This window comes from Chaetodon auriga, chromosome 17 (genome assembly GCF_051107435.1).
Source record: "Chaetodon auriga isolate fChaAug3 chromosome 17, fChaAug3.hap1, whole genome shotgun sequence".
Taxonomy (NCBI): Eukaryota; Metazoa; Chordata; class Actinopteri; order Chaetodontiformes; family Chaetodontidae; genus Chaetodon; species Chaetodon auriga.
In genome coordinates, this window is record NC_135090.1 from 21,955,452 (window position 1) to 22,099,630 (window position 144,179).

The following is a 144,179-nucleotide window of genomic DNA, read 5'->3' on the forward strand; positions in this document are numbered from 1 at the left end:
AAATCGGTGGCTCATTCCTGTGATGAAGCACCCAAACTTTGTGTTCACGCCGCGAGCAGCTGCCGGATTTAAGCTAGCTGTCCGATGTGTCGACGCAGCAGGTCTGACAGGTCTGATTTTCATTTGACGGCAGAGGTTTGTTTTTGGGGCGGCAGACTTGAGTTGCTCGCGGTGTGAATGCACAGAAACATGTCACACTCACGATACGCTTTTCCTGGTTTCAGTGAAGTTTGTATAAGCTGTTGATTCCTGATTGTAACAAGTCACTCTCTTTAGAAGAAGGTAATTTTGAAGAAAATAACTTCCCTGTTGTCAGGTGAATGTGAGGGAAGAAACGTCTTTAACACATAATACTTGGATTATTATTATTATTGTGATGGACGTAGAATGAGAAACTATATCCCCAAATATCAAAACAACAATTTTCTCTAACGCTACCCACCGCCACAAATATATATATTTTTATATATATATATATATATATATGATATATATATAGAGATTTTTTTCTGAATGAAAGGCAAACAAACCACACAACAAGTCTATGTGAAAAACTTAAATTCTCTTTTTGTTTTCTTCAGCTGAAGTAAATTATGGCTCAGATGCAGTTCCAGGCAAACAACAAGAGCTGACCAAACTGTTGTGAGAAAAATGGCTCAGGCTTTAAGACCGACTGTGTGCGCCGGCGGCTCCGGCCTCTTCACCAAAACTCCACCGATGTCCTGACGCTGAATTCTAATGTGGATGGAAATAACTAGCTTCTCTCGCTAAGTGCTTGACATCTGGGTGTAACTGCTGGTGTCAGCTCGGTCATGGATTAAAAAGCTATAGCTCTTGGTTACACATTTACAAGGTGAGAAATACCTTTTTTTAAAAAAAACTAAACAAAACAAGATTGCACATGAGGTGCTACTGTGTCTTTCAAATGCCATCACCCTGACTCAGCACTTCTTCTCATCCGCTAGCTAGCATCCAACATAGGCACAGTCTCTTTGACATCAAAACGGCACTCGCACCAGATTTAATTTCACACCAGTCAAAACCCTCCGCATCAGATTAAAATTCAAATCTTCATACTCATTAAAACATATGGCAGGAGCAACTAGCATAAGGCTATACATGTTTATTTCCCTGCAACAGTCTTTCACCTTGTAGCTCCACCTGGCATGCTAGACACACGCCTCCTGCTTGACGGCAAGCAAACCTGGGTTTGATTTGCAAATCTTTGCTGTATTCTAGTCTTGCCACCAACTGGACCACTTGAGAAAACCCACTGGAAACCACTGCAGATCCTAAAGCAACGACTGTGCACTCACCCTGCAAGGGCAGCACATCTGCTCACGTCAGGCTACCTCTAAAACTCAACTCTCTTCACTCGTGCTGAACATCATAAATGCTACGATTTCCATCTCCAAGTGTCTTAATTGTTGCAGCACACTTGTTGGCGGCTGACTTTACATTCAGTCAAATGCAGGAGGGGAAAAGACACTGCCTCCATTGTCGTAGTTAGGTAGTTGAGAGAATGTTTCATGTGCAGCTTGAGTTGAATGGCACAGTGCTTACATTGTATTAGACTTAATACATGTTTTGATATATAGATCACCATCAATAACAGCAAGAACAACTACAACACAGAAGTAAAATGAAGGTTTCAAAGTATAAAACTGGAACACGAACAGAGGGTGAGTAATGTATTGCTCAAGAAAGAATAGATGAAGTTACTGGATGCGGGCGTTGGTGTGCACTTGCATGTGCGCATATTTGGGAGACAACGGCATACTCTGCGAGATAAAAGGAAACACAGCAGCTAACGTACAGATTGATGTTGAGCTCTACTTAAGTTTGGCACTCAGCTTTTCATTAAGCCAGTAGAATATCAGTCACAGTTGACTTACCCTGTTGTCAAGAATACAAACACAGAAAAGCACAGACGCACAGAATAATCACATCAAGGAGAGGAGCCAAGAGGGTAGGACAGGAGAGGACATGAGAAGACAGACATGTGAATAAGGTGGCGGAGGAGAGGAAAATAGAAGGAGGAAATAAAGGAGAGAAAAGGGTGGTGAGGAACAGGAGAGAACAAAAGAGAAGGAGAGAGGGAGCATGGATAACACAGAGAAGACGAGGTGGTTATCACCCTCCTCTCCCTCGAAACAAGAAAGTATTGATCATACACAACAAACGTGCCTCAGGAGGGCGTCACAGTTCTGCGGGGGTGTAAACAGTTTGTTAAGGAAAAAGGAAAGTAGGGGGTAAGCGATTTGTTTAAGGGAAAAAATAAGAACACTGTTCTGTGTTAAAGGCTTCTGAGAGCAGCAGGCATACAGTACTACAAAGTTCCTGAGCCCTCAGTAAGCATTAAGAATCATCTGAATACAAACTGCTGCTCTGCATCAACATCCAAAGCCCTTTACTGTCTAAAGCAAAGGAGTCTCCTTCGGTTGTACCGCTTTCAATGTCTGATTTGCTTTTAGTGTATTGGTTAACCCAGTTCAGAATGCAATGTTGTTGCTGTGGTTGTAGTCTTTCACATACTGAGAGGAAAGAAAGGAAACAGCAGCAAGCACAAGATCGCTCCTGTTTTCCTTTGACCTACCCCATTGGGTTTGTTTGGCTTTCTGGTTTGTTTGTTTGTGCAGAATTTTAGGAAAGGGCTCAGTGCGTATACTGTACTGACTTGGCTGAGCAGCCGTGTTTGCTGCCAGGCAGATTCAGATCCAGATCACCTGCTTAGGGTCAGCCTTGCAGGGCTCTCTTAAGACTCTGGTACCTTGTTGAACTTCAGACCTCACTCTCCACACTGGAGAAATGGGCTGAGCCCCTTCGCGAGCAAAGGCTCTTGGCTTTGAGGGGTAAGTGAGGAGACTGAGGAAACCTCTGGGGCTGAGGTACAGAGCGCAATCTCTGGTACTGTAGTTTAGCACTTGCCGAAGCCATGGAGGAGGGCTGGGGCGCCCCCGGGGTCGATGAGACCACAGAGGGGGAGGATACAGAAGAAGAAGAGGTAGGGGGAGGAACGTGGATCGGGTGAGATGAGGACGGAGGAGCTGGAAGGGCAGGGAGCGGGGGAGGCAAATTAGGTATGAGGGTCGGAGGTGGGGATGATTGCCGTCCTCGATCTCGATCCCTGTCTGTTCTCTGTGTCCGCTGCTGGATACTGAGGTTTGACTGGCTGCCAGATTTCGATGGATTCTGTGAGCGATCGGGTTTGGAGGAAGATGAGGAGTCATGTTTGGGCTTGAGGGGACCACCAAAGCTCTGGCAGTGTGGGTACAGCTCTTCCTGGCTTCGTGAGGTGATGCGGGCCCATTTGGAGGAATGGGAGTGTGGGTGGTGTCTGGGGGAGTGACAGGAGGAACAAGCCGTGTGCCCTCTTCCCTTGTCCTTCGACTTGCGTTTACTCTTCTTCTCATCCTGTATGTGGAGTTTGTCCACCGACCAATATCGCCGAGGAGGTGGCGGCGTGAGAGGAGGCGGTGGCCAGTGTGATCCTGAACCCCACCCTCTCTCTCCTGCATCGCCTCTTCCTCCACCACCACCTCCACTAGACCCCCATCCACTTTCTGCCGTCCCCCACCTCTCTCCTCGCTCCAGGAACAGGTCGTCTCTACTGTTGATGCTGCCGGATTTATCCCTGGAGGGGTAGGTGCTGAAAAACCAACCTCCTCCTCCGATTCCTCCCACTGCCCTGCCTTCATGATCCTCCCAGTACCTCTCAAACTTCCCAAACTCTCCTGAAGAACCATCATCATCAGAATATATCCCGACTACTTTATCATGCTCCCGCTCCTCATCGGACATTGTCCTTCCTCCTCCACGCCTCTTTCCACGCTCCACTTTCCTCCTCTCGAGCTCAGAATCTTCTTCTTCATGCTCCACCTCGGACTCCCACTCGTGGAAGGACAACCCCTCCTTGGAGTGCATCTCGCCTCTTCCGTTCCGTCCCAGCAATGGCCTCCTCTCTCCTTCCATTCCTATAGCATCCCTGTCTGAACTTTTACTCTTCCTCCTTTTAGAGGAGACAGGCAACAAGGGCAAAAAGGCAGATGGAATGGCATCAGAGGATGGGTTGCCCCCTCCCCAGAACTTGACAGATGAAGAAGGCTTACTGCTAGAGCTTTGATAGTGCTTGCTGTTCCTCCGTCTGTGCTGTCTCTCTTTCCCTCTGCTGTCTTCCCCATCATCCCTCTCTTTCTCTTCCCTTTCCTTCCTCTCATCTTCAACTGGGATGTTCCATCCATAGCTTCTGATAGAGCTTTCACTCTTTTTCCGAAAAGACTCTCGTCTCAAAGGTGGGTATGATGGGTAGTCTGGTGTCCCTGACTTGAGTTCCTCTCTCTTTTCAGCATCTCCTCCCTCCTGCTCTGACCTCTTCCGCTCTCTCTTCCTTATCTTATCCTCTTTCTTCCTCTTCTTCTTTGTTTTGCGTCGCTTTCGCTCCCTTTCTCTTTCCTTCTCTTCCCTCTTCTTCTTCTTTCGGCCCTTCTTCCTCCTCTTCCTCTCGCGCTCCCTCTCTTTGTTGTGCCTTTTCTCCTCTCGACCCACTCCAATTCCTCGGCTTGTTGTTCCTCCCCTCCCTCGCTCTCTGTCACCCCATGATGCCCACCACTCCTGTAACTGGGCCAACTGGCTGCCTGTTCTCTCTCTGCCATAATCTCTCTGAGGGCGAGGCTTTCGTGGTGGGATTGGTGGAGGTGGTGGGCTGCACGGCAGTGAGCGCGATGACATTCGACGCGAACGAATCTTCCTCCGTGACCCCAGGAGGAGGCTGGACTCCTCTGTAAGCAGATCTGAGTCATAATCGTCATCCACCGTAAAATCCCGGTCGCCTGCTCGATACCGGAAACTGAGCGAGGAGTTGTAGGAGCTGTCGCTGGAGCAAGAGGAGGGGGAATTTGACCTAGAGAGCGAGATAGAGGATGAAGAAGAGGATGAGGATGATGTGGAGGAAGAGGAGGAGGACGAGGCACTCGAGCAGGAGGAGTAGAAACGACATGGGGATGAGGGTGTGGTAGGGGTGTGCGTTGGGGAGGAAAGGGGGACAGGCAGAGGAGGAGGTGGAGGAGGACGTCGCCCTCTCCTTCCACCTCCATCACTTGCTCCATACCTCCCACCTCCTCTCCTCCCCAGAGGGAGTATATTCTCATACAGGGGACCTCCTGAGCCTTTTCTCCTTGCCTGGACTAAGCTTCCTCGTCGCCAGAAAGGAGGCCTTCGCGGGGAAGATGGAATCGGTGGAGGTGGCTTGGAGATCAAGTGCCCCGGGCCTTGTTGGGGGCCTTTAGGAGGCAGACGTGGCATCCCGGAGGCTTTAGGGCCTCGAGGATTAGCTTTGGGAGTCTGCTGCGGGCCCCCGGCCTGCTGGTCTGAGTTAGCTCCTAGCCCCTCTGGATCTATAGGACCATAATAGCGCTTATATTCATCTAGCCCTGTGTCACCTCCTCCCCCTGCACCACCTGCAACACCTCCTTGCAGGTTCCAGTGCTGTCCAAGGTTCTGCTGATATTGCTGCTGGGCCTGGAGTTCACTGATGCCTCCTGCTATCCCCCCAATACCCACTCCTCCACCACTACCTCCACTCATGACTTTTTCTGGCTTTGGCCTGTTCCAACGGTCGACCACAGCGAGTCTGCGGTCATGCCGCGGCAAGAAGGTGGAGCAGGGCATAGGGCCTTCCAGTAAGGGGCTGTTTGAGGGTCCCAGAGCCATTGCAGAGTGTCCTGTCGTTGGCGGTGATCCAGGTAGCATGGTGGTATAAGTCTGCCCCTGCTGCTGTTGTTGGTGGTGCTTCTGCTGCTGCTGTTGCTGCACCATGGCAATGGCAGTCGTGTTATTTATTGTGGCTGTAACAAGGTGTTGTTGGGGTGCTGCAGGCATGGTGGTCATGGTGTGATACTGGGGCAAAGAGCTTTTGCTTCCCCCTGGTGTCGTCTCATCCTCAAACTGGCAGCAACTGTACATCCCCTGGGTGGAGAGATAAAAGAAAGATTGTAATTAGACCAGCAGGCTGCCAAGTATGATAAGGAGGAAATGTGCGTGAGAGAGAGACAGACAGAGAGAGCCGACATCCCCGATCCTGAAAAGGAAACCGATCGAGCAGTTTTGATCTGATACTTACACAAACCACACGAAGGCTGTCTTTCGAAAACTGCTAGTGTATGAACTATGGTACATAAGTCTACAGCCTGATAGAGCAAAAAACAAGCAGATCCATTTAAAAGCTCTCAGTTTCACAGATTTTGTTACACAGATGTTGTTATGATGACACACTCTTCACCACAGTTTAGAGTAAAAACAAGGTCTTCTCCTGATACTGACAGGTTAGGACATTTTGGTAAACGAATGTAGAAAAAGCACATATAAGCTGAAGCTGCAAGAAATCTGGATTTCCAGCAATGTTAAAGATCAACTGAGATTTTTTCTGTCTCCTCTTACGTTAAAATGAGTAACAACAAGCAATGACAACACAGCTGTATTGTTAGATTTTCTCCAGATATTACTATGCTGAGTAAAGAGACCTGATTTACTGTCTAGACACTAACAATTACCAAACGTTACAAATCAGTAGCTGTAAAAACTCGGCATAATGTCAATATTTGGATTCATTCAATTAGCATGTCTTGATGAAACACTACGCACGCTGAAGCAAGTCTGTTTAACAGCCACTATAAACATTTTTTACCATGCAGTTAAAAACGTGACAGGTTGCTGCATCAAGAGAGGCTTTAAATTTGTCTTGTACTTCTATCCTCCCTGTTTTCCTTTATCTTTATTCGGCGCACTGCACAGCCACTCACTGTGTAACTTTGTTGGCTTAACACGTTTCACAAAAACATTTTGAAAAGAAGAAAATAATCTGTCTTTCTCTCTCAGCGTGCTGGGAAATTGCTCTGGGTGGTTTTCCTCTACCTCAGGTTCTCTGTGTCACCACATCTCCACTAAAGGCAGACAACAGGGAGTACTGACCATTAAATATTGATGAGAGTTTTGGAGAAACTTTGGACTGAGTTTACCAAGCTTCTTGGAGTGTCAGTTTTCACACGATCAAACCAAACAAAGCTTTCAGCAAACAAAGCATCACTCAGCTGGAACAGGACTGGGTTTTCTCCAAAAGCACTGCGAAAAATAATTGAAGAGGGAGGTATGCGCAAGGAGTATACAGCTTCTGGAGAGGAGTCAAAACAATGGGGGAGAGCAAAGCAACAGAACCTATTTTGTCACTGTGCAAATAAAACAGCTGGTGACAGATGCTGCATCTTAAGAGAAACACCTTTCCTGTCAGCTGCCATCCTGCTTACTTAACCGAAACCCAACGAGCTTCAGTGTCTGCTCAGACGTCGTTCCCACTGCACAAATGAAGTCTGAAATAATGATCAGTGATCTTAACCAAACCTTAACCAGGTGATCTCCCAGTGCAGCTAGAATACGTCAATTCATTTCCAATAGAAATCAACTGGTTCAAAGAACTTTCTGTATCAAAAAGAAAGGTCAACTGATGGGAAACTGACGCCAAAAACCACTTGAAAGGGAGATTTTTAAAGTGAAGGAAAAAGTTGAAAATGGACGCGGGTCCAAACCTTCTGATCCAGAACGATCTACAGTTAATCTGATGTCAAGGCCTTGTTTCCAGCAGCTGGTTCTGACTGGGATGCATCCCGACAGAGACTCGTCTTCACATGTCTTGGAACCATTATTTGTTGCCACTTGAGTTTAAATAAGATCCTTCTCACTTGGTTTTAATGAACTGCTCCAAACATACTCCAGTCTGGCTTTTTACATCTGAGCTGCAACATTCAACAATGTTTGATGTGAATAAAACATGAGATGAAAGAGTCAGAAATCTGAGTAAATTACTAGCTCCTGGTGACAATGTTCTTTTCATTTTTATACCCTGAGCAGAATCCAAATAAAACAGAAAAAAATGTCAGCGGGCGCTCCTTCTCCCCTACCTCAGTATATTTACACCTCGCTGTAGATAGATGGGACTCAATTAGCAGTACTGAGGACAGCCATGTAAATCAGAAAGACTCTATTATTCTTCATATATGAAGATGATTCATAACATTCATCGATATCTGTCACATCTTAATGACTAAATGTGTGGGGCCTCCTGTAAATCTCCCCTCCCTGCCGGGACACAGATCTGATGGAGAGACTGTAATAACGGCCCTTCCGGACACATGAATCAGCAGTCCCAGCGGCAGAAATGCTATCGCAGTCTCCAGAGCATGGGGCGCAGCACACTGTGAAATTGAAACTTGGGTGAGTCACTGATTGGGTTAAAGCAAGGCGCAGAGGCCAGCTGCTGAGGCTTTAAAGCAAACGCAGCATATAGCTCGGGAGATAGAAGCTAACTGGTCTTGGGAGTGCCCGTTGCACGGAATTGATGTTTTTATTCTTAGAATGAGGAATGCAACAGATAAGAGTCGAGTTCGCTCAAGCGAGAAGAATATGCAGCCTGAACGCATGAAGAGAGGTGGAATTAAAGGGTCTGTAGGGAATATCTGGATATCAGAGGCTGCAGGGGACACAATGGATTTTCACCCACATGGACAATACAAATTTTCAATAAAACAGTGGAGTGTGTTCAGTAAATGGCACTTCAGCCTTAAAGCCGACACCGTCTCACAGCAGTTCATGAAACAGTCCCGAAATTTAATCTACGGGACACATTTTCCATTTTGTTCGTGACACTCAGCACAAGTTTCACACTAATGCATTTCAGTTGGAGGCACCTTTCATGCCAAGTTAGCGATAATAATATGCAGCATGAGGTTAGACTTTCAAAATAAAGCTTGCTGAGAAACTTTTAAGGTGACGGTCAGAGTTTGGTTAGGATTAGGCACGAAGGATGTGGTTTGTGTTAAAGCAAATACTTCCTTTAAACAAAGATGACTGTTGGGTGTCACACGCGAATTGAGAAAATAAACTAAAGTGAATGATAAATAAAGGAAAACCGTCCCTTTCTGAGCCAAGCTCGGTGGCTTTTGGTCTGAATATGCTTTAAAATTCCTGGCTGAGATCAATAAAGTGTATATTTTGAATTGCTGATTTTTTTATGTGCAAAAGCAATAATTCTGTTTTCTGTTGTTTTGTTTTTGCTGGTGATTAGTTTGATTTAGTTATACTTGTGTCGTGTCTTTAAATGTTGGAAGCATAAAGTAAGAGCTGTAATGTTATTTCCTCTCCGTCCTTTTTAGAGTGCAATTAGCTCACTCTTCCGCTGTGCATGAATTAGCCATTTTCTCTGCTTTGTCGGGCAGGAGGAGGTAATAAATCACGATCTTCTGTCGTCATTCCGGCCTGATGGTATCACCCGTCCGACCAGTGGCACTTCCACAGCAAGCATTCCATCACAGCGTCTTCTGACAAACAAGAATATCTCCCCAGTGCTCTATGAAGCTTGTTTTCCACTTCAACAGCCTCCCCTCCACCTCGCCTCCGTCCTCCCTCCTCCTATCTGTCCCTGTCGTTTCTTTCCACCCTTCACCTCCTTCTGGCCTCTCCCCAGCACCTGTTATACTCCACTGCCTCTGCCATCCAAACCCACAGCTGTCTCCTCGGCCGGCTCTCTTCTCCTCTTATCTCAGTTTCCCTCCCCTGCCTTCCCACTTCTCCTTACTCTCCCTCCCCAGTCACAGCGTTAATGCTTTCCCATCCCTTTCTTACCTTTTTGTCTTCTTTCCGGTCATCCTCTGTCTTCCCCTCATTAGCTCCCTCCTCTTTTCTCGGAGCCCTCCCTCCTTTTCACCTCAACCCCTGTAATTCTGTCTCAGGACCTGCACTAAATATTTTCAGGACCCCGAGCTGAACTTACAGAAACTGTATTGGCGCTGAACGAAAATAGCTGTGCGACAGCTAAGTGATCATTCTGTCTCAGACCTTTTGGCTTCTCTTGGTGTGACGCCAAGGATAGACACCCTTGATGCTCCTCTTTTTGGCTCTACCTCCTTCTCCCCTGCTGAGTGCCAAAAACAAGTACCAACATTGAGCGTTACCTACTTTTGTACAATCCATATCTTGATCGCATCTAAAAACTGTTTTCTATCCTGGCTTCATCTATATTTGTATTCTCCTGAATGAAGTGGACCTCTTGGCTGCAATCAGCAAGATACCGTCTGCTTTAATTGCATGCAGGGAAGAGGAGACTCTAAAAGTCTCCTCAAATTTCAGCCTAGCTGAACATCTGCTCCTGCATAAATCCTTTAACAATGCTCCCCGAGCTCTGTATTATGAATCTGCAGGTCGTTCCACTGATTGGGTTTTAGTTCCTCTGCAGGTTGAGGGTGTGCAAATCAATGAGACGAGTGAGAAACCAACGTTTAAAACCACTCACCTCCTGGCAGAAAATTTTGAATTGTTTTATATCTCGTGTATACAGATAATATTTATTGGTGGCATCAAACATAAACAACTGGCCTCCACCTCAGAAGGCTGTACAGTGGTGGTGCATCCATTTCTCCACATGCTGTATGTTCTAATTTTACATCTCGACATTTGGGATCTACCAAAAACGGCCTCAAAGCGTGACGTGAGAACATGCTCCATATCTCCTGCACATCATTGCTTCATTCAGTACAAGTAATAACAGCTTCCTGAATGAGAGATGAGGAGAGAGCTGTACTGTAGCATCTCATGTGCTGCCATTAAGTTAGTGAATTTTGGATAAGCTTCTGTTGTTATGCAGATTAATGGGGACAAATAAGAGATGTTATTATGGAAAGACCAAATTATTGAGGAAAGGCTAAAAGTGAGAACCTCATTTGAATGTCTTGTTTCTATTTGTCTGATTTCATTTTTAATCACAAAGTTTCATTGAATCTCTTGTTAAGCACACTGTATCGCACATCAATCCTCTGGCGGCTCTTCATCAAATCTAGAAACACATGTGCATTTTATTCTTTAATGTGCTACCCAATTCTGACCCAGTAAACAAGGACGCTTGGTGCGGCATATCGGGGTCTTTGCTGCCTTCACCCACCCTGCTGAGAGCCAGGAGGAAGTCCATCCCGCCCGATCGCTTCACACAGTGCCGCAGTTTCCAGTAAACCAGATGCTCCCACGCAAATACCAGGAGGCTGAGGCCCATGGCCACCAGCAGCATGTAGAAGACCCCGGCCATGTTGTCTATGTCCAGCTTACTGCTCATCACCTGGAGGGGAGAGGGGATAAATGGGGGAAGACAGGAGGGAGGGAGATTAATGGGAAACGTTATAAGAGATGAGAGCAGGGAGAAGAGACGAGGAAAAGGAAGCGTGAGAGCAAAAAGCAGAAGAGGTAAAAGGAAAGCACATGAGACGGGAGGGGCAGAGATGAGACAGGAGAGTGTATTTATTGCTAACGAGGGCCAATTTGTCTCCCAGACAGCAGATAAAAAGTTAATTACAACCAGCAGTACAATAGAGAATCCTTTGCTGTCACTGGATGTCAGAGCACCCATCTGTGATATTTTAGAGCCCCTGCGCTCACAACACTGATGCAAAGACCAAAACACGTCAGTCATCACAAGATATCTGGTTTGCATCAAACAAAAAGCTTTTCAGGGAGCTTAATGTGTTCACTTTAAACATTAATAGCTCTCATCTGCAGCCAGGCTGCATCGAATCAATAATCACTATTGCTTTATATGGAGGGTTTCGGTTCCTGTGGAGGCATTTGCACCCAGCATGTGTGCAGACGTCCATTCTGAGGCGTTAACGCCTCAAGTTTGGTTTGTTTGTCCCGGCAACAACATTATAATTTGAACTTATGTAACACCAAATAAGCGCACACACCCCTGAAATTGAGCGTCTCGGCCCTCCTCCACAAGAGTGTGGGTTTGTTAGGTGTGTGATTGGCACTGCACAAAACAACCTCAAAATGCAGGGTGACACCTGATAGGCAGCAGTTAGCTGTGTTTGGAAATCTGAGCAAAACAAAATGAAGCGATGGCGAGCAGGAGTGCGGATGAGGAATCATACAGAGCAGAAACAAACCTCAAACCTGGTGAGATGACTGCTTTTGATTACCTGTAACTACTGCGCACAAGCTGTGGTTTGCAACCGAAGTGCAGAGAAACTTTGGGTTTTGACTTTAATCACTTAATTTACAGTTTTTCACTTAGACCCAATCCTGGTCCCCCCTTCAGTGCGACCACTTGGTACGACCCTACTGATTTACACACATACGTGTGGGGTGGGGTGTCCCGCTTGTTTTGGGTAGCAGTCATTTATCCAAACACATCGCTTTCAGATGCAGTCGCCAAACAGAGCAGGGTCCCAGAATGCTTTGTGAACTGAGGCTGTGTAACATGAAATATGGCTCCGGGTGCAGAGAGAGGAGACCGTATCTTTGCAAATCATCTTGCAAAAACGCTAAAATGTCAGTTTAATGAAGATGCAAAGGAGCTCGTAACTGGATCGTTATGACAAGGATTTCAGAAAAATCTCCATTCACGATGTCACGATTACTTCCTGTAAACGGCGATTTGTGAGTGACAGTGATGTTACTTCACTGTTTTCATATATGAGGCTTCAAAAATACCGCAGCAGCCAATTTTCTGCATTTCATCTCATCTGAGACGTCTCTGAGGGCAGGTCTACACCGAAATTAGAAAACATGCTTCCTGGCTGTTGTCAATAGATTAATCTGTCTTGTTCCTTCCGGCAAATTTGGTCATTTTTGTCGCCAATTTGGCCTACAGGAGCTGATAAACGGGGATATATTTCTCTCTGATGGTCAGAGAATAAAGGAGGAGCTCAGGTAAAGATAACTTGAGTCAGTCTGGTTTCAGTGATACCTTGTTATCAGTGCCTCTGCCTGTTCTGGGGTCACAGTCGGATCATCACAACGGATCGAGTTTCATCTGTTTGGTTAGACAACTATCCCGACTAACACCTTACCGACTATCTGACCAGGAGTAATCTTCGACTACATTCAGCTGATCCTGAAAACAGCACAGAGGCTGATGTGTGACAAGTTGATGGAGAAAAGGTAGAAGACGTCGTACCTCGATCTTATCGTTGTGGCAGATGCCCGACAGCCAGAGACGCTCCAACATATCAATCTCATCTGTAAGAGAAAAGATGGAGGGAGAACAAGGAGGTCAAAAAGAGGAGACGCAGAAAGAAAATGAAATAACGAGATAAGAAAAAGAGGAGAGAAGGAGGTTTATAAGGTTCATAGGAAAGAGTGCAAGATGATGAAGAGGGAACAAGACAAAGGAAAGATGAGGAATTAGGGCAAGAGAAGACAATAAGGGAGAAGGAGTTAAAACAGTCCAGCACTGGAGGAGAAAATAAAAGAGAAATTTTAAAAAGGGGATTACCGCCCCTTTGTTATGAGAGTGAGGTTTTTGATCCCCCGAGGGAGAAGAAAGAAGGAAAGCTGAGGACGTGGAGAGAAGAGGAGGAGGATGGAGTTTATTGTGTTACGCCAAAAAACAGAAGGACATATGATGAAATGCAGCAAAGGCAGAAGAAATGAGAGGAGGGAGCGAAATCTGGTTTGTGTGACGTTAAAATCCAAGAAAAGATCACAGCAAAATAAGACAGACGGGCAGCAGGATGTCACGTGACGATCAATCCAGACGGAGGGCAGGAAGTGAAAACTGCAACGGACGAGATGAAGGGAAGTTCTCAGTGGGCTGGTTTAGATGAAATTATGAGAGAAAGGTACAGACAGAAAGTCAGAACAACCAAATGAAAGCAGGCAAAAGTTTGGAGGCAGACAACTTTCCTGTTAGCGGCTGGTTCACAACCTCGGGACCAAAGTGCTTCGGGTTCTCTGCTGTTTGGTTTTTGTTGGGGTGCGAAGCTTTTACTGTCCTGTGGATTAACCGAGCTTCACGCCGCGGTGCTGAATGTTGACGTTTACGTTACGGTTGTTTGCTCTGTTAACCGCTCACAAAGGTCCGGTGAAACAACACTAAAGACGTGGATCATCGCTAAACAACACGGAACGTTATTTATGTTCAGCTGTCTTATGTGAACTGTTTACGATGATTTAACAAGTCTTAGTCGTGTTGTTTGTAGCTGTTACTTTAAATCTATCACCACAGATTTAAAACAATAGCTAATGTTACACCATTTCCACCATTACCCGACTCTCACTCTTCTTTTCCGGCGTTTCTTGCATCTTTCACTCTTTCGGTATCGATAAAAGCTCCTCGCTTTGTCCTGGTTTGATCAATCTGAGCAAACAACGCAAAACACAGCCAGTTTGAGTGTGTGTCATAGTGTTTCCTATGCAGAAAATCACTTCCTGCCCTCCATCTGCAGTTCATGCCACAACAAAAGAGTGACATGATGTCACATGCAAACAACCTGTTCTGTGGCCACAGTGTGTGTGGAGCGAAATGAAAGTGCAGGAGATCAGTTACTACAAACTACAGGCACAGAAACATAGCATGTGTAGTACAGTAAATATCCAAGTACGAATGGAAGAATTATGACACTGGGAAGAGGCTAAAGAGAGAGGAGAGGAGGAAAAAGTTGCATGAGAACGAATTAGAGGCCATTTTTGCAGAGAGAGTCATGAGATCGAAGAGAGAACCTGGGAATTAGAGGCAGCGCGTGGAGGCGGGAGGAGCCTTTGAAGCAGGTTGTGAAATGGCCTGGTGTCTGAGGGCAGAGCGTCGCGACAGTGCATGGGAGATGAAAGACGGGGGGGGCACACAAACATTAGACCATCCGCTCGACTATCAGCATCACGCACGCACATCTGATACACACTCTGCGCTCCGGTGATTCGGGCCTCTCAGCGCTGGCCATTAATGCATTAATCAAAAAGAATGAGACAGTGGGAGGGAGAGGCAGGATCAGACGTGCAGGGAGACTCGTGCACACACACACTCTGAAGATGTCCCAGTCAAAGGAAGTTCCAGCTCCCAGTGCTCACAGTTACAATATTAATCGACCTCTGGGTTAATTAGAGCTGCGTGGAAACCTCTCCGTGAAGCCCCGCCACGCGGATTAGAGCGCCACGGCTCAGCCATGTTGACTGAAACGTCAAATCCGCTCAGACAAAACACAAATCTCACTCCGGCATGAATCACCGTGTGCCACGTTCCACTTCCTCAACGGCCATGTGTGGGAATTCAAACGCTCCTTGACAGGCGAGTTACACCGGGCTCGACTGGCCCGACCCTGCCTCAGCCCACCCGGCTCCCAGCGCAGATCCTGACAACAGACGCTAAATACATGTTCATTCTGTGTGCGGCTCACTCTCATAATCTAATTCATCGAGTTTCAATGAGTGCTCGGTTGATTTCTCCCTCCCCGTCCGGCTCTCTGCTCCCTTTATCTCCCTGTAAATACATTAATCATGGCAGTCAGCGGCGCATAAAGCTGCTCTTTGGGAGGAATCTTCCCCACAAAGAGCTGACAGACAGGCAGAATTTCAGCTATATCCTCTCTCACCTGCTCTGAGGAGGAAAATGCCACGGAGTAAAGAGGAGGAAGCGTCTGCACAAATAAAAAGGAGCAGACGTGCAAACACAGAGGGGGAAAAGCCAGAGCTTACAATTAAATTCATATTTCATCCTGTAGATTTCTGACATTTTTGTGAAGATTTGGGGACATTTCAGCATATTTTCAGGTCTATTCTCACCTACAGAACATGTCTCCCTTTAAAGGCTTTACATGCGTCAACAGTGAGGATTTAAGGGCCTCGAGCTTCAAGCCTCAGAAATAACATTTCCTTGATCCAATCTGTGCAGAAAAAGCACTGAGGGAAAGGGTATTATGACCTAGAGCAGTTTCAAACGTATGGTATCACCTGGAATACGTCCACATGCAGGCAGACCAATAACCAGGCAGCAAAGCACCTCAGCTGACTCCTTCCAGTGCGAGGGAGCCGTTTTTCTGCTCTACCCAGAGTATAAAACAGCACTGGTAATTTGTTCAGAAGATTAAAACTTCACAGGCCACGGCAGCGTAATGTAGTTAAACCACTGCACACAAACCTCTTATTATGGAGGTCACTGTGGAGGGTTTGGCATAAAAAAGCATTTGACTGTAAGACCAAACACTGACATTCAAGCTGCTGTACTCACAGTCCACATTAGCTCCTGTCAACACGAGCACAGCCTGTGCTGAGGCCTCAGTTTACTACACCGAACCAAAGTCTGACCACAGAGGTTACAGGTCAGGAAGCGCTAACGAGCCACTTTATCACCACTCGTGTGAATTATCTGAAGAACAACCAACTCTGACGACTTGTTGTATTCGCTGTTATGACTGAGACCTCGGGAGGAGCAGAGCGTGGGCGGAGCTGGGGCCGGCCGTCGCGGCTAGCTGCCGCTCAAAGCTGGTACGCCTGTAACTTTGAGCTTTAATGTGATTTAAATGAGTGATTTATATAAAAATTCTCCCTCTGTACGGTTGTCACAAATGAGGAAATTAGATAGAGACCGAAACTGCTTTTTGCACCACAATGTAAACATATTTCAAATTCATACCTGCTATAAAGTTGGGCATTTTAACGTGGGGGTCTACGGGGACTGACTCACTCGGGAACTGTGGTTTTTGGCACTTCCAAGATGGCTTCATTTTTCAGGCCTGGACATTGCTGCTTGCCCCAGACTGACTTTACTGCTTAGTTCCAGTCATATTTGGCCAGAAAAAACCCCAAATGAATGAGGTCACAGCCGATTAAACCGAAAGAACAACACCGTCAGCAAGAAAGCAAAGCACATTGATCCTGAAGTCTTCACTAATGGAGGCCAACTTGCCAGTAGGGGTGTCGTCTTCATTATGATATCTACATCACATAATATCTGCACAATAAGCAAACAGAAGTAATGACTGGATGCAAGTTTTACTGATGCTGTAGGCTGGACTGCCTGGTCCCATTTCCTCTTTCAAAGCTGTTCAATATGTCATATAGTTTTTTTTTTGGCCGTCACATCCAGATTGGATTACATTTTATTCTCTGTGACACTGTGAGCAGCAGCAATATTGAGTATATGAGTAACTGTAGATGAAGCAAAAGTGAACTTTGGGAGGAGAGAAATATTGGACGGGACAGAAAACACAGCAGATGATTTAAAGCTATTGTGACAGCGTTTGTTGTGAGTGACAGAGGTGAATTAAGTGAGCTGTAGCTGCTCCTGCCGTCGTGTCACTGCGTAGTTCCTCTATCTCTAAAAGAAACGGCTTTGTGAAAACTGAGAGCGGTTTCTGCCAGTCGACCTGTGAAAGCACAAACAATAACTGGAAAACCAGCCGGAGAGCCGGAGCGTCTTCAGGGTGGAGGGATGGGAGAGGTGGTGGAGTCTGATTAATCTCCAAGGACGTGGATCCCTAAAAATATTAATCTTTTCAAGGGTGCTTCTGCAAAGCACTCGGAGTTATGAGGGTTATCAAACTCCAACTATCAAACAGTGCCAGAATATTTTGTCCAACTGCCAGAACGAATTCAACTTTAACAAGCATCCCATCTTTTACTCCGCCTCGTCTTTCTGGAGTCGACCAGGGCGGCGAAAATGAATCCATCTTCGCTCAAAGGAGCAACTGCATCAAAAGAGCCAGCTGAGTTTGATGTCTGAAGGTCTTTGTTCAGTCAGATAATGCACATTATTGATTCTGCATCGTGGTGTACATGGAGTCTGTTTAAAGGGACGTTTCTGCCCTTCCTGGTCTGCTTATTCCTCCATTTATTTGTTTTTAGATGCTGATCCCAAATGATCTGTGGGTTCTGTTTGGATGTGGAAACTAAACATAAAAACAAAATTGCAGGTTCAGAGAAACACGCAGCTCTATTCTGGGGCTACGAAATTAAAATCAACATCTGCGTCTCTGAGGACTCAGAGCCATCTGAACAGAAAAAGGATGTGAAGGAAAAAAGAAATCAGCCTCCCGAGGGTGTGCTGCGCTGCTGCAGCGTGTCCCGCCCTCAGCGCCCAAAGCTGTTTGCATTCACATTTTCCTTTTTATCAATCCTTTGTGCGTGAGGTGTTGTATTGGCTTTGCTCAGTCAGCATGAATCACTGTGAGTGACACAAAGGGGGAGTGAAGTGGAGGCAAACTTTGGATCCACGCTGCTGTGCCCAGGTGCAACGTCAGCAGCTGTATCAGTACGTATTCCTGCATCTCGGTTCTTTGTACCGTCACTTCAACGGCGGTTTAGTTCTTGCTCCACAGCCGCCTCGCCTTCAAAAGGTTTCCATTATCAAAAGTACTGCTGTGCATCTGCGCTCCAACTGGGTCTGCTCTCTATGTTTTGGCGAATGGGGGGTCAGCAGTGCTCCAGAGAGACAGTTCAATGTGTAGTGATGTCTATTACAGCCGGCGACTCATTTAGCTTCTGTCCTTTAACCCTAAACCAACACTTCCTGCAGACATTCCACAATAAAAGCCTACCAGAAGAGGAAGATGATCTGCACTGTGAGCTGCTGGGAGGCTTTTCATGTGGAAATACAGGAAGCGTTGAGTTTCATTTGCAGTAGCTTAACACATTAAAAAAAAAAGTAGTGAATGACAACAGTACTTCTATTAAAATATATGTAAATATATATGTATAATGTTCAGTATGGAATTAATACACTTGAAATATAATTTATCATGAATTTATAGCGACAATCGTAAACAAAGAGAAAGTTTGAGTTTGAGTTGAGTTTCCGTCAAAGTGAATCAGTGGAAAATCAGACAGACTTCATATAAAAACGCACTTTCAAAGACGAGAAAAACTAAAGAAAAAGCAGGCCTTTATTTGAGACAGACCTTTCTGAATAAAGGCCAGGTCTCCTCTGTGTGTGAGGGTTAAATACATTTGAGAATAAACAGCATGTCTCCATTTGGGACTTTCATTTTTCCATATGAACAGTTTTGTAATTGTGGTGTCGCCCTAACAAACAGCCAGATGTCTCTTTTTAACGAACCCCCTCCCTCAGTTTCACAGTTTTGAACACTTTCAGCATCCAGTGCCGTCAGCCTCCGGCGTTCGCCGCCCCTGGGAGCCGCTGTCACCGCGGCCACTGAGGCATTTTCCACCTCCACTCCCAAGTTTGCTAATTGCAAGCGGACTAAATTGCTCTCCAGAGGAGCCAATTTGATGACTGACCAGTCGTGCTAATAAAAAAAAAAAAAAAAAAAAAAAAAGAAGTGACAAGCCTCTAACAAAGAGATGTATTACGAGGAACAATTACAGGAGCTGCTGAGGGCCACAGCGGATGTGCCGGGGATAATGAACTCACATGATGTCTTTGGGGTCAGTGTGAGCGTTCCGCTTTAACAATGAAGAGAACACAATCAGACCAAACAGTATTAACCAAAAACGGGAAATGCAATTCACAGCTGGTCCTTCACTGTTGTTCCCACAAATAATTCCTTAATTGGATTTGGGATTATTACATTGAACACGGAGTTTTTTCACACCCCTGCATGAACGATCAGAGCGTTATCAACGTTTCTGATTAGCGTGTGCTACCTGTGCAGGAGTGTTTCTGATGTTTCTCTCTGCTCTCTGTCAGTTTCCTTCACTGTTCAGAATGAAGCAGCTTCGTTTACGGCTGCCGGACGTTCGCTGCATTTGAACTCTGACGGTGTTTCGCTGCGGTGTGGAAGATGTTTGTCATCCTCAGCGATCTACGGACGGGTTTGCGTAACTACTGTTTTAGGTTTGCCCAAAAAAAAAACAAAAAAAGAGCTGAAAACCCTTCAGTCAGACCACGTTTTCTGAATCCAGGATGTAACGTTGACATGCATGAACACATCAGCAGGATATCAGTGACATCAGTCCTGGTCTGTGCACCTGTTTGTGAAATCATCTCATCGGCCTTGGTGTTGCAGACAGTTGGTACTAACTCAGTCTCAGTGTTTTTCCTCTGAATGCAGATCCATCACTGGTTTTACATTACTGAGCAGTGACGCCAGCAGAAGCTAAAAAGCTCCGGCATTACGAAAACACAAAAGAAGCGTCTTAGTTTAATGTTGAGAGTCCTTCTGACGACCGCAAACCTAATTACTGCAACGCGTCAAGGTCACTGCGTAAAAGTTATTCGGCGTCTCTCTCGGTTGTGTGCGCCTCCTCTCCTGCTCCTGCTCTATTTAAAAGAGCTCCTGGCATGAACGGAGGAGGGCAAACATTGCCAAAACATTTGAGTCAATCAAAAAGAACTCAGAACATCACATCTGCTTTAGAATGAGAACCTCAATGCTTCAATAAAATGCCATTCAGTTCTGTCCTTGTCGCATAATTTTTCACCTTGAAACTAGTAATTTGGACGTGTTTTTGTGCCATTTAATATCTTGTTTTGACACATTTTTAAAGTTGGCACGTTCAAACCTGACCACGTCTGCGTGCATGTGATACACTTTCCTTTCTGCGGGTCCACTAAGTTTGATGCAGCCTCTCTAACACTCGCTCGTCTGTAGGATTTAGTAAACTCAGAAACTTCAACATACAGGTGCGACTCCTCCCTCATCTTCGCTGCCATTCCATCGCTGTGTTTTCGGCCTCCTCTGAGAGGCCATGATTGACACAAACAGGCATAAACAGACTGGTTAACAATGCCATCCAGTTAATTGTGCTATTATAGGTACCAGAAGGAGCCGCGAGCACCTCCGCACCTCCTCACATCTGTCTCTGTCACACCTCCTGCTCTTTATGCTTCCACTCCTCTTCCTTCTCTCTCTGACTGATCTGAACCACATTTCTTCCTCTCTGCACACTTACTCCCTACAGCCGCCACCGCCGGGTATGGACGTAAAAACAAGATTAGACATGCAACTACTTTTCCACAAGTTGCCTGCTGTAAAAAGAACCTCGTCATTGTGGGGCGATGACATGAAAATATAACCACAGACACGTTTAAAATGACGGAAACCCAAATATGCTGTAAAACGTCAAAACTGAGCTCGCCAGCAAACCAAAAGACTCAAATGATCTTAATGATCTTGAACCTTTTTAAGGCGGCGTATTAAATCACTGACGAGTGATGTGGATCGTCAAGAGAAATGTGAAAGGAACAAGTTCAACGGAGACGCTGACATAAGTCACGAGACAGGAGGAGAGATGAAGTGAGGAGGTGAAGCCTCTGAGGAGCTTTTAAATATATCTCCCAGCGTTTGAAAAGGAGCAGAAAAAAGGCCAAAACTGACGAGCGACATCTCTCAAACACAAGGTCCAAAAACGGCGACATGCATCAACGACAGAGAAGATGAATACAGTGAGAGGGAGTCGGGCTGTGTGTGTGTGTGTGTGTGTGTGTGTGTGTGTGTGTGTGTGTGTGTGTGCATCACACCTCCTTCCCTCTTCCTTCCCGCTCTTCTTCCCTTTAACCTTCTGTATTGATCTTCCTCTCTCTCCCTCTTCAAACCTTCCTCCTCTTTCATTTCTCCTCTGACCCTCACCCACCCCATCGCACCCCCCTCCCCTCACCTCATTCGTCTTCCTCACGCCTCGCTCCATCTCTCTTCCTCATCTTTGACTCCTGCCTAACTTTGAACTTTGTCCCCTTTTATCCCACCAGCACCTGCATCTGCTGCTGGCTCACATTCATGTCGATGAATTGAAAAATGATTTGATCAAACGTTTTCTATCTTTACTGCCGTCATACTTGTTTACCTGAAACCCTCCAACAATAGAAAGTAAGTAAACTATGTGCAGGCAACTTCAGCCAGCAGCTTTATCCTTGATCATGTGATAATCATTAGTCATTTGCATAAAAAACAAACACTTTTCTACATGTCCACGTTGCAAAAGAAGACCAGTAAAATCCCCACTTAAGGTCAAGGTTACGGACAGACTGGGTTAAACAGCCTCCATCCATCCAAACCTGCGCTCATAACATAATTAACTGCCACACAAATGGTTCTGCGTGTACCAAACGACGTTCTGCAGACGTTCCTACATTCCTGAGCTAAATGCGTCTTCTCTGACCTTTGCGGTCTCGGTTGGATTACATCTTTGTCCTTTATGTGAACCGCTGCAGCGGCGCGACGCGGAAAGGTCGAGGTGTTGAAGTTAAACGACCATCGACCTCGACCTCCTTTCTGAGGAGTTTCACGGTGTTCAGGTGTGTTCAGTGATTCAGTGCAGGATGAAGGAATATTACAAACTGCACCACAAATTGTTTCATCAATGACAGTTTTCATTTTCCAGACTCCTGACTGAAACCTTTCTTTCCCCTTAAGCCCACCCAGGTAAAGGCTTCAAGCGCCCCACCCTCGACCCCTCTGTCTCACCGTCTCCAACCAGCTGCAGCAGAGCCAGGTCCAGAGGGCGTTTCCAGCGGGAGTTCTTGTGCAGGGCGATGCCGTAGCCCGTGGTGGCGAACACCTTCCCGGAGCCGATGGTCATCACCTTGTGGAGTGAGGACACAAAGATGTGAACACCTGCACATCCGCGCACACAAACACACAAACCCCTCCACAGAGTCGGATTCAAAGAGGCCGACGGCGACGAAAAATGAAAATTAGCTTAATTTCTGCTGTAATATTTTCCGCCTGCTGTCACCGTCGCATACATGCAAATCAGCTGGCTCAGTTCTCATATCGACGTGTGAAAAAGTCCCAGAGCTGGAGCGCAGGATATTGTTTCAGCGGAGGAATTAATATAGATCCACATCAGTTGTAATAATTACTGCAGCAGTGGCTGTTGTACGAGGCTGCTGGGAGCTCGGGCCTCCCACAGACCTTATTACAAATGATCACGGGTAGGATTTTCATTCTCGCTGTGGGAGCCGTATCAAATCCAAACTTATAAATAAATCAACACCAGTGCTGTCCAAAAATGACAATATTAACTAGATACAGGCCGTGAGGGACACATGTAAATGCATGGGATGTGTTTGATTTATTTAATGCAGCTGTAGAAGCGCTCGTTTGGCATGTCCGCTGTGCTTCTGTTCCACACGACCAGGCTGGGCGCTACGACACTACGTACGAGCGCGGCGCCGTGCAGAGCTGCCAAACGACAGACCGATTTCTTACCTTGCAGCCCTCGTCCTTTCTGGCCATATAGTTCAGCACTGCAGCGTCGTAAATGAAGGCATCCAGTTTCCTGCAGGGTAGGAAGGAAGGAAGGAGGAAAATTACAACAAAGGAATGGAAATCACTGACCTGGAGCTAAGTGACAACAGAGGAAGTGCGAGCAGTGTACAAAATGACAGAGATGATGGATAAAGCGGCGCTGAGACAATGACGGCCTAAAAGCAGAAGTGAAAGCACCGGAGCTTCTTTCGCGACACCATTTTCAACAGTCGCACAGAGAGCTATTCATCACGGAGGAGGCGGAGATGTCAGCTCTCCCCCTACAACAGCCTCCATAGACCAGACTACAGCAGGCCAGGTTGTGATGCGAGTAAGATGTGATTCTCACTTCGGCTAAGCTGGAAGAATTCCTCCTCTCGTAGACTTCTGAGAGCTCTGCACCTCCGTCACTTAATGTTTCTCATAGGCGAAGAATAAAAAATCAGGTAATGGACCAGAAATACTGTGAATATTCCTCTCATGTCAAATCAGCCTCTATGAATATGTTTCCTCAGGGATGGAACAAAGGAGGAAACCTCTTGCATGACTCCAGGAGGGTTAGCAATACAGCTGCTCAGTGTTAGCATAGCATAAAAGACAGAGCAGCCAAGCCGATCTGTTTTCACACATTTCAAAGCAGATGCGTTATAGTCAGCGGTGAACCACACATTTCTCTTCAAATGACTTCAAATGGATGCAAACCCTGTATAGGACAGAGTATTTGTACAGTTTGGAATGCAAAGTCTTCCACAGTTATGATGTACATCAGACAAGAATCGATTTAGACCACATTAACTTTTAAAACAATAAGACAACATGCTAACATTACGATGATAAAGGCCTCTAAATGATGATACTCAATCATCGCCCTGTTTCACTTGCTCATTACCGCAAAGTTGGAGATATCATAAAACTCTTTCTACAACTCGGAGGCTGAGATTAAAGGACTTATCTTACCATCTGCACACTGCGACACGAGGCATTCGGCTTGTTTGCTCAAGTCGACTGTTGCAGCACTCTTTGTGAAAAGAAGTGCTCGAACAACTAATCTGTCATCAAAACATCATCCCAGCGCAACTTTAGTAAAGAAGTGGAGCTTAAGTCACGTCTCATATGTGAGGATTTGATTCATATTTTTGGGTTTCAGAGTGCTGAAGGTTTGACTTTGCTCTGGGAAACAGCGACGGACATTCTTCACTATTTTCTGACGTTTTATAGATGAGACCATTAACTAAGTAATTGAAAAGTAGTGAATAGATTAAACTTCGATGGAAAAAACATAATGAGCTGCATCCGTTAAAGTCCCTGCAGAGAAGGCAGGCTGAGAAAAGTGGGTGTGCACCAAAAGTGAGCTGGAACACTTGATCATAACGTAACAGATTGGATGTAAAAGCTCAGCTCACACGGGTGATGAATATGTGAGGATCTGATGAAGGATCTGTAACTACACCTGCTCTTCCACTTCACACTCATTCATATTCACACTCGGGAGCGCTGCACTGTACAACCAAAGAGAGGAGGGGGGGAGCACGGCGGCGCTTTGAGGATGGAAGGTTGAAAAGAGGTGAAGAGGAGGTTAGATGGTGCAGGAGGGGAGGAGGTGGGCGACAGGAAAAGGAGAGAAAAGGAGGGTTAGAGATAATGGCTGGAGGGAGGAGGTGCAAGGCAGAAGAAAGGAGCTGAGAGGAGCTAAGAGCAAGGAGCTAATGAGGGAGGAGGAAGGAGGCCAGAGAGGAGACAGAGAAAGGATCAGGGGGAGAAAGAGGGAGTAAGGAGAGGAGGAGGAACGAGGAGAGAGAGATGGAGAGGAGGTGTTTGGTGGAATCTTCACACCGCTTCGCTGTGACGGCGCAAACTAATGTTTCCTCCATCAATGAGGTCGGACGGAGAGTTAGAGGGAAAGACGTCGACAGACAGCGACGAGGGAGACGCAGAGAGGCTGACGTGATGGGAGGGGAACAAGAGGGACGGCAGAAGAAATGCATCATGGGAGTTTTAATAACACGGTACGTCAAATGTGCTAAAGACTGTGGTCACTGTTTGTCTGCGTGTGTGTGTGTGTGTGTGTGTGTGTTTGACTGTCCCATTAAACATCTGAACCCTCATCTGCATCGACTAACATCACTCCACCTTCTCCCCCTCCTCCTCCCCCTCCTCCTCCTCCTCCTCCTCCAAACTCGATGAGCAAGTGTATTTTTTATGGCAAGTGCTTTGTGTGCTCTGTGGCCCCACAGGCGGATAATAACCCCCGCCCGCCCTCCACCCCCACCCGGAAGACAAGAGGCGCCTGAGTGGCAGGCGGTGCTGAGATGGCGGGATTTCTCCCCCCCCGCACTGCGGCCGCTGCGAGCATGTATTATTGAAAGTACTTCTTTTTTCCCTCCTCTTCCCTCGCCTCGTTTACTGGCTGTGATCCTAATGGGGCTGCACAGGTTACAACAGTTAGCCGTGGCTCCGGAGGCAAGGCAGATCAATGCGCTCGCAGCTTCACAGAGACAAGAGGGTCCCGTAATTGAAACGAGGTGCGGATGACAACGTCGCCTCCAGTGCAAAATGAAAAAAATACATAAAAAGCCGAGGAGAGAGGGAGGGTGGCGCTGCTGGAGCCGCTGTCAGATGTGTGCAGCTCCGACCGGTGAATTACAGGAGAAAGGTGGAGTTTTTTCAAACTGGAGTGGATGACAGTAGAAGTTTGGTAACAAGGTTTCTGTGGATTCAGCCTGCAGCCACTGCCCGACTGCTTTCACTTCATCAGACGTTCAGAGCGTTCCAGACGTTTGTTGAGTGAGCTGTATCCTCCATCGGCGGCTCGATGCCAGTGTGTGTGTGTGTGTGTGTGTGTGTGTGTGTGTGTGTGTGTGTGTGTGTGTGTGTGTGTGTGTGTGTGGGGTATTATCCAGGAAGAAATCTGGAAACGTTTCATGATAGGAGAAAGGTGATCACTCAGAGTAACTGGGATTGATTTGCAGTAGCTGCTCTGTCTGAGGCAACAAGTGGAGCCAGACTGTGCCAGGAAACCGTCCCCCCAGGAAGGATCTCCATTTGCTGTCTCCCTCCTATTCTCGCAGTCTTTCCTTTACTTTGTCAAATGTATATATGTGTGTACGGTATAATGATCCCAGAGGGCCTTCGCCTCGAGCATATACTGCACAGACAAAGTATTTTTATACTTTGAGTGTTGATGGAAGTCAGCCGGAGTAAACGGACGCTTCAGACGTGATGACACGTTGCAGGTCCCACTCTGGATCTACAGGTCTGACCTTTACGCAGTTTCTCTTTGTTTAACCTGATTTTGAGCCATGGTTCCACCCACGTGTTGCAAAATATACAATTTCACACAAAACTCAGACTTATTTTCAGTGTTTTTTTAAGCTTTCATAATTGGCTTTTTTACACTTTAAGTCACGCATCACTCTGTCTGTAGGTGCATGTGAGTGTCTTTGTTCTCAGGCGACTCTTGAAAGCCCTGCACTCCCACACAGGTGTTTACGATTGTGGCTGATTAACCCTCAGCTCAGGGTGGTGTCGGGCGGAGACATGTGAGCTAATGAAAGAGCTGAACTCATGAGGGCTCGTGGTACAATCTGACTGAAATTAGCTTCCCATTCACGTCCATGCTGAGCGGTGAGACACGTTAGATTACTCCCGACCTTCAGTTCAACCTGACTGAACTTTGACCCATGAGATCAGGAGGTTCTCCGATGTCCAGCAGGTTTGACAGAGGGTGGAGCTGACGTCTCGTCCAGGAAATGCTGTTTGTTTATATTCTTATTTTGTAAATGCTAAGTGAGTGTGAGCTTACTGACTGCAGAATGTTAACATGAACAAATCTGTGGCTGCCTGTTGTTAGCATGTAGCCACGTTAGCTCCCGCAGTTCAAGTTAGAAACAACATCCACATGATCTGCTGCCACACCAGGATCCTGAATGAGGAGCAGGCCCACACCTGGTCTAATCAGGGGGATTAAGTCACAACACCTGTAATGTTCTACACCTGATAAAAGTAGAAATATTTACAGAACTGTGATGTAGATGGATTTATTGAAGCCTTCTCTCCTTTTCCTTTTCTTATCATTAAACCCCTGTTCCCTCCTCCACCTCCTCCGCTCCTTACCCAGTCTTGAGGTTGTCGATGGCCTCCTCCACGCCCTTCTGGTTGTTGCGGATCATGTACTGGTGCATGTTGGGATAGTTGGAGCGAATGTTCTCCTCCGTGCTGCCGTTTGGCACTGTGCCGAATCTCAGCGGCGGGTACTGCTCCGTCGGGTGCTGGAACTACACGAGAAGAAGAGGTGGGCGGAGATTAAAGCGACAGGAGGGAGTTAAAGAGAGGCAGACGAAAAGGAGGAAGAGGAGCTGCCGCGGGATGAACCGCTGCAAAGATTCAAAGCGTTCACTTTCAAAGAGCGGCCTCTCCGCTGCAGCTTTCTGAAGAGCTGAGGGGGGAGGCTGATAAAACAGACGAGGGTTTAAGGTGTCACAGCAGCAGGATACAGTTTTGTGGGTTCTGCTGAAGCTGCACTGACACATAAAAAGAAGCAGCAGTGAGAGGGAACATTTCCAAGGACTGCATGCGATATTTTACTGGAGCTATTCTGAAGTTGCCCACTTCTTCTGGAGAAAACGGAGGAACTGAAGCACCTTTGTAGGATGCTGTTAATTTGTTCTCTCTCATCTGCTCCAGTTGACTGTGAACAAAAGCCTCTCATCTCACATTACCTAAACTTACACGTCACCGTAAAGAGCTGTTTGGCTAACTTTCCTGCTCATCCATTCACCTATCAGTCCATCTGGCCATCCACCTGTTGGTGCACGCATCGATCAGTCCCCACCCCCCACACTGTACCTTCTTATCCGACAGCCCTGACACGGTGTCGATGTACTCCTCCTGGATCATGAAGGCAGCCAGGTTGGCAGTGTAGGAGGCCAGGAAGATGACAGCGAAGAAGGCCCACACCAGCACCTGAAGGAGCAGCGTGGAGGAGTCACATTAATGACGGCTGATTCTGACAGCCGGGGAAGCATTTTGAGATTCCAGGGACACTCTTTTCACTTGTCGGCAATTCATTGCTAAACGGTCGATGCTCCATCTTGCCTGGAGGGTGGAGTCGTATTTGTCAGCATGACACCTCTGAATCCCAAAATGTCACTGCAACCTTGGTAATCTGTCCTTTTCTTACTTGAACTTTATTCATAATAATGTTAAAGTGACAAACTGTGGAGTGCTGAGGAGAAACGCTCTTTTTCTCTCCTGACATCATCACACCTCACCACATCTGTGGTTATGTACACACACGGATAAAGGAGAACAAAGTACATTTACTCAAGCTCTGTAGCACATAACTGAGGTATTTGTACTATGAGTATTTACGCTTTATACTGCTTCTACAATTCAGAGGGAAACAAGGTACTTTTTACTCGACTACATCTGTCTGACAGCTCAGGTTTAATTGTGCAGTTTGAGATGAGCGACATCGTTTATATGCTAAATATGCCTGCAGTGGGTTAGCTTAGCTTAGCACAAAGACTGAAAAACATGGGGAAACAGCCAGCGTGGTTTTGTCCACAGTCACCAAATCAACCTAAATCTCACTATTAAACATGTTCAATGTTTTTTTGTTCCAGTTATGCTGGAGGTTATGAGCTGGAAGCAGTGACTTCCTGGAGTCTCTGCTGGTTGTCTGACCACACATTGAGTTTTCTTTAGAAACAGGTCACAAAAATATGTTTTTACTTCTTAAAAAGGTCTTCATAAAACAGCTGGATGCTGTAGTTTCACATTTTTGGAGACTATTTTCAGCTGAGCCTACATTTTGAGAACAGGGCCTTCTCCTGTAATGGAACATCCTCCCATTGCCTCTTAAAAAACTACGAACAGTTTCCAATGCTGGGTTATTGTAACACATACAAAAAACCCTTTGAAAGGTGCTTTAAGGACTTGGCGTAAATACATTCAGCTCTTCAGAAGTGCTTCCTTCATTGCTGCACTGTTGACATTCAGCCAGGGAGCAAGTGAGAGATGTGGATTAGTCTTAGCACTAAATTTGCACTTGCAGTCGGTGATGAACGGGGCTATTTGCTTCCACAGTGCTCTGTGTTTATGCCAAAAGTTCATTTGCATAATTTTCTTAATGAATAAGATGAAAAATGTACCCTCATCGCTCTGGCAACTGAGGCACGCTTTTAAAAAGAAGCCATCTTGGCGAATGAGGATTCAGTGTTTTGCTCGGCGCTGCTTCAGCAGGAGGATCCGTCCTAACGAGAGGGGTGAAGGACGGACTGCTCGCTTACAACGGCTCCCTGGAGAGTTTCATGACCCTCGGGTCGATGTAAAACCTATTAAAACTTCAACGTATGATATCAATAATACATGGTTGTCAATTACCCACCCAGAGCATGCTGGGATGGAGAGTGATAGCCCGAATAGGCTTCAGAAAGTATGTAAAATGAACAATAAATGGAAGTCCTTCAGAGGATGAGCCTCCATTAGAGATTCCATTCATCTCGTAACATTTATTGTTGCTCACGTCGAGCTGTGGTTGCCTGATATGATTTTTTAGTGGGCAGGAAGCTGTTGTGAGAGGAAACCTCTTAAAGGCACAGTGGTCTCTTCCGTGTGGGCTACAGGACCATTAACCTCACTCTACCTGCGAGGTGACGTACAGCAGACCAACAGTTTAACCTAAGACTGAAACACCTGCAGAAAAAGAACTGAAGTCTCTCCTCTGACCCCCTTTCAGAAAGCCCATTGAGCTGCTAATGAGCTCTTGAGATGATTGGGGTTATTGTGAAAAGCACTCGGGCAGTCAGAAGAAAAAAGACACCTCGAGCTTTTAACCTCCTGTGGCTCTTTACTCCGCCGTGGAGGGGGCGAGCCTGCCACTGATTTTTCTGCTCGTGAGGGCAGAGAGTAGCAGCAGGTAGTAAACGGACCACCGCGGCGAAACGAGCGAACGAACGCTCTCAAACTGATTGCAGCGGCTCATAAAGCTCACAAGTTTCAGATTTTTTCTACAAAATGCAAATTAGGGATGCAGCAGTGCGTGGGGAAAATTACAGTCAAGATAAAGTTGAGCGGTATTGTGTTTAATTTTTCACCTGTCATTAAACTTCTTAGTCAATAAACCAATCAATCCACCTGTCAGTTAAATACTTCACTCACTGAACTACTAACGGCTCTAATGCTGCCCATTAAGCACTGATGTGGTGAGTTTTTGGTCAAAACTGGGCTGAATTAGACTTTTTATTGATTGGAAACATCGAGGTCGGCCAAAGCAGCATTTTAATGGCTCTATTTTAATGTGAGGCAAAAGGAGTTGAACAGACATCTAAGACGACGAGACGGTGAGACTTTGGTTCCTTCTAGGTGTCACATGGTCATCCAACTACCAACTGCAACAATCAAGCAATCAGCCAATCAGCTCATCGGTCGGTCAGAGTGATCACCATGATCTTGCTGGTGGTTCCTCTGGGATTCTCCACTGGCACAGAGTTGTTGAAGACCAGCGCCCACAACAGCCAGACGGACTTCCCTATGGTGAACTTAGATCCCCCTGACTCTGAGAGAGAGAGAGAGAGAAAGAGTGTTACAGAGTGAAACGATAGGATTAAGAACACTTCACACACGTGCTGAGTGACAACAGGCAGGCAGATGACACGGCAGCGCAGACAAACGTATGTGGACGCCCAAGTTATAACAGCATGTGATTGGTGAATGTGTCTTTGTAAAACCACGAGCCTTCCAGTCTCCTGGTCCAGTCCACCAGGTGTTCAACCTGCTGCAAGGATTTGCTCCAAAAGCATGTGAACAGTGACGCCCGCAAACATTCGGCCAAACAGCTCGGACTGGTTCTGACGGCGGGTTGCAGGGACAAACTGTCCTACAGTGATCCAAGAACTGTCTGATGTTGAAAGTTCAAACAGGGGAGATTGAGTTAAAGACAGGGCAGAAGGAAGACTTACACAGAGTTATTAAAGATTAAACCTGGCACCTTGTGTTGAATCCAGAATCTGTGAAGCCTCAGAAGGACGAGAGACAAAATTGAGGAATCTAATTGGGATGCTCAAGATGAAAGGCGGAGGTATACATTTCCTCTGAAGGTATAGACGGGACGGCGGGCGATAGAGAATATGAGTTATCAACTTTTCGGCAGTGAAAGGTCAGTTTGACTGAATGTATCAGTGAAAATGTGGAGATGATAAAGGAACAGAAGGATATATTAAAGCCAATGGCAGACTTAATTTAGCTCTGCAGCAAAACGAAGCATAAAAACTTACAGAGCAAAAGAAAGATGAAAGGAAGGGCGAACAAGTTTCCCATTTACTGTCATTCTACAATTCAGCCCCAGAAGAGACAAAAATCTGAGACAGATACCTCAAAACCTGAACAAATTACAGCTTAAATGGGTAAAATGACCTCTGAAGGTATTTAATACTATGACAAACAGCGCTGAGGTGGTCACACGTTGAGGGGGCTGTGAACGACGGTCGGCTTCGTCGGTCATTATGTGTCAGAATAATACGGAAATATATCAAAACTGGGTTTATCTGAACAGCTTAATTTGACACATAACGTGACACATGTTACGACCTCTGCTGATACCTGGACAAGAGGAGAGGAGTGCTGCATGAGCTTCTTGATTAACGCTGCCAAGTGGACTTTTTGACCACTTAGAAGATTAGTAGAATAAGGAAAGCAGACACTGAGGAACGGACGAGATTAAGACAGAAGCAGATGTGTTTTAGCAGAGAAAAAGCTTGAACTGACAAGCAGCGATGAGTAAACACCTACCTGTCACTCCAGTTCAGTATAATTCCACTTGCGTCGACTTATTAGAAAGTAATGAATAACATCTCTGAATGATTATTTAACATGAACGCAGCATCGCTGAGGAGCAGCCAGCAAACACTTGGCATAAATGATGAACTGACAAGTTCTGTAAAACCGTCAAAATCAAGCACCACCCTGCCGTCAGTGTTTGTTTCATTAAAAATAAATAAGCCGGCTCGTGGGTGTGGAGTGATTGTTTTGACTCGTGTGCAGACAAAAAAAAAAGTGGGACGCTTTGCATAATTTGAGCAAACACCCTCCTCAAATCAGCCCCCCCTCGCTTACATAACTGACGAAGTGACAAGTTGGTAATAATGTCATGAAATGAGCAGTGGCGGCGGGTTGATTGGCGTGCCGGCGCTGGAGTGACTCCGTCTCTTACTCTTGGCGCTCTGCAGGCTGCGGTTGTATCCCACGGGGCTGAAGAACTCAAAGATGAAGACGGTGACAGCCACCACCGACAGGCACATCACAAACATCATCACCCACACCGCCGGGCTGTAGGGCTCTGCAACACACACACAAACACACACACATGCAAACATCAGATAAAGTTTCAGAAGTTTTCCTGTCATCTGTAAAGTCTCACTTTATCAAACGCCGGAGTGTCTGTCACGACTGGACTGTGGACAGAGACACCGTGTCCTGACGCTAAAAGCTGAAGAAACACGTCGCTCGCCGTTTGGGGGGTAAATAATCGTCTGGTCCACGGTTCCAAATCAAATCAGGCCCTTCTGATTGGCTCTGTTAACGTGTGTCAGCAGGACAGCAGGGGCTGCACTTCCTGTTTTGGTGCAGTGTTGACCACTCTGGACCTCCTGGTGGCGCTGTAAGGTTTCTAAGCAGTGCCACCTTAGCTAGCAGTGGATAGACTGAAATCAGCACCTGGTGGCTGCACCTGCCTGCTGATACTTTGCCAAACGTGTACCTTTTTTTGGTTTCAGAACTACACCTGACCCCCCCCCCCTCCACCAGGTCACATCCACCACAATGGAGGCGCTGCACACAAAAGCTGTTTTTCTGCGATAATGTGAATACGCCTCACTCTCACATAGCCGGCGGTGACCAGTGCCGCCTCCAGCGCTTTCAATGGAAGCACAATGGCGGGCGTGCTGCTGAGGTCGGCGGCTGCAGCGGCGGGGGGGGGCGATTCAAAAAACAGAACGTTGGCGTTGCCAAGTGGCAGCAACAGCAGCAACAATCTGAAAGCACCTTTACTGCCTGAATGTTAATTGGGCTGCATTTACATCGAGCTTTTCTCTTCGTTTGAGAGACCGAGCCGAGGAAATTTACTGCTTTTAGAGGCTCATAAACCAACTTTAAGAGGAGCTGAAAACTTTCTCCGTAACACTAAATATCTATGACTCATGAGCAACAATCAGAGTCAAAGTTCGGATAAAAACATCCCGAGTTATTAATAATTAGCACTTGAGCTCTCCAAATTCGGCTTCGCCTGTTTGGTCAGATTTAGCCTGCGATCATCAGCGAAGCACCTCACGACTGTCACCGCGTCTCAGTTTGTAAGAGCTTTGGCAGATGAGTCAAGAAGTTAAATTTCATGCATTAGTGTGAGGATGAACAAAGGCGATGACGCAGTGAAAGGAACACGCTTTGAGACAGACAGAGCTGAAGACAGACTCTCAGCTGTCGGATCAGATTAACGGAAACTACAAACCGTCTGTTTTCCTTCATATATTGTTTACTTGTCATGTTTTTTTGTTTTTTTTTTATTGAAGCTTCTTATGGTGACTCCCTGCTGTGAGATGAATTAAAGATGATTTTAAACGGCACAAACGTTTCCCATCTCGAACGAGGAAGACTATACATTAATGCATTCTGCATTATTTGGTCCTCAGAAACATGGAAATAATGACGCAAACCAAAATGTAATCGATGACAGTTTTGAGAGTTTCTCTCATCTGTAATTGGACACCTGAAACACCCCTGAGTGAAGACAGGAGGACATGGCGTCTCCTCGTCTCGCCCTCCTACAGAAACGGCTGCTCGTCTAACTTCTGGCTGAGGAAACGAGCAGATACTTGTGAGATTTGCTAAATTAGTGAGAGATTTTCTGAAAACAGCTGTAACGCTAATCAAACAGCGCCGAGCTGAGCTGCCGGCTCGCCTCATCAACACCTTTGCCTCGCAGTGTTGCGTCCAGGTAGAGATGCTCCATCAAACTCGGCTGTGTGCTTCCAAAGAGCGGCGAGTTTCCAAATATGAGGCTTTTAGCGAAGCCTCCCCCGCAGAGAGATGCACAGTGAGGGCGCAGGTGGAGACGCTCAGGGCTGAGCCATTAAACTTCCTGCCAGACAGGGTTAAAATGCTCTTAGGGCTCAGCTGTCGGAGTGTGTGCCACAAGGACTGAAGGTCCAATTCACATGCAGGTGTGTCGCAGCGGCCGAAGTCACATGTGCAGAAACACGAGCCATTTTATTGATTTTATTGTGCTTTCATGATGGATTCAGATTCTGGTGCACATGTAACACCATTTATGACTAAAGACACAGTGAAAACTAGACTGATGTCAACAGAAGCGCAGAGAGCCGACAGTGGAGGAGACTTCAGCTCCAGTACTGAACTAAATGTTCCTCTAACGCGCAGGTGAAGGACGCCTCAGCCTGCTGACGCCTGGCAGCAAAAATCTCCATTCTGTTGCTGTGATTTTCACAAACTGCTGATGGTTCTGTGCTCTCTGCGTTTTTCTGTGTCATCCTCAGAGAAAGAGACTGAAAACTGAAACTCTGAACGGACACTTTTCAGAGGCTCCTGCTTTGGTTTTCACGCCATCGGCCGTCGCAGCTCGTGAGCTTTCCACTTAAAGCCGTGCAGTAAGAAGAGCCACATCATTGGGCTTTTCAACTGGATTCTTACACATGATAAAAGAATAATGGTGAAATTAAAGCACTGAAGTGTGAATTTCCAGGTTATTGTGCTGTATGATCGAATGCAGTCTGACATGATTTAATTCAGCTTGGTGCGTTATACTGACAGGTTTGTTCAGCCGTGTTTAGATTATGTCGGTGCAGTATTTTACAGAGTTAAATCAACATGAACGTCGTCTTGTTTTGAACTGTATTTTGCACAAACATTTAATAAATCGATAATAAAACTGCACCAAGTGGTTCGATGTACGAGGCAAGTTTCTGTGGCCTGTTTTATTTTCACATCATGGAGTCAGAGGTTGAACCACGTCTTTAGTCCTGAAAGATCATTTAACGTGATTCTTCTTAATGTCGTGAGCTTTAGAGGCGCCTCGTTTTCTCATCTGTTCCTGCTCGCGTGTGTGTGAAACGCTGAGATTTGAGCGTAATGCCGAGCTTCTTTGTCTCATTGCATTTGTTGAGCGCAGCCTGAGGGAGGTGATTTAAAAGTGATTTAAAATATCTGATTGCGTTCTTTGGTCTGAAGTGTTTTTCTGAGCAAAGATTACAGCAGCTGAACGGCACAACGCGAAGCAGAGAGCAGCGGAAGCAGACCCGGACAGTCAGCGGCTCGGCGTGCACGCCACTCCTTTGTCCAAGGTCCTGTGTCTCTAATTGAATTGAATATTTTCACGGGAAGTTTTTTCACGGTGCCCTGAAGCTCTGGACACAACACTGATTTATTGAATTTGTCTGCTCATTTTTGATGGCGGTTCCATCAGAATTGGCTTGGCAGAGGAAGTGTGTCAATAATTACATGGTGCACTGCAAACACTGAAGGTTGCGTTTGATTTATTTTCTCTTACTCTGGCGGGTGAGGAGCGTGAGGCAGATGTGCGCTGTTTTCAGTGCTGTCAGCCTTGAGTTAAGATCTGAGGAGCTTTATTGTTTTATTTCACACTCTCTCTCAGCGAGTCTCTGCGTTTCCAGCAGCCATATATCCACTCTGGACGACCACAGTCTATTTTTATAGCCATGTTTAATCAGGGAAAGTCACGAGAAGACATATGCTCTTTGTCAATGATGCCCTCTTTAAAATTCACACTTGGGAGCTGCAGGTACGACCAGTCAGGCACCGGAGCAGGTGGGGTTAAGGTTGGGGTTAATGAGCTTCACGTGGCCTTCCTCAAGGGCGTTTCAGCAGCAGTCGCTGAGTAAAGTGACAGCTTTACTTTTTCACGCTGCTTGCCAACACGCTCCCAGCAGGTCGGGGGATTCAAACTGGTGACCTTCGTACTGGGAGCGCTGTCGAGAACCTCGCGGTGAAGCTGAACGCAGGCCGAGCTGATCCAGAACAGCGTGGGACGAGGACACAGCACGCGTGAAGAGTCGCTCGCTCCGTCACATTGACATAATGACGTGGTTATGAACCGTAATTACCGTGAGACATCCTCCAATTAAGACATTCGCATGGAAGCATTAATATTCAGTTTCCTCGTGGAACATGTGACGGCCCGGACATTTCCACACAGCCTCCTCCTCTTCTGTCATGATGCTAACACACATGCTAGCACACAGGGTTAGCAGGGCTTCCTTATGCAAATATCATTTTATTATCTAGTCTCATTCACACCTGGAAGACATGTGCACAGGAAACTGAAACTTGTGTTTGGTCACAACGCTTCACTGATGAAACAAATGTTGCCTTGAAAGCTGTTTGTCTGGCAGCTTTAACAGCACATCGTGTACAAAGACGTCTACCAACAGAACGACTCCTCTCTTGTTAAATGGCCCCACCGCTGTGGAGGAAGTCTGTCTGTATCGTACTGTAGGAAGCATTTCAAACAACAGCAGAGAGAGTGACGCATCTTACTGGTGGAAGATCTTTGGCTTGTGTTGGAAGGCGGCTGGACGGCCGTGCGAAGTACAAAATGTGGTGAAAACTGATAGAGTCATAGTTAGATTAATCAGTTTACACGGATAAAAAAGCCCTTCAACGATGTGACTACAATCCACAGATCCTACCTCAGTAACGCCTCCTGTGACCTGAAGAAGACGTGAGCATATGGTGTTTATTCGGGCGTCGCTTTCCTTGTAGCATTTCCTTAATTGTATTAAGAGTGAATTATTAGTATGCCTGCAAGCAAAGTGTCTGTCTTTCCACCAGAGTGGCTCCTCAGAACAAGCGAAATGCTGAGCACTTCTAACAACACACCTGTCAGGGGAAAAGCTCATGAAGTTACTGTCACTTAATCACAACTTGATAACCGTGTTAGTCACGCTGAGACAGACGCTTCACTTTCACCCATGAATACAGTTTTTAGTCCCAAACTGTGATCGCAGCAGCTGACAGTGAAACGTGTTTCCAAAAGGTGACAGAAATTTGACTCCTTTAACAACTTTTTCACTGGTCGCATCCTGATGAACCTCAGCGGCCATTTTGTTCCTGACTTGTCCGTCTGAATCTCGCAGTCTGAAGGCTTTACAGTTTAGGATAGAAAACATATGAGCAGTTTGGCAGCCAATGAGAGCGAAGCTGATGGCGATGGAGGAGCCGAGTCCGTCCGTCTGTCTGTTGTTCTGATTAGACTCCAGCTGAATCACACTGGTCCCTGTGAGATTAGAGGTCCCGCAGAATCACCTGCTGCCTGTTTGATCCTGATCTTACAAGGACAAATTTGTTTTTACAGTCGCAGCATTAGGAGAACCAACGCGCCTCTGGACGAAGACACGAGGGAGCGAGGAGGAAGAGGTCTAATCAAACAACACAAACACAGTGAAGGAGACGCGTGTTGGACGTGTCGTCTGGCTTATCGACATGTTCTCAGTGTCTGGAGGATTTCCAGTGTCTCCCACATCAGCTGAGCACTGATTCAAGCTGATGTGTTAAAATGTGGATAAGACCAAGTTAAAATCCGGAAATCAGGCTGGATTTGGAATTACGCCATATTGGATGAGCTTTGCAGTGCGAGGACATTTTATTTTAACGGCTGTGCTTTTGCTGCCAGGATGAGAGAAAATAGCTGTTTCCACCCAAATGTAGTGCAAATTCGAGCCAAATTTCAAGAAAATCAGAAAAGGAAAAATGCAAATTAATTTGTGTTTCCATCATTCTCGTTATGTGATAAAGAATTCAGATCATGAGCTGTGGAAATATTACAGCTGTGAACCGAGGAAATGAAGCTGTTATAGACGACAAAGAATAAAAGAGAGACAGAAAAGAACCAAAAAATGACGCAGAAAAAGAAAATCAGTCATCTCACGGGTCGTACATCCACACGTGTGCACGATCGACCGACACCAGTGATGGCGGGAACACAAAAAAAAAAAGCTCAAAAACCCAGAAACAATGAATGAATGTGCATAAAAACACGTCAGCTGTGAAAAAGTTATGTTCCAGAGCTGCGTTTCACACCGAGCAGCACTTTTTTCTTGCCTCTCTGCCTCAGACGTATTGACTGCTTACTGGTAAATATATTTATTTCTGCATTGACCGCAGCTGAATTCTTCAGAAGCTCTTGCTGAAGAAGAACTCACTGGTTTGGCCTGAGAGGTCCGCTGCTGCCTTTTGTGGAGACTTTTATCTCCGAATTGCCGATATGAGTGACAGCCGGGCTGCTGCCGATGACCATCCTTCCCAACACAAACACACACACACACACACACACACACACAAACACGCACACACACACACTCTCTCTCCTTTTACTTCTCTTCACTTGTTCAATTTTCATGTCCCTCTTTACTGGCCCCTTGACAGTTTAAGTGTTTGTCATCATCCAGGCTCAGACTTTGTGTCCTGCCGAGCTCTCCGGCTGCGTGGTCTGTCTGGCTCTCCTTCTATTTCTCATTCACCGGGTGTATCGAGGTGTTAGAGGAGCTCGACTTATCGCAGCTAATCTAAGAAACAGACGCGTAATGTTTCAATATAGTTATTCTGCCAAAGAACAGACAGACAGAATTCGGAGTTGTCTCACAGCAGCACACATGCAGACACACTCGAGGTAACGCAGCGAACATTCAAGGCTGGACATGGATAAAAATATCAGAGTCCTTTTTCTTCAAGTTTTCTTTCTAAACTTCTGAGTGGCTCTTAATGCACACGGAGGCGACAGAAGTTACTCAGCAAATGTATCTTCCAGCATTTCAAATTGTTCCCTCTCGCAGAGGAAGAATTGAACTTGTTATATTGCACTAAAAGTGAAACAAGGACTGACAGACGAGGCGCAGCTGAACATGATGAAATGCTTCTTTTCAATCTGAGATTTACCGATGAGAGCTTTATCATAAGAGTTTTTTTCTGCGTGTAAACACTGAAAACCTACTCTGTCCTGTAAGCCCAGCTCAGCCTGCAGGAGCACAAAGCAGCCAACGTGTCTGACGTGAAAAAAAAACCTTTGTTAACAAGCGTCTTGACTGCAGAGCGAGAGCAGACAGAGTCATCAAACATCTGACCGCTGGCGAGAAACACAGTGTCACAGGACGTCAAGTCAGAAGACGAGGAGCCCGAAAAGGGACTTAAATATTTAAAGAGTCACACAAGCAGAAAATGTTTCATTCTCCCAGAACTGAGCGCTTCCAGGAGCTTGACAGGAGAGTGTGAACGATCCGAGTGAAGGAGGCAGAGACGCACTTCAGCCCATTATGGACCATCAGGCTTCAGCTGGTCGCCGTGCCGAGTTAAACGTCCGGCAGATAAACGTATCAAAGTAACTTCACATGAAAACACATTTAAAATAAGCGTCTGCTCTGTCTTCATCCATAAACAGCTGCTGCCAAAGGTCGAACAGTCACAGTCGTCCAACGCTGGAGACCCGACGAACAAAAAGGCCAAAAACACGCTGCTGACGCTGCTGATGTACAGTCTGAGAGGCCTGAGGACAAAGGTTCAAAACCCCGAGAAGACATGAAAATCAATCGCCAAGACTCAAAGGACTCATTTTCATCAAAGGACGAACACTAAATCAAAATCACAATCAGGTTTCTGTTCGACGTGACGTCGGCCATGTTGGTTCTACCTCAGAGGCTCCAGCCTGTCTCAGTGTGAGGACGTGCTGGCTAAAATGCGAGCGTCATCGCGTGCGTCCACTGAGTTAAACCGTCTCGCCTCCTGGTTTCCTTACGACCTCGCCTGATGTCCTCTCTCCCTCCGTTCCTCTTGTCCCTCCTCTCTTCCCTCCCATCGATAACCAGCTCTAGTCGAACTGCTGGAGGGTTTTTCGGCGGCAGCGCCATCAGAAACAACTGTCCCTCTGTCACCTTTCACCCTTCACCTTTCCTCACACGCTGCTGTCGCCTCTTACCTCTCCGGCCTTGCTTACCTTTCTCTTTTTTGTCCTTCCCAGCAGCCCATCCATCCGCTCCCACACACACATCCATACGGAGCCACAGTATGGAATCACTTCTGGCCCTGTGGCCCGGCGCTGTTCAGACAAAACGGCCTTGGGAGCGCTGCACCTCTGTCCAACCATGACGTGTTTCAGATTGTCTTCTAAATCTCCTCTGACAGATGGATGGATGTACTACTGCGAACGTGTGAGTATGAAACGGATCCCTTAAGGAGTGCGAGGCAAAGATCAGGTCTGTGAGCGGCGAACACACGTCGACCGCCGAGGAGGACTTTTCGTTCAGAGAACTGATTTATTACAGGAGGATCTGAAGAGGCTGTTTAGCCATGAAATGAAATAATTCATAAACATTTAAAGTCACAGTTACGGGAAATATGCGTATTTACCTTCCCGCAGAGGTTTAGATAAAAGAATGAGCAAAGTTAAATATGAAGTTACTGCCAGCTGCTGTTTGCCTTAAAAAAACATCATTTTGACCTGTGGATGGAGCCACGCTAGCTGTTTCCCTCTGTTTCAAGTCTCTGTGCTAAGCTAACCAGCTGCTGTCATTTTAATTTCATTCTTTTTTATTCATCTTGAGAGTCGACTACAGCAGCTTTTTCCTAATTTTTTCATTTTGTGTCTCGTATTTTCTTCTGAATTGAAGTTGATGAAGGTTAGAGAACAACACTCTGCACTTAAAGCTTATCTGTCTCTGACAAGTTTGTTTATCTCGAACTATTCTGCATCCTCTTCATGAAGAGATTATATAACAACTGCACCTCCATTAAAAAAGACACTTTAAGTGAGTGAGCATGAAATAAATACGACAAACAGCCTGTTGAATAAGAGACATCTTATCATCATCATTATCATTATTGTTATTATTATTACGGACTTACTTTTCAGTAGAACTTTAGAAATCACAGCCTATACTGTATTGCTCTCTAAGAGCTAACACCAACACGGTCAAAGCCATGAGCAGCTTTGAGATATTTTCAGAGGTTTGCAGGTCTCTTCTATCCAGACTCGAACCTCCGACGTCAAGTGAAGCTCAGTACGAGCAGAGCGTGCGCTGCAGTGGACTCACAGGTTTTCAGCACAGACGGAGGCTCAAAGAGAAGTCGCCCGGGACGCTGCTGCGTGCTAACAAGTCATTTTGCTACGGGTTATAGTCTCATCAGGTCGGAACATTACAAACACACACACACACACACACACACACACACACACACACACACACACACACACACACACACACACACACACACACACACACACAGCAGCATGTCAGCCAGCCGCTGCTCAGATTAAAACATCTGAGGATGTGAAGCAGCCTATCGCTCCTCTATCAACCTCTCCCTCAGTGTTTTCTGTTTATATTGGTACTCGACATGACTCCCTCTCTCCTCCTCTAACCCCCCCCCCCTTTGTTTTAATTTCTCTGCCTCCAGCTCTCTCCTTTCATCTCTCCATCTCTCCATGCTTGGAAACGTCTGGAATTAGTCTTAGGAGATTTGTAAATTAAGAGGTGTTATCTTAGGAGAGGCTAACTTTGTCTGAGGCATGGATTCACCGCCTCACTGTGGGAGCTCCTTTGGATCCCAGAATATTCAATCTGAAGTCCGGGTTGGCTGCTTGGCTTTGAGGTGTGAAGTCATGAGCGTGAACCTTTTCATGTGGGAGACAAAAGCTTCAGAAAAGGCCTCCTCCATAATGGAGCATCATTTACGACCCTCTGTGCGGGGTTATGTGAGTTATCGGAGCTGTTGTTCACATCCTCAGATCAAAGGAACAAAATGAATCTGCAACACGTCCACGCTGCTCATTAACGGCTCTCCGTGAGGTTTTTTTGGGTGAGTCTTGCAGACAGCTGATGTGTGTACGTACATACATTCTGCATGTAATGAATTCACATGTGAAACAAGCTGCACTTCATCTCATCACGCCTCCTCCGAAGTTTGAAAACATGAGTTTAACATTTCTCTTCTCGCAAGAGCCGCAATTAAAACAGGTTTCGGTGATTTTAAAGGTGAAAAACAAATGTCAGGTTTGGAGACAGATTTCCACAACCACGCCTTGCTCAAGGGCACTTCAGGCACGATTTAGCAACAGTGCAGAACACTGTGCTTAATTATTTCCATACCTCACCATGTGAAATTTTCCATTTTTTCCATTTGCAGCATCATTTTTAATACTTAATACCGAATGAACACCTGATGAAGACGTTCACCTTTACAGCCTTTGGTTCGACTCGTGTGATCCTGCTCAGAGCAGGTCGACGCTGTGCTTCCTCTGGTCCTGCCCTGAAATAGCTGCGTCCCCGAGCGATGCTAGAGTGTACTCAAAGCTCAGCGTCTATAGATAAAGCCCAGATTTTATGGACCTCAACTGTGCAGCTTGAGGGGATGTCGTTGCTCAGAGCCTGCAGGCCCGCTGCATCCCGAGTACATAAAGTATCACCAAGACTGCAGATCTTCAAACGATGTGGCAAAACAGCAGCACACATGAGATAATCAGCGATCTTCTCTCTGTGAATGACTTCAGGTCCTAGTTGACTCAGCAATCCTTCATGTTTTTATTCAGGACGTGTGTTTTTTCCACTGAACCGCGTCCAGTTCGTCGGTGTGTGTGAGATCATCACACATCGCTTTGGGTCGATTTGGTTAAAGTAAGTTTTGACTGTGCACCAAAGCCTGCGTGAGAAAATAAGATCACAACAATGACGAAAATAAAACTGTGAAATTCCCTTTTGGTTTGATTCAAAAACAGTAAGTAGGACAGAGAGAGAGCACGGCGTGTAAATCAAGCAGCTGGCACACGCGGTGGGTTCGCACGCCTCAAACAAACCCACCTTGATCCAAACACAGGATACCCTCTTTATGCTTCATATCGGACATACGTTGAATCTGTCACGGATGTTTTTATTGACACATCCCATACAGCCAAAGATTTCTCATTTCCCTCATCAAGCTTGGTTTTCAGGGCTCCTCCTGCAGAATGTAGGTTAGCAGCAGCTGATGTGTCTGTAAATCCCATTTTTATGGAAGCACAAATAAACTTTTTTTTTTTTTTTTTTTCAGATAATGGAGTTTATCACGCCTGTTTTACAGCTGTGCCTGAAAAATAAACACACAAACATATAATCCAGGGTTTTCAGACTCAACACGCTCATAAGCTCCATGCAAAATGTCCGTTTTTGTTTCGGCTTTTCTTTGAGCCTCTGTTCGAGCTCCTCTGTCAGGAATCAAGCTGTTACACAAACAAACTTCCACTGACTGTATGTGTTTGTTATTTATGGAGAAAAATACACGGGATAATTACTTTAGCTTCCTTTCAGCGGTCATGTCTGACACATGAGTGAGATGAATCGCTGTAAAAATGGAATCTGCAGACCTCATTCTGGATCTATTTTCAAGGCTGCGATGGAACAGATTTCATTTGTCGCTCGCTGCACGGACGCACACTGACGCTTCGTGACGCTCATTGTGAGCTCCACAGATTAACGTGCTTCAGCGTGAACGCGACTCAAGACTCACCGAGGAAAGCGGAGGGAGACACGGTGCCATTGCTGCGAGAGACCATGACGCTGATGCCGGTCTCCACGAAGGGGACGGAGAACTCCACGACCTCCGACCTCTCTTCGTTAATGGTGAGAGAGCCGATGGCCATGTCAGCCCTGTTGGACACCACCTGGAAAACAGGACCCTGAGGTTAGAGACATTTCATGTGACTCAAAGGTAAAAGACTGGAAGGCAATCCACGTTACTGACATCCTGCATCAACCTCATCAGTCCTCTCTTTTCTGTGTGCTGTACCCTTTTATCTAATTATTGAGAAGCATCATAACGTATGTGAACTTCACACCCTCCTACAAAGCACTGCGTCAAGACTGTGAAGAGCAGAGCGAAGAGAGAGTCTTTGAAAAGAGAAATCCAGAGCAGCAGTGATGTTTGAAAAAAAGACTTAATAGGCTTTGCCAGTGAACGGTATGTAAATTCGAGTGTGTTTCACTCGTCTTTTGTCTCGCCGTGCGGCCTGAAACTGGGCCGTGTTCCTCCTCAGAGCTCTTCTGACAGCTGTAAATGAGGCTCAGGTGGTCAGAGGGTGACGAAGTGAGGGGATTCACAGCTCTGCCGTGTTTCACCTGGCAGGAAACAGAGCTTACCTGACTGCACAGGAGGGACTGAGGAGGTTAGAGAAGCTGGCGGCGAACCAAAAGTTCATTAGTCTGAGTCCTGGCCCGGCCCCAAAGCCTGTGAAGACAAAGGGCCCGGCGGTCCCTCAGCAGACGCCACTGAGGCGCCTTTCAGCACACTCTAAAGCCACAAAACTGCTCTCAAGGCCTCTCTCTCTGCTGACATCTCATGTGTCCAGGGCTCACTGATTCACTGTTGATGTACTGGCCTTCCCCGTCATCATCAGCCAATCACAGAGAAGTGGCGGCACGGCGACATCTTCATCTTTGGATTTTTCTCTTTGGGATTCTGCAGGTGCCACTTTTTTCTTCTTTGTTCAGCCACGATGGCTTTTACCGCTGCTGCTGGAGAGCCAGGGTGAAACGAGTTTGGCCACTCGAGCTAGTTCAGACCGCAACGTGGCAAAGAGAGCGACGGCAGCGTGACAATGACAGGGGGCTCACTTCTTCTTTGGTTTTAAATCTGTGAATGTTTCCAGAAACGTAAAAAAAAGAAACCCATCACTCGCTGGTCAACAGAGAACAACAGTGAGAGCTTTGAATCCCCACAGGTATCTCTGATTTGTTCAGGTATTTGTTCATGCTGTTGGAAAGAGTATCCACCAATCAGAGCTCACACAAGAGTCCACGGCGACAATAAAGATGGCTGCAGTAATGGTGGCAAGCGTGGATGACATTAACTAACATGAACATGCTGTCACAATGTCAAGTTTAATGAAAGAGATAAACCGGCGGTTCAGCGGGATCAGCGGGGGAGTTTAACACTCGCTCAGCAGGACGTTCATAATGTGAGCGTTTAGGCAGGTTTAGGTGGGAGGTCCTGAAAGCTCAGCTTTGACAGTTTGATGCTGAAAACTGTTGCGGTTTCAGGTGACGCTGCTGCAAAATGCAACCCAGAAAAATGGATCAGTTTGGATGTTCATTGGTTTGAGATCCACAACTTGACCATCAGCTTTTTCTAATTAATTCTTACTCTGCCGTGAAATGACAACCTAACATGATCACATAATGAAATTAAATATACGTTCACTGTGATGGATCACCTGTTTCAAGCAGATTTCAATCTTTGCATATCGTATCATCATTCATCATAATACTACAGCTTAACACGATCATGAATGAAAGGAACGGATGTCTGGCTGAGAGGCAGGAAGGACAGCTGAAACATCGTGAGCTCGGGCGACCTTCCCCGATGAGTGCAGGCGGAAACTTTTTAGGTTTACTTTGCAAAATCAATAGTTTGTCTTTGAACCCTCGGAGACACTTTCAAGTACAAACTTTCCACGAGAGCGCGATGAGGCGAAGGTTTTACACTTCTGATACCCGGTGATCATCCGCCTGTCGAGATCCATCAAGCCGTGATAATTATTCCATTTAATTCAACCAGGTCACTTCAACTATTTGAATACAGTCTGAAAGCAACACCTGTGACACTGTTCAGGAAGTCCTTCATCACTGCAGACAAAAAAAATATCACACCAGGATGATTCACAGCTTAGGATGAGGGAATGTTGAGGACGTAGTAAATTACTGCCTTACTGAGAGGCATTCATGTAAGGAAGAAGGACAAAGAGCCCAAGGCTGGACGACGGTCTGAGAAACAGCACAAATGATCGGCCAAGCGAAGCTTTCACTGGAGGACACGGAGCAGGTCTGAGGAGGACGGGCCGGTTAGCCTTGGTGAGACTTTACTTTGTCAGGATGAGACTGAAGATTAGTTAATAGAAAAGAACACAATGGAAGTAAACAGAATAAGCTGAGGACATCGAGGACAAAAGAGAGCGCGAGACAAAAGCAAAAGAGGGGCGTAAGAAAAATGTTTGGATTAACAATCAGCGCCACAGGTAGCAGGAAACAACAAGGAGGACAAGAGGACGTGAGAGACAGCGGCTTCCACGCAGAATGGCCGTCTCTGTTCGTCAGCTGCCGTAATTAAGCAACTTAATGAGCTTCTGATCGAAGGAGGCAGCTGGAGATGGGGGGTGGGGGGGTGGGGTGGGGGGGGCGGAGAGGGGGGGAGAGAGAGAGAGAGACCATGTGCATCATTCAGGTCTAACTCGCCCCTTTCATAAAGCCTGTTCAGGCAGGAGTGTGTCTGTGTTACTCCACCTCGATGCTCTGTAGAAAACGTACAAACACACATATGTACGCACACTCATTCACTCACACACACTCATTCACTCACACACACACACACACACACACACACGGTTTCATATGATGTGTGTGATCCTGGAAACTCGAACGCTGACGCTGGATTTACACTTCTAGCATTCAAGGACACTTCAGCGTGTGGACAGGTGGGGATCGAACCTCCAACCCTCAACCCCAACCTCAGCGGACGACCCCCTCCACCTCCTGAGCCACGGCCCCCTGCCCCCCCCCCCCCCCCGTCTAACCCCATGTTAAACCAGCTCCAGTGGTGCAGCCACCAGAGGGGGGCTGGATTCAAAGAAATAGCATGGTACGTGCCAACGCACACACACACACACACACACACACACACACACACACAGAGGAGTCTTGTACAAACAGTCTCGTCCTCTCTCTCAGTATTTCCAGCACTAATCTTTTCGACAGCCTCACTCCATATTTCCTCTCTTCTTCGATTCGGGTCCAATCCTCTCTCGCTGGGTCGAGTTTTAAAGGATTTGAGGCGGGATAAAACGAATTTCACGGGAGCCCTCGAATCAAACCCCATTTTTGTAAACACAACAGAAGAAAAAAATGGAATGAGAAAAGGGACAATACTGTACGTGAGAGCCGAGAATTAAAAACAGAGCTACGACGTCTCAGCGAGGCGCAGACAAACAGGGTCACGGTGCGTTTGTGGTCTAAATTTTAGAATAAACTCGACAGGAAATGCAGACTTCGGTCCTGGAATTGGGAGCAATGCGACCTGGACCTGGTAAGAGGCCGGATAAACGGACGGTTGGATGGACCGTGCTCGCGTGGAGCAGATCAATCAGCATGTAATTCAAATGTGCTGTCTGAGAAGAAAATTTTCCACAAATACAATGCGTGAAAAAGAAGCGCCTCACCTCTCCCACCATGCCGTTCCACTCCCCGTCAATGTTCTTCCCGTGCCTCCCGTTGGTCACCAGGTAAAGGTCATAGGTGAAACCCACGATCTTCGCCAGCCGCTTGAGGACGTCGATGCAGAAGCCTTTGCAGCAGTGCTTCATGGGCCCCGTGCCGTCCACCACCAGGCTGAGGAGACGATGTGAGAAAAGACAGAGATGAGATGGCGAACACGCTTTTGAGGTGTTTTATCAAGGACGTCTTGACACGGATCGACTGCCCGGCGGAGGGCGCGCTGCCGGGGGAGCGAGAGGAGGAACAGATGAGCTCCTCGGAGACACCGGAGAACATGCCGAGAAGACAAGGAGGCTATGAATTACCGGCTCGGGACTGTAAGTGGATCGATGCTGACAGTCTGGGCTGTTGTGTTTGGAGAGGCAGTGCTTGACAGGTCAGAGAGTTTAGGAGAAGTGCTGCATTATTAAAACTCCATTTTTAGAGTTCTGCAAAGACCTGCGAGCGCCGCGAACATTCACCCTGTGAGCCTCGTGAGCCGGTCACACACAGGAGGTCCATTCATATCACTGCCAGGCAAGTGGCTGCGTCGTCCTCCATCAGCTGTCCACGCCGAGCGGCCGTCTGAGTGTCAGGTAAAGGAGCAAAGTTTCATTTTTTAGCCACTTAAGAGCAGCACTAAACTCACCAGCTAGCTGCTAAGCTTGTCTGTCCATTCAGCGGGTTTATCTGAGTTTATCAGTGAAAACAATGAGCTGCACGGCTGAAAGTAACTGCAAAGCTGATGGGTTTGTCACTATGAGCCTCTCTCCTACAAAGACAATCACTAACATTAGTAACATCAAAGCAGCTTGTTAATTAGTGCCTTTAGTTTTTTCATTATTCATAGGATTATGTATAAAAACACATAAACACAGCTGCATGCTGTAAGTTCATGTTATCATGTTGAAGGTGACTGTTTGAGATATCAACACGTCACATGTGATGTGGTCTTCATCAAAAGTGACAAATATTCATCCTAAAAGGTGTTTAAGTGCCCCAGTAATTTATAAGCATGTTCATTTTAAGCGTTGTACGAACAAATCGCGACCTCGGCGGCGACGACAGGAGAAAAAAAAGCATCTTATCCACTGCAGCAAAGTGATGGAGACAAACAGATCACTAACCAGTGAAACAGTTTGGAAAATGTCAAAGAAACGTTATGTGAGAAAGACAAGCGCTGTGGGGGGGGAAAAAAAAAACAGGGTCAAAGCAGGTTGATTAAGAAGAGAGCAAACTTCTGTCTCAGCCAATAAAACTGGTGGAGGATGAACTCGTTATCTTCCTATTGGCCAGGTCATGCTGGCAGGAAGGAAGCTTATCTGGGATAGACCAGCAGGCTAGAACACACTCACACACACACACACACTCACACACACACACACACACACACACACACACACGCGCACACGCACACGCACACGCACACGCACACGCACACGCACACGCACACACACACACACACACACACACACACACACACACACACACACTCTCCCCTGACTTATTTTTGCCTTAAATGATCCTCAGACAAACATGAAACAGGAGAAAACTGAACTCTAAATAAGAACTACTGCAGATTCTATTTGAAGTACACGATACAGAAAACACAAGTTCTCTCTCAGTCAAACAGAGGTCAGTACTCATTGGTATCATGTTTTTTTATACACATGAAGTACAGTGACGCTCACTGTAAACTGAATCACACTTCATGAGCCCAGTTATGATTGTACGGATTGATTAAAAGATAATTAACCTTATTTTCCTCTGTGGTTTCAAGCTTCTGTTACTGTTTTAATAAAATCGTGTCCTGTTGTCAATTACACACTTTAGGTGGAGCCACACGACTTTTAATGTATCTATAGCTGCTGTGAGGAAACTTAATTTTCTCTCTGGGGTAATTAGGTTATTTTGTGATGTTTTCATCTATTGATCCCAGGAGGAAAGTCTTTCTTTAAGCCTAGCCTCTCTGCTCACAGCACCTGGAGATGCTAAAGATTTACTGTCTTGTTCACGGATGCTTGGCCAGACATTTCAATTTCACAAGGGATCAGAGCCCAGGAACTTCTGGTTTCAGGATGGTCTCTATTCTAGCACTTTTTCAACTTTTCTACTTTCTTCTAAGGTCCGTAGGCTGATGAGGATTTAGAGGAGAACCCTCCAGGAGTGTTACATGCAGAAGTGACTGCTGTGGATGAACAGTTTCAGAAAAACGCGACAGTGTCCTGCTTCTCTCTGCTCATGGTCATTATAAACCGCATGCCACTTCCTTTGGCTGGTTCCAAAAACGCTCTTTTCACGCTCACTTTCATTGCAGTATTGTTTTTGTTTTCCTCCTGTCTTTGCTTTTGTGATGCTGAGGTTTAAACCCCTCATCATCCTCTCTGAGCGAGTCAAATTAAACAACCAGAAAATGGCCTGAACACCACCGCGGTGACGAGGGAGGTGTGCAGGTGACATTTTGCTTTAATGGCTATAATGGGCACATTCGTTAAAAGTCAAGTAGGTTCAAAACAATTGTTGTAAAACGTCTATTTCACAGCACCAAAAGAGCTTTGCTGAGCAAGTCTGAGACTAAGAATGACCTTTTTCTTTGACGATGTACGTTCAGAAGGCATGTGATCGCTGCAGCAGTGAAGGAAGCCGGTGTGTTTCTGCGCTGTGTCGTGTTACCTGGTGTTCACGGGCATTCGACAGGGGACAGAGTCCCGGATGCAGGAGCTGGTGCCCGGGTCAGCCGGCTCCACGATGACAAAGGGCCTCTCTTCCAAAGTGACCACTCGGAGGTGCTGGGCGTCGTCCAGAGGCTTCAGGAAGGAGCCGTAACGGGACCAGGGATGGTAACGCAGACGCAGGTGGCCGTTCTCCCACCAGCCAACCTGGATGGGCGTAAACACACAGACAGAGATCTTCTGACTGCTGATCACCTCAATAAAGCAGAGTTTGGCAGTTTTAATACACACCTCCAGAGCAACTGAGCCACTTCATCAACAACAAAAACTAGCTTCTAAGCTAATGGTATCACCTAACATGACGGCTACATGACTGCTGCTAACACATCTGACCTGCTCACAATCCAATCAGGCCACATTTGGTCACCTGCAGGTGAAAAGATGTAACAGCAGGTAGGTTTTAAAACTCCACATGTGTTTCGAATGTATTGTGCTTTCTACTGATGGAGGAACATGAGTCTGTGTTAGACGTCCAAAATCGGCTCCTCCAGAGTGTACTTGGTGCATTACGCTGCATTTCCCATCTTGCAGGACCCTCAGGGACAAAACTGCTAATCACAGAATAACAGGGACTTGACAACTCAGGTCACAACTTTGTACAGTGTGCTATATGTACCTCAGCCCATCTAATAACTTAAGGGCATATTATCGCCCTTCTGTTAGCTGAAGCTTCTCCTCCTATGCTTCTTCTCCCGTCCTCTGCTGCTGCATGCCTTGTTAATGTTCCAAAACATGAACCGTGTGCTCTGGAGGACAGTTTCAGTTGTGAAGGAGACGTAACACAACGGCTCAGCGTATCTTTGCGTTGCTTGTGTTGTAAAATGAGCAGCTGCATGCTAAGCGGGCTGAGCATTTTGGAGTCGAGACTGAGGCTAACGACAAGACAGTTTACAGTGTCACATTGACCCACATACGTAAACAAATCTGTTCTCATCAACTGAGGGCGCCACCGCATCGACGCTCAGCCACGACGCAGCAAACGTGTCAGATATTTTGTCATGTTCAAGCCGTGCTATCATATATTTAGATGTTTGCATATTTGCATACAAGCAATCCTCCTGTGGATCTCCCTGACGGTGCCGGGCTTGGCTGCGGGGATTTGTGAAATAACATGCAAAGCCTCTTTAAACACACACACACACGCGCACACACAGCACACCCACAAACACATTTTGTTGCTTACTTACCAAAGCCTTAACCAGGTCTTAAACCTAAAGCAAACCGTTAGCATTGAGGGGACTTAATGATTCAGACGTGAGTCCCCACAATGTGACAGTGTGGACAAACACATCTTCACAAACATTTGTACACGAGGACTCTTATTGTCATCATCCGTCCCCTAACACCAAACCCTTAACCCGAGCTGAACTGGATTCTTACTCCAACCTCATTCCTGATGGGTTGCACCATTAAAGCTTTACTAATCTCAACTACGTAAGATGTTAAGAATGTGTAAACTGGTTGCTGGAAAACAAGGGGCGCAAGTCAAGTCAGCAGAAATCAACTCAACAGAAAGTTAGCACTGCACCGCTAGCTGTGTCATCCAAACGTAACAGGGTCAAGAGTTAAATTAAACTTAGTCTTTTGTAAATGAAGGTATGACTGTGTTTTTATTCATACTGACTGACGTGGAAATATGTGAATGTCAAAATAAGCAGCATTCACATTTTTCACTGGGAGGGAAGAACTTAACCAACCTTAACTGGTCAGTTGTCGAACACTATTTTCATAAAATTCAAATTTGTGGAATCATTATATTTTTCATTTTAAGTTTTATTTAAAATCTTGATGTAAATCATGATTAATCAGCATTTGATAAAGTGTCTGGTCAGATATTGACCATATTACTGCACATATTAAGTTTTTCGTAGCTTGATCAGTTGTACCTGGCAATCAGTAGTTGCAAATATCATAAATAAATATTACTACATAAGAACTAATCTCTATCTATGAACTACAGTTTGTGTGCTGCAGAGAGGTGTAAATCAGCTACGTCTGCACTCACAAACAGCTGGCAAATCCAGACCCAGCTTATTGTCCCCATATGCGAGGTCAGTCCCCATAAGTCCTGTGGAACACCATGTCCCCACAACGTCGTGAATACAAGTACTCTGTCACACAGAAGAACAGGTGCGAGCATAATACTTCAGAAACGCATGTAGACGTAGGCACAAACAAACATGTGACGACAACACAGAATAGAAACGAAAAGACACAACTAGGCGGCACAGTTCAATTAGGTGCACTGACACACACACACACACACACACACACACACACAGTCATTCATAATTATCAATTTAGGCCACTTCAACAAATTAACATAAGGGTCAGAGATACAAACTAGAGAGCCACTACAAACCTCATTCACCATCTCTTTTATGCATTTTGTCTCGATTTTTTTGGCCGTCTTTCTGCTCGTCTTTGTCTCTGCTGCATGAATAACAACCGACAGTTCATTACAGAACGACGTGATAATTCATTCTTCCTGCCTCATTTGTCCTCCAGTTCACCCCGAACATGTTTAGTAGTAACTGAAGTAAATGCTTTCTTCACACACACACACACACACACACACACACACACACACACACACACACACACACACACACACACACACACACACACAGAGCAGCTGAATCCTGGACTGAAAGCCAGCAAAACGCACTGATGGAGTATGATCTTGTATTTTGTGGCTCTCGGTCACCATGGAGCTGACAGACCTTGGGATTTTTATCAATGTGTTATGAAACTCAGCGACAGCAGCAACATTTAATCCAAAGTAAATTAATTAAAAGTGCAGATCATATTCACACGTTTTGCTGAATGCGATATTCAAAGACTGCGTAAAAAGCCTTTAAGAAAAAAAAACAAAAACGTGGTGAGCTGCAGCACAGCTCAGTCCATCTTTGACATTTCCAATGCAGTTTATAATCCGAGCTCCACTGCTCAGAGTACTCGATAGGTTGGGATGCTGCTCGCAGGAAACAGTCATTGAATATGCACTGCTTCCAAAATCAACATGTGAATCGACTCAGAGAACTTTTACATCAGCGGTCATCACTCCAAAATGTCTCTGAAGGATCAATAATCTGATCTGCAGCGTTCCTGCTATCAGTAATCCATTAATTATCCCAAACAAGTCAGTAGCTGCGTCACAGCATCCACAGCTTGGAGGAATATTTGATATTTTTCTTTGTCTGCTCTGTGACAGCTCACCTTAACGCAGCTCGTCTGTTTATTACAAACAAATCAGCGCTGCTGCTGCTGCAGAGGTAGAACTCATCACTATCTGAGCACCAAAGGACCTTTTCACACAAAGACCAAACACTCAGTGAAGAGAATATCAATCGTAAAACAAAAGAAAAAAGCCTGCTGTACACCAGGGAGAGGCTCAATCACCGTCACAATGGGCTTATTCCACAAGGCAGAAAAACACGCTCATTCATAACAAAATGTTTGCAAATATTCAAACAATGCTCTTGAAAATAAAGTTTGAGTGTAATTTTCAATCAATGTGGACAAATCTGGTTCTGTCAGAGCCACCGATCTGTACATTTTCACACAGTACAATGTTCAGAAAAACGTTAACTTTCCTTTTAATCTGAGTTTAATCTGTCGTGTCTCTTCTGTGACTTCTGGTCCCTTTAAGTTTAAGTTCATGCCACCAATTTACAAATACATCAGGCTACAGTGCTCATCATTAGGAGCTCTATGAAAACATTAGTATGATGTCTTCCACGGAAAATTTTACAAATAACCCCAGTGATGTCATAGTGATGTCATTAGGATGACATCATCTTACCTCAAATTTATAACAGAACACAAAAACCAGGTTACAAGCAGGGGGCTCGGAGTTTGACATGTTCACCAGACAGGAAGCAAGTAATGACGGAAGCAAACAAATGCATCATGGGAAGTGTAGGACGAAGGGTTTTCATAACTTGACCTATTTTAGAGATTGATGTCAGGATATTTCAGCCTCTGCTGCTTTGATTTTGACAATATTTCCCTCTTTCTGTCTCTCGTAAGTCATCCAACTTCACCAAAGAGCAGAACTCATTTGCTCTACGTGGCCCTTTAAACACATCATGATGATCTGCTGCTGTCGGGGCACGTGGGGGACAGAGGTCACCTGATCATAAAGGAAATGTGTTTTAAAACCAGACCTCAGAACAATCTTTGCCCTCAACTTCCACCATGGTGCAGTGTTTTGTTTCATCTATTTCTGTTTGTTGTTTGTTCAAAGTTAAATTCATTATGTGCTTATTGAAAGCACTCACCATTGGTGATTCTGACCGATCCACATGCTCCACCATCATATAATTGTGTATTTGGCTGATTCATTGTGTTCATTTTCTGCTGTCCTTAACCTTGTAAGCTTCAGTATCGAGTATAAAGTCTTCTTGTTTGTCTGTTTGATAAATTATGATTAGTTGAGTCTTTTGCCGTCTGGACTTTCTGTCTGCTTCTGTCCTCTTCAGCTGTGTCATTACTTACTCGGGTCAGACTTGGGCTGCCCCGGCCTTGTTCTGTTTCCCAATGATGTCGGACATCCAAAGAGGAGTCAAGGCTCTTTAAGCACCAACACAACTAATATTCAGCCTCGCCGTTTTCCAAGTTACTGCACTCAACTCCGATATTGAAATGTCAGTGGGAAAATGATTGCAGCCCAGAAATCCTTCCAACGGGAAGAATGAAAGCAGCCGGTCCTCACCTGTACTGTGGGACTGCCAGCCATTTCATGGACAGCAAAGTGTCAATAGAGATGCGTTCATCCGTGCAGCTCCTGCCAGGAGTGGATTCATTACTACTTTTAAGTGATTTCTGGCTCTATTTCCGCTCTGCGGGCCCATTCTGTGAGTGCAAAACAGCTGTAAATTGTAGTAAACAACTGAAGTGCAAAATTGGCAAAAATAGCTTATAAACTCCAGCTCGCAGCAGAAATGGAATACCTGTGAGAGGATGGCGAATAACGGCGTCATCCAAATGGGAACAAATAAAGTTTGAGTCATACTTTGATTTAATTCAATGTAGATAGACGCTGACTTCTAAAGGCTGTTCCTCACACCGCGCTCGGGTCGTGTCAAGCCTCAGTCTGGCTTCAATACTTAATAAATATGAAAACACGAGTTGAATCAGCCTGAATATGGACGTGGGGAGACACGGACAATTTAAAAGCCAGGGTCACACCCTCTGGCTGAGCTCAAGACTTATTCTGAAAAGTGGAACAATGGAAGAGATTTGGGCAAATTAGCATAAATGGTGTATTATGGGGATTAACTTTTCTCATTTAACACCAACTTCAAAATCCTGCCTGCACTGCAGCTTTAATAATATGATATAATGGGAAGATAAGGCGCTCACTATAATGTATGTGTTTAATATATGTCTGAGATAACGTCTGATTTCTGCTGATTGTGTGTGTGACCATCCATCACTGTGACCATCATCGTCTCCTCATCGTGCTGCCTCCTTACTGGCTCTACACAGTTTGATATTTTAGGTTAAAACACTGATTTTTTTGATAAAATCTACAGTTCTGCTCTCCAACAGTGCACCAAGCTGGGTGACAATTACCGAACAGAAACGTATAAAGACGAAACATCAGCATGCAAAATGCTGGAGAAACAGCCATGATTCTGTAATCGATTATCGACTCTATCAAACTCTTCCTGAAGACATATTGTGGTAACTCAGTGCTGAGGGGTTGTGAAACTCTCACTGCACCCTGAACTGAAACTGAACTGACATTCAGCTCTGCGCGTTTTAGGATTTCAGCTTCCTGTCATGTTGATTAAAAACGTGCGGCGGCTTTCTTGTCTTGCTCGCTCATTGATCCACTGTATACTTCCCTGTTGACGCTCAAAGAACAAACAAGTGGAAGAAGACTTGCCACACTGTTGCCTCATATAACACCTAACTTGATAAAACTCAGCTGTCACACATGCGATGTTCAAAAGCCTGACTGAGAGAAGGCTCAGCTGGCAGCAAAACAACAAAAACCAACACACGAAAGGACCCATAATTTACACTGCAGCACAGAAAAATGGTTTGAAATAGTTAAAATAAGTTCACTGCAGAGTGTTTCACAAGCTGCTGGGGTTAAGAAGTTAAGGCGAAGACTAACAATCATCTCATCAATCATTTTGAGACTCCTGATAAATACAGTTCCAGATTTCCATACGAGTTCACAGCCAGCACTCGTTCAGCCGCCTCAAGGTTGCCTCGCTCTGCAAATATGCTCCATGATTCAGTTCAGGAGAGGTTAATTCAGCAAATATACGCCTGGGAAACGGGGGTGTTCGGACAAACGAGGCTGGAAAGAAGCACTGGGCAGTCAGGTCAAGTGCTGCTCTGCGATGGAGACGGATCAGCGCTGTTTGTCCTTTGCTTGGCTATCATCCCTCAGACCAAAGCCCTCGCTCAACATTCACTTCCAGAGAGTCTGGATTCAGGCCTTTGTCCATCAAATCTGGAAGCCCTTGCCCAGAAATGACTGGCAAAAAAATGAAATGACATGTTGGACTCAAATTTTTGTTTAAACTGTCGTCTGTCATGATTTTCACCTGCCGCCATCCAGAGGCTTCACGAAAGCATTTTCAGGTGTTTGTCACACCAGTTTTCTGTTTCAACGCTAATGTTTTGGTCAAGTAATGTCTTTAAAACTGACTTGGCTTATTTTGTGGCCACTTGTGGGCAGCTGAAATAAGTCTTAGCAGAACAGTGAGCTGTTAAGATCATATGGCAAACATGTTAGCACGATTATGGAGCCACGTTAGCGTTCAGCGTTTGTCAGTCCATCACTCACTCTCCTGTTAGCTCCTTTTGTCTCCTTGCTAACTCATGAAGGGAGGGGCTGACACACTCCACTGTGTTAGCCAGTTAAATGCTAACTGTGTCTGCCTACAGCGAGTTTTTTGGAGCGTCTTTGCTCCAATCTGTTTCCTGCTGCGTCTGGAAAGAGCACTGATCAGAGCAGTGAGGATAAACAGTAAAATAATGAGCTGAAAGACACTAAATTGCTCCATAAAGCTGAGGGTAACTGCCGAGTCGGGTGCTAACGCTCTGTGGGTTTGTCACTGTTATTTGATGCATTGTTAATGGTAAAATATTGTTTATTGCAGCTTTGAGTGTGCATGTGTTTGTGCTCTGTTCCTTAAGAACCATATCTGTTTGTCTCCATGTCATTTCCAGAGAGGGATCATAAATTCTGTAGAATTACTGAATATTGGAATATCTTAAGGCGGCATTTCCTGTGTGAAACATGAAATTGGTACCCTGGTGATTTCCTCCTCGACTCACCTGAACATCAGATATAACAGAGCACCACAGGAGTCGTCTTTAGAGAGCAGCAGTGAAAATTGAACCCTTATCTCCCACTTTTTCTGCTTGTTGCAGCCAAATTTTACTCCTCTATCTTTTCCAAACCCGTGGAGTACAAGACAGTAACCCCTCTCCCCTGTCAGTATCTCAGCCTCCATTCAGTAAAAATTCAACACAGTAATGGGGAGATGCATCAGAAGAGGGTGGAAACGGCACTATGATTCCCACAGATGGAGCAGTACTCCACTCAGCTGCTTCTCCCGGCTCTCCTGTAAGGTTAACTACAGCCAGAAGAAACACAGGCTGAATGTGCTGATGTCAAAAAGCAAGGAGAGAAAGTGTGAGGTGCAGAAAACCTTTCAATCACATGATGAGAGGCAGCGGCTGTTTGTCAGGTTTTAAACTACGTATCGTCCGCTGCTTGAACATTTTCGCTGATCTGAATCTTCCTCTGAGGCTTGTTATCGTCCGCAAAACAAGATTGGGGTCAATTTTAGATCACAGCATGCACGACGCGTAAAACTGCAAACTCCCCTCAAACACCACCACTCAGTCGAAGGGTTTTCACATGCAAATTACCAAACGTCCGGAGGGAGGAACATTATGCATGCGTTGACAAGTTAATGTGTTTTATCATGAGTGTTGACAACTGAAAAGGGGGATTTAGAGGCCAATTCAGATCAAAGAGTCACCATGTGACACTGAGCGGGGTGGAAACTGGTGACAAAAGCCTGGCAAAATGTGATTCCACGACTGACCGAGGCGTCGAGATGCTGTGATGTTACTGCGTCCGTCTCCAGCTTCTCGTCTTCATCGCTGATTGTTTGTTTAAATACACAGCTGAAGACATGGAAATTTGTGAGCTCATGCAATAATTTACAGATTATCAGTGTGGCATCATGGAGTTTTGCTTTTTGAGTTTTGATGAAGAGGAACAGAACGTTTCACCCATGTGTGATTGTTCATTGTTAGCATTAGCATTGATCTATTCGTCATCCCAGCAGCAGTCCGACTCTTCAGCTCCAGCATCGCTTAATGTCGCACCGCGTTGACGCTGTTTTTCCGTTTCTACATCACAAACCTGTTTTTGTGCTGCTGTTATCTGTGCTAGTACATGCTCACACCCTTTATATCATGTGCAGTTTTTACTTTGTTGTATATTTTCTCAGCTGTGCAGTAGTACAAACACTGTGTTTATCATCCAGATTGGCAGCAGTTCTTTAATAATCTGTCCATAATGTACGTATACATAGTTGATTTTTTATTTTTTATCCCGCATCCTTTTTATCTTGATCCTTCTCTGACACGTTGCTGGCTGTAACAACTTCATTTTCTCAGTGTGGGATCAATAGAGTCTTATCTAATCTCTTATCTTCTGTTCATATGCAACTAATTAGAAACAACAAATAAGTTTTGAAGGAAATTTAATGCTGACGTTTTTGATTAACATAATGCCGTGTTGAGACAGGAAAGGGTCTTCTTCACGCTGCTGCCACAGTGTTTGAAGAACCCAGTCGTCTTAAATATGCTTGCATGAGGAAACAGCACAGTCAACCTCAACTGAAACTATCCCAAACGATGACTAAGCGCCCGAGCGAGCATGCAGTGGACTGTGGCATCCACATGCTTTTGACCATGTTGCACACATTGTGATTCAGCCTGCTAAGAGGTGTAGAGCACACACAAATCCTGCTCAGAGAAACCTCTGACATAGATTGAGTTTACTCATTCCTTAAATCCCACTTAATGCTCTCTAATCTGAACCCTTTGTCCATCCTTTTCTTACAAGCTGAAATAGTGTGCAGCACAGCACCTTTAGGAGGAAGTTCAGCTCAGACAGGACGGTGAAGAACTACAAACACTTTGAAATCCCAGCGCTCACACTGATGCTGCACGGTTACAGCTTTTTTTTTTCCTCTCAAAGGTTGATTTTTCCTTTTTGGTTATTATCCTTAAGATGAGGGGGCCTTGAGGCTGCATCAGCGATAAACATATTGAGTCATAAAAGGTCAGGAGCAAATGGAACACAGCGGGATAGAACAACAAGGTTTACTTGTTTTTCTCAGGTCGAAGGGAGTCTTGAGGAATTGAAGCTGCCCTCTGAGGGCAGGCCTTGGATTTGGGGCTATTACTGTGGTATTGCTACACATGGCCCCTGATGGAGAGGATATTGGACTGTGAGTTAGCGCTGGCTAACAAGGCCGACAAACCGGTATGAAAGAGTAGAGAAGAGAGGAGGGGGAGGGGAGGGGGCTGAGGGGAAATCTAATTAGATCTGGGGGGGGGGGGCAGAGACAGTGAGACAGCAGAAAGGTGGAACTGAGCACCGATGAGTTAGCATGTTTGATGGGGTGTGAAATTGCGGTTAGCCAGTCTAGCCGCTGCGCTATGATAATTAGTGCCAACTTGCACAGCTGTTTACTGACCTCCTCCCAGCCTCTCCCATTGGTGTAGGAGATGACATCAAGCAGCGGGTTGGACAGGTAGCCGTCACTGTTGAAGGAGTAGTCCCGCCCACCTATGGATATGTTGGTGAAGTACCTGCGAGAGGAGACGGGAGAGGAGAGGTGAAACAGCAGATCTGATTCTTCTACCCTACAAGATGGAGTCCATGTGAGGAGGACAGGAAGTGAGTGTGGCGGTATCTCAGTGTGGCGGTCCCACGTCACCTGTGGAAGACTGAACTGGTTTATGTACTCAAAATTCATCACAGTTGCTGCTAATCTTGCCTACTAAGCTCTGATTGGTTGACTGTTTCCCCAAATGGTGGAAACAGCCATTAATGAACCCAACACCAGCCCTGTTTGAAGTGGTGGTGTCACGCTAGCTAACTAACATCTTCCGGTTTTCAGCATTTTGTTTAAAAATCAGGCTGATTAAGGTTCGGCCAAATCTGATGTTAAACGTACAAGCTGAGTGTGAAATGTCTTACAAAAGCCACCGTAACCCCCTCTGGTTTGTCACATCACGACAACTTCACCGTCTGATAATGAGCACATTCATGCCACCAAGCCAACAAGCTCTTTTGATTTTAATGGCCTCACAGCAGCCACCCTCAGGACAAACAGCTGCTGCTGCTAAGGGTCTACAAAAGTATCTGAAACAAGGAATAACAGCGTTTTGGAAACACTGTCAGCAACTACCACTGGTACGTTTTCATTACAAGAATAATGAATAAAAATACAACCTAATACTTGAAATGTATGCCATACTGTCGAAAAATATCAAGAACCAGAATCTTCAGAAACAGAAGAAGAAAATCAGGTAATCAAAGGTGTGGAGGAAGAGCCGGGACCTTCGCTGTGGGGAACAAACATCAGGGACTGAAGACAAAACACATTTCTGTTGACATGAGAGGAAATCACATGGAGGTGTAGAGACCACGGGGTGGGAGACGCAAAGAGCCGAGAGGAGGTGACACGGGGAGGGAGAGACGAGGTAAAGAGCCGGATTCAGCGAAATGTTTGCCGTCTTCAGCTGCATCCTGGTGTCACACAACAGCGGGAGGTTTGCAAAGGAGAAAAATACTGCGAAAAGAGAGTAAACATTGGAGGACAAATACATGGGAATACATTTAATACGAGGAAAGACAAAAGCAAAGAGTGCTGGTGCAGGAGAGTTATACCTTTGATGTCTTTTAATGAAATATCTACCTTAAAAGCATGTGGAAAAAAGCACATCAAAGCGCCCCAATGAAGCCATCCCGCACACTCACCAACACACGGCGACCGCGCTGAAAGAAAACCTCAACAACGGCTCAAATAACACTTCATCATCTGCAGTCGGACTTCAGGAATACGCACTGCAGAACCGGGCTCAAAGCTGACCAACTGAAGTAACCACTGACACAAACACGACCGATTCATCCATCAAACCTTCAAATCAGAAGGACACGAGTGATGTAGACACTGTCCCGCACTCAAAATCTAAAGTATTAGCATCAAAATATACTTATAGTACCAAAAGTGAAAGTACTCATTATGCAGAAAGGAGCACTGGAGAATCGTACACACTCCCTCTGGTGCAGAGGAAGCCAGAGAAAAAAAAAAACATCAGTGGAAAACATCACAGAAAAACATCTCACTGTTTGATTGACAAGTGACAGAAAGTCAACAACAACAAGATCCTCCAGCACAAGAAGAAGAAGCTCCTGGAACCAGAAGACACCAGACGTCATGTGAGGTGATATCATCGAGTGTCAAACACGTTTGTTCCCGTCCACTTACTGCCATTATTTTCAGAACATGCGAAAAATCAATGTAAGTTTAGAGGGGAATTTATCCTGAAACTTTCACAGCCAGTGAACGCTTCATTTGATCAGCGAGACGCTGGTTACACACCGCGATATAACTGACTAACCCTAACCCAAAGACCAAGAACGAACTGTTCACTATTTAAAATGTCAGAAAACAGTGAAGCATGTGTGCTGCAGTTTTCCAGAGCTCAATGTGACGTCTTCGTAAAGAGTCTTCTGCACGACCAAACTAACTGTCAAAACCGGAATTTAAGGGTTCTGTTTGCCTTAAATAAGCAAAGCAAAAAGAGTGTTTGGAACGGTTATAATCAAAAAAACCTGCCTACCCAATAACCTACTGGTCCCTCGTCAGTCCAGGACCTCAGTGTCTTTTCATGTGTTTGTAGTCCACAGTGAGAAGTTCAAATGGGAATAAGGGCGCACATTGTCGGACAGTTTCTCTTTGAAGGCATTCATTGTGTTGCATTTGGTTTCACACATGAAAAGTGACAGCATTAGTTGTGCGAAGCGTGGAAAGAGAGAGCTCGAGAGACGCGGCCAACCGCTGCGTAAAGTGGGCGTGATGGTTAAATTGTCTGTTTTGGAAACCTTCGAAAGCGTCCAGACGCTGTGAGAGGAAAGAGGTTTTCAGATGCTGTTAGACGATCTGTTACCATTATGAGCTGGGCCCATAATCCTTAGCGGTCCAGTATGGGATTTCATCGGTCACAGAGGAAAATATCCCGACAGTCATATGTTGACTTTAAGTTATGAATCACAGGCAGTAGAACAGCGTCAGAAAGCAGCTCACAGAGGCTAGAAATTAGGATATTATATGCATATCCCACTATCACATTATGCTTTCTAAGAATAAGAATATGAGCTATCCCTGCTATTGTAATGAAATATGGTGTTCAGTATTAAAATAGCACCTCAGTATTCTGAATATTTACACTTCCACTGCAGGCGCCGAGCAGCAGCGTCTCTTCACAAAGAGTTTAGAGTCAAAGAGTGAAATGAGATTCAGCTGCTATAGGTGCAGCTGTGTGAAAAGTCCCAGCCTTCACTGCAGAGCTGATTCACTTTGACTTGGGCTCCCAAAGGGGAACTGTTGGGCTCCCTTTGAATTTAAAAGAACGGTCAGTTCACTAATTGGTTGAGAGAAACCAGGCTTTCTTCATAGTATGCTAATGTGGCCCTGGAGCATACAAGGATTCAGGTAGACCTGAAGAGCTCCTGCTGCTTGTCATTACAGACAAACGTGTTATCCAGCAGACATTTAAAAGGCTGCATCTAAGCTTTCCAGCAACCTCCTTTAACACAGCATCCATCAAGTGTTTAGTAGCTAAGCAGTGCAATGATAAACATCCCAGCAGATGAATATCAGAATATCAACGTGCATGTGATCATGTCGGCCTGCAGCACCTGAACTAAAAATGCAGCCGGAACACGTTCAACACATCAGCTGCAGACTCAGCTCACACGCTGTGCAGATCTCCAAGGGCACTTTGACAAAAAGGTGCTCGCGTCTGCGCCTCTCCATTCATGTCCACCCGTGTCGTGACTGGAGAGTGTTTGGCCTCCCTGGCAGGGGTTCTGTAGGAGAGGACCTCTAACCTGCCACAGTACCCACAAGCACCTGATGTTGCCTGACATGTGGGAGGTCCCTGAGGACTTGAGTATTTCTCTTTTACCTGGTTTTACCTCAACAAAGAGGGAAAAATATCAGCCTGGAGGCTCAGAGCAACAGAAGTGTCTCCATCCCTTCTGCGGCTGACTGTGGGCTACTGTCCTCCCCTGTTTCCTCTCACCTCCTCTATCCTTTATTCTCCACCCTTCTTCTCTGCCTCCGCTGCCTCCTTCCACCCTACCGTCTCAAATTCTCTTGATTTGCCCAGGCGGAAGGTACAGTACAGTACAGAGGCGCAGCGAAGCAGAGGCGACAGCGGCGAGGACGAGGAAAAGAAACAGCGGGGGGGAGGAGGTGGAGAGAGGCAAAGAGAAGCTGGGGGAGAGAGAGAGAGGGAAAAAATACAAAAAGAGGAGACAGACACAGACGGGGAGAGAGTGTGCCATACAGAAAATGAGAGAGGCAGAGTGTGCTGCATGGCACAGAAGTACGAGGGAGGGGAAGCATCAAACAGGTTCACCATCCGACCGCTGCTTCACACACGTGAACGAGGAATCCAACAAATCCACAGCACACTGTCAAATCAGGGGTGCAGATATTAGAGCCAGGCATGATCACCAGCTCCACAAGGCTTCAGGGGTAGTTAACTGAATAGCTTTACGGCAGCATACACAAAGAAAATGGCTGCAGTTGTCATTGAGTCTGCAGCCACGAGATGCAATTTCACTAAAATCAGGAAGTGAATGATAACGAAGGCCAACGCCACCTGAGAGAACCTGGTACATGTTACCGCTGAGGAAACACAGCCAACTCACACTTAAATGTCTCAACAACACACGTAAGTTTAGCTGCAGCCTGCAGTGATTTTACAACCCTGATGGTCCAGTTTGAATTCAGGTTTGATGAACATAAATCAGAACATCTGTGCACTGTTTGCTTCCCCATCACTAATCTGATATTGATATCTATGTCAGTATCGCTGCAGCCTGCTTGATAAATGTCTTTAAATGCAAAGTCTGAGCTCTTTGATGGATTTTGTTATTTAAATGGATCAAACACTGAAATCACCACTTGTCTAACACAAACAAAGCACTGCTCTGGAACAGGAGGCAGCAGCGATATCAGGTGCATTTTAGAGGAATCTGGAAGATTTAAAAACAAGAACAAAAAGGAGGTTTTTGTCTGTTCGGTGCATCTGAGTTGATGTTTTTATGTTGCTGACAATTTTCTTTGTAAGCTGTCGTGTTTTTTCTACGACCCAACCCACCTGTCAATCAAACGATGCGTCCACTAGCCTGAGCACTGAGAGCTCCTTGGATTTTATTTCTTATGGCACTTCATACCAACCAGAGTCGCAGACAAGTGTTCAAATAGCGATGCTGGCCTTTTGGGAGACAGAGCCTGTATCTGGAACAGCTTTGTGGACCCGAAATGTCCTTCATATTTTGACCTGTTGTGTTTTTAAAATTTAGTATAACCTCCAAGTCTGACGTGAGATGCCTACTGTGCTGATTACTGCTGTGGAAATGTGCAGGAAGCTGAATTTATGGGCTGTTCCTTTATTTGTTGATGCAAACCGTGCCCCCGGCCATTATTTGAGACTAATCATTTGAACGTGGCTTTTATATGAGAATTTGTCTATCAAGTATTGTATTTGAAAGAATTCTTAGTACATGTATCTTGGTAACTCACTTCACCCATTCTTGATTCAGATACTAAGGAATAGGAATCACTCTCCTTTGCTTCAATCATATATATAGATATAGATTTTACAGCGGTGATATTCAACCTTTGGCGCCCCTGCCTCTATCTATCATCGATCATTGAAATGTTGGAATAAATATCCTCTAATCTGTAAATGAAGATGTTCAAATCGACATGAAAAGGCTCTCATGACTATAGCCCTCATCTAACAGATGATAGTGGTATGAAATAATCCAGCAGTGACATCGACACCTTTAGTCTTATTCAAGCTGCAGAAAAAGACGTTTGCCTCAAAATCTGATTGAATTTGCGTTTTGCTGTTTTTCACAAACGTAGCTTTTCTTCTGGATGTGGCACGGGCTGGATTTAAGAACGTCATCCCCTTTGAAAAATCCTGCCTCCAGAGCTCTGATTGGTTGAGCCATCATGAACAGAACGTCACTGAAGAAACTGGAGTGGCAGTTGAGAGGTCTAGCTATTAAAATAAATCACTAGCTGTAGCCTGGAAAGGAAGATGAGCAACCTTTCAGACGCTGAAATCCTGGAGCAGCACAGGGACGAGTTTACATACAGATCAAATACCTACTTTTCACTTACATCAATTATCAATAAAACTGGCAATAATTTCTGTGAAAATGTCACACGTGATTAAATTTCACCTGTAAACCAGCAGGTAGAGTCCTGTGAAGGCAGGCGGAGGAACGAGTGACGGAGGACTAGAACTAAAGAGAGAGAGGGAGTGAAACAGGAGGCTGAGCGTACCTCTGCTCTCCATCTGTATTATACCTGCACAACAGCAGAGCTGAGACGGAGCCTGATTTAATCAATGAATTCATTACTGCCACACGTGGCAGCTGTACATTAAAGGGGGGGGGGGTCCCTGTGGAATTAGTACCTGTTTTATTACTTTATAGACTGGAGGAGCAGAAGAGAGAAGAGCAGGAGATGAAGTGTAGATATGAAAAGAATTGCAGGTGAAGAAGCAGAGACGAAGAAAGAAAAGGCTTTAAAGCAGAGAGAGAAAGCGACAGACTGCCCACAGTTTGAGAGCAGTGGTTCAAGGATGCAGCCGAGGTTCACCCCAGTTCATCCACCCTTTCATTTACAGGAATGAAGTTTACCCACACCTCCACCTGGTCAAGCTCCCAGACCTGGTGAAAGGCACAAAAACCTCGGATAACAAGCTTTGCTGAAATCTCGAGGCGGTCGTTTGACTCTGAGGACACACACGGCTGAGTGTGAGCAAGTTCCTCAGTTTAAACTCTAACAACCAGCCTTTGTGTTTTCGGCCTCGTCTAATCAACTTGTTAATTCCTCATGACCACGAGTCTTCCCGAACCTCGCGGCTGCTGTGCACACACCCTGCACAAAGCCAAACTTTTAATTATCACTGGATGAAAGAAAAATCTGATTTTGTTGAATCTTCCAATATTTTTCTCTGGCAGAAGCTTGACTCGCTCATGAAATCTGTTTCTAAAAGCTGATTTCATACATTCAGCAGGTATGTTTTAATCAGCCCATGTTTGGAGCAATGAAGCAAAAAAAGGTTTTAAAATGTATTCATTGATTTTTGGCCACTAATGAAGAAGAACTCACAGAAAGCTCTCACACAGGCATTGTATCATCCCGCTGGAGTTGTCTCTGATCACCTGGTGAATGTTCATGGAATATTTCTTTAGTTGTGTTTTGGTCCCTGCGAACATTTTGCAGACTCAGCTTGTTTGCTGAGAAGCACGAACCTGCTGCTGCTGTCCTCAAACCAAAAATCTGAACTAAAGGAGGCTTAAAAGCTCAGCGTCGTTGCAGAGTTGGGGATAATTGGGTTTGTCACCTTAAGAACACGTCTCATTCGATTCAGCGTGAACACATAAATAAGAATTAATGATTAATTAACAACTTTCAATGCATTTCCTCTTGTTGGAGACAGAGACGATGGTTCACACCAGCTGATTGGTCAGTCAGTTTCTAGCCTCACTGCTTCTCCTCTCGCAGACTTTCTCTCTCTCGTGATAAGCCTGTTTTTACCTCGATGCTCTGCCATTGGCCAACCGTCCTCTCTATTGTGCTTTTTCTGACCAATCACACCAAATGCCACCTCAGCCTGGAAACTCCGATGGTGTGGGGCTGAGAGCAGATACTTCAGAGTGTGCTGCAAAGACCAGAAGCCTGTTGCTTCTTCTTGTGGTGGAAATGAATCAGTCCTGCATCCTTTGCTCAGTATTGTTTTGTGAATTCAAAGTAAAACAAACTGAGGGGACATTTTATTTATTTTTGCTAGCACTGCTGATTAATGATGAGAGCCAGCAGCACTGAGCCTGTGCTGGCATAACTGTTGGCTGTCCATCATTTAGGTCTCATTAATGTGGATAAACAGATATAAACAAACAGATCCAGCAGCCCGATGAACCTCCTGCACACTTAATGACATTCAACATGTGACTGCTGCTCATATTTGTACAAGATTTTCGGCTTCATCTGTGAATTTATTAAGTGCAAAAGGGGCTCCTCTATGAATCCTACATTTAAATCCATCAAACCACCGGAGAGCTCCCGGCTGCCAACACAAAAACATTTTAGATGAGAAAAAAAAGCATTTCCATTACCGTGTGGCACAAATTGAAATGTTCATGAATCCTAAAAGCTAAAACTGATCAGGACAGAATGATTAAATATATTTTCTATTTCTAGCTGTGGTTGGAAACGCTGCAGCAGAGAAACAGACAGTGGACTCCCTCCAGCGGGTGCACAGATTCAGCTGCTCATACAGAAGCTGGACGGCACAATCGAGACAGACAGACAGACGAAAAAGATCCATTCAGGCAGAGAGAGGACAGACAGACAGGCTGCAGAGGACGAGTGGCTGTCTGTCCGTCCAATATGCAGTGTGCGCTAATGGCTTGCAGCCCCGCTCTAATAAGCACCAAAAAGCTCGCCGGCTGATGTGAGTGTGATTTTCCATCAGTGGAAACATTCAGGCTGGTACAGCAACGCTTTCTGCGTGTCCATGACAACGTCTTCAAAAGTGGAAGAGAGAGACGGAGACACGGGGAGATGGAGTCCAATGAAAAGAGAGCGAGCGATGGAGAGACAGTTAGTCTGAATTATCAGGAGCCATTTCATGCTTCATGTAGCCAAAGTTTAGGATTTGTCAGATTTATCCTCCATCGCTCTTCATCTCTCTATCCTCTTCCTCTTACCTGTCACTCTCAATTATTCATGCAGGACTGTTACATAGCACTGAACACAGCCCACTTTCAGGGAATAAAGAGAATGAATGAATGAATAATCAGGAGGTAACAAACAGCACAGGTCTTAAGAGGAGCGTTCGCCGAGCACGTCCGAGCGACGGTCACGTGTCGTGGTCACACGCAGAGACTGACGTTCGACATTCAGTCAGTTAAACTCAGTCATTACTGAACATTACTGTTTTTATTGGTCGTCATCTCCAAGATAAACAACTTCACTGTCCCCTCCTGCGGCGCGGATAACTCATCACGCCGAGCACGGCGCGACGTCAGATCGCGGCTGTAATTATTATTGACAGACTTCTTTATTAAAACACCGTCAGAGCGGTTTGCTGCTCTGCGGACGCACACATCAGCTGCTTCTCTGCTGAAGGTCTCACAAAGCAGCTGTTAGGCGTCAGCAAATCAACCAATGTAACGACAGTGCCCATAACCCCGCCCAGGTAAGTACTCACCTGGTGTCTGCTGGAAGAGACCTAAATCCAAATAACAACAAGGTCTGCTTTATTTTGGTCATTTCTGTCTAATGGGTCACGTTCTTTTCTTTCAGCTTGTGCGAACTTGGCTGGGTTGGATTTGTGTGCTGGTGTGATGTTGCCCTGATGGTGTTTCATAATGCTAACAGATGAAATGGGTTTTAATACACGGCAGTACACACTCTCACCCCCGTCTCTCTCTCTCTGCTAACTCTGCTTCCATTTTCAAATTTCCCTCATTTCCCTTCATTTCTAAGGAGGCTGACCCATTAGAGTTAGATGAAGAGATGGATGAATGAATGATTAAATAAATACAGCCCTGTGCAGAAACTACTCAATGGCGTCCTCGTCAGCACACACCCCCCGCCCCCCCCGCCTCTCTCACTCTTACCTTCTCTTATTCACTAACATGATTCATAGTTTATCACTTTCCATGACAGAAACGCCACGAGCCCGAGCTCACCCAGTGGAAGTGAACGCACCAGCAGAGCCGTCTGTGCTCTTCGGCTGTGAAGAATAATGTTTGTATCTCATGCGACACACACACACACACACACACACACACACACACACACAGCAAATGAAAGAAAGGCTGAATCACACAACACCAATGAAAGGCTTGTAAGCATGAAGACCGAAGGGAGTGGGCGGCCTGACAGAGACGTAAAGGCTATCATGATGGTGTGACTCATAGACTGTGTGAGGGAGGACAGAATCTGTTGTGTGTGATTTAACCGGCTCTTTAAGATTCATTAATCATCGCGAGATCCACTGTGAGACATTTCACATTGTTGTCAGGGGGTTCGTCAATCTGTGAGCCTGATTTACAGCATTTTGAAGGGCAGGAAGATTTGAGGGGACACCTGTTGGACGGCCACGGTGATCGATCCGTTTCAGACATGCTAACCAGACACACGGCGAAAAAGGCATTCATGATGTCACATTTTTCGACGCATTAGAGTCTGTATCTGAGGAGCTCCATATCAATATTTCAGTGTCTTTAACTTTACTGGACCTGACGACTCTCGAAATTTTGATGATAACATCAGAGCATTTTTAAAGAAATGTACTCGTTGTTTTCCAGCTGTTTTTCCACAGTAATCCACGTGACCTACAAAAGATGGTGATTCCTAAATAATGGGGAAAAAGCAGAACATGTTCTGGCAACAGGAAGCAGTGAGATTTATTGCTGTTTTAAATTTTGAAATTTTTGATAAACTTCACTGTGGGGTTATAAAATCCATTTAGTGGAGACTTTACATTCAGGGTCATGGTCAGACTGTCAGGGTCAGAACAGACCAGAGTCAGTGTTACTGCTAACAACAAGTATGACAAGTATGACTTTAATGCCAATCAGTGAGTGAGCATTGATTAAAACAAATGATGTGTTCAGCCGTTCTAAATGAAAACCTTGGTGAGCTCTGACCTTCAGTCAGTTACTGTCTTGAGTTATCACAGCCCAAAACAACAGTAATCATTGAAAGGTTACTCCAAAAAACCCCTTTTTTTTTCCCTCCAAGAAAGCCCAACGGTCGATCAATTCCCTCTAAAATGGATGAAGTATGGATTCTGGAAACAAGCTTTCTAAAAGTAAATGAATGTACTGGTGGTTTTGTTGTCATTTAGCTGATAAACTAAGACTGATTTCTATTAATGCTCTCTGATTCCATAATTATGGTCCTCATGAATGTGAATATTAGCCAGTGATGCTATCTTGTTGGTCAGAGTCTCCACACTGAACACAGCTTGTCCTGACAGCATCCCTGCTTCGACGTGATGAATTATGGTTCCTTCAGGCTTTAAACTGTCAAACAGCTGAAGTCTTTGTCCGCTCAAAAACACAAACAAACATCCACATCTGGCCAGTCTCTCCTCGCACATTTGAGAAGGCAGTAATGGTCAACTTGGGTGTAGAGAGAGAGAGAGAGACGGGGTGTCCATCACAGGAAATGAAAAGTGTGTTTTGTTGCTCTCTCTTGTTAGTCGCCCAGCAAAGCCCCTCAGAGCAGAAGTTTTCTGCTGGAGGATCAGCTGCTGCGCTCGCTACTGAAGTGTAGACGGGGGCAGACAACATATTTAGGGACTTCCTTCGTACTCCGGACACAACATGTTGTTCATCATACAAAGAGCAGAAGCACATGGGTGGACAAAAGACATGTGCTTTCAAGGCCATCCATTCATTTTTCAAAGTGCATAAACTTGCACGAAGTCCTGTGTAAAGCTCGAGTTTGTGGAGAGAATATGAAGGTGAAGGTGTGCCGTCACTGTCTTATGAACGAGGAGGAGGAGGAGGAGGTGCAGAGAAGAAGCAGCGCTCGAGAAATTGAAGGGAGAAAATAAAAGGGAGGAACGATAAAACACATAAAACCAGAGATGTCGAATGAAAGGAATATTCGCTTGCTCTCTGGTCCGTAGCGGAATAATTATTTCATGCTTTGGACACAAGAAAAGATGGGGGATTAAAAAAAAATCATGCTGACAAATAAGAAATTATTCATCCGGTCAGGGCTTTGATTCCTCTGTGGAGGAGGAGCGAAAGTATTTGGCTTTTTCAAACAGGATGAACAAAGAGCAGCGTATCAATGGAAGCTCTCGGTTCAGCGTGCTCTGCTCTTCCTCCTCCTCCTCTTCTCTGCCTCTTCATCCTGTACACCTCAGATTTCCCTTTCTTTCCCCAGTCGTCATCTACCCCTTTCTTCCTTTCCCCTCTTTGAATCCCTTGATTTCTCTCTTGCCTCTTCTCCCTCTTTCCTCTATCTGAGTCCATCAATCTCCCTCTTCCTCCCCGTCTCGTTCCAGCTCTCCCTCGTCCCAGAAGGGTTGTCATGGTGATGTGTGGAGCTTGGCATTACATGTGTTTTCATTAATGGCGTACACGGCCGGGGCTGAACGCAGGAAGGCAGCGGCGGTGAGATGTTTGAGTACAGCTCTGTCCTAACAGGGACGTTTCTAAAAGACACAGATGGAGGGAGGAAGATGGAAATCCTTCCATTAGCGATAGCCGCTTACCCTGTGGAGGGTCGGGGGTGGGACATGTGCGAGAGGTGGAGTGCACCCTGGAGAGGCGGCCAGTTCATCACAGGATGACAAATAGAGACAAACAAGCACTCGCTGCGGGCAGCTCATAGTCAGAAATGTCTTTGGAAGCCAAAGCTGACGCTGGGAGAACACGCAGACTCCACAAAGACCCAGAACCTTCTTCCTGCGAGTCGACAGCGCTAACCCACGCTGGGCTGCCAAAGGCCTGCTCCAGACACACGACTTTAGCCCGATCTTGACTCGATTCTTGTCGTGGCTGATGAATCACCAGCGTCAGCAGGAGGAGGGACGCAGAGGCTGCCGCTGTCAGGTGGGACGACGGGGAGGACACTTCCTCCTCGAGGGAGGAAGAGTCCAAAAAGACGAATGTTGGTGAGAAATAGCAGAATCAGCCCGGCGAGTAGCTGCTGTGCTGTCATAACATTATCAGTCCTAACTGCAGGGATGTGCTGATCATCACTAAGTCCAGATCGAACGTTAAAGTAGTCTGTTTGATGCGATCAACGCAGCCAAGCCTGCTGCTTGTACAATAAACACCAATGGAAATAAAGTGGCTGTATGAGAAACTCGTACCTTGTTGTTGTGTCTCGATGCTCCACAGCAGACGTTTAAATAATGACCGAATGGACCAAAGCTGGCTTTTGCTTTTAATGCACATCTACGGCCATTTTCTCTTTGATTTTTTTTTTTTTTGGTACCCAAGACCACCAGCATCACACACAATGCGTCTGTCAGTTTGATTGACAGCTGCTTCACCCACCTCCCCAATGACATCTGATGATATGCGCGACCACGAAATCAGACGTGCAGTGATTAGTCGGGATCATTGGTGTAAAGTGTTGCCTGTCAGCCGACAGAGACGCGGCACGAGTTTCTGGGTGCGCCCGTTAAATGTGACGCGGTGACATCATTAAAGACAAAAAAAAAAAAAAAACAGGCCAAAGGAAGTGAAGTAGATTAAAAAATGACGACAAGAAAGCAAAGTTAGAAGAGTAAGAGAGAGGAAACACACCTTTGCAAGTCTTGATGCAACACCTGCAACTGATGTGGTAAAATGTTATCTGGCAGAAACGGCTGATTACAGCAAAGTGGAACCTCCTGCTCTCCTGTGTGGTGATGCTGTGCGTCATAAATATTCAACATACAGCGTTCGAGTGCATCACCAGCTGTGACAGTCAGCAGGCGAGTACTGCCGAGAGCCTCCGTAGGATTCACTCCAACACTGAGACGCGACAACAAAATGTGACTTTACGTGATATCATCTACATCGAGGAATGACGACAAGGGATGAATTCAATACTTATGACAGAGCAACGCAACAGGAGGAAGGAGGAGGTGGGAGTATTTTAGGATGCCGTGTTAAAGCAAACACGGTCTCTCCAGTGAGAATAACCACCAAACTGTGCTTCTCCTCGGCTCTACGGAGCTTTTCAGCGTCTCTCAGTCTGTTGTTTTGGTTTTACGGCAGCAACGGTTTTGGTTGAGTCTCTTGGCTCTCATCTGTGCCGCTCCCCGGCGCCGTGCTCGACCTATCCAGCATCACATGGCTGAGTGACAAAGTCAGCAACCAGCTGGTGAAAACAGTATTTAGCAGCTAGAGAGCCACATATTTCTTTCAGGAGCTGGAGGACACACACACGTGTTGGCAGCTGCTCACCAACACATCCGGCGTGTCAGTTATGTTTATAGCTTGTTGCATGTTTTATGCACATATTAATGGGATTGGCTGAAAGCCACTAAAGAAGCAGCAAAGTAATTTGACAGCAGAGGAGACGCACAGTCTGAAAATGTAGGATGAGTATTTATCTTCAAATTTCTACTTAAGCTGCTCATTATCGTTCATAGCTCCATCTTTATTCTTAATCTTTTAAGTTCCAGCTTTGCACACAGTTTCCGCTAGAAAACACCACCAGGCCACCGCGGCTGGTAAGGCCAGAGCGTCATTAACGCCAGAAAGTTTGACCACGTAAGTCAAACAGGTGCTCACTGCAAATTCCCAATTTCCAAATCCAATCACCAAGAAAAATAAAAACTAAATGAAATCACGGCTGTAAAAATGTCTGTTAATCAGAGATTGCATAATTTCCCCATCAAGAACCTGAAAAACAGCTCGAGAGGAGGAACGAGTGATACAGAAGGACTGTGAGGACAGAAGGAGGGAGTGGGAGACAGTGAGGGAGGTGAGGAAAAGACAGGGAGAGAAAAATGATGAAGTAAATATTGGGGGAGGACTGTAAAGAGGGAGAGAGAAGCAAGGAGGTGAGGAGAGGAAGACAGAAAGGGAAGGATGGTAGGAAGGAAGGAAGAGAAGCTGATGGCAAAAAGAGAGGAAGCAGGAAAAGGAGGAGAGAGACAGAGAGGAAACAAGAAGTGATGGAGAGGCAGGAGAAGTGCAGAGACAATTAAAGATGGAGAGAAAGGGGAGGAAAGAACAAGGAGGGGAGGGTAGAGGGGAGAAAGGGGAGGAAAGAACAAGGAGGGGAGGGTGGAGGGGAGAAAGGGGAGGAAAGAACAAGGAGGGGAGGGTGGAGGGGAAGAGTCTCTATTTCAACATCAAACAACATTGCGAGGAACTTAATGTTCCTTTTACAGCTCCATTTGCATGTTTATAAGAAGGAGTGGCAGCTACTGTATTAGACACACGTGCACACATACATGCACACACACACACACACACACACACACACACACACACACACACACACACACACACACACACACACACACACACACACACACACACATTAGCACTTCACTCCCATCATCACACTGATGTGACTGCCTTCATTAGCACTGATAGGACAGGTCGCAGCAAGGGTGCCGGGGGAGTGTGTGCATGTGTGTGTGTGTGTGTGTGTGTGTGTGTGTGTGTGTGTGTGTGTGTGTGTGTGTGTGTGTGCGTGCGCGCGCGCGCGCGCATCAGAGAGCTGACATCTTTCACAGCGATGCACTCAAAGAGCTTGAGGAGATCTGCTCGCCGTCACTGACAACCAGTAATTTAGCATGCAGCAAATGCAGCGAGTCGCCTGCACATCAGGAGCGCCGACTCTGCTCCTCAGCGGCAGCGAGCAGGTGAATCTGAGAGAGCGCCGCGACCCCCCGCCAATTAACTAACATCTCAGGTGACGTGAGCGTTTGGAGAAAGCGTCTGCTTGCTCGGGTCAGAGGCGGCCGCACGCGGCACGGAGTCGTGGAAACGTTGTGAAGTGAGCGAGACTGAAGAGGCAAAGATCGCACGCAGGAAACACAACTGCAACGAGACAGCGGGCTGACGGGCAAAGTGGAAAATAGAGGTTCTTAAAAAAACAACTCAAACTGCAAGCAAGGCCACGGCCAGATTACCATGAGGGCCAAAACCTTTTCATCCTCTCAAGTAGGCCAACCACAGAAGCAACTCTCAAGAAATCCTTGTTGTCTGTAATCAATAGTTGGTTAACAGCTCAGACTGATCGTTGTTCACTGTGTCTCCACCCAAACATCAGCCCTTCACATGCAACCATGCTTCTGTGCAGAAAACTTGAGTTTCTCTTATTTAGAGCTCCTGGATGTCAGTCTGGAGACGGTTTTGAGCCATGCTAGGACCTTAACGACGATACTAAACTCCAGACAGCATAAAAATGAAAGTTACTGTGACAATTATAAGAAAGATAATCAGCCAATCACCTGTAAAGACAGTAATCCACGATGCTAACTTTTCTGTTTGTAATACAGCTGTTGAAAGTTACTACAGCAGCAGTCTTTAATCTCTGTTGTGGTCTCCATGAGGCAGACATGCAGCTCTCATGTTACGAAGTCTTTTACCAAAGAGATGAGTCTCTGCAGGTTATTCGCTAACATCGTGCATTGCCAGGTTTAGTCACTGTTGTGCAAACTGGCTTCTTAATGTCGAAGAAATGAGGATTTTAACGCAACGTTTTACCCAAAGTTTGTGTAACCCTGAGACAGAAACACGATGCTTCTCCAGCGGCGCTGCGCCACATCGCGCAGCCACGTGGCTTCTGAACAGTCAGCGATCACGTTTGTCGTCCCCGTTTGGTTTTCCCTCCTTTGCATTGTGACGTCCTCGCTGTGATCCTCAGAGCGGAGCACGCTGCAGGCGGAGCGTGATCAACTCATTAAGCTTCCAGCGCACTTTAAGTGTCGTGTATGTTCACGATGTATCTATGTCGGTCTTGCATGTGAGTGTGTATGTGCACTGACTTACTCATGCATTCATTTGCTTTTCCTGTCTCTTTCAATGCTGCCACCTCTCTAGCTGGCTCCTCTCGTTCCCTTGATCCCACCTTCCCTCCTTCCTTTCTTCTCTTTCTTCCTGCCTGCCACCATGCATTATGCGTCCGTATCCAATTATCCAATTTACATGCAAAACGATGCATCAGATGCCTTTGTGACCGCGGTCCCCGGAGGAGCCGAGATGGGAGACAAAGATGGGCAGGAGAGCAGAGCAGAGAGGTAGATGGATGGAAGGAGCGCTAGATAGAGTGAAGGGGGGGTGGGGGGGGGGGGGGGTGGGGGGGGGGGTGATTTAATAAGTGAGGGGGGATGAAAAATGAGAAAGATGGAGAGTAGAGGGGAGAGCGGGATGGGAGGGCGATTTGTGTATGAATGACGGAGATGGAAGGAGGGAGGGCGAGGACGAAATTGATGGAAAATGACAGACAGCATGACGGACAGAAAGACAAATAACCAGTTAACTGAGCTAATGGATGATGGAATGAAAGAATCAATCAAACAGGAAATCAATGAATCAATAAATCAATGGGCCATTTTGGTTTTGGCTTTTCACTGAGGGCTGTAAAGATCTGCGAACACAGCGACGTCACCAGAAGAAGAAGTCCGACAGTCACGTGATCAGACAGGTTTTAAACAACAACAGACCAGTCGGACTGGATCTGCTCATCCTGAATCTGAGGGGTCATGATTGGGTATGAAAGGGGCATCCTGGAAAGGCTCAGCCGCTCAGAGGATGGAGAGAGGTTCACCACTTTGTGAACACGTGACTGGATGAAGGAGATGAACACAAGGTAAAAGAGTTCATTTACAAATGACTGCACTCTGTTTTTATTTATGTCTTACACAACATTGTTTTTGGAATCTGGGCTGCACTCATTAACAGACCCACATCCTGGTGTTCCTGTGCAAACAGGGATCATTACCAACATTTCACTTTTAGATAATCTGGATAAACTGTTTGTTTACAGCCCGTCTGATCATCTGACTGCTCTTTTTTGTCTCATCCGAGAAAACCTTATCAGAACTTCTACAAGCTACAAAAATAAGACCCACTGCGGGTTTAAGCCTACAGTGGTGTCCTCGCATGCTGAAGGAGTTTGTGGTGTGTATAGCGTGTTGGAGCACTGAGTACTTTCCTGAGGTTTTGTCACATTGCGCATTAAAGCCTGAACTCGTTCCTTCACTCCATGAAGTAGCACTGCCTACAGTAACTCCTAACCTCCCTCCACCCGTCGTACATCAGCAGGGAAACGCTTTCCAGGGAGTCAACCAAAGAGAATTTCATTAGAAAAACAGTAAGTTGGATCTGGATAGGTCAGACTCCTGAAGCCGTGTATTAGCTTTGGCTGAACTTTGAAATGCATTTATGCATGGAACAAGGATTTTGTTCCCAATGTGCAACATTGGAGCCGCGCTGGAAACCTCACCTCACGGTCAGCCTGGAGAAGACCAATCATTAGAGGAAGAGGGAATGAGATTAGATTTATTGAACGGGGGAAAAGCAGTGCACGAAAGAAAGAGCAGGAGAGGCACCTCTGCTAAAAGGAGCCGGAGCAAGGATGTGCTTTAATGTGAAAGTGTGCATCTGTGCTTATTAAGCATGTTAATCTGTGTTGTTTTCTGTGTTATCAGGGTCAAAAAAAAAAACAGTTCACTCAGAGCAAAAAATAGCCTTGAAAGTTCACAAAAGGCCCTAAAACTAAAAAAAACAGCAGTAAAAAAAACCCTTAAAACAAAATGCTAATTACCATAATTGATAACGACTTTGCACACGTGTACCTGTGGTGCGCTTGTCTGTATCTGAGAGCAAAACTGGGCGATGGAAGAATGGGTGCCGCATGTATTCTGAAAGCTCATCACATAATTGGTCCGAGCAGATGAGGAGGAAAAACAACATCAGAGCATCCATTACCCCGGGCAGAACCATTAACAAAAGCCTTGGCATAATTAGGCAGTAAAGTCGGCCCGCCTGTTTAAAACCCCCAAAGCACATATTACCAAACTCATTCTCGGCCTGCCCTCCCATTGGCTCTTCCCATCTCAATAAATTACCCTGATTGTCGAGGACACGAGTCATGTGACTTTAACTCGACTCCTGGGGACGAACCTCAGGTACAATATGACGGGTCAGCGCTGACAGCCAGAGAGGACGGAGGAGGGACAGACGCACATCATGGCCAGAATCAGGTATTTTACACCAACACTCAACAACCACAGAGGCAAGAATGAGAGAAGACAGACGGACGGACGGGCGGACGGACGGACGGACGGACGGACGGACGGACGGACGGACGGACGGACGGACGGAGAAGCAGCAGAAGCTCTGCAGCCTGAAAACATGCTGAAGTGAGTTCAGGCTGAAGACCTCGTTACTCTGCTGTCTTGCTGTTACAGCAGCACCGTTTAAGCCTCCTCAGACTTCATGTAGTGAATGCAACACCCTCAGACCTGCACTGTATGCGGTCCCACACGGCACCCTGGGAAATGCAGTAAACCGATAAGTAGAGGAGGACAGAGCAGTCCAAAACCTGACATATGAGACAAAAACGACAGCGTGGGGACAGCAGCAGTGTGAGGACATGTTGTACGGTCATACCAAAGGCTAATTTCCATCTGCTGTCCCTCACAATGAAACAGAATGAAAGTACACGTCTCATGTCTGAGACAGATACTGAATATGAGAGGACGAGGCGGGAAAGGTGTCTCACCCAGCAAAGAGAAAAGAGTGAATGCATGTGTGAGAAAGAAGGAACACGAGCTAATACCCGGCCAGGAAACACAACAGATGGGAGGGTGACGAGCAGACATGTCGATGAGCAGCGAGGGAAGGTGTGAAAAGAAGAGAGAGAGAAAGACGGAGCGAAAGAGACAGATGATAAAAAGGTCCTGTGAGCGGACACAGAGCTCTGACACCCCATCACTCGTCCCAGCTCTCAGCGTCACTGCGTTCTTTCTAAAGAGGGAACTGATGAAGCTAAAAACGAGCGTTTCAACAGTGGAGTCTGGTGAAACGTGTGGATTAGACCTTTGGCCTCAGAAACTAACATCAACATTGTTCAAGTCTTTGCAACTGCAATCACATCTGATTAATCACCAATTTCTATTAAAGTAATCCAGGTCTCCAGCTCCCTGAACAATCAGCTGATTTAATCTGCTCTGTGAGCGGAGTCAGCGTTAAGGACCGGAACGTTAGATAGCTCTGACATGTTTCTCACCATTATTTTCTGATGGATTTTTAATGTTTACGCTCGATAAATATTGCTGTTAGCTGTTAGCACAGTGGGTTTCATGAATATTTCATGTCGTTCCCACTGAAAAGAATTACGCTACACAGGCCGCATCGCTGTACACCCTGATTGGCTGCAGTCCATACAGGCAGAAGCTCTCCCGCTGCGTGATGCCGTCATCGAGACGAGGTGAAAGCCTAAATACAGGACAAAGCGACGTGGTCTGTGGAGCTCAGAGGGGAGAGAACGAAGGTCCTTCTGGTTGCTCCTGAATGAATGTGGCGGCTGAAGATGACCGTGGTTTGGTTATTCAGAAAGTGAGACAGAGAGCGGGCGGTGTGACACTCCTCCACTCCAGATGAACAGTCGGCCCCTCTGGAGGTTTGAGGCCACTGGCTGAGCTTCAGTCTGACTCTCCTCCTCCTCCTCCTCCTCCTCCTCCTCCTCTCCTCTCTTTCAGCCTTGTCTTCTTCCTCTCTTACTGTTTCTCTCCTGCTTTCAGTTGTCTGTTTCCATCACCCCCTTATTCTCATTTCCTCCTCTCTCTGCCTCCCGTCTTTCCCTCTCCTCGTTCTGTCTTGTTGGGTTTTCACATTAATCTTCATCATATGCAACATTATAATTAACAGTTAATAATAACATCGTCTTTCTTCTCTGCCTCTTCTGTCCTACATTGTGCATCGCTGCGTTTCTGTACTTGAGTTAATGCTTCAATCCGGAGAGAATTACAGCATTTCCTTCTGTCTAATTCTGTGTCCAGGCCGTCCTATTCTGGTCCTCCTGGCTTCTTTCTGTCCAACGTGTCTGCCGACATCCTCGCTGTCAGTCCACACTTGTGTGTTTTACTTACTCGGTTTCAATGCGCTGCATGTCTCAGTTGTCTGAAGGCATTAAATCCTCCTTAAATCCGCCTCTCCTCCCTCCTCTGCACGTCTGATGAATGAAGTGGCTATAATCGTTCAAATCACGACGTGATTGTGGCTTTTGCCTCGATTTGCCTGATCAGAGCGTTAAAAGACAGAGCCAGCAAGCCTCCTCGTTTGTTCAGCACGGCTTCCTTCACCACGAGCGTTTGGTGGTTAACTGCTCTGAAATGATGAAGGTAAGCAACAAGTTTCAGCTGAGTTTAAGTCTGCCTAAAGTTTTAGGCTCCCACAATAAGCAGCAGTCAGACCTTAAAACAGAGCGTCACGTCCAACGCCTCTGTTTCCTGTCTGCTTATGTTGTCAAATAAAGGCCAAAAAAGTGGCAGAAAATAAAGCATTGGTGGGCGGCGTGCTGCTTCAGCTACCAGTGAGTCACGAAACGGAGTCCAGGAAGTCCAGTCAGAGCAACAGACGCATTAATCTGGAGGCTCATCAAACACTAAAACTCTGCACAGCGGTTCACAACACTCAGAGAAGATTTCACAGCTCTGGAAAGTTTCACGGCGAGGATTATTTTATCTTTTGTCACGACGCTCAGAGAAACTCAGCACACGTTTGACGGTCACTGCAGGCCGACGGCGTGCCGTTGACGGCCTCGTATCCCCACTGCAAGGACAGACTGGCTGCACTTTCTCCATACAGACAACTGTGCAGAGAGACTTTTGGTCTCTTTTGGCATTAGCATTAGCCGTAACAGTCAGGCTGTCAGGCCTGTGGAGCTGTCAGGTGGAGCTGTGGCCAAAAATTTAAGCTTTGGTAAATTTGTTGTGGAGCACTTTGGTTTAAAGGGAACTCTTCTGAGGATGAAATCCTTGCCCCCGTGAATAAAAACTTCACAAACCACTTTGGAGGGATAATCTTCCTTCTGCTGTTCAGCTCAGAGTTGCATCAAAATATGGCCAAATGCACAACATCTGTGTTGTGCCATCACCCTCCTATCAGCCAAAGCTGTCGCAAAATTGGCAAAAAAAAACAGAGTGAAGAACATACTGAGAACACACGCAGAGTCTGAGGAAGCACATTTTACAGCACGAGCGCTTTGGGACGTTTCTAATGGCGCTTTGACACTTTTTTTTCTACCGTGAAAATGTGTCACCACTGAAATCCACTGGAGTCGAGTGAATTCAAGCTGCATGAAAACAGATTTATAACACTGCTGGTGCTCTTCATCTCGCAGCTAAACATTTAACAGGCGTGCATCTAGAAAATTCGTCTTTGAGCGGAAGCGGGCTCGTCTCTTCCGTGCGTCGCGGTGAACTCTTCGAGCGCCGTCGCCGTGAGCCGCGCCGCGTTCTGTTGTGCTGCATGCGTTAATTGATTTCGCTGCACTGGCTCACGCGCTGCTCTGCTGCTGTTGTTTGTAATCTGATGGCCAGAAGCCGCAAAATGATTTCCGAGCCGACAGCCAAATCACCGCCATCATCATCATCATCATCGTCATCACCGTCGTTATCTGCCCCTCTCTCCTGTCATCTCCATCTCCCATTTGCTCTTTCTCTCCACCCTCTCGACTCTCCTCCAGCTCTGCCTGCCAAACCTCCATCTCGCACATTTCCTGTCTCCTCAGTCCTCACTCACGTCCCCTCCTTCTCCTCTGTCTGTGCATCCTGAAATCTGTGTTGCCAGCGTCTGTATACGTGAGCAGCTGCTTGTTCAGTGGATTTTGGGCTTTTTGGTGAATGCAGTCATGCAGCTCTGATGCTGTTTTATCTTGTTTTTTTGTTAAATACACGTGTCTCGGCTGTCAGAGCGCACAAAGAGCAGAAAGACTGACTGATGGAGATCGTTAGGAAGCAAAACAGCTCTTAAAAGTGTATTGTCTCATCTGACTTTCCCGCGTGTGGATGCTGTTTTTCAAACATCTCTCGTTGTAAGAAAGATGATTCATGAGAAGAGCGTTGTCTCATAATCCAATCTCAATATTTCAGAAACATAAAGTCCATAAATCCGTAAGATAATTAATAATATCAACTCCGCTTTGCTGTCTTTTAATTATTAATTATTCAGGGGAGATTTGCTGAGCGTACGTTCGCGCTGCCTCCCACTCGTTTGAGGGGCACTGGTGGTAACTGTGTGGCTCCATTAATCAGCACCATTTTACTTCAGTGTAAAAGAGGTTGTCATGGATTTGAAAGGCGTAACCACTGAAACACTACCTTGCACTCAGACCTTTAGAAAGAAAGAAAGCTGCACAGGAGCTGTGTTTAGCAGGAGGTTCACAACAGGTCCTAACATCAATCATGTGGGGAGTTATCACATAATAACCAGCTTTTCACGAGCTGAGAAACAGGATTGAAATCAGGATTTGAAACGACGCTCTTTGTCAGCATCAGTTAAAAGGAAAACTCTGCTGAAAGTATCACATATGTGCTGTCTAGAGGCTTAATGGTTCTCAGAAGCATACACCATTCTTCTTTTTGGATGGCAGCTGCAGTGAGCTTCCATTCAGGACAGTTACAATGGATCCCAGCCACACTCCAGAGTCACAGCGCAGAGTGTGGCAGAATATTAACGAAAACGTCTCCGATCACTCCTGCAGCGTCGTCCATCTCTGAGCTGACACGCACAAATCAACATATTCTCATTCTGTGCTCAAGTTTGCAATTACAAATATGCAACTTCCTGTTGGACTTTCAAAATAAAACTTGCTGATGCACCAAAACTACTTGGTTAGGTTTAGCAAAAGATCACGGTTTGGGTTCCTTAAAACAGTCAGCATCTGTCCATCCTCTGCGCCCGTCATTATCGCCCCCTGGTGGTACTGCACATTCACGCACATTCACTTTTCACCCTGCACACATTTTGGCGTGAGGCTGCGACTTTCTTGGCAAAATGGTTGGAAAATCAGGATTTGGAACAAAACTCAATATCAATAGTGAGACTACCCCAATAAAAGTCTATTTTTTTTTCAGTTCCTCAACTTGTGAATTAGCTCTGAAAGGTTTTTTTGCTTGCTTGCTTTCAAACAATGGTCACCTCACCAATAGCTTGTTAAATACGCCACTTCAGCAAATGTTCCAGAGAGCGACAGCGTGACACTGAAAGAGCTATCAATGTCTGAAACAAACAGATTTTTCTTTTCTTCTTGTCTGTATCAGATAGATGAAAATTAAATGAAAACATGTGGCTAAAATGAACCACACATTCACTGAAAGACACTTGAATTTATCCAGATTCATCCAGTTTTAAAATGACGACATAAACAAGTAAACATTCAGTGGATGTTTACATGTGAGCACGGCCGCACAGCCATCAAAAACACCAACAGGTTTGGCTTTAATTCTGTGTCAGCAGCAGTCAAAGGGGAGCCATTTTTGCAAAGGTGTGCGTCTCCCTGGAGAGTGAAAACCCTTCACGTGTTACAGGTGTCATTCATGCTGCTGTAGCAGGGACTATCACTGCCACTCGATGAGGCTCCCACGAGCCCCGGCGCCTGTCAGCGTGACAGACAGCCCCGCTGCTGATTGAGAGCATCCGAAAGCCACATTCTGAGGGGTATGAAATGTTTTGCCGGGTTGAAAATGAACCTCCTCACTTCGTTAAAAAGCGCAGGCAGTCAACCTGCAGTAATCATCCATCTGCAGTCGAACTTGTTGTCTGTGCGGGGAAGATTTCTCTGACACTGTCATCAATCTGTCATATCTGCACCAATCTGTTATTTTCTGGTGTCACCTGTTGTAATTTAGCTTTTTGTCGCGCCTGCTCTCCCTCAACCTGCCTCATCTGCATCTATTTCAGGAAGAACACATTGTCTTTTACCACACATACAATTACAGGAAGCAGGTGCAAACACCCAGTTTTCTCAGTTCACATTAAAGGGAGACGAAACACTTGAAAAGAGAAAAAAGAAACAAAACGCACCTTTGTTCAGTTCAATACAGTCAGCGGTTTTGCTGCTACAGCTGTACTTGCTTTGGTACGACCAGTAGCTTATGATATCTGCATGCATGACGCAGCTAGAGGCAAGATTCTGGTATCAGATGTCTTCTAGCTTCTAGGTTTGTTGTCCATTTGTATTTGTATACAATTGCATTTAAGCAGGCTTTGGTTGCATGCAGGTAAACAGTCTGTGTGGAGAGCAAAGAGGCAGAACACATTAGCTGAATGTGGGTCAATCCTCAAGTTGCTAATCGAACAGTAAACAATAACCGGAGAATGGAAGATGAAGCATAGATACACGGTCCAGATATCCACTAGCTGCACCGGAAGCCCAGAAACATGGACCATTGTCCACACACAATAAAGAAAATGAGTGAAATGAATCAAAATGAAAAGTGAGTTGCATCTGTCTAAACGTGCTCAGACTCCACAAGAATCCAACTTCAAAGGGGAGTATGACTGAATATGAAGTCAATGGAAGATACAAGTGGTTGGTGGCTCAAACAGAGGCAAAGACGTGCAGTGAGGGTTGAAAAATGTTCACCTTGAGCGAAGCATTTGTGACTCTGGAGGTGAAACAAAAGAGAGAAGTGCAGCTCCTACGTCAGAACCTGAGCCGTCACACAGAAACACATTCCGATCAACAAAGTGCAAAAACACTTCAGCGCTCACAGTCACATCAAAAATGCTGCTTTTACTGTGGTTGCAGATGTTCTCCATACTCTGTCTTTTGGGGCGCCACCCGCAGCCCGGCGTCATCTGCACTGAGTTCATGTGAACTAGTCAATCCCACCAATAGTGAGGCGTCAGTAACATGATCCCAGATACTCATCATCACAATCATCTTCGCTGCTGCACACGAACAAACAGAAAGTTACTGATTTCAGCTTCAGCTGAAATTGGCTTTCAGCTTTCCTTTAAAATGCAAATTGTTTTCACACCTGTCTGTCCTGGGAGCTGTTTTTCCTCCTTCCAGCAGCACACTTCTTCACATTCGGTTCAGTGTGAGGCCTGAGAGCCGGCACAGCTGCAGTCCTCTGTTAGCTGTTCCAGTGAAGCAGTGAGGGACTCGGTGCCTTGCTCAAGGGTATTTTGACATCATCTGTCGAGATCAGGGTTTCTCATTCACTCCTGTCTCCTGACACTGAGCCTTTTCCTGCACGTTGATGTGATGGAACACAATGTACAAACCGCCTTTTATGCATATACGCTGCATCTCTCCGGCAGACAGTTCATTTGTGAGTGTTATTCAGCACGACTGCATTAGTGAATTTGAACACAACTCTCCAGAGCCAGCCTTGCAGCAGTTTACCAGACAGCTCCTGTAACCCTGACAGCTGAAAAGACAGAGAAACCTGACTCCTCCAAACAGTTCCCGGAGGGGATTTTGCCAAAGAGCAGCAGCAGTCAATCAAGCATGCCGTTAAAATCTGGACTCCTGCTATCCTGCTCCTCTGCTCATTGTCCTGCACCTCCTTTAGGTCCCTCTGGGTACAAATGGCAAATTTTGCAAAATGTAAATATAAAGCTCGGATGTTTTGGAGATACTGTACCTGGTTTCTAACAGTGACACGGATATGAAAAATGTCTGGAGACTGGCTGGCTTTCAGTCCTCTGAAGGACACACCTGTATGCGTGACATCTTCCTTCAAAGGCAGCATCACCTGAATTTTACAGTTTATATTGCAACATTTGGCAAAAACTATTGAGATTTGCTCTGGAAATCAACACATTCGAACAGAGAAGTGACGTTTCCACTAACCATGAAAACACAGGCAGCTGCATTAATTCACTCACATTACAGCAACGAGCAGCGGACTTTCCTCCAGGACGTGAATGCACCACATTATCGGTCTGTTTTGGCAGTGACGAATGCGACCCTGAACTGTGTTGCTGAGTTGCAGATCTCACTGTCTTTGTATGAAATATGTCCAATATGTCAATCCAAAGAAAGAAAAACATTTGTTTGGCCTCATGATAGTGATGCGCAGTAATTAACCCTCTAAATCTGCAGCATTAGCAGTCACACAGTGTGGAGTTTTATCTGTAAAAATTTCACAGGACCTTTCCTCTGGGACTCGGACCCTTTGGAGGACCTCCACCACAGTGACCAGGGTCTAATTTGACTTTAGACCACGATGGAAAAGCAGACAACAACAGGCCACAGGGAACCTGTTAGCTCCTGGTAAGTAGCTCCTGGGCCTGAAAGCTCCAGGTACTCTGAGTTTAAACACGTCTACTGAAACAAACCAGCTATTTTCAGGCCGGAATGACTCAGCTCTCCAGATTTGCTCTGAACGTGGAGGCTTCATTAAAGCTGCCTGCCACTATTTACTTTTCCGTGCTGCTCTGCTGTTTGCTCGCTCGCTCGCTCTGCTGTGTGTCACAAGCCGGCGTGAATGCCATCGAAATTCAAAGTCACCCTCTGTCATCTCCCGTCCCCTCCCTCTCACCTGATTCTGTCTGGCACTCTGTGGGTCTGGTTGCCGTCGCTCTGGCAGTTGCCGGCGTACTGCGACCGGCTGGTGGCCCCCTGGTCCCTCCGCAGAGCCATCGCCCCATGGGTGAGCACAGAGACGCCTTTGGCAATGCGCCTGCAGGATTAAGGAGAGAACAATGTGAGACAGAGACGGGGACATTTTCAAAGGTCTTTTCTGACACTGCTGAGGTCCAGCGAAACACAGGAGAGAGAGCCCGTCGGGGTGGAAGAGTGGTCCCTGCTTGAATAAGTGCAAAGCCAGTGACAATGAAAATGCAAGAAGGCTAAAACTTAACAGTGCTGAACTTATGTGGAAAAATGAATGGACCCCATACCTTAAATGTGAACTGAGCCAATTTTTAAAGAACTCCTATCTTGGCAGTTTAAATTATGTGTGACTTCAACAAAATGAAAAGCAATTACGGCTCCACTGAATGAAACACTGCAGAATTATCCAATTCCAACAAATAAGGCCTTGGCGGTGGGTGCGAGCACTTCTCTGCTCACGGAAAGTGAGGAATCGAGGCTAAAGAGCAAAATCCAAACTGTCTCCTCATCATCTCAAAACTGGACTCCTCAGCATTAGATCTTTATCCTCTCGTCTCTGCTTTTGTATAAATCGTCAGAGAGCAGCAGAGCTGAGTGTGCTCTTTTGGAGGAGAAGAGCAGTACTGACTGAACCTTTGTGTGGTCGGTAGAGAGACTGGCAAATTGAGAAATGTAGACCTTTCACAATCTCTAAAATATTACGCACTGCACATGTTGTATCCTGTTACAAGCTAGTCACCTTTACATCCAAGAGCCACAAAGGTTTTGATCAAAGCATGAAAGGTTGGAAAACTACAGCTTTCAAAAGTGCAGAAACGTGACAAAACACAAGAGCTTCCTCACTTCTCACAACTTCACTGTAAAGCTTCCAGTCCAGCTCCAGTTGGCACTTTGAGCAGTGACGATGACACCTGATCTACATCCAGTGCAGTAACAAACACAGTTACACACAGGTTGATAAGTGATCTAACGCACATAATTTAATATATCCAAGTAACATCTTACACATTTTAAGCCAAGCCATGATGTTTTCCTAAACTTAAACTTGCTGTCTGAACTTGGAAACCTGGGATCATAAGATGACAAATGTTTGAGCTGCATGGAGTTTGAGCCATAGCACAGCTTGAAAAGAAGATTGAAACACTGCATCAAATATGTGGGAATTCGTTGACTCTGCAGCACCTACAGCACACAGCACTGAACGTGGGCATCCCATCACAGATTTGGATTTGGCTGACACGCCGCCCTGGATGTCTCCTGACACCAATGGATCTGCTGTTGGGGCTCCCAAACCAACCTTCCCTAATGATGCTTTTTACTGGCACAGGACTGACGCTAGAGCAAAGGCATAAACTCGACCCAGGAGACACGGCACCAACGCTAACTCCACCACCCAAACTCTCACTGCAGTATGACCCACTGACTCTGAAAAGTGGCTCTTTCAGGGTGGCTATGACTCACAACATGTATCCATGTCAGGCCCCATTCCAGCCTTGAGGAAAGGAACCAAATCTTTCAGCGGACTCCTTGTCCTGAACACATGGCTTACATCGACATGCCTCACCCATGGGATAAAGTTTAGTGACAATTTCAATATTTCCTGGAACTGTAAAGACCGCTTTAAGCCTGATGGGATACATCCAAACATCGCCGGCCGCAGACTGCTTGGGGCTGAACCTGCGTCACGCTCTTGGCATGCGGAACCAAACCAAGAATGCACAGATGAGCCTGAAGGACAGAACACACAGGCAGACATGGATCTCTCAGTCCTCACTAGACTCTCCATTTCACATCACCCAAAGCATTCACAGGATCCCTCTGGCCCGGTCAGGGATCCACCAACCCCCTTCCCCCTCTCCATCACTTCCACCAGTGACCCAACAACGGCCCTCCCCACCTCCACCACAATCACCAATCGAGCAGTTAGTTAAAGCTGCCACACTGACGCGAAGTCAAACTGGTGTTCTGAAACTGCTTTTAATAAAATCATCAGCGACCTCAGACAAAATTCTGACGGAAATAATTTTGTCTCACAAATGTTCCACCACTCATTTTATGTGTGTGACACAATAAATAACATAACTAACTATGGCAAGCGTTTTTATGAGGCTACAAAGGCCACCTTCTACACCTGTGCTAATATGATTGGACATTAGCAGTTAGCTGGTTGCTGAGCAGCTGATACACGAGTCACTGATGGTGAATCATGAACGAAGCAGCTGGTGCCAGTAAGCTAAAGCGAGAGCAGCTTCATTACAAGAGTGAACATCCGGTTTCTAAATGTATTTATGTGTCAGCTATCCTCCATTCCCATAAATAAATATTAGCAGACTGCCTTGCTGCTGGTCTCAGGACAATTTAATAATAGATCAAACTTTGATGTTGAGGAAGCTTTCACAGAAGATCGAGACACTGCTTGCTAATACGCTGTAAAGTCAGCTCTGATTTTTAACTCGGCGCATAAAAACAAGACTTCTCACATCTGATTATACACGTTAAGATTCATCATGTGAAATAAACATCGAAGACCAACAACAGATCCTTGCTCCATCTTGATGAGGCCTGCTTCAGCCTGGCAGGAAACCCATTCGAATGATCCCAAACCATAAAGCATTTCAGTGGAGTCTTGCTTCCATAATTCAGCGCATTACAGCTTTGAGCAAGCTGGTGGGACAAGACACGGAGTGAGGACTGACTGTTGGAGTTCAAAAGTTCAAACGTGCTCTGCACACTGATTCGAGGTGCCACAAATTCTCTTCTCTTCACAGGGAATTCACTCACAGTCCGGCGTCTTCAGGAGAGCAGGCAGGGTTCACACCACTTCACCACCACGGTTACTTTGAAAGTCGAGCTACTGCTGGTACAGCAAACGTTCTGGTCAAGTGACACATACAATACGCTGCTTTCCAGGGCGGAGAGGTAATGAATTTGGGATATAAATGAAATTTTTCTTGCCTGTTCTGATTAGTTGAGTCAGCTAACAAGGTTTAATTTCACATATGGCTTAAAAGAGCTGCTTGCGGCGCGGTGGGGTAAGACTACTGGTCCACATCATGAGCATCAGTTTTTACTGTCTATGAAGGCTCTCTGGAGGATCCATCAGCAGCAGCAGGCAGAACACGACAGCAGAGAGCTGGCTGAACAGAACACACTTAAGGTGAGTGGAGGTGGCAATTACTGCGTCAGATTCACCTGAAAGTCTTACTTGTAGGAATTTGGAGGACACAGTTCATTTGAACCCCCTAGTGTCCAGTAATCATAGTTCAGGGGTCAACTGTGTATGGTGCATTCAGGTGATCCTCATCAACTCATTAAGTTGGGAAATATATCACAAGTCATTTTTACCTTTACTCACTTGTACAGTGAATGTGTCACTTCAAACAGCCCAGTGGAAAAAAAGTCTTGCACATCAAAACGTCGGGTTACAAGATCAGACCTGACACACCTGTCTAAAAGACTTTCTGGTGTGTGAGAACTTTCTAGTAATTGCTTCCTGCTGAAGATAAAAATGGAAATTTTGACTGTCTGGATGGGTCTGTGAATGCACCATGATTCCTGGTCTGAGAAAAGTGAAAGCTTTTCATTGGGGGATGAGGTGCAGGTTCAGCCTGACAGTCCTCTTCCACGGACACATCTGCGTTGGTCACGTCCCTCTGAGTATCCGGTCCCAGTCACCATCTGTGTTTCACAATGTACCGTGACGTTCTGCCTGGTACTGACAAGTGTGCCGCTCATTCTGACTTTCCTTCTAGCATGGACACTAATTCCACAAGCGCAGCAATCAGATCCATTCGAAATGCTGCATCTCAACAGAGTCAAGATGGTGACAGACAGCGAGTGTTTAATAAAGCACAGAGAGTGATGTGGCAATACCCAAGGTGATGAGTGGGATGTTAAAGTCGGATCCTAGAACTCAGTGCACATTATTCCACCAAATGTAGCACATCTAGTCAAGTTTAGGAGTAAAATGGTTTGTATACTGATTAACTGTATCAGTGCTTTGTGTGAAAATGGGAAACTTATAGCACAAAGATGAAAAAAATCCTAACCTGGTTTGGATATCTGTGAAAAAAAAAAAGTTTCATCTTTGCCCTGCATTATTCAACAGTCTTCACAAAGCGTAAAAATCCTTTCTAACCTGTCTCCCCCTCGGTTTCCTGTCATGACTGAGAGGGATTTAACACTAAAAATCAATAAAGAATTCTACCTTTCACCTGGACTCACTTGGTCAGTCTATTTAGATTAGATTAGATGAAAATTTATGATCCCTGCGGTGAAACCTGGTCTTCCCTGCAGCAGAGAATACATCATGGACAGAGCAGGTGGTCGGAAAATTTCACTGCGTACCTTTGTGTGTTGCTGCGGGAAAAACATGGAGGTGCACAAAGTGTGTGCATTTCGGGGATGAAATGGAGAAAGCGTATTTTCTCAGTGATCCTCATGTATTTTTAAAATCATAAGGTCGGCTTTTCAGCAGCTTCAAGGCTCAGCATTGCAGAACTCAATACGTGGAAATTAAACTGAGAGAAACTACAGAAACAGAAACTACAACATCGGAATATCAGCAACGATAACAACTGCACAGAAGCCTGCTCAGCTTACACGGCGCCGGAGAACGATGCACGCCTCCCTTTGTGCTGCAGAGAACCATGTCAGAACATGCTCAATTTTAGAAATGAGCAACATTAAAGTTCAAGATCAAAGCGAGCTTCCAATTCCGTTTTGCCATCTTATTTGAGAAAAACAAAGGGTTCGCTGCGTATCTGCAGGTTTCAAAGAGACAAACAATGCTGCTTGGAAGTTGATCTAACGCCAATGAAATAAAAAGGACAAAAAATAATCAGTGATCGTAGCCATGAATGTTAATGAGAGTGGGTGGTGGTGTAAAATATTCAAAGGCTTTGTACTGTTAGAACAAATACAGTCTTTCTTCATGAAAGTTGACAGAAAACACCCTTGGTCTATTCATACCCTCAGGGGTCTCGTCTTTCTGGGTGTGGTATCGCTAGACGCTAACTGATGCTAGCAACTTTGGGGTATAGCTAAAAGCTTTTTAATCACAGTCCATAAGCACTGTCACATGGTGGACATTACTGACCGCACTGCACTGCCATTAACTTGTGATCAGAATCTTGATATCTGGATCATCACATCTTATCATGAACCTCTGCATTTACACCTTCTACTCAAGTTGGGATCAATATCCAAATCAGGCACAGGATCAGACGTGTCAACAAACACGGCATGTCCTCGATCAAGGAAAGCAGTGCTGCTGTATAGGCTTTACTACCCCACAGCTTTTTGTCTGTTAACACGAGGCTGAGATCCAATCACACCACCTCCAGATCCAATGCATACATTTACACTTTGCCCCATCGTGCATGCTTCCTTCTAAGATACTGACACTGATAAAATGTTAATACCAGGAGGAAATGGGGTTAAATTGGCAGTTTGCAGACTTTAAATCCATCTCTACTCATTGTTACGCTACATTTATCATTTGGCTACTGTTAAGCAAAAGGCTTGCTTTAATTTAGGGACAGACTATTCTCTCCTGCTCTGTTGAGGAAAGCAAATACTGCAGGATGTGTACTGGTCTGGCCCTGTTCTGTATTAATCTAAAAGTGAGCAGAGAGCCCCTACAGTCCAACAATGTCAAGTGAGAAGTCACCACATATAACATCTTAACAGGTCTGAAGTAATTTCCTCTTGACCTGCAGAAGGCCTGTTCGAGTCCCACAGCCAGTGAACCCACACAACCTAAAGCCCTCCTGCTGCGTTCATACCTTCGTGGCTCGTCCCTCCAGCCCTGCGGCCGGATGGCGAACAAGGCCTTTGGCAGCCCCTCCAGGCCCAGGCCGGACAGGGCCGGTCCCACGGCGAACCACATGTGACTGGGCCCGGCCTGACCTGCCGCCCAGGCCGCCCGGAAAACCAGCTCGGCCTCTTCCAGGGAGCAGTACAACAGACGGACCTGGAGGAGGAGGAGGAGAGGAACGGAGGGAGTTAATACATGGAAGGGAGGAAGAAATTAACAGAAAAGGAGGCAAGGAAGAGGAAGTAGGAAAGAGACGGAGAGGGACAGATATAGCAGGAAGGAGAGTGGAGGGACACAAGGAGGAATAGATGGTCCGGGCAGGGTGAGTTTAAAGAGTGGGAGTGGAGGATGAATCAATACAAAGAAAGGCAGAAACAGGAAGGAAGAAAACAACACAATGAAAGAGAGAATGGACAAATGATGGAGAGGAAGTAGAGAAAGATGTAATTATCAATGGCAGGAAGGCACAGAGAGTAGGAAATGAAGGACAGAAAGGGGGTAGGAAAGAGGAAACAGGGAAAGGAAGGAAGGAAGAGAGAGAGTAAAGTCGGGGTTGAGGAGGAAAATAATGAGAAAAAGAGTGTAGCAGAGAAGGAGAGAAGAAAAAGAGGTACTGAAGGAAAGAAAGGGAGGAGGAAGAGGAACAGGAAGACAAGAAAGGAGAGAGGGAGAAAGGGTGAGGAGAGGAAGGAAAGAAGCGATAGAGCAAGGATGACAAAGAACTGCAGGAAAAGAGGAATGTGGAGCCCAAAAGAGGCAAAAAGTGGATGATCATCCCATTTTTCATCTTCCCTCGTTGGTGCTGTTCGGTCCCATAATGTCCTCTCACGATTCCTTTACAGTTATAGATTAGATTCATTTACGCATTGAAACATGCTGCACTGATACATTAATGATCCTCTTTAGTTATCGATTTATTTCTTCTCAACACACTGAGCTGCTCTTGAAAAATGGCACCTCTTGGTCTGCTTGCATTTCCCCTTCATGCATTATTAAAGAGGGGGAATTCAAAGGGGGGGGGGGGGGGGGGGGGGCAAGATTAAAAAGACAAAGTGTGTAAAACACGTGAAACCAGAGGAGGACGAGAGGAAAAGGAAAGAGGCTGTCGAGTGTGTGTGTGTGTGTGTGTGTGTGTGTGTGATGCTGAGGGTACTTCAGATGATTACTCAGAGGAAGCACTTGAGAAAAATTTGTGCCACAGTTTTGCAAGACAATCGCAGAGGTTATGAAACTGAAATCGGTCAAAACGTGAATCGCTTCATGAACGCGCTCTGACGGCAGCGGGCGCGTGGATCCTCTCACACGCTGCACGTTCGCGTCACGGAGGGTGGCGAGGTGACGCCGATCCCGCCCACTCAGCCGACAGCAGATGGAATCGGGATCGGCGCGAGGTCCAAGCTAACGCTCAATCCCTGTCAGCCACATCCTCTGAGCAGTCGGGGTATATTTAGACCTCTCTGCATACAGCGTTGACATTTCCTGAGCCTGAAGTTTGTCACTCTGCAGTATGAAATAAAGAGGATCCCGTCTGTCAGCGTCTTCTCCTCCTCTCATCCTTGGAAGAGGGAGCCGTCCTTCAGAAAGACGAGTAATCTGTTATAATTTCGTGCCATCAATCACTTGGTTAGTGCGGGTGTCTCATTTTTCAAAGGCTGGACATCTCATTTTGGAAGAAAACATTTCATTTAGACGGCCACGGGTCGCCATATTTTATCGTGACAGAGCTCAATCGCATCAACATCCAGGCTGAGATGAGACAAGTCTCGTCCAAAATGCCTAATATTCCCACACAGAAAAAAAAAAAGGATTTGATTGAACTTTGTGAAGCTATTTTTTTAACAATGTGTTGCATGTTTTTTAACAAGTAGATTTAATTTTACCCTGGACAGCTCGCGGTAATTTGCATTTTGGATGTTTTTATCTAAAGAATGAGGCTGTCCTCTGGGTTAAATCCAGAATATGAAAGTTTCTTTGCACAGAGCAGCAGAGGAACTTTTCATGGCAATAACATCAGTTTACATTTTGCTCTGAAAACATCCATTGTTGCTTTAACTAACACATTTTAATATCAGAGCCTGAATGAAAACAGTAAAACAACAGTGGTTTGTGTTGCTGCGCTGCTTGATTTGGTGTGCATTTGTTCTCCTGTAATGATAAAGTTAAGTGACTCAGACACGTAGAGGAAAAACAACGCGCCTGCTATCTTGCTTACCAGTCGCAACACTGGAATGGGAATCATCAGCTGATGCCTGCGGTATGCTAATTTGTCAAGACGAGCTTTGAAGTAAAGCAAACGGCCCATGCAGCACTCCAGCCTCCCCAGTGCCTCCACGATTATGCATAAAAGACACGTAAGATAAATTATTTTGCATTAAGTGCGACAGAAAGTTGTCCGGTCGGCCGGGCATATTTATGTTTTGCGAGGGGCGGAGGAATTCTTTGGGGGCGCCGACGGCTAATTTTAATTTCAGGTGTAAATGAAATACAGATTGTTCGCATCCAGACGCGGCTTGTGAGAAATGTTAATGTACAGTGAGAGAGGAAGCAGAAAAAAGAGGAGGAGAGAGAAAGAGCGATGGTGAGCAGTAAAGAACAGTCTCAGCGGGAAACCGCTCTCTCCGTCTGAATTACACTCACATCGCAGCACCGACGAGCCAAAACCAAATTTAATCAGCGACTCCGGCATCAAGAGAGAGCATGTGTGCGTGAGGAGGGGATTTTAGGAGACACCCAGTGCAGAACTCCAACTCACAAACGCCATTCCACACTGAACCTGCTCTGTAACGCTCGTACGATACACTCTGAGACCCTTTGGTTTTTCATCAAAGGTCTGAGCATCATGGGAGGATTATGCAGAACCGAACGCAGCATTTTACAATAGAACAAGGTGTGAGCAACACAACACGACGGTGAAAAAAAAGGCCGAATCACAGCGCAATGACGGACAATTCAGAGCAGAGGTCACTGGCAGCAAACTCACTCACTGAAAACTGAGCAGCCAACAAAACCCAATGTGGACTTTTCTCTTCCTTTGGCAAAGGAGATGAAGCAACTTCAGGCTGTACCTGAGCTGGACAGGACCCAAAAACAGCAGGCAATCTGTCTTAATCGACTCCATGTTTCACTTGTCCTCTCCCTTCAGGTCAGTCTTTCTTTCAGGGCTTCTCCCTCTGAGACTTTTGTACTAACCCTAACCCTGTACAAATTTTTTTAACATTACCGCGTCCGTTTTGAACTTATCTCATGAGAAGCGAAGAAAAGAAAGACAAGGAAACGATGTAGGCAAGAAGAAACATGGACACGTTTCCTCTCCAGCTCCGTCTTCAGTTGTGATGGTGCTAGAGCTACATCACCTGTCCGTTTAACGTCTCTGTAGCATCCAAAGTCACACCATTCATTTAACTTAATTCTGACAAAATGTTCCCACAAAAGGTCTACTTAGGAACAGTTCTAGAGCTCTTCAACCAGGTGCAGTTTTTGGCTCGGAAGAAAATTTGAATGTTCACTTATGTTAAAAACATGTTGACACGCTTTCAGAGCAGCCCAATCAGCCGGTGCGTCCAATCGCCAACGGGTTTCCTGACTGTGATCGTGTTGATACGATAACAGACCTTTGCATTGGGCGCTCTGTTACTTCCTCACTCAAGCCTGCTAACTCATTGATCTTCACTCCTCCAGAGGAGACTGGAACATGCCTAATGATACAGTAGCAGACCAGATCGACTTTCAGATCACCCAGACTTGCATGAGGAGACAGGAAATGAGGCAATGAGACACGCCCAAAGGCTGCTTCCAAAGCACAGCAGTCCTAAAGGCAGGAAGTCTCATTCGGATGCAACAAACTAGTTTTTTTGTTCCAAGGGCATGTGCTCACATATTGTTGTTAAAAATACCAAATGTAGATGGATGACACTGACCCTGAACCTGAGGAACACAGCACCCAGCGGGCAGCAGAAAATGCGTCCTTGGAGACTGTCCAAAAACTTGACCTGTGCTGTGCTGCCTTTTGTTTGCAGCTGCTGGTGTGGACGTGGACGTTTTAGTGAGGACCATTTAATTAGAGCTAAGCAGCCAACTCAGCTGAGGAATGAATTTCAGCAGCACAATGTTAAGTCTGAAGTAGTCGCTGGCAGTTCCAGCACATGTTGTATCTTTGAAAACAATCAGTGCTTTCATGTAAAATGTGACACCTGCAGCCAGCTCAAGATTTAAGATCCAACCTTTCAGCCCGCAGTCAGAGGCATCAGGTACACTGAGTGCTGTTACTGTGCCTCCGGCAGCTCATTTCCCAAGTGCCCGTCATAAATAACAATGTCATTGCCGAGAAAAACATTCTTCATCATTGAAATTCGAAAATCATTGACAAGCAACACACTGAAACCTCATTGGTTCAGATTTGACTGACAGTCTACAGTCATGCTAGAGGCTCTGTGAGGCTGCGCAGTGCTGTGAGCTAAATGCTAACTTCAGCATACCAAGCACATCTATGATGCTAACATGCTCGCAATGACAACGCTAAGCAGGTCTGGTTTTAGCGTGTTAGCATGCTGTCATTTATCATAATTTAATATGCTGCACCTGCACAAACGCCCATCTGACTGTACATCTCCACATCTAAATCCCAGAAAAGGGTCGATTCACTCCCTCACTATTCAACATCTCATCTCTTTCATTCCATTACATCACATCATGTTCAGTCTGGCCCTTTTGCTTTTGGTACAACCCCCGCCCCCTACCATGGATTTCATTTTGACAAAGGTCATTTACACTGACAACGGCAAAATATGAGAGCGAGGAATAAAAAGGGCTCACTGTGAAAGAGAGAGATGTGAGGCAGAGACGGAGGAGATACTGCTCTCGTACAATGACCAAGGTTGGGAAGAAGAAAGACCCTGTGGCCCCCAAACACTCCTTCCTTCCTGTCTATCACGTGTTAGACCACAGCTCAGGTCACCTCCGATAACGTCCACTCTGCCGTTAGCGTGGACATGTTTCTTTGCAGCTTTTGTGTTTAACAGCAATTATACAAAAAAGACTCATTTCTTGCCTTTTATGCTGTTAAAGGTTAGAAAAAGTTTGCTCTCAATGGGTCACTGTACAATGAGTCCGTTTCATTTCAAAGCTGCAATTTTAAGGCTGCTAAGCAAAACCCCGGAGCTTTATCTAGCTGAAAATAAGTACAGGCAGAGCAGGACTCACAATACTGTCTGCCAGAACAGCAGTGAGGTGGATCCATGAGGGCTCTTTAAGTGGGAAAGCGGCGTAGCAGCAGCATCCGACCACAGGGACACCAGCAAATATACCACACAAAAAACAAGCAGCGTGTCTCCTGTGCTCGTTCCTGTTTTTCTTCCACCGTAAACAGCCTTTCAAACCCTTTCCTGCTGTGATTGGTCACCTTATGAAGACTGGTGATGACCAGTTGAACCTGATTTTATCACATTTATGCAAACTCAGCTTAAAACTATACATGTTCCTGTTTATAAGAACCGTGATCTTCATTAAGGACAGACAGGCTTGGGTGGATGGACAGACGGACATCTGAGCTTTAGCACCCTGGACCAGGTTTTCTTTCCATGAACGTAACTGTTCACTCAAGAAAGCTGTAAAAAACATCTGGACTCACGTGTTTTGACGTGACATTTCTTTTTCTAGCTTCATGAAGATGAAGCTTTGTGCCGTTACTGACGTCATGAACACCTCTGAGAGCAGCTCAGTGCAGAGCTGCAACGGTTAAACGCTGCAGTGTCACTACAAAGCTCTCAGGTGTATGCAATAGTGTGTGTGTGTGTGTGTGTGTGTGTGTGTGTGTGTGTGTGTGTGTGCGCGCGGGGGTGTGTGTAAGTGGTCCCCCAGGGTGTCATTGTAAATGAATAGCGTGTCCTCAGACAACCTCCCTAAATAAGGCTTTTACTGCAAACGAGGGGCCAATTTCCAAACGGTTAAAACGTCTGAAGAAATAACTTTGAATGTCATAGCTGCACTGTGCTGCGAACGCTGTGCATCGATCTGGAAAAGTTGATTAAGCTGCTACAGAGTCCAACTGAAATTAAACTGCATGTTTCTTTCTGCTACAGCAGCGAGAGGAGAACTCGAAAGGGAGAATTCATATTGCTGGTGTTTGGTTTCTCCTCTCTGTGCATCTGAATGTCTGTTTGCCTGCAGCCAATCAATCATTTCCTTTTAAACTCACTGGATTTCCTTCAGAACTACAAACATGGACACGTCTTGCGTTGCCTCTTTGCGCAGTAACGTCAGTTTGCAGGTTTGAAAAAAATCCCTTCGTTCTGACTCTTGTACGATTTTACGTCTTTCTGTTATTTTCGTAAACCAACTTCCAAACTTGCATAACGATCACGCCACTTTAAAGACAAACTTCTCAAACTCCAAAAGGTTTTGTTTTATTTTGAAGATTATCTTACGCTGCCACAGTCTGTCTGTGGTTCTGTGAGTACATAAAATCCTCCTGACAAACTGACTGACCATTTCTCTTTCTAAGGGGACGATAACTTCAAGACCGAAATAACTTAAAGACGTCCTACTCAAGAAATTATTTTCATCCATTGACACTGTGTACATCAGGAAATTTAAAAAATTGAGAACAAAATGTGACGGCCGCGCTGCCTCGTCTCACCTGGGCTTCGTTGTCTTTCAGCAGCCGTTTGGTTCGGGCCACGCCGGGGTCGTCCGTCACGTTAAGAACCACCACGCTCTTCTTCTCCCAGCCGATGAACGAGCCGTCCGTCATTCCCTCCACCATGGCCAGGAAGTCCTCGTAGCCGTGGTGACGGGTGGTCACCACAGAGAAGGAGGTCCAGTCGTACTCCTCCAGCACCTCGAAGATGACCTCCAGCTGGAGCGAGGTGGAGCAGGTGAACTGGAGGTAGATGGAGCCGCTTTCCTGAAAGCGAGGAGAGACAACAAGAACTCAGGTACAGCATTCAGGTCGGAGGATGCTGACCTTAAAGGGTTACGGTCAGATTAGCGTGACGCCGTGTGAGCCAATCAGCATTAAGACTGTAAACGTCATGAATCAGACATGGAGGACAAGCTGCCTGTAGCCGTGTGTGGGCGCTGGTGTCTACATGGAGGTGAGCCCGTCCTCCTCAAACATTCACAGGTTGATCATTTGTGTTCATTTGCGTCATTAAACAATGAGAATAAACAGAAATGGTTCCACCGTCCAGGAGGATCGTGAGTAATGCGAGTAACGGTCTGAACACACCATTACTGCACATCTTCATTGTAAACTGCACACTATGTACACAATTGAGGGATTGCTGGATGCATCCTGTAAGTCTCCCCATTATGTTAGAGTGTGGGTGTATCCATAGGCTCCAGCAGCAGCAGTCTGAGCTCGCTCTCATCCAGTTCAGCTCTTTTCTTTGCCCGGTGGCTGACTGACTTCAGTTTAACTGACAGAGAACACTCGGAGGAATAACGCAGTCTGCCTGTCAAAAAAGTCCTTGGCTTCTGAATAAGGCTTTCAGTGTCAATGAAAGAAACAATGATCGCCTTCCTCTCTGCTGCTCCAGTCACATTTAATCTGGATAGATGAGCCGCTCGCTGGCTCAAAGAGGAATTCATTTCTTTTGGCTTTTCTTCCATTGTATTTTTCCTAAAACTAGAACAAAGGAACAGGAAGGAGTAATCCATATAGGTTGAGAGCTGGAATGAATGCGAGCTTAAACGCTGAAAGAAAGCGAAGGGCTTAACGTGACAGGGTGCACGTGTCCACGCACTTTTCCTGACACTGTCCAAAGTTTTCAGCGGTGTTGTTAGCAATTCATTATTAGGCATCTTGTGAACATAAAGAGGCGGTGAGCATGTGTCTAAATTAATGATCAAGAGGAAACTTCAGGGAGTATCAAGCCGCCTTCCCAAGTCGACAGGGCTCACCTCAGGTTACGCTGCGCTGAACTGGGTCAAATATCAAACCGGCATCAGCCTGATTTATGATGTAAGCCTGTCTGCTCTTCAGAAGCCAGCCTCCGGTGCAGTGCACAGGGAGCATGCTGGGAGTGAGTGGTGCTGGTGCTGGTGTGTGGTGTAGGCCGAGACATAAAACTAAATTTTCACGTCCCATTGGAAGCTGGAGCTAAAATAAAACTCTCTACTCGCGCTGTTGTCACGTGAGCACTCAGCAGAAACGATGAATGACTGACGCCGCGTCCCAAGTCACAGATTTAGAAGCACTGTTGACTCAAGCTTGATTGATTCTTGCCGTGTATCAGGAAACAACGTCCCAAAGGCAATTAAGAGCTCATTAGAGGTTAGTTCTACAAATATTTCTCAAATGCGGAGCGACTCCGGAGGCCAAACCGCCCTATTTGTGGTGTTAAAGCCCAGCGGGAGGGTCAAGACGCCGCAGAGTTTCCAGATAACTCACATTGACTCGAACATAGTGGAAAAGAGTGCTGGTTACTGACAACCAACGCTAAATTGTCTACTGATGAGCCCACCTGTTTTTCAACTCCACACTAACTAGCCAGCTAAGTAAGCTAAGATTGTGTATACGCGAGGCTTCCTGTTCAGAAGTCTGGAATCGTTTCCCAGACGGTCTGTGTGACCAGCGATCAGGCCCGTCAGGTAAAATCAGACCAAGACTCTATTTCTATTCTGAAGTTTTGAGAATAGCTTTGTCAAAGTCATTAATTCCAGCTTGTTCCAGGCATTATTGTGTTCAGTTGACGCTGAAAGAGGAAACTAATCTCATTTAAATCTGCACAGATGTCATATATCTTATTCGGCTGTTACTCAGAGGCATCTTTGTCTCTTTCTGCCTTTTAAATTGTCAGTCTGGTCGGACCAGTCCACAGCACTGCCAGAATTAATGTACGAAACATTACTCGTTTTGGCAAACCGTTGATACGAAATAAGAGGCCTGTCTACAAAGTAAAAGCATGAGAGGAAACAGAGCCGTCCTCTCAGCCTTTTGTAGCAGCGATTCCAAACTTTCTTCCCTTCTGTATCTTATTTCAGCTAAAGTTTCTTTTGCTCGTCCATCGAGTAATTGGTTCATTGCACAAACACATTCTGGGTTTAACTCTACCAGTAAAAATACCTGTGGCTCAGTAATGTCTCATCTGAGTTTTGTCCCTGAAGCAGTTTATCATTCGTGATTGTGAAACTGGAAGTTTAAGCACAAAATCCACAAAGGCAGAAGCACGCAGAGTCGTAGAAATGTAGGCCCGACCGGAGGAACTTTACCGAGTGTAACAAGAGCAAAAGCAGCTCCGCACCGTGCTCCTTCAAAGCAAACCCACCGCCCACCATAAACACAGCTGCTTCTCAAAATGAACATTTTCAGACGCTGTGATGGTTCAGTCTCAAGCTGAGCGTGTTACACCCACAGCTGCCGCCAATGGAGTTACAGTTATGTAGAAATCCCAACAACCACAACGAACTGTCAAGATGAACCACTTAAAACAAATTGGACCACTTATTAAACATCACACCTGTCACGCTAAACTGCTTTGTTAGCCTGATCTACTTATCACTAATGCCCGTCAGCAAAACATTACCTTTTGTCACACACAGATTAGCCAGCTGAGGAGCTGATACCCGTTAATTAGTCCGGAACAATGGGCGAGCGAGCTTCATTTAAAACAAGGCGACGCTGCAGTCATCGTGATTAGCTCGACGGAGAAATTTGACACTGAAAATGTCAAAATTCTCCGTTGTATGATCAGTGGTACGCTGGACGACTGCAACGCTCAGTGTGCAGCACAAACGTCCCGCACATCCTCCCCTCAGTAAAGAGATGCTGATGAGCTTAGCAGCAGTGACAGAACTAGAGCAATTCTGACAAAAATTACATTTTCCTCTTCCTCATTTCTTCTTAGCAATGAGGGCAGAGCAGCACGTTAGCTGAAATGTTTGGCATTTAGAAAATAACTATATCCTACGAGGCACTTCAGCCTGAAAGAAATGAGAGATTCGTCGCTCTGCTTCCTTTTCTGGAACCAAAACTACGAGGTATTGTCTCCTACTGAAGCATTTATCACAACCAAAGCTCAAATGTATATTTTTGTGAAGAGTGTGTGGCTTGATCTGTGCCAGCTCCCGCTATGATAAGAACCTAATGGTGTAAAGGATTCAGGCAGAACATTCGGAAAAAGTACTGCTTGTTTTCTGCTGCTGGCTCGTTTACCTGAAGGTCCCAGGCTGCTCTTAAAGCTGCTCTAACAGATGTACTCCTTGTTTATATTGTTATTGTTATTGACGATGGATCAAATGAGTGTGTGTGATGTGTAAGGGGTTGCTCGGTGATAAACTCAATGAACTCCTGACTCTGCAGCTCTACGTACCATATCTCACCTTCTTATTTCGATTCTTTAATGCGACTGGTCACTTCCTGCAGGTGAAAATCGTGGAGCATTTAAAGTCTAAAGGATCTGACGTTTCCCTGAAGAGTCATTTGAAACAAAGCGGAGCTCAGGAGGCCGAAAACACGCCGACAAATCAATGTTATCGTGGCTCCGTAGCTGCTCGATCTAGAAATAGGAAACTGCTTGCTAACAAGTTCAACGTACGAAGTATGAAGTTATAATAAATGAACGTTCTGTTTACAGCTTGCTCCACTAATTCTAAACTGAACAGAAACTTTACTGAAACAATATCTCTCATCTCTAAAGTTATGAAATCCCACCTCTGAAAGGAGGTCATGAGGTAAATTTCTTCCAGTCTGCGTTTCGCCCTCTGAGCCACAGATACTTCTCGCTTCAGTCCAAATGAAATAAAAAGGGTTGATGATGCAACATTAAGTAATCCATTTTTACCTGTGGCTCTCGTCCCAGGCTGGCCCCTCCCCCGACGGCGACCACGGGAACCCCCGTCTGGGCGGACACAAACTCCAGCATGGGGGCCAGAGGGGCGCGGTTGGGCGGCGGCGGTCTCTCCTCCTCAAACACCAAACCCTGGAAGTAAAACAGGTGGCGCAGTGAAACAAAGGAGCTCAGACAAAAGGCGTTACATCAGCCTCATTCAGACACAATTTCATAAGCTTCAACACACTTTTATTCATCAAAGCTGCTCTTCTTTTATTCTTATGCACCCTGAGAATAAATTAAAGGCTGAACAAGTGAGCAAAATACAACGCGCTGCTCGCAGTATGAGACAACAGCTTACATCCAGTAAAGACTTTATTTTCTCACCCCGCTAACAAACATCTCGACCGCGGAGGAAACTGAATCTTTCAGAGGACTTTTACAGGTTCAATGAAGTCTTGAAACAACTGTTGGAAGCTTTTAAAAACAGGCCTCTTGTGCTGCTCTGATTGGCAATCAGTGTTGGCGGAGATAAAATCAGAGTTAAGTCCCTGCAGTGGACTGGCATCCTGTCAGGAGACGACTGTGTGTTGTAGCTATACGGCTTAAGCTGCTTTACACCACAGAAACAACAGATAAGCTCCTGGCTTATGGGCCACCTCGGCTCCTACATGGGCTTACTCACAGGCGCGGCTGCTGAAAACATGCTGAACTACGGCTGCAAACAAGCCATGTTTTGTCTCAATGTTTTGGTCTCCAGGATTTTGCCGTGATTGCCTTTCAAGTAAGAGCTGTCAGCAGCGGTAATAAATTCTGGATAAGCGCGTGAAGTTCTGGCGATGGCCATTACTTTCCGTAATGATACATGGAGGGGCAATAGTGATTTGAGGCCGGCTTGAAGACTTAACGCTTGTTTTCCTGTAGCAATTCAGGGGAGCAAATTGAAGTTAAGTGTGGATGACAGCCCAATTCTCTCAAGGAAGTATTTGATATGCAAATCGGCGACAGACAGGACCTGAAATAAGACAGCGTGTTACTTAAAAGAGTTAATATCACACTTGATCTGAGGCCTTTCCACCGTTTTATGACAACAAATCAAGCTAGAAGATTTAGATTAATAAATAATGTATATGTTTCATAGAAGAATGGATGAATGAATGAATCTATGCATGAGTAAATGAATGAAGAGTAGTGTGTTTTATTACCTCTGTCAGTCTGATCACAAGCAGCTCTCAGAGTTGAGGCTCAGATCTGCTCCCATCCACAAGTCTTATACTATGAATGAATGAGTGAACGAGTGAAAAGATGAACAAACTGCACAATGAAAAATGAGCATGAATGAATGAAGGCACAGTTTTTAACTTGTGTAAAAACAGCTGAAGGAACAGAAAAAGCATGTTCTGGCAGAGTAAATGCATTTGTTAGCTGGAAAACTTCAAAGGGTCAAACAAACACGGTCTGAAACCCGTGAAACACACGCGTGTTCGTCCTGAACCGTTCGAGTCGGACGTTCAGTTCGGCTCATGAACTCCTCCGTTTGGTACACCAAACTATTACTGTAAAAATGGTCTATTTAAGTTATGTGCTCACACGTGCAGCGACCGGTTAGCCTGATCAGTCGAGCTCATCTAATGTTGCTGCCGTCCGAAGGGCAAACACATATGAGGGACCAGAGGTGGAGGGTCCTCCCATGACATTTGGATGCACCGTGTGGGAGCACAGTGGTTTAACGGCTAGGTACGGGGAAGAATCAGCGACATTGTCAGACTGAAGTCGAGCATGTCTGTCTGGCGACATGTCTTATCTTTTTTCTGTTTTTGGATGTCATGTTGTGTCGAAGCTTTTCTCTCGTGGGTTGTGTGTGACATTACCTGCAGTGGCGTGGTGGCCAGCAGCTCACACAGCTGCAGCAGCAAGCTCCCCGGGCTGCTCTCGTTCACAGCCAGGTAGATGACGTTGGCCTGACCCGATGGCGTCATCACCGTCTCCCCCACGAGCGCAGCCAGCGACAGGGATGACGAGGAGGAGGAGGAGGAAAACGAAGCCATCGCAGCCGCTCCTTCCAACAAAGCTGTATCCGTTATTCCCTTTCCTCCTCCTCCTCCTCCTCCTCCACCTCCTCCGCCTCCCCCTCCCGGTCCGTTTCCAGGCCCCGGCCCCGGCTCGCCGACCCCCGCACCTCCCACCACCGCCGTCTCCGGGAGCAGGGAGGAGCCCGAGTGGACCACGGCGATGTTGACGCCACCAGAGTCCCTCTCTCTCTCCCGGGGCCGGAGCAACAGGGGGGGCGAGGGGCGCGCGGGCCCCGTGCAGGCCAGGACAGCCAATAGCAGTGAGAGGGCGGGCCTTGGGGCCACCATGGGGTAAAGGGAGGGCCAGTGGCAGCTGTCGGATGGGGTTTGGCAGGTGTGGCCAGGTGGGATTCAGGGATTTTGGGGTAGTGGGTGACGTCTGTGGGGGAGGAGGGAGGGAGGAGAGAGGCTCACAGTGCTTCACCTGATGAGGACAGGAGACCCTGCAGGAGAGAGAGGAGAGGATGATTTAATAACTGTCATCATCCTGCTGTCATATTTCCTCTCTAGCCAGAAGACGAGTTTCAGCCAGTCACGTCCTTTTATTCGTTATATATGTGCAGGTGTTCTCGAGTGGGACAGGTGATTTATGCAGCACATTCGTCCAGTTAACAGTGAATACATGACGCACTGCTCCTACTCATCCTCGTATTTACTGCTCCTCTTCAGACATCCTGGAGGTCTCTACATATAATTCTATTTACTTTCCTAATAATTAAATCCTGCTGACATTTAGGATTAAACAGGGCAACAATAAAAGTTAACTGATGTGTCAGAGTGCAGTGCAAAAACTGCAGAGTGATTACTGTTTGTTAAGGAGATTAGCTCTGCTTTAAAGACACTGATGATTCTGTAAATACAGGACGGGTCTGAATCCTGAGGACAAGCGTAAACGGCTTTTATTCCTGCAGTCTTACCTGTGTAACAGAATTAAACTCTAGGAAAATCAGAGAAAACAAAACAATTTTTTTAATGAAAATCTGGGGACCAATGGGACGACAGCAGGGTCGCTACAAGTAAGATGAGTCACTACCTTTAAAAAACAGGATTTGAACATTTTTGCACTCAGGACTTTAAGCAGCAGTAACTTCGGGTCGTTTGTCAGGTAACACAAACAACTAAATATGGTTTCGCATAATGTGTCAGGTGTTTAAACCAGGTGACCTTAGCTAACATACAGGTGAGGTCAGATTGTTGGACAAGTTCATATTTATGTTGGCACAATACTATAAAACAGATTCTAACATATCATGTGACATTAAACTGAAAATTTACACTTCTCTTTCTCACACTGTCCTCAAGTTTAATGCATCAAAAACGTGTTGGACCAGACATGAAATGTCAGTAAAATAATGAGCGAGTGATCTACACAAGCTGAAACAAAGAAGAACTGCCCCAAAACATATTAAAACAATAGTACACAATGTGCATTAATTGTGTGTAGTTTGGAATTCAGACAGTGTTTCTGCTGGAAAAGGCAGCAGAAGGGGAAAAAAGCACAGTATGGAGGTCAGGTCGTTTCCTCCGAGGGATAAAGTCTGGAAGAGACGCTTTCATTTCGAACAAATTTAGTCTTTTCCACAATCCAGCACAGACCGAGGTCTGCGTCGCAGCATGCCAACGCGTGGATGGACCCGGAGGAACCGGCGGGAGCGGGACCACAGAGAATAAACAGTGAGAACAAGCAGAATAGAGAAGCAGAGAAAGTGCTGCAGGTGGCGAAGGGATAGGAGACGAGGCGAGGGGCGGCTGGAGCGTGGATTCAGCTGCAGAGGGAGGACAGAGGCGGTGTGTTTGTAAGGCAGAGCAAAAGGGTACAAAATGACCTGCATATGTATGAGAGGGAGACGGAGAGAGAGCAGAGAGGCTGAGGAAGGTAGACAGCAGAGACAAACAGGACGAGCAGTGCATCTGAATCTGGACAACGAGACTCTGCAGAATACGATGATAAAGGAAAGCAATCTGTGCACAATTTGGCATAATGACCAAATGTTGTGACTGAGCTTAACAGGCAAAGAAAATAACATCACGATGGAGAGATGTCGATGATGTTCACCTTGACTTCCTTCCTCCTCTTATGTGAACTGATAATAAAGCTGCTCAGGCTTTAAATTCACTGTGCTTTACAGTCAATGTTAAATGTGTATGATCGAAATGTTCTGCCTCAACTAACCAGCAATACTGATTACTTTGATAATTGCAAGGTGTGAACACGCTTCTAGTATTTAACCAAATTAGTATTATGTCACTTCAGCAGGTGTAAAACATCGATGAATCCGTCTATACGCTGATGATGAACTCTTTTAAACACTTTTCTCACAGGAGGGTCATTTAAGTTATTTCCAGGATGTGCCGTGAAGACTTTTCTGAATACATCCAATAATATTTCTTAGAGTTTAGAGAGTAGTTTAACACCAACCTGGAGAGCTGCTGACCGAATCTAATTGTTTCAAGTTTGTTGTTGCTTGTTGAAGTCTGTAGCAGCTCATAGCATGTGCTGCTTTCTGGATATTTTGTAAGTTCATGTAGGCTGGACAAATAATGAAGAAGTCATCACCATGTCCATCACTGAAGTCAAAGTAAACTGACCCACCCCCTTATTGTCACTTCCAGCCTCTGGCGGTCAGTAAAAGACGATTCCCAGCTGCTGGTAAGACGCTGAAGAGCTGCAGTAGGTGAAGCAGCCTAAAGGGTTACACACTTTCACACATCTGGGAGTTGCCCAGCATTCACACAAACACCTGTTGACTGCTAACAGTCCAGGGTCAAGCATCTTGCTTGAAGGCACCTCAGCAGAAGTTCAGGGAGTTTAGAGAATAGTTTCTTCCCACTCAGATCAAATGTTACAGTTGTTTCTTTACGTTTCCCCTTCCCTCTGTCTCCTGAGCTCCGATCTGACCCCGATCACTCAAACCACTTGCTGAGGTGGTCTGGGACACATGAGACCACATAGCTTTTGTCGTGTAAGCACTGATGTGTCCCAGACAGGACGTAACGCTGATGTACGTGGCTGGACTGCAGTTCTTTTTTCAACTTGTCCTGCACTTTTTCACAAGGCGTAAATGATTCTGTCCTCTAATCTCAGCAGCTGGAACAGCCCGAACACGCATGTTAGTTCTTGAAAGCTTTTGTTTTCTAAGCTAGTTGTTAGCCCATGTGAATCAAATCTGGCAACCCATAATAACCGGCCGTGGGGTCCTCTGACCTGGCCGAAGAGACGTAGGCAGTAATGAAATCTGAACACAAGTGGTCAGCTGGACCCTTTGGAGACGCGTGAGAGACACAGGCGTGAACGGCATTGCGTCTCAGCTGTCCACTGGTGAATGGATCACCTGAGCAGCCAGCTCATGCCAGGTGTGAACAGGGTCTCTGTCCCTCTCTTTCTCCCTCTCTGCCTGAGTGATTGTCTGAGTGGAGACAGGTGTGCTGAAGCCAGAGCAGAGCGTCACCGGCTGCATCTCATTCTGTAATCAAGCCTCATATACAGGCTCAGCTCTGCTTCCACCTCAGCAGATTGGAGCTCCTGCTCAGCCAGTCTGAGTTTCCAGCCATCTTTGTAGTGTATACTTGTCTTGTTGCCTCATCTCCCTGCTGTTCCCTCTGCTCGGCTCTGGAACGCGTCTCCAGCCCCCTGTCTGGTCTGCCCTGCCCCCCTGAATCAGACTCCCGTTCAGCCCAACAACTTCCTGGATTCCTCCCTGGACCTGCTTGGCTCTGATTACTTAATATACTTATTTTAACTACGTGAAAGGTTTGCTGGAAGGCACCTCACGCAGACACTGAAGGGAACCTTTTGCATCTGTATGAGACGTCAAGGAGCAGCCGTATTTGATGATGGTGGCTTAATGAGAACAGATTAAATATATGTTAAAATGAAAGTGTCTTAGTATGTAGCTTTATGGCAGTAAGTGGTCACTAAAATTATGTTTGAACAGCATCAAAGAAAGCACTTTAGTCAAGGTTTAAGTTGAGGGATTGACTTAAAGCAAACAGCTGTCCAGTTAAATGACACCATAGCTTTAAATCTTGGCTAAAGGAACAATATCACAATCATGAGGTGAGAGCTAAGGAGGAGGATGACTGGTGGAGGAAGCTGCAGCAGCAAAATCTGTTAGCATGAACATATGAGCACTTGTCAGGCTGTAACGGCCACGCTGTACTACTGCATGGATGTGATTGGACGTCGCAAGTCACCTGATAGCCACACAGCCGGGGGGAGAGAGAGAGTGATTGCAAAGCATGAATGAAAGGAGCTGGAGCGCGGCGCTGGCAGAGCAGTGCCGCCGCGCTCCACTGGTGATTTTTCTTGTCAGGCACTATTTAGTGAACTCAGTGACACGACGTGGCCACAAGGTTCATGAAAGCGACTTCACTCTTCAACACACAATATGCCAGCACACGGCCGATGTCACGTCACATTATGAGTCAGAAAGACCGCGCTGACAACCGAATGCAACATTTACACACACGCAAAACATGGCTGTCAAGTTTATTGATAAGACGAGATATTTCATCTGAACAGCTCCTTCATTTGCTGTCCCACAGAATCTCTTTGTCTCCAGATCTCTGATCTGATCTCTCTGTGTGAAGGCATCTAGTTTATAAACCTCAGTTGACAGAAACCAATTCAAACCAATTCAACCAAATATTAACGAACCAGTCTTTGAAGCGTGTCATAAACCTGACTCCACAGATGGCATGTTGCATGGTATGGTAAACCTTACTGTGAGCAATGTACTGTACTAGATGATCTCCTCTCTCACTAAATATTAAGGTTCGTCCACTGATGTCTGCATTAGTGCCGCATTGACTTCTAAAATATGAAAACTGATTTTCTAAGTGATAAATGAGAGCAAAGCAGTCCCAGCTGTATATTAAACAGAAAAATTAACTCTCAGATCCTTTTAAGCTGTCAGATACCGTCAGTCTTGTTTAGTACAGATACTTTCCTCAAGTTTAGAGTTGGAATTTCCTTGTTGTTTGTACCCACTTTACCTCAAAATAACCTCATCTCAGTTAGTGATTTCACCACTTTCCTGGAATAGTTTTCATCAACCTCCAGAAAGAGGCCTGAAATGTCTTTGTTGTTTTCGGCTTTAAGTTAGAAATTGGGGGGAAATCGACTGATGATAACTGCGTAAGAGTAAGACAACAGTCTGGTCTATTACCTCTGAGAAATTGTGATTTCTGTGACTAAAGTAAAACCTCGTGCAACACTGTCAGTGATGGAAAAGGCAGGACTGGAGGAGGATCGTGGAAATAAATTATGGCTTCAGAGGGAGCCATGTGCTGTTCTCAAAGGGAAGAAATAACAGAAGCAGGAGTGAGTCAGTGCTCATTGTTAATGTACATTATGGACAAGGTGGAAATCGAAGACCTTCAACTGCAGCTCGGCAGAGGACATACAGTATTCATGGCTGTGGACTCCTTTACCTCAATATTCCCTGTGAAGATATCATGGAGCACTGATGGAGCTGCAGGAGCACAAAACAAGGCACTAGATGCATCCAGTTAGTCTACCCCACCGATGCCAAGCACCTGCCAGCAAAAAGAAACTTTCTCCAGACCCAGTGACACTCTGGCATCAGCTGTCAAAGCTGTACATTTCATTAAAGGTCACTCCACCAATAAATGTCTTTTCACAGAGTAAAGAGGATGAAACACATGAAACGTTTGCACTCCACGTGGTCGCCTACTGAGGTGATTCTGCGTTCCAGGGTCGCTGAATGAAAAACTATCAAAGACATCATTTCCTCTGTAAACAACTGAAAGAAAACATCATTTTCCATCTTGCAGTGTTGACCTACTTAAAGGAAGCCAAAGCTCTTCGACAGAATGTGGTCTCTAGAAGAGTACAGTACAATAAATTCCTTCTCAACGGTCATTTTAAAATGCTCCACTCCAGCATTACATTAGCTCTGCTGTCTCCCTGTGGATTAGCCTTTCATAAACTCCTAAATGGCTCAATGGAGCCAGAGAACATGTGGTTTCCATGTAAGCAGAGCTCTTCCATGTGTAACAAACCTAAACAGCACATATTAATATTTACAAGTACATAATGACTCCAGAAACGTCTAGAAGATGAACAGTTGCAGGCCTCTGGCTCAGGATTGAGCAATGCAAAGGCGAAATTGAGGCATTTGTTTGCATGTTCCCGTAAGTGCTTTAATGCTCAGTATACTGAGGAATATGAGGAATATGGACGGGATGGACTTTTCCACCACCCACCATGAGGTTGCTGAATCTGTCATCAGCTCGGTGAACTTTAGGCAGAATGTTTGAAGAGGCAGGTTTGGATTGTCAGAGGACTGGGAATTGCACCGAGGCTGGCAAAACATGCAGTTTAAAGGTTCTTCTCCCGTTCAGCACAACATACTCGAATACCTCAATGATGAAACAGACTCCAGACATCAGACTGGTGGTCAACACTGTAAAACTTCATCTTGCATCGCCGACTGAAAGCCTGCAAACCCTGCTGTGTTTCGGAGCCGGCAGGTTGAGACATGCCTGTTCTATTTTTTCTCTTATTTAGTCTATCAGGTACTTCTTACCATGCAGTGCAGCACTGCCAACAAATTCCAGGAAGTGTGTCTGTGCACATATCTTTGAGTAGTTTTGGTATGGGGCAGGTTTTCATGGCTCTGACTGGACTCCTCAAGCAATCTCTTGAATTTCCATGAATCCTTGAACTGTAGAATTGCAAATTCCTTGTTGAACTGATGCACCGGGGGTCTGAAGCTTGAATGGAGAAGCACACTGGGTGGCCTGATGTGTGAAAGTTACTGCATCAAGGTTAGAAAAGGTTCATTGTGCTGAAACACACACTTGATTTTGTTGTGGTACCCAACAGCACCCAAAATCCTCAAATATCCTCTTACATTTTAAATGACTTTTGTCACTGTTGTGATGCTTTGGGACACAACAAGCACTAAAAAGCATTTTACCAATAACTTTGACTCACAAAGACCATAAAGTATAGAAAGAGGCATTAATGAGAACTATTGGAGAGACAAATAAAGTTTGTACCGATGCCTTCATGTGACCAACTTCAGTCACTATAGATGAGAATGTAATGGAGGCTGACGGGTGCACAGGAAGCCTGAATGTGAATCATACCTGTTATGCTACATAGCCTTAATACCAACCATTAGTCATGTTGTTGGCCTTGGCTGTACAGTCTGTGCAGGCTCAAGCTGTTGACACTCATCAGCCTTGGATACATAGAGAATGTGAAGCGGTCTGAGGGCTGCAGGCTGCCAACCAGCAGAGCCAGACAGCTGGCAAGGCACTGGCACGGTCTCAGCCTTCAGTGGTCGGATGTCCATTTAGAGGAAATGTAAATGCTGCGACCAAGACCGTCCAGATATTCAAATGTTTGTCTGTTTGCCTGGTGTTGAAAGGCCTTTCAGATCACACGCTGCAGCAAAACTTAAGAGACAGTAAAGGGGGCACAAACTCACCTGTGCTCAGTTTATTTTTATGCTTTTTCTTAATTTAAAGTTGTCTTCTACATTAAAGAAAACTGGTCCCTCTTCTAAGGCAGGATTTTTTTGCAAATAAAAAATGTTTTTGGCAGATGTTTTCAGATCAATGATGATAAAGGTTGCTTGTTATCTTTTTCTTCAATCTTCAAAAATGTTCTAGTTGTTATATTTTCTTGAAAACCTCGCTGCGGCAGTGACCCACTTTCCCATCGCCATCATTAAAATCTCATCTTGTTTTATGTCGTCTTATCTTTTCAGAGGACAAGATTATCTTCTCTGTATCGATTAAAGTTAACATGTGTGCAGCAGGGCGGTGTGTCTGTTTGTGTTGTGAGAAGAGCACAAGTATTGAAAACATTTTCTGCCTCTCAGCAGCCTGTTTTTCACTCCTCCACAGCCTTCAAACTGACAGCCACGAGCTCCTGGGTTGCTCTAATTTCACAAGTTGTGAGTGGTGAAATTGAAGGTAATTTAACACTGACCCACGACAACACATGCACATACTACTCTCTAAAAATCACTTTTTTAACTTGCAAAGACGGGCTTTACAGAGATATGAGGCTTTGGATGAACTGGTACCACAAAAATGAAATTTTTGAAAGACATCAGGACTTTCAATGGCGCTGCATGTCGAGTAAACGTGTTCACTATTCTTTCTTAGCGACACCTGAACTTACACGTGTTCAAAATGACCCAAGTACTGGCCACACAGCAAACACACCTCGAGAAAGTGTTTAACTAGAGAACAAACAAAGAAGACAGTCAACAACAGAAATATGGTTCCTCTTCCAATAACCCATGCAAAGTAAGCGCAAACATCATTTCCTGTTTATCCCTTGATCTCAAATGTCTTGCCTGGTCAAATAAAGGTAAAATAAAGCAGAATAACTGAGTGCAAACTGTGCCTCTTTTGGGAAACGGTTCATACTCCCCGAGCAGAGCAGGCCGATTTATAAAGCTGGATGGTGCAACACAGCTGATATGCTATGACAGCTTCTCCTCTTTAGGATGGTTTGCCGCCGTCAAGACAGTTTGCTAACGTTGAACGGTGTTAATTAGCTTGTCAGAGCTTCCTAATAAGGCTGAACCTGATGAGATAAATTTGCACATATTTACTTCGCCCTGGAAAGCAGATCTGTTTCAAATGCTCGACCATGCTTCATTGTTGGAATGCTCATCATTAATACATCAAAAATGGACTCTGATGAAAGGAAAATCTCAATGCTTGTTAATCTAAATAGTAGTGACTTCACAGCTGAGATGGGATCATTGAGCAGGACTGGGGCAGCTCTGTCTATTAAAATGTAATTTTTATACAACTTATCGGCAAACACATTTTGAGGGAAACGTCATGCAATAGGCAGTCTTACAGTACATCATCTACTTGTGGTGACTACAGCATTATTCAACGTTCTTACGTTATGTTTACCCACTGATGGCACTTAGTTAAGGTTAGGAAAAAAAGATGATGGTCGGTTTCAATCAGAAAAACGTCAGCAGTGACTTGAGACATAAGATTTTTTATTAACATTAAAACAAAATCACGATCTTTCCCTAATCTTAACCAAAGCGCGTTTGTTGCCTAAACCTAAAAACAGTCTGGACGCCAAGACCCTGGATTCACAGTCGTGCATTTTGTAAGCCAAGCATCCACCCAGGTCATCAACATGGATATTCTGCTTCACTCACTCAAAGAAACGTCGCTGAACATAATCCAGGCAGCGATTACAGTCACACAACATAATTATGAATGCAAATTAATCGTATATAAAGGAAATTTCTAGGAAACGGGGTTGAATGTAGAGTTCAAAAGTGGTAGGAGGTTTACAATGTGGACCAATGGACTGAACGTTTAATGGTCCTTCATCAAAACCAGCATGGAAAATCTGAAATGAACAGCTGTGGTGGCAGTGAATGTGTCAAAACCTGCATGCAAATTAAGCCGTTGTTGGAAAACAAAATGCAACCTACACAAACGCCCTCCGGAGGGATGAGGACGAGAGACACTGGGAAAACGGCTGCTTGTGGGGTAGGTGCCGGAGCACATTGTGAGTTTAGCACGTTGCAGTGCTGGTGAGATGGATTTTTTTCCTGCACTTGTGTGAAGGCTGCTAATGCATGATTGATCATCAGTCAGTATTCTGCTGCCTGAGACGCGGGGGAATGCACCAGGCCCGGAGCATTTCAAACATCTGCAACTGCCAATGCAAACACCAATTCTTTGTAGAAACTGTCAAAGCACATACATTTAAACGCCTCAAATCTACTGTGCAAACAACATTACAGCTGCGCCCAAACAAAGCTTTGCAGGTGGATGTTAACTTGTATGCACAGTCTATTCTGTTCTTGCATGTGTGCACGTGCATGCAGTATGTGAGGTTAAAGGAGGAAATGGCTGCCATCAACAGTCTCTCAGCAACACAGACAAGGTTTATAGCTGTATATGACAGAGAGAGAGAGACAGAGAGGGAGAAATATGCACCAGACAGACAGCAGCGAGAGGACATGTAGAAATGCAGCAGAGATATTTCTCTGGATGGGGTAGATGATGTGGGGGGGAGCGTCGGGAGTCTACGCTACGATCAATCAACATCAATTTAGGTCAGCTTACCCACAAAGCCGAGTACAGTACACGTCCTCGGGAACTTTGGGCCTCCTGCTCCGAGGGCAGAGCGCTCCCCTGCGTATTAATTACATCTACTTACGGTGCCCAGGAGTTTCACTTCACTGTAGGTTTTTCTTTTTTAATATGTTTTTTTTATGTAACTTGCTGCTCTCATGCTGGCACTACGGCCTGTCCTCCTCCTCCCACTGAGCTCTGCAACGATATGAATTAGCTTTATGGGGTCCTGCCTGCTTTTCTTAGCCCAGATAGTTTTTGCTCTGGAGAAAGTGGAGCTGAAACACATTCAATCTGGTCTCTTACCTGTACAATGTTTAATGTTATAGCACTAATCTGCGTCTGAATCTGCGTCACTTCCTGTCAAACTTTGACAGGAAATGACAAAGACTTGATGTTCAATGTGAGGATCTGCTATTTGGTTTTGATATCATAATCAAAGGAAATCAACAGCTGTGTGACAGGTAGCAAAAAACGCTTGAGAAAATCTGAAACTTTGCATTAAAAACAGTGGCACAGTCCAATGATGTTTACTGCTCAGCCAGCAGAACTTTCTGAATACGCACATTCATTCAAATCTGAGTTGGGAGCTACTTCTCATTCATGTTTTTAAATGCTTTATTAAGCCTTGCAAAAACACAGTTTCTGCATCAAAGATTCAAACACTACATTTACTTTAGCATCTCTGGTGTTTAGATACATAAGCTACGTGATGACTCCTCTGGTTTGCAGAATGGGGAGTGTAAATGGTGGTATTTGCCTTTAAAGAGGCCTGAGTGCGAGGACTGAATTGTGTTTTTCACGATCGATCAATGAACCCACGGCTCCCCAACGCGCTGCCTTCCTCCTCTCATCTCTGTCTGTCTCCATTTTTTCCTTCTTGTCTTTCCCTCTTTTTCCTCCTAACCTTGATTCCAACCTTTCTTTTTTCTCCTCCTCCTCCTCTCCTCCTCTCCCTCCTCCTCTCTTCCTCCCTCTCCTCCTCTTCCTCTCCTGTGGGCCATCAGAATTCATTACAGGCTGAGCTGATTCATGGCTCAGTCCCACATCATTGGCGAGCATGGAGGCATGCCTATAAATCTGCAGCTACACGCTACTGCACTCACCACAGCACACCACAAAAATACACTGCATGCATACACAGCATATCAAAGACACGGATAAATGAACATAGTGTGCGAGGCAGAGCCAGAGCGTGCACACACACTAATACACACACCATGCAATTACACCCACACATCACACAGACACGTGTAAAAAGCCCTCAGCAGCTGCACAGCATCCACCCTGCAAACCATCATTACAGGCAGCGACCTGCTGCGCGTCCTGCTCTATACGTCTGCGGCAAATGACTCCTGGCTTCATAACAAGCACGGGGGGCTTAAGGTCCCTCAACTGTACAGATACTCTGCAAATAATGATTTTTTTCTCCGTGGGTGTTTGCGTGTGAGCGAGAGAGAGAGGGGGGGAGCAGGAGATCAAGGGTGGCTTTAAAGAAATCAGCTGCTTCATCCTTTCACCATCAAGGTCTCACTCATCAGCTGTTCGGCTAGCAGCTGACCAGCGTCACTCAGTCATGTTCATACAGGTGTACAAGACAGCACGTTTAACCTGACAGCCACTCTCTTGACAACATCATTTGCCGCTGTGGCTCCTCCACCCCACCACCACCACCTACACCTAATGTTTCTGTGTGTTTATTAATGAGGGATCAGCTCAGATGGTCAATTCCTCCACAGAAAAACCTCCGAGACGCAAAGTGCTCATACAGTCGATTCCATGGTCACGCGTCACTGAATGCACTTGGCTTCTAGACTAAGGTGGAGCATTTTTTTTTTTTTTTTTTTTTTTACTGTAAGACTGTTTGATCAGTCGCTTAATTATCTCCACCAGCTGAGCCTGGACCGCGCGTTTGGTTGTGTGCGTGCGCGCGTGCACCAGCTAATCGCGCATAGTACTGCGCCCACACTGACTGCTGTGTTTTATGACTCCTCTCTCATCTTAATCAGCTGGTTGGAGGCGAAAGAGATCAACAACAACAGCTTCAGTGAGGAATCTAGTGTCCGCTGAGGACAACACACACTTTCTTTTTCTACTCTTTTGCTCAAGTTTTCACTTCTAATTTGACATTTTGCACATATGTTTGAGATCATCTAAATGCACACCCCTATAAGTCATCCACCCACACACACGCACGCACGCGCACGCACCCGCACCTGCCTGGACGTTCAGCCGGCTACCTGTCGGCTGTACCGCCTTTTAAATGACGTCCAGCAGCAGAGTTTTCCATGTGATTTCTCAACCTCTTACCATTCAAACAAGCCGCAAGTGGGCCGGAGGAGTAACATTTGTCAGTGCTGTTTATTGTTCTTGTCTATTCTTCATTTACACTCACACTACACGCGTTTGGAAGATAAGACTCTGAATCAACCGATGCCGCCATTTAAATACAATCACAACAGGTGGCACAATAAACTCCAACAGCAGACAAGCAAAGGATTATAAAGTTAGTAACATGGAGGAAACTCACCGATCACGGCTCTCAGTGATCCGCAGATCGATAACACTCCAACAAAAACGGTCTGGAAACATCGACACAGATCCACACGATCCACTGCAGTGAAAATATTTAGTCCAAAACATGATAATAATCCACAAAAAGACGTTTTCTCTTTTCAAATTATGAGGCTGTGTTGTACTCGTCTTCTGCTTGTCCTCCATGTTTTGTTACAACTTCCGGAAAAACATACAAATTGGCGCCATCTCTTGCTAGTCACTCTGTGGAGTCTCACTTGACCAATCACAAGCTGCCATACCAAGCCTAGCAACCAGAGCGGCCAATGTGCCTCGTTCACTTTTTCCATGTGACAATCAAGCCAATCACAGCCAAGTTTGCAGATGACTGGCATTTTGAGTAGCCAATGACATTCAAAACAAGTCAAGCACCAGTTCAGTGGGTTATTAATACCCCAAATCAAGTGAAATCAAGGACTTCAGTGCTAATACGGATATTAAACACAGTTTGATGAGTGATAAACATAATAAATGAGCTCAATATAAAGATATATAGCCAAATTATAGGCATAGATACCTAAAGTTTTAATATAGATGGCCTAAATGTAGATTGCGAAATATACAGATATTTATATGATAAATATAATAAATTGCCTTTTTTGAAGAGGCCATATGAATATATTCAGATTTTATTGAATTTGGATCAGGGTAAGGCTTCATGCTGTGGTCCCATTGTGTTTTCCAGCTAATAACTCTCTGATACAGCAAAAAAAAAAATATTCAGGCAAAAAAAACTTCGACTTCAATGTGTTCAAACTTCTATTACTCAATGCCAGTTGCACTTACAGTGACTCTGGGGATAAAAGTTCAGAGTTCCACCTTTCAAAAGAGACCAAAGCCATGTATGCACTCCAGATGGTTGAAGAACAGCTTTCAGTGTACTTTGGGTGAGCCTTGGATCGTCATTTTAGGCTTACTTTACTGGAATGCTAATTAGCGGTTTACTTTAATGATGAGAGGCTGAGGCTGCTTTCAGTCATTTTGAAACCATGTGTGCAGTAATGTCACTGCTGCAAATATCAAGGGACATTTAAGCAGCAAAACGAAAAACTGTTGTTCTAAACTTGACAGGACAGAGGAGGCTCTCCAGAGGAAACAGGATTAAACTTTTAGCTTCTGAAATATTTTTTTTTTATGCAGCTCTGATGGAGCTTAGGATTGATCAGGAGGACAGCTCCTTCACTTTGTCTTTTGGATGTGGAAAAGATCACGGCATTAATTAACATTAGATCCTGACTGACCTTTTTGGCACATCAGGTTAAAATAATCAAACAGATTACATTTCAGTGCCTCGTGCGTGAACACAAACAGGGTCTTTCTTGATAAGGAGATGCACTTCTGGTTTCTCCTGCAGGGGAGCACAACCTGACAAAAAAATGAAGCTTAAAATATGTTCACATTTTAGAGAATGTAATTAATATTTTCCTCATGAATGATGTATTATTTCATCCACCTGCAGCCTATCTGCTATTAATCAGAATACAAATTTTTATGACCCCCCCCATCCGCGGCTCACGCTCCTGCCACAGATCTGCACTCAGCTGGTGAGTATCCTGTGCTCAAAAAGTGTAATGTTTTAGATTTCAACATAAAAACCAGTGCAGCGATATACAGAGAGACCGCTTTACAGTCTCAACAGCATTTCTTTTATAATGACAGTCAGCAAAACTGTCCAATGAGTGAGTCACCTTCCAGCCTGCGTGACTGAATATTTTCACCCCTTCACTCGTTTGAAGTAACCTGAAACGTAACAGAACTAAAAGGCAGCACTGCATCCTTTTATTTCTTTGTTATGGACGAACGGAACCAAAGTACCAAAGTAGTCCCTCTAGTGATGCTGGTTTCTGGTTACTTTAGTATAAACAGTATGAGGTAGATGCAGGTTGTGCAAGTAATTTCCATGAAACCATAAAAATATGTGCAACACAGTATGTAAACAGGTGACATGTGCAACAGGTAGTAAGTGGCAGTGCAGTAAAAGTAAAAAGTATAAGTGAACAGATGAGAGCCAGTTAACAAGTAACTTCGGTAAAATAGTAGTTCTGTACACTCCAACCCCGCTGCAGGCGTGCACACACAGTTTGAGCATTGTGAATGAATGGGCCCTTATAGCCACTCTGCCAAAAAAAAAAGGAAAAGCACAGGTGGAAGTAATGATATTAATCTAGCTGCTTTGCATTAAGACGCTCCAGTTCAACAGGCTCATTCACTCACTGGAACACTTACATGGAGCTGAGCCATCTTTAATTGTATTACTTCCACCTGTGCTTTTCCTGCTGTGGCCAGTCAAAATGTCTGCCACGGGAAAGCACCACTGAAACGACTTTTTTTTTTTTTTTTTAATTTTTATCATAAAACCACAGTCCACATTATGAAAATGACCATTATCCATTTTTCACTTAAAGGTCAGTCATCTGTCACTGGATAATGGAAGCGGCAGCGTGACTGAAGGTCATGTGTGCTGAGTGTCGGGCTCTGAGCCAATCATCAGGCAGACAGGTAGATCGCTTGAGTATGTGTTACATCTATCTTAGTAAGAAAATGAAATATGGGCGAGGAAGAGCCCCAGCTGAGGCCTTGACTGGGCGTACAGGAACGTAAGGAGATGTAAACAGCGCAAGTCAATGTATCATCCTCAAGTCACTGAGCTCGCCAAATGTCCCATGCACACACACACACACGCACACACTCTTCTTATACACTACCTACACACACACTCCATCTTTCCCTCCTCTCGCCTCCACTACCCTCCGTTACGCACTCGCTCGTTCCATTCACTCTCTTTAATTAACCCCCCCTCCCCACTTCTCCCCTCAGGCTTTGCACACTAAGGCACCAAAATACACACATTTTCCTTACTAAACAGCACTTGTGCATACACACACACACACACACACACACACACACACACACACACACAATCTACAACCACATCTGTTATATTCAGCTGTAGTTGGACATTAGGCAGCAGTGTTGAGAAAACTACACTTAATTGGACAAACTTTTGGAACAAGTTGCGCGAGCCTGATCTCAGGAGGGTGGAGCTCGTATGTAAGTGGATGCTTTCAGATTTACTGTTCTGGGCATCAGTGGTGCAGGAATGAAACATGGCCTCCACTACAGAGACCCTGGTTCACTCGCCTGCTGCAGCAGAAACTGCACTGCTGACGCACACGTGACGAGGCCGTGTGAATTATTAAGAGCTTCTCCCTGTTTCAGTATCAGCGCTGATCTCCATCAGCTACAAAGAAATCCCACAAACTTCAAAAATGAGATGAATTAAAAGACAAATTATCCACTTTCAAGAACCATTATCTTGAATTTCCGAGGTTTCATTTCTTAAATTAAGACAGTTTTATTAGTTTTAAAGGCTTATTAGATCTCTGCTGCGGTTTAAATCAGGCACAGCCATGATGGAATTATGTAAAATCGATGTACCAATAAGAATGAATAATGTGTAACTTTAGAGGCGCAACAAGAGAGAGCGGGAGGCCATACACACACACATACTTCATCCAAATCTGTTCCCAACTTTACATTCGTTCCCAAAAAATCAGCTAAATAAATCATGAGTTAATGTGCATTTCCATCCACTGCTGTTATGCGATTAATAGGAGTTGGTTTGTGATGAGTGGTGCAAATCCTCTGGTCATGTGCCATTAATCCACCACAGAGGAAGAAGAGACGACATCATTAAAAGATCTCTGCACACACATCTTTTTTCTGCACTTCATGATGAACCAACTTCTCCACCTCAGCCCAGTGTTAAAACCTTTTGCAATGTTTTGTCTTCAATTGAAAATGTGCATAAAAGCAGGAGCTGGATCGGCATTCACAGCTCTGAGAAGAGCTCGAATCAGGCAAAAGAGGTGAAACGCCTGGTGGGGAGTAACATGGGTGCGTAGGACTTTCAAGTACAGATGAAGGTTCACTCGCCGGACAGTTTATTAGTGTTCTAGCTAGAATGGACTAGAATCACTTGAATGATAAAGTTAGAATAATAAACAAGGTGAAATCATATTATTGCAAGAGTAGATTTAACGACATGGGGGCTGCAGCAGGTGCAGCACAGTCCACATCACACAGCACAGTAAGAATCATGAGGGTATGTACTCAAACATCCCCCTGCTTACACACACACACACACACACACACACACGCACACACACACACACACACACACACACACCAACACAGAGACAATCAGAGCTGTCACTCTCTTGACTTCTTTCCAAACATCACTTAGTAATGTCATTGCTTTGAACCAGCAGGCTGTCTGACGTAATGCTCGCTCTGCCTCCCTCTCTCTCTCATCGTTCTCTCCTACTGTCCAACCTCTCCTCTTGTTTTCTTCCTCTAATTTCATTTCCACATCCCTCCGTCCCTGTTTTTTTTTTTTTTTCAGTCCGTGAAGAGTCTTAAGAGTGAGGAAACAGATGGGGCGAGGGGATTAAGATGATGAAAACTGCTCATTTCGGGAATGGCGATGGCTAACCTAAACAGATGAGGAAAAACGATGTGTAGCATCGGTGGAAATAAAACAAAAATGGTTACTGCATCCTGGGCCTGGGAGCCAGAGGGTGATGGGGAGAGGGATCAGATTGATGATGAGCATGTGCACAGGGCTGCATTTTTATTCACGCCTTTTTGTAGAGAGAAGGAACGAGCCCAAGAGCCAGAAAGAAAGAGACATTTTAGTAATAAACGACAGTAAGTGCACCGTATAATGAGCAGAGCAGCAGGGGGAGAGGAGTGAGAAACAGGAAATGGAGGGCAGAGAGGAAAAGGGGAGAAAAGAGATATTAAGGTGACGGGCGAGAAAATAAATATTCCTGATATCTCTCGCTCAGGCTGCGCCAGGCGGCGAGGACCGGAATGAGCCGAGGAGCGACTCCTGGTTTGTGAAACGCCGCTGCATTATTCAGGCAGATATTAAAGGGCTCGCACAGCCGTCGGCCATGATGGGAGGTGATGTGTGTGTGTGTGTCTGAGGGTGTGTGGAGGGAGGGGAGTTGGCATTGCTCTCCATGCAAAACATTGCTGCCTGTTTTGCTAAATCGAAGCAATTTTCAAACATGAAATTTCATCCACGGTGTTGATGTGTTAGTAGGCCTGTTGTCTTGATTACGCTGTTTCATAGTTTATTAGGCAGCAGAAACAGCTCTGCAGACATCAGCTTATGGGCTCATTATACACATTGCAATGGAAAATGCAACATGTACAGTGCTTGTATATGAAACCCCATCATTACTGTCAGCAGTGTGTGGTCAACCTTCATCACAAAGCAACTTAATTACACAGAACCAATTAACAGATTGCCCGTTTAGGCTTCCTTCACTGCAGCACCTGACCTTTATTCTGTTCAGCTCTTTTCACTTCTCTTTCTGTGAAAAGGCGTTCGGCTACCAGCTCCCACCATCCCCGCTCTTCTCCACCGAGCTGCAGTCGCAGGGGATCAGCACACGAGCTCGCGCAGTCGAGTAAATATTTCACTCTGTGGCTGTTTTTACTGCACAGTAATTGCGTTGACCCTCCATACCAGAGAGCCCCTGTTCCACCAGCTTTCTGATCTTTTTTCACACCGCGGCCAATGAGAATGCTTGTTTCTGTTTAGCTGCCGGGCGAATCAGGACGCCTCAAACATTTAAGAAATCATCCTAAATCATTTAACTGGAGAGACTAACCTTACCAAGGTTTAAACTGAACACATAAAGGTTTTATAATGCAGTCGACTTGATGTGATCGTGTCCTTTGAGGCTTCCAGCCGTAGAAAATAATGGACTCTCTGGAGGAAACTCTATATACTATATGAGTTTCTTACCTGCACATTTCTACTCGTAAAACTGCTCCCAATGTCAAGAATGAACTCTCACGCTCTAACAAATGTGACAAATATATATATTTTTTCTTTCAGTGACGACTGTGGATCACATGATTACCTGCTAGTTTAGTTATTGTTACTGTGCTTTATGACCACACATCATAAACCTCACTGAAGTCCATCTGCAGCATGTCAGCGGCTGTTTGAAAGTTTTCTGGCTTTTCCTGTTGGCTCACAAAAAAAGGAAGTAGGTCAGCTAATCAATACGGCAGCATCCCTTAGGCCGATGAAAGCATGATAGATGTACCTGCCAAAATGCTGAAAATTTCGACATAAAGGGTTTTAATAGGACACTGGACGAACACGAGCCACCCATATGGCTTCAGTGAGTCCTGACATCAAGTCGCTCTCTGGTGGTTGCTTTCAAAGCCGAGTGAGGCTTTACTCCTCCACAGGGACCCTGAGACATCACACAGAACACTGAATTAAACATGGCGGGGACCCCATTTCCATATAAAAACCGCCTGTATTGATTGTTACAGGTTGTTCAAGGCAGAATTTGGGTTTTGAAATGTTTTGTTTTGATGAATTCTTCTTTTTTGAGCTTACAGTAATCGAGTCTTATCTACCCTTGAAGTCCGTTTGTCAGTGAAAAACATTTTTATTCTCTTTGGAACAAACTATTTTCTGCAATTCTGCAAATCTGCAATGAGAACAGCAAACTTCCAAAGTCATAATTCTGTTTTCAGGAGGCATTTGAGGCACCTTTTCTCCAGAACAGATTACATATTTATGCTTAAGTTAGCAAACAAAGGGAAACGTCTACTTTTCAGCTCTCACTGTCATGCAGTAACCTACTCTTACTGTCTGTTAATGCTGACTCAGCACAACTGTTACTGTGAAGCAGCTGCAGTATTAACTTAGTCGACTCCATGTATACACTTTTACATTTCTTATATGTTTGACAAAGGTGAGGTTGATGTATTTATAGTTATATATATTTCATTTTGGGCAAACCTCAAACTTCTAACATCACCATAAAAGATCTCTTTCTCGATGGCATTTTAACTGAATGTGTTCAGTACAAATGAACAGATTTTTAATACCAAATCCTCAAGCTGAACTGAGTCATCAGCATCACTGACCAAATCAGCGGGTTTTTTTCTACTCACTGGTGACTAAACGTCCTGTTGTCAGCTCAGCTGTGATATACAGAGTGTTACTTCTTTAAAAGCTTACTGAAAGACTGCAGAAGCCATAAAAACAAGCATAATGTACCGGCTGTTGCAGACAGGCGGTGCTGAGCTTTTATAAAGTAGCTGAACCCGAAATCTGTAACAGTAAAAGTTTAGATTTAGTAAATGTCCTCACTTTAGCATCAACTCATTCTGGTCCCAGTCTGTAGAATTCATTGGCCAGTTCTTCGCCTTTTTTGAACAGAAATCACAATTATGACTCTGTGCTGCAGTTTTGGGGTGGCTGTGGTTCAGAAGGTCGGAGGTTCGATCCCCAGCCTCTGCAGTCTACATGTCGAAGTGTCCTTGGCCAAGATACTGAACCAAATTGGTCCCAATGCTGTGCCATCGGTGTGTGAGTGTGTGTGAACGGATAACGCTCGTAATGTACGAATGTGTGTGTGAAAGGGTGAATGCAGACTTGTGTTGTTAAAGCGCTTTGAGTGGTCATTAGACTTAAAATCTGAGGCTGAACTGAAGATGGTCAGTTCTGCACACTGTCATGAATGATGATGCAGTCACTTTCTGCCCAATGCAACAGGTAAAACGATCTACGCTGTCAACACCTGCAAACCATTGAACTGCAGTAGGCGACATGATACAAAACACTGACAAGGAGAACTGTAATTTCCACTTTTGATAGGTGCACAGAGGAACAAGAAGCTTAATGGAAACTTTCATTTTCGACTCACACTCCTTTAACAGTGTGAAAAAACAGTAAATGTCAGGAAAAATGAGCCCAGCTGGAGGAGGACGAGGCAGGTGGAGGAAAAGTGGGTACCAAAGAAAAAACCCTTTATCACTTCATCGCTCCTGGAATGCATTTAATGTGTCCTTTAAAGCAATGTCAGCAGTGGGAATCAGCTGTGGAACTATGACCTTCCTTTCCAATTTGCCAACCTACCACACATGCTGGTTCACCCCACCCCTCCACCTTCCCCGCCGCTCTGCAGTGCGCCATAAAAAAAAAACCCCAAAACAAAAACAGCCAACAGTTACTCGTCTCCTGCTGGCTGTCAACTGCTATCCATCGCGCTTTTACTGTGAGGTTTCCCCCGACTCGCCGGCATGATGAGACACTGTAAGCCAGAGTGTGTGTTTGTGAGAAAGTGCATCCTTGCTTCCAGGCTGGTGTGTGTGTGTGTGTGTGTGTGTGTGTGTGTGTGTGTGTGTGTGTGTGTGTGTGTGTGTGAAGTTTCTGCATTAGGCTGTGGGTTGTGTGTCTCTGTGACTTCAGATCTGTGCCTGCAGTGACTCCTGTGTTCATGATCTACACTTGTGACTTTAACGCTTCTTGCTAGCATGCATTCGCACAAACACACACATCTGCATTATTGCACATTCACCGTTCATTCCTCATCATAACATTTCAATCAGGCTCAAATCTCCTTCAGCAAGGAAGCAAGTATAACATAAAGCTGCAGTCTGTATACAGGCTAAACCACGTCGATGGACATACTGTAGACATTACACCTACAGTTTATGTTACTGTTGAACATCTTGTTCCAAAACCTCGAGCATTAATCTGCTGCTGCCAGCCTCCAGTCTTCTGTAAACCTGCCTGCAGGGATCTGCTCCCATTCAGCTACAAGGGCATTCGTGAGGTCGGCTGCTGATGTGGGTCGATGAGGTCTGCCTCGCAGTCGGTGGTCCAGTTCAATCCCAAATTTGTTGGATGGGTTGAGTTCTGTGCCAGTCAGTCAAGTTCCTCCACCAAGTTGAGGCAACTGTGAATCTTCCCTTCTGGTAGGAATAATTTGTCCTGGGAGCAGCTAATGCTTAAGACCACACAGCTCTCAGGGTCAAAAAGGTCATGTAAACCTCTCCGCCCTGATAAGGCATCCTGTAACCTCCATCCTCTCAGAGATATGTTGAGGATACACTCTCCTCCGACAGGATGCGTTCAAAGACGCTACTGGAGGAAGTTCAGAGTGCCGTCTGGGAGCCTCTGCAGTATGCTGAGGTGGACTGAACCAGAGGAGACACGAGGGGAGAACCAGACCATGCTGCTGGACCCTGCCAGGGTCTGTTCGGCCTCTTTGCTGCAGTTTTGATCCTGATTTGGCTGCTGCTCTCCTTTACTTTGTGACATCATCTAAACAGTGCGGTTTACGCGCTGAATGTGCATGTTACAGTGGTTAATGTGTTGATAAAAACATGGGGTGGAGTCTCACATAGTGTAGCTACTGACAATGTGTGCAGACTGATATTTAGACTCCTGGTCAAAGTGGATTTCTCTTTGCGAAGCGTCAGAAGTTAAAGTGAATGCATGTTGAAACCTTCACCAATATTTATTTAAGGAGAAGAAGAAATGCTTTATTCTTATACCAAACATTTACCACTAACATTAAGGAGGAAACTAGATCTTTTCACTCCACTGTACAGTTTGCACTCACTCACACACACACACGCACACACACACACACACACACACACACACACACACACACACACACACACACACACACACACACACACGCTGTCCTGTGGTCTTTGCTGGACTTGAACCAGCCTTCCTCCTGTTTCCAAGCCAAGTCCTCACAGACTGAGCTACTGCCACCCCAGAACATTTAATGTTAATGAATACTCCAGGGTTGGTTGGTTTAACAAAAAGGATCTTTTCCCGCAACACACACAAAACAGGAGCATTAATAGACCAGTATAACGAGCAATTAAAAAGTGAAGGGATCAATTAAGGAGCCACAGGCAGTCAGAGGACAATTATTGAGAACCGTCTTTAAGTTAAAGGGAGACTTTGAATATTTCATGATACTTTCCCAAAGCAGCCTTTCGTAAGTCAGCTCTGGCCTGAGATTCCCAGAACAAACACCTAAAAACACCAAATCCAATCACTTTATTTTCATTGCTATTTAAAAAAAAAGCCTAAAGTTGCCGCCGCAGACGTCAGGATGAACCAAAATGGCCTGACTGACTCATCACACGCTGACATGATTGTCTCCAAACGGATTCTTGTGAGGATATAAATACTCGCGCAGCACCCACAGTTTCAGATATTACAATTACCCTTTTGGTTATGACGCTCACCATCTCCTCAGCTCTGCCAGGCTGCCAGTGACAGCTGAGGTATCTTGCCAATATCTTGCCAGCTGTCTGGCTCCGGGCTCTGGCAGCCTGCGGTCCGACTTTATGAATACGTTGTGGGTTGATGAATACCGACATTATACATTCCATTTGTCACAGAGCGGCACAATTGATCTGTGGAAACGCAAAGTGTACGTTTAGTTTGCATAATTGGTAATTGCAGAATTCTTCCTCAGAATAATAATAATACATTAATGTTGGCTAATTCAAAGATGAATAATCACAGTTAATGTGGACGATCACAGTATGTTCAGTTTAGCTGGAAATGTGCATCCTGAGACTCTGCAGCCAATAATCAGCCGTTCCCTCCAGGGCTGATCAGTGTGAAAAGCAGCTGGCGATCTGACAGTTCAGCATCAGAAAGGGCTTTAATTACATTTCAAGCTGCACTCGGTTTTTGTGATTGCAATCAGACCCGTGACTGGAAGGTTGCAGGTTCAAATCCCACTCCAGGTGGAATAAGTGGAAATAACCTCCTTCCCCTGAAAAATCACATGGGGCTTTCTCAACTGATCACCAGCTTGCAATGACAGTGGTTGTACTGGGCAGCTCCCAGTTCTGATTTGGTGAACTGCTGGTTTCCGAGGCTGCCCTTCAGGGCCGGGTTTAAAAACTGGATTCACAGACGGGTGCACGCTTTGGAAATTAGAAAAAAATGTGTTAAGACTCATATTCCATATATATGTGATACAGATCCCATTTTTATAGCAGGTGTTAATGGGATGTTTGTTGTTGTTTGAATATAATAGAAATGTGAACAGTCACTTCATATAGAGGCAGCTAGCCGTCACCCCTGGTGCCCCCTCAGATTCCTTTGACTTCGCCGCCCCTCCAGCTCCGCCTCTGCTGATCTTAAATTTCAGCATTTCACATGAGAGACGTAACCACTTACTTTTACCTCAGAAAGGTGGAAAGTTCAGGACATTTCTCTCTCCGGAGGACAAGCAAAGACTGATGCGTCCTTTTTTCTCACATTACAGCTACTGGGACGTGAAAACACACCGTGGTTCAGTCCAGAGCTTCAGCCAGTTCAGAGTAAATCATCTAAACCAATTATGTGGAAGTGTAAACAAAAGCCAACACACAGAAACTCCATTGTCAGCGTTGCTGCACTGTAGAAATACACACACACACACACACACACACACACACACACACACACACACACAGTAACTTGTTATCAGCTGAAAGAGAAAAATAATTCTTCGTCACTCAGCGGCTTAAAAAACATAAGTTTCCAAACAGAATGTAAACGAACAAAGCGGTTTACTTACTGCTGCCCGCTAAACAGAAACAGCAGGCAGAAAATATGTGTGTGTGTGTGTGTGTGTGTGTGTGTGTGTGTGTGTGTGTGTGTGTGTGTGTGCGTGCGCGTGCATGTGTTCGTTATTACATTTGGGTATTTCAGCTCCATCAGCTGTTTCCTGCAGGTTAAATTGGGGCTTTCTTCCTTAACATGCAGTTTATTCACATACGTCTCATGATCACGTTTTTAATCTCTTCCTTTGTCCTCTGGACCAATATTTCTTTTATATTCGGGATTCTATCAAAAAACAATTGAAAAAGCTCTTCTTCATGGATTTTCTATTCATCCAATAAGAGAACAACAAACAATGTGCAGACTTGCCCACCGCGGCTCCCATCAGGCCCTGATGGTGCCACTGGACAGAAGGTTCGCCGTTTGCCTCGTAGCGCTGCAGCTTCCGTTTTTAGGCTTTTTTCTAGGCTGCAGTCACCAGCAGCAGCCACGACTGCATTGAAACAGCAGGTACACATGGACAACAATCACTGGATTCATTTTCATTCAAAGACTTCGAAACATGGTGATGATTGGAGAATATCTGCAGGTGTGAGCAGCATTTTCTATGTTTTTTATGCAGATTTTTGTCTGATACTGAATCACTACAGGAGGAAGTCGCACTGTATGTTTTACTTCTCTGAGTTATAACAAACAGAGACATTTCTGACTTAAACTGCATTAATTTGGGTGAAAGTGTAAAAAGGCTTTTAGCTTTCAGTGACTGTGCTGCACCTTTTGATGCAGGTATACGTTTGATGAAGGACTAATCAAACAAATCTCTGTAATTAAAGAAAATTAACTGTCTTCAGTTTAGAAGATAGAATAATAGTTTTAGTCATTTATCCAGAAAAACTCTAAATATTGCCACTTTTCTGCTCTTCCCTTAAATCGTTGTAATATCATTGTGTATCTTTGGGTTTGGGGCTGTTGGTCAAAGTGTTGGACTCTGGGAAAAAAACAGGAATTTTTCATTATTTTCTGACATTTTATTGATTATGCACTTTGTTGAAAAGATAATCCGCAGATGAGTCAGTGACAGAAATCATCATTTGTTGCGGCCCTCTGTGCTCTTTGCTGTGCATGCCTCGCCAGCGGCTGTGAGGATCAAACCCGCGCTGCTCTGCTTACAGGACTGGTTCTGTGACCACCAGTCCGTGCTGCTTCCCAAATATTGACCGCTACGTGGATTTGCTCATGAGCGTTGGGTGGCCTGAGTTAATCTGCTCAGTATCGGCCTGCTGTTTGCATACGAGCTTCAGCAGCCTGGCAGCGACTTCAACTGAGATAACAAAACTCACGCACAGTCATGTGAAACGCGCAAACACCTGCAAGATGCCCCAACTGAAAGCAGGAAGCCTGTTACACGACACAAAAACACACACACACACTCACACTCACACACAGGCTCAGCTGCATTTCACTTTAATGAGCCTTCACACGTTCACACCTCTGACCGTTACTCCGCTGTCCACACACACACAAACACACAAATGCAGGACATCTATCCAGCTATAAACCCTACACACACCTCAGCAGCAGAATGGATTACAGCTTAGCAAGCAGCCTGGCCTGCCATACCATACGCTGAGGCAGCTGTTTCTGGATCCGCGTGCATGTGTGTGTGCGTGCGTGGAGATTTATGACAGTGTAAAAACCATGAGTGAGGCTTTATGCTATTGACAAAACAATAAAATGTGCGTGTGAGCAAATGTGTGTGAGGAAACGTGGGCTCCCGTTTGCAGCGATCGTGCAGAAATCGATAATTTCCTTCACCCTTCACCCCCATTACGCATCAGGTGATGGTTCCCTGTGAGGATGAGGAAAAAATCAATTTCCATTTTATCAATTGATTGATGTCAACAGGTTGATAAAACAATGTCAACATCAGGAGAACAAAAAGAAAGACAAGATGAAGAAGAAGAAACGTGGCTGCTGATACTTTGTGCGCTGCCGAAACAACTCGCCTCGTCCACTCTTGTTATCCGAAATTATTTTTCCCAATTTTCATTTCAATCACTTCCACGGTTAGTCTCATTTCAATTGCAGCCAAAAGTCTTGGAAACCAGCCTCCAGGCCATAACAGATTTATCATTTTCTGCATTTGTTTCTTGGCGAGGGAAGAGGGGATCGGCTGTTATTTGGGAAATTGATCTTGCGTGACAGTTCAATATTAAATCCTCTGAGAGACACATTATTTTTATGGTTGGACTGTCTCCTGGAGCGAGAGTTGACAAAAAAACAGAAAATGCACAAGACTTGCTGAGTTTTATTACAGCAAAAGGATCAAGACACCTTGAAGAGGAGAGTTCACCGAACCCACGGGGAGATAATCTGACTGGATTGGCTAAAAATACCCAGAAATCCCACAACTCTGTGTCCTAAGTCTCTATAAAGCTAACTGGTATGTTTAATGTTTTTAGTGATGCCGCTGGTCTGTTTCTTAAGTCTGTGGCTTCCCAATTGAGCATGCAGAGCAGTGCCGGGGTACTCAGATTACTTTTTTGTTCTAACATAATGCATTAGTTTTGCAATTCAGGTAATCAGTTATTTAGCTATGATTTCTGATATGCAAAGAAGAAAATCTCCAACGCGTTTGCACTGTTTCTTGGTGGTGTAGCTGCGTACTGGTGGAAGGTGTCCTCCATGACAGCGTGCTTGTGCAGCTCAGCTAGCGAGATGGCGGAGAGGACAGCCTTTACATCGTGGAAGCATTCGCATTATTTTGAAACAAGAACATCACAGCGAAATGCAAAGTGTGCCTGAGCGCTAAGTGTCTGTCAGCTGTGAAGAGCTCTATTCAGAAAATAAAGACGCACCTGCAAGCTAAGCACAGCTGCACAGCACTCAGGTATATTTACTACTACAGGAGGTCAGTGTGATATAATGTCCTGATACTTACAGCCTGGTCACAGCTTTTTTTCCGCTGTAAATGTCAAGGTTTGGCGTCAGATCATCTGAATGAAGGCATGCATGTTCACTCATTTTTCCAGGCTCTCCACTCGATCTCGCAGTCAGGGACGGACACAAAGCGCCTCTGGGTGCAGACATGTACAAGGCCACCATAAATAAGTCCCACAACAGCCAAACATGCTCTATGTGAAAGGAAGCAGCTCAGAAACGGGAAGAAAAAAGCACCAGAACATCCCAACTTATGACTGAACCCTGGACTCTCCAGTAGGTCATCGCCCAACCGAGCTCAGGAGCTTCTGGTGCCTTCAGGTGAGATTGTGTTCACATCACGAGTCGAGCCAAACAACCTGCTAATGCTGCATTCACGACTTCTCTGAGAGCTCAGAATAAACTGGAGACCTGAATGAATGTTTTTCAAACTGTCGGGACACATGTAAGTTACTCTTCAACTCCTTTATACTGATGACTTGTGCGCTCTTTCTTGTTCGTAGCGCGACTTTTGTAATGAAGTTTTAAACAACAGCACCAAAGCAATGCGAGTGTTTACTGTCAGTCAGGCAGCCGCAGCGTCCTCATAACTTACACCAGCAGAACACAAAGGATAATTTGTGATCGGCCTCTCGGTCATAAATCACAGAGTTCTGCTTGAAAGCAGAGCTGTTGAAGCGTTGTAGGGGTTGTTGATAGGCATCTTGGCATTTTCTGCGACTCAAAGGTGTTGGAAGTCACAGTTTGTTAAACATGACAGCATATCAAGCTTTTCTTGTCTTGACAATAAGTCACTGTCCATTACATGTGCTGTGCACAGCCTGTTACAGCAAGCTGCAGAAATTAGACAAATTTTCCCATCATATCACAGCGAACCTGCTCCGAAAATCGGCAAAAGGTCAAGTATGAACTAAATGACTCAAAGCTCGTCCTCTTAGTTCTTTTGTTTCAATGGACAAAGTAATTAACCATCACTGCCGCTGTGTTTGTGCTCCTGTTACCTTTCAGATAATCAAGGCCTCTCAGGTGTTGTAATAACCATCATGGTTGTCCTCAGCCCTTGGGCAACAAAGATAAGTGAAGAGCTGATCTTCTTTTCTTAATGTACGACTTGGCCATCTGTACAGAAATCAATAAACATGGCTGAGTGGAATTGGAGCATTTCAACACTGATAAATCTGATCAGTAGCCAGCAGCTGTGTGGTCTGATATCCCCAAACTGACCTGGCGTGAACACAACATCCTCCTCTGTCCTTCGATAATCATCTCTGAGACACGTTACTCCTCGTAGCTCTTAACTTAAATTAAGATGCAGAGACAGATATGAGGAGGCGCTGACAGATTCGATTTCGACTTAACAAACAGTTTAGAGGCAGAAACAAACAAATGGCACAATTAAAACTACTAACCAATCAGTCTGTTGCAAACATTCATTAGATTTTGAAGACCAACGTCCTTCTTCAGCTTTGACCCTCTGGACTAGCTCAGGTTCACAGGTGTGCTCACCTTTCATGTCTGAATAAGCAGTTTAGGTGATGATGCTGAAGCTCGGGCTTTGTTTGAATCCTTAATTATCATTTTCTTAAAACCTCCAACCAGTTTGGGAGCTTCAGAACACAACATTGACACCACCTTTTAATTTGATTTGGCAGCAAACCCTTCCTTATTTACATGTTAGGAAGGAAGCAACATTATCACTCATTTGGTGTCGTGTCTGAGTCGTCCTGATGAATTCAAGTCCAATATTCACTCTCTTCTGTTTTTGGTCTCCGCCGACTCCTGAGGGAAATATCTGGCTCTTTAGCTGCTAAATGCTCCACTATGTTCACCAGATAGTTGCTAAATGTGTCTGTCTGCTGTGTGGTGCTGAGCAGGTGGTGTGCGGTGCCTTTTTGGAGCCTTTTCACTGAAAGCAGATGCCTGCTGCAGCCAGAAACAATGACATAAGAGCAGCGAGACGGTAAACAGAGCAGGCTGGTGAAACACACAGCGGAAACTTCAAGCTCTGGAAAGAAGAGGGAAGCTGCAGACTCCTCTGTCTACGAGCGACCTCTGTCACAGTCACTGTTTTCACATGTTCATCTGATAAATGATCATAAAAATATTGATTATAGGCGCTTTAACGTGGAGTGACAAGCCGAAGTGTATTGGTGTGGTGTGTTATAAGGAAGATTTTTGGGGTTAATGTCTAACAGAAGTAGGCGTGTTTGATGTCCCTCCCCATGCAGATATCAGTAAATGACGATGATTTCAGGTACACAGTGGCTCGGGACTGTGCTGATGTTCACAATGAACATGGACTGAAGCTCATTTTTCCAACAGTGCCTTTCAGAAGTAGATCGTTTTATGGGCCTGATTTTGTCAACTTGCTCAGATTTTGCTGATTTGGTCATTTTGTTTGTTGATATTTGTGCTTCTACCATGGGAAAGTCAGCTAGTTTAGTTTAGTTTTTTGTCAGCTTTTATTGCATTTATTGTTACTGTTGAGAGTCTGCACATTTAAGAATTTAAGATTTATCACGAACCTTGGCGAGCATAGCAGCATAACACCCACAACACCACTTTTCCATATATATCTCTTGTTTCTGGGACAGGATATTCTCCAACAACACCAGTGCCTTCCAAAACAATTGGGTTAGGGTTAGAAACCACTGCTGGCAGAGCTGGAACATAAGCAGTGTCCCGTGTTGAATCACTTGCTTTGTGGGTGTTATATCAACACTCAACTTCTGTCTTAACTCCTGGCAGACAGCAGGCATCCAGAGCAGGTTCTTCGTCAGGGAAATGTAAACGTACTTCAAGTCATTTTAAGCGTTCAGTGACCAGTGCTGCACCGGCCTTTATAATGAGCCTGAGCTGAGCTTCTTAGACAGTCATGACTTATATATATTTTTCATCAGAAGCTCCATCTGTTTCTCTGTTTCTCTGTTTTATTTTTTAAGGAATGTGCTCGTGCCTCAGTGTTGCTGTGTCTGTGCTGGTGGTGCACAGGGCTGGGGCTCAGCCAGCTGCATCCTTGACCCTCCACTGCTGCATGGCTATCCATCTTTGTCTCTGCAAGCAGCAACGTCACTGCTGGACAGGCACCAGTCAGGAGGGCTGCACTGTACAAGCCCCCCCCCCCCCCCCCCCCCCCCCAACACACACACACACATCTTCACATGCAAACACATTGCTATTATTGCTACACACACACACACGATGCAGAATATGCATCAAGCTAAAAACCTAGCTGCCACTTTTCAGTCAGTAACTGATCTCCTCCCTGCAGCCAGTGGATAAAGATAGTCGAAGGATGGAGGAAAGAAGAGAGAAACGCTGAGCTTTGGCCACCGTAAAGCTGCCGTCTAATGTCTGCTGCCCCGACTGCAGGCGCTTAGACAGACAAACCAGGAGACACATGACGCTGAGGCCTGAACCGACGCTCCCAGACGCTGTGATTATACCCAGTATTTCTCCCAGCGAGTCTGTCGACACGCTGGCAGACGTTCTGCTCTCGTCCAAAAGAGCAATGGGAGCTGTCTGCCCTGTCTCACTGCCTGCCCGGCTGCTGACACACTCACACAAATGCATGCAGACACTCGGGCAGGCAGCGAAAAGGCACATTATGACGCATATTCAGACATACACAAGCTCATGTTTACGGAAACATGAATATACAGTCAAGTGCATGTGAAGACGCACTTTGGAACATCAAGAGAGTCACAAATCAGCCTTATGCTAACAACATGTTACAGAGAATGCTGACTTGTGATTGGCTGCCAGGCATCCATTGCCAGCGAGGCTGCTGGTCTCAGGGGTTGCAGGTTAGACTAACGAGCATACTGCTTCAAGATATACATTAAGTATTCGTATAGAACTAAAATAATCTAGACTTGGCTTCCTCAGTCTGTCAACAAACCAACCAAACATTAAACCATAATTTTGGAAAATCCTTTCCAGTCTGGAGTTTCTGATACTGTTTTTGCAAGTTGAGTAACAAACGCATTGTAGATTTGTTCATATTATAAATAAGTGCAACTCAGATTTATGCCTTACAACTTCTGCTGCTAAAAATGTTGGTTTCTAGCATGTAAATATTACCATAGGATGAATTAACTTCTCCCAAGACTTCTAAATGAACACTGGACTACTTAAAGGAGTGTAAATGTGTTGGTGTTAATCTAAAATAATCTAATTGCATCTCTGCGGTTTGCATTCGCTCTCCTGCCAACGGCCTCTATTATAAACTCCTATCTGTGAGGTGCAGGAGATTAATGTGTTCATACGGTGGGCTCTCCTGCTGTTTTCCAGCTAAACCGTCTCCGTGCTTTGATATGTGAGATGGTAGAAAGAGATGTCGCTGTTGTCGGCCTTGAAGTCAGCGTAGCTCTTCTAACCCATGCGATTGATCATTGAAATTATGTTCAAACCACAGTAAAGGTGCTACAACATGCTTGTGTAAAATAGCTTTTTAAACTCGCTCACATTAAGGTCACACTGTGTGTAACGGCTCTGGTCTTTATTGGCAGAAAGCCTCCGAACGCCAGTGAGGCTCGACAGCAGCACAGCAGGTCCAACCACGAAGATGTGCCGGTCTTTACACGTAACACTGCCAGTAATTATTTTTTATTTTCACTTACAGAACTCCAGCATTGTGCTCATTCATCATATTACAGATCAGATCAGTAGTTTGACAGAGCCGCGAGCTACAATGATGGGTGATTTTCACTCACACCGCCAAAGAAACATCTACGCAGAGACACTGTAATAACACACACTGGCAGTGCGCACCAGCACACACTCACATGGCCCAGAACAGTGCAGAGAAGGGGAGGCATCCCTGCTGTGAGCTGGCTGAGAGGGAAACATGGTGTAATCCATCATCCAGTTCCTTGACCCCCAAACGCCAACTGCCTCCTCTGGCCCCTCCTCCTTAATAATGTACCGTAATAATGAAACTCCGAACCGGCCCCTCCCTCGCAAACACAATCACACATACTATCACACACGGAAGGTCACACAGTGATTTAAACATCCAGCCTTACACACTCGGTCCCTCGCACTGTTTTTAACTCACACACACTCCAACACGCGCTGACAGATGGAATTCAATTTTGTCGCAGCAAACTGCTTTTCACGGACGTTCACGGCCCCGCGTCTCCGCCATAAATGGAAATTTCATGCAGTTACAGAAGTCTTCCTCTGGTTTCAATAAGACACATAATGATGTTTCTGACCCATTACAGAGTTCCTGAAACCTTCATTTATCCAAGAGGGTGGACAGAGAGCAACATCTCAGCAACAAACTGCACCAACATCTGGGTTTATTTTACTGCTTTGCTCAAAGGCACATCGGCAGCTTTTACCACAGGGGGAAAAATATTCTGCTTTTATTTTTATGGCCAACGTTTTGTGGCCAGCAGCTGGTTCTTTATCATTAACAGGCCTGCATCCTTATCCATCCAGCCTGCTCCACTATTGAGTTAAAGAGCTGAGATTTCATTAAGCAAATGATTCCCTGAAGCCATCTGAGTCTCACTCAAAACAATCACTTTTTGTACTGCTTTGATTTATTTGTGTCTACATCTTGGCTGAAGACCCGATTGGCTATTTAAAAATAAATACAGAAATAAGCACAGTTTCCTAATGATGTGTGCAATGAAGAATAACTTTGAGAAAAAATCGAATCAAAATGCATTTATTACGTTTCTGTGACTCTAAGGTAGACAGATGAATACAAAGAGTGATATAACAGACGAAGTTATGATTTAATGATTTCACATTAGTATTAAATCCATTCAGGGATCTGAAGCTGAAATTCAAACTATCAAGAGACTTCACGTCACTTTTTTGAGATAAACTATATCCCTCAGCTTTCTGTTTATTTCATTCGATAGCAACGATGGTCAGTCAGTCAAAAATCCCAGAAACTATTTGATCAATTGGCATTAAATTTTTTAATAATGCATTTTAACAATAACTTTGATGAGCCGATGACTTTTCCTGTAGCTCCACCACAAAGCTTACATTTGTGTTTAAATGTCTCAACGATATTGGATGGATGATAATATTTACATTACAGTTGTGCACTAAATCATTTTGATTGAACTGAGCAGCTGCAAACGACGCAAAACATCAGCATTTGTGTGTGTTGTGGTGCTTCCTTTGCAGAAAGTCACTTCCTGCCCTCCATCTGCAGTGACATGACTTCATATGCAAACAACCTGTTACCAGGCATTAGCATGCTAACATGCTAAACTAAGATGGCGACCATAGTGGACATTATAAGTACCAGGATGTTACAATCAAACAGGTCGATGTTTTCCTCATAGAGTCAGACTGCTGACGTGTGACCTGGTAGCTCAGTGAACTGGTGGCCTGCAGCACAAACGTCACTCAGCTAATTGATTTTAAGGTGCTGAACAACGCCGGTTTTCTCTTTAATCAAAATATCTGCTGCATGTTTTATGCCAACAGGTGGACCGACTGAAAAACAAAATCCTTCTCGTGTATTTTATGAAAGTAGAAAAATGTTTATTCCTACTTCAGAAGCAACAAGCCGCAGTGTCTCGGCTCCTCCGTGAAGCGCTGTTTACAGATCTCTGCGATAATTAACACACCAGCTCTGTCACTTCAATCACTCTGCATCCTGTGCTTGATTGCTTCCTTCGCCAAAGCATCCTAAAGAAGCAGCTGATGAGCCTGACAGAGCGGCTCTGCGTGTGCTGATCTGTTCCCGCAGGATAACGATGCGCGCACAGCGAGGTGAATGGAAGCTGAATTGTCATGTTTTATTTTCATGTTTCAGGTCAACCAGCATGTGAACATCGACTGGACTTTGTGTTAAAGGTCAGGAGTTTCTCTCTTCTTCCTCCACGGAGGGCAGAGTGAACGGATTCGGGAAGCTGTGCAGGAATGTTTGCGAAGCCCTCTCGACCCATCGATATGATTATTGATCACATTCAGCCTCCAGTCGTCCCATCTAGAAGCGTCTCTGCACCACGGGTCACTTTCAGCTGCTGCTCCAAACTCCAAACAGTTTTGTTGCACTATAATAATCTTATTCCTTATTTAAATAATTGGAAACCACACTTACACCACAGGTAATTAAGATTTCAAGTAAAATGAACTATTTAGAGTTCTTCTGTAGAATAACTCTTCAATAATTCCCTCGGTGGAATCCAAATCAATAAGGTTTCTTGGTGCATGTCAGGACTTTTCAGTGGGGCTGACACATGTTAAATCCCTCCTGTCTTTGGCTGTTCCTGCTCTGAGCAGACATGTGATTAATCATGTGATCTTAACAAGTGTTGACGTCACAGACAAACACACTGAAACCAGTTTTTCACTTCTGTGTTTAGAGTTTTGAAAGATTGACGTTTGAAGATGGAGAAAACAGACAACACAGGAGGTCCGTCCTTGAGAGTCAAATGTTCTTTATTTTTTCTCTGACCTCATGAAGTGTCATGATACAAAGTGGAGTCGTGATTTGCTTCTTTAATTTGAGGGATCTGAAACTGCTCGTCTTCCAAGCACTAAAATCAAATCGATGGCTGTTATTATGAGAGGACCAGAGGCTGCAAATACTCATTATTTGACAAGCAAACAGTGTGTTTCACAAAGGACATGAGTGCATATTAGAAACGTAATTCCTCATATTCATTAAATAATCTTGGGACCACACAAAACCATTTAGTGCCTGCAGAGGGTCGACACTCCCTGAATGAGTCTCTTCTCATTAAACTCAGGTCCATATTCATCTGGAAAGCCATAACTTTGTCCTGCAAGGCTTTGCTGCTTGATCCCAGTGTTAACATGGAGCTGTACACGGTGAGAGAGTCTTCTGAAGTCGGCTAAATAATGAGAAAATCCATCCATGCATCGTCCCTGTAGCATTTCTTGTTTTCACCCGACAGCAAAAACAACATCAACATGCATCTTCGTCTCAAGTGCATACATCTTCCATCATTTCAAACCCTGACGCAGGCGCGGCTTCATAAGCAGTCCCTGGAAATGCATCCGTGACACACAAACACCCTGTAAACATCCTGTTTACCTGCTCATGCATGGAGGTGCAAATCCACGTATTATTTTAGTCTGAAGACTCTGACTGTGCAGTGGGTGAAACAGCAGAAAACGATGAAAGATTGACAGCCACGAGGCGGGAAAAAATCCTAAACGTTCCTAAAACGGTCACACATTTGAGAGAAGTGCCAATAAAGAGGTAAAATCAGCACAGCTGGACACATCAGCGCTATTTTCACACTTAAACCAGCAGCCTTTCATCCAAACCGGCCCATGAACCTCCCATTATTTTACTTCGCTTACATTCGAACTGCTGACTGCGTCCAAGAGCTTTGTGCCCGAGAGGCATAAAAAGGCTTTTAGCAGCGCAGGGCTGTTAAAATACATATCACCTCCTCATTAATGTCCACTCTGACTCCTCGACGCTTTGCTGATTTATGCAGTTTTTTCGTTCAGCCGCCATGAGTGCTTCTGGCTCCGAGCAGATCTCATCACGCCTTTTAACACAGACTTCTCTTCTGCCTGCAACGTCACCTCTGCTGCTCTGAAACCTTCCTTATCTTCTTCCAAAAAAAAAAAAAAAAAACCCTTCACAATTCAATCCCACAAAGCCTTCAGCTCCTGAGCTCTGCAGCTCCGTCTCAGCCTGACACATCTTTCGTGGCGACAGCAGCTTCTCTTGTTGTGTTTTCCCTCCTGTTGGAGAACACATTGAACTCCTCATATGCAGGGAAATTAGATAATTAAGTTATTTCATCTTAAGTTGTTTTTTTTGTCTAAATACCACCTAACACAGGCTTATTCCACCCCATGCTACTGAAATTCGGTTTAGGCGCTCTGCAGGGTGGAGTCTGAAAAAACTAAGGCAACCATAGTTTGAGATGCAATTTTTATGCCAGAATATGACTATTACATTGACTTTGCAGCATCAGACGAAGAAAAGGCTGCAGTGGCCACAGCAGGACAGATGGAAAGCACATGGAGCATAGAGAGGAGAAATGACAAGGGACTTCTCCATCATGGCTGCTATCGTACCAAATCACAGTTCTGTTTGTAAGAACGGCAGCACGGCCGACAACGAGCACATGATCACATGAAGGTTTGTTTCTTGAATATTTGGCTTTAATGCACGAGAGGCTCTCCTAACTATAACACAGTGAAAGCAAATTAACCAAAATATTACTACATTTGTGCTTGACAAAGAGAAAATATAGCTTGATATCTTTTACATTCTTCCCCGTTTTCCCACGTGACCGGTCTGTTCCTGAACGCATCAAAAGCCGTCCAGAGGGGAAACAATGAAACAGGAAGACAGAGAGCGGTTTGACAGCCATGTGAAGACGAGAACAAGCCTGACTTTGTTGCAGCATCTTCAATTAGTCAAACTCCTCTTCATTAGTTGTCAGAGAGAAGAGAGCAGGCGTTTGTTAATGAGACATTCAGGGAGTGAATCTTTAATAATTCATTCACAGAAGATCCTATGTGGTTTAATTCCAGGGGGTCAACTTTTTTCCCCCGCGCTACAATAAAGTCAGTTTCTTTGTTCCAGCATTTACACTCACACTCACACTCTTTTGAATTATTATCAAAGCCTGCATGAATACGGTTTAATTCATGTTGGGATGCAAGTGAAAGCGATTCTCATAAAAAGTCACAAGCGTCCAGATAAATATTTAAAAATAAATCATGTCATCTCATCTCAGATGGATGAAAAGATGAAAGAAAAAGTGAATATTTACTTGTCTGCATGCTGTCGCTCATTAATTCGGCCCAGTTTAAATGACTTCAGTTGTTCTGTTAGTTTATGTGCAGCTGATGTGGAACAGAAGACGCATTTTGTAGGAAACACAACGCAGCCTGAAGGATGTGTTCGATCAACATGATCAGAAAACTCTCTGCCCTCCACTCACAGCAACTAAAGCACCATCAGGTGTTTGAATAGTTATGTTTAGGCTCTCATAAAACTTGGTTATGGCTTTGAAAAGAGTGCGTCGTGACCTGACTAACCTGATCACATGCAGGACCTAAAATACACGATCCTATGAAACTGAACTCCGTGCTAATTTTAAACAGTAAATAAGTTTGGAAGGAATTTGGATTAAACTTTTTTGAACATAATGAGGAAATTTTATTCTGGAAAACATGTTGACACTGAACGCATCAGTAAAATCTTCACTGACATTGTATTTAATTCATTTTCCTTAAAGTGCAATATTCACACTTAGTGACAACAGCATCATTTTCACAGTCCCTTTCAGGCACGTGCAGCACTTGGTAAAGTTTCTGAAAAGATTGCGGTCTTGGTTTAATGCAGAATAAGTCTTAAAAAAAGTTCTAAACCTCACACCTCATAGAAAATACTTATTTCCAGCAGCCGTTACGTTGATTCAGCCCTCTTTGGATGACTGAGGATCTTCACAGTGAACTGCTCAAATTTAATTTTGGAGGAGAAAAAGTTCTCCTATTGTTCCAATAAAAAGTTTTAGTTTACTTAAATCTATTGAACGGCGACTCTTTTGTCACTTTTTCTGGGTTTCTTTCTTTGATCAGTCACTTTTGTGCCGGAGGAATCACGATATTATTGTTACATTTTACAAAAAAAATCTTCCAGACATTTCTCAGATTTGTTGTCATCTTGATAGTCCAGCCTTATTGTTCCGCCTGACGGAGAATTATACAAGAAACACTCAGAATAATAAGAGGAATTGAGTTGTCCAATCAGGTTGTCACGTTAGAAAAGTGCAGAAGCTTTGAAATGGAAATCTAACAGGATGAGCAGTGATGTGCTTTAACTGAGCTTCACTATTAGCAGTTTTATCTCTATTTCTACTTAAATGTACACAAAAAGATCCCAAACATTGGAAAAATAAAACACAGCTTGGCCAAATTCAGTTTTATTGTTGTTATTCTTCTTCTCATTCGACTGTAGGAGGTGAGCAGCAGCAGATGATTTTGGTCGACAAGTCGTTCCTGCTGTCTTCAAACAAACAGGTGGCCTGAGGACAACGTGTCGCGGCAAATAAAAGTGATTATGAAACATGAGTTCATTTGCTGTTGCAGACAGAAGTCTACATTATTAAATATCTGGTGAATATTTAACACCGTGCTCATGGTACTGCGTTGTTGGTGAAACAGCTGCGGCTTTCAAATACCTGAACGAACTGAAGCACATCTCACAAATATCTGTTCACTTTGCAGCTCTGGAAGTTTTAACGATGCAGATGTGGCTTCACGTTCATCCCAGCAGCCCACTGTCAACTGCAGCAAACTGCATTATGATCCACAGGTCATTTAATGTGCAGCAGAGATGAAGTGAGAGCGGTGTGTCGCTCTCAAACGCACCCTGGTTTCTATACGGCTCCTGCAGGTGTGGGAAGTTCCCTCGTCTGCAGTGAATTTTTCTGTGTATGAACGTTTGATGACGGTGTGAAGTGGCACTTTTAAAGATGATACTGCTCTTTCGGTCTGAAAAAATGGATTAGAAAACACGATTAAACTAACCTGCAGCTGCAGGAAATACCTGCGTGTGACGGGGATAAGAGAAAAATACACAAATACAAAAAAAGCTGCTTATTGTTACTTTCTCACTGAGGTCTCATGTGACCTGACAAACACGGATGCTGGAAACACTGTGAAGAGCTGAATAACCAAAGAAAACAGGTGTGACGTGTGCTTCCGTTCTGAACATTCATTCATTCATGAGGTCCAACGATTTCTAATCCACTCCATCAGCGACGGCTGCAATGCAGAGGCCGACTTCGAGCCATTTAAGCGTAAATGCCACCCAAATTCATCTTGATGACAGGCAATCAGTTTATGTGCTGAAAATCCCTGCAGGTATGCTTCACCCGGTGACTTCAACACTTCTGCTTCCTCCATATTCTGCTTTCATTTCAGAGCTGATTATTCTCCAACGGTAACTTCTCTTGAAATAGACGTGTCCACCTTTTTGTGTTCTACCATATTTGCATGAAAGCAATTTTGGAAAACTGGCGCAGGGGAGCCGACGCCACGCGTGCCGCGAGTGGCATGTACGTATCTATCAAGATAAGTAAT

The 144,179-nt window shown here is 45.2% G+C and overlaps 1 protein-coding gene across 1 annotated transcript; it reads right to left on the reverse strand.

Annotated features, from left to right (window-relative positions):
• Positions 1 to 2,669: 2,669 nt before the first annotated feature.
• grin2da (glutamate receptor, ionotropic, N-methyl D-aspartate 2D, a) lies at positions 2,670 to 105,488 on the reverse strand. The gene is made up of 18 exons (XM_076754852.1): positions 104,882 to 105,488; positions 103,023 to 103,160; positions 98,876 to 99,142; positions 92,210 to 92,397; positions 86,350 to 86,490; positions 59,730 to 59,844; positions 49,919 to 50,124; positions 47,212 to 47,380; positions 43,512 to 43,665; positions 32,164 to 32,289; positions 30,398 to 30,510; positions 27,798 to 27,914; positions 27,066 to 27,226; positions 22,914 to 22,983; positions 22,167 to 22,284; positions 12,989 to 13,050; positions 10,982 to 11,152; positions 2,670 to 5,964 (listed from the first exon to the last, which is right to left on the reverse strand). The coding sequence occupies exons 1-18, from the start codon at positions 105,368 to 105,370 to the stop codon at positions 2,782 to 2,784; spliced, it is 5,988 nt and encodes a 1,995-aa protein (XP_076610967.1). The 5' UTR covers positions 105,371 to 105,488; the 3' UTR covers positions 2,670 to 2,781.
• Between the last annotated feature and the right edge of the window lie 38,691 nt (positions 105,489 to 144,179).

What these genes read in the sequence shown, in the direction of transcription:
- grin2da (XM_076754852.1), bottom strand. Translation starts at nt 105,370, where the DNA reads ATGGTGGCCCCAAGGCCCGCCCTCTCACTGCTATTGGCTGTCCTGGCC. An exon ending in TGGAGGGACGAGCCACGAAG is followed by an intron (nt 86,491 to 92,209) that starts GTATGAACGCAG and finishes TTAATCCTGCAG; the next exon opens with GCGCATTGCCAAAGGCGTCT. An exon ending in AGAGTGCCAGACAGAATCAG is followed by an intron (nt 59,845 to 86,349) that starts GTGAGAGGGAGG and finishes CTCCTCTCGCAG; the next exon opens with GTACTTCACCAACATATCCA.